The sequence below is a fragment of the Neophocaena asiaeorientalis genome, unplaced genomic scaffold (genome assembly GCF_003031525.2).
Source record: "Neophocaena asiaeorientalis asiaeorientalis breed wild unplaced genomic scaffold, Neophocaena_asiaeorientalis_V1.1 scaffold280, whole genome shotgun sequence".
Taxonomy (NCBI): Eukaryota; Metazoa; Chordata; class Mammalia; order Artiodactyla; family Phocoenidae; genus Neophocaena; species Neophocaena asiaeorientalis.
In genome coordinates, this window is record NW_020185321.1 from 5,770,495 (window position 1) to 5,899,818 (window position 129,324).

General features: G+C 37.8%; 3 protein-coding genes and 1 long non-coding RNA gene across 13 annotated transcripts; 3 read left to right on the plus strand and 1 right to left on the minus strand.

Annotated features, from left to right (window-relative positions):
• Positions 1-4,775: 4,775 nt before the first annotated feature.
• Positions 4,776-56,932, minus strand: ZNF382 (zinc finger protein 382). Of its 9 annotated transcripts, none has more exons than XM_024733869.1 (6): positions 56,808-56,932; positions 39,278-39,405; positions 28,972-29,045; positions 26,531-26,682; positions 26,163-26,258; positions 4,776-6,975 (listed from the first exon to the last, which is right to left on the minus strand). In XM_024733869.1, the coding sequence occupies exons 4-6, from the start codon at positions 26,667-26,669 to the stop codon at positions 5,555-5,557; spliced, it is 1,656 nt and encodes a 551-aa protein (XP_024589637.1). In that variant the 5' UTR covers positions 26,670-26,682; positions 28,972-29,045; positions 39,278-39,405; positions 56,808-56,932; the 3' UTR covers positions 4,776-5,554. The 9 variants fall into 9 exon arrangements, with proteins under 9 accessions (XP_024589637.1, XP_024589638.1, XP_024589642.1 ...); XM_024733870.1 differs by having other exon boundaries at positions 39,278-39,408; positions 56,808-56,867; XM_024733874.1 differs by lacking the exon at positions 56,808-56,932 and adding an exon at positions 56,479-56,539 and having other exon boundaries at positions 26,531-26,615.
• On the plus strand, positions 31,349-53,955 carry LOC112392323 (uncharacterized). 2 transcript variants are annotated; one of them, XR_003001660.1, is made up of 4 exons: positions 31,349-31,486; positions 42,417-42,505; positions 43,961-44,084; positions 53,731-53,955. It is a non-coding gene; the product is annotated as an uncharacterized LOC112392323 (long non-coding RNA). The 2 variants fall into 2 exon arrangements; XR_003001659.1 differs by having other exon boundaries at positions 31,350-31,486; positions 42,449-42,505.
• Positions 56,933-57,004: 72 nt separating the features above from the next.
• ZNF529 (zinc finger protein 529) lies at positions 57,005-78,126 on the plus strand. The gene is made up of 5 exons (XM_024733889.1): positions 57,005-57,083; positions 58,210-58,263; positions 65,538-65,631; positions 66,852-66,978; positions 76,375-78,126. Exons 2-5 carry the CDS (start codon positions 58,250-58,252, stop codon positions 77,775-77,777), a joined length of 1,638 nt encoding a protein of 545 aa, XP_024589657.1. The 5' UTR covers positions 57,005-57,083; positions 58,210-58,249; the 3' UTR covers positions 77,778-78,126.
• A 15,540-nt stretch (positions 78,127-93,666) lies between these two features.
• On the plus strand, positions 93,667-105,787 carry ZNF260 (zinc finger protein 260). The gene is made up of 4 exons (XM_024733922.1): positions 93,667-93,785; positions 96,298-96,486; positions 97,700-97,813; positions 103,622-105,787. The coding sequence occupies exon 4, from the start codon at positions 104,091-104,093 to the stop codon at positions 105,327-105,329; it is 1,239 nt and encodes a 412-aa protein (XP_024589690.1). The 5' UTR covers positions 93,667-93,785; positions 96,298-96,486; positions 97,700-97,813; positions 103,622-104,090; the 3' UTR covers positions 105,330-105,787.
• Positions 105,788-129,324: the final 23,537 nt, after the last annotated feature.

Here is a 129,324-nt window from a genome sequence, read left to right on the forward strand (position 1 = left end):
GGGTTGTGTTCCTGTCTTGCTAGTTGTTTGGCATAGGTTGTCCTGCACTGTAGCTTGCTGGTCGTTGAGTGGAGCTGGGTCTTGGCGTTGAGATGGAGATCTCTGGGAGATTTTCTCTGTTTGATATTACTTGGAGCTGGGAGGTCTCTTGTGGACCAGTGTCCTGAACTTGGCTCTCCCACTTCAGTGGCACAGCCCTGATACCTGGCTGGAGCACCAAGAGCCTGTCCTCCACATGGCTCAGAATAAAAGGGAAAAAAGAAAGAAAAAAAGAAGAAAATAAAATAAAGTTATAAAAATAATTTAAAAAATTTTAAGTATTAAAAAAAATGAAAAAAGAAAAAAATGGACAGACAGAACCCTAGGACAAATGGTAAAAGCAAAGCTATACAGACAAAACACACACAGAAGCATACAAATACACACTCACAAAGAGAAAAAAGGAAAAAATATATATATAGTTGCTCCCAAAGTCCACCTCCTCAATTTGGGATGATTCGTTGTCTATTCAGGTATTCCACAGATGCAGGGTACATCAAGTGGATTGTGGAGATTTAATCCGCTGCTCCTGAGTCTGTTGGGAGAGACTTCCCTTTCTCTTCTTTGTTTGCACAGCTCCAGTGTTTCAGCTTTGGATTTGGACCCGCCTCTGCGTGTAGGTTGCCTGAGGGCGTCTGTTCTTCTCTCAGAAAGGACGGGGTTAAAGGAGCAGCTGCTTCGGGGGCTCTGGCTCACTCAGGCTGGGGGGAGGGAGGGGTACGGATGCGGGGCACGCCTACGGTGGCAGAGGCTGGCATGATGTTGCACCAGCCTGAGGCGTGCCATGCATTTTCCCAGGGAAGTTGTCCCTGGATCACTGGACCCTGGCAGTGGCGGGCTGCACGGGCTCCCAGGAGGGGTGGTGTGGATAGTGACATGTGCTTGCACACAGGCTTCTTGGTGGCTGCAGCAGCAGCCTTAGTGTCTCATGCCCATCTCTGGGGTCCACGCTGATAGCCGCGGCTCACGCCTGTCTCTGGAGCTCCTTTAAGCGGCGCTCTTAATCCCCTCTCCTCGCGCACCAGGAAACAAAGAGGCAAGAAAAAATCTCTTGTCTCTTTGGCAGCTCCAGACTTTTTCCCAGACTCCCTCCCGATTAGCTGTGGCACACTAGCCCCCTTCATGCTGTGTTCACGCAGCCAACCCCAGTCCTCTCCCTGGGATCCGACCGAAGCCCGAGCCTCAGTTCCCAGCTCCCACCCGTCCCAGCAGGTGAGCAGACAAGCCTCTCGGGCAGGTGAATGCTGGTCGCAGCAATTCTCTGTGTGGGAATCTCTCCACTTTGCCCTCCGCACGCCTGTTGCTGTGCTCTCGTCAGTGACTCTGAAGCTCCCCCGCTCCGCCACCCGCCGTCTCCGCCCGCAAAGGGGCTTCTAGTGTGTGGAAACCTTTCCTCCTTCACAGCTCCCTCCCACTGGTGCAGGTCCCGTCCCTATTCTTTGTCTCTGTTTTTCTTTTTTCTTTTACCCTACCCAGCTACGTGGGGAGTTTCTTGCCTTTTGGGAGGTCTGAGGTCTTCTGCCAGGGTTCAGTAGGTGTTCTGTAGGAGTTGTTCCACATGTATATGTATTTCTGATGTATTTGTGGGGATGAAGCGTCTTACTCTTCTGCCATCTTGAAGCTTCTCCCAGTATGTAACTTTTTGAGACTAGTTTTATCCATGATGTTGCATGTGTCAATGGTTCATTGTTTTTATTGTTGAGTAATATTCCATTTTGTGGATGTACCATGGTGTATCCATTTATCCATTGAAAAACATTTGGATTGTTTCCAGTTTTTAGTGATTATAAATAATATTATAGACATTCATGAATAGGTTTTTGTGTGAACATAAGTTTTCATTTCTCTAGGCTAAATATAAGTGGGATTGCTAGGTCACATGGGAAGTGTATGTTTAACTTTTTAAGAACGACCAAATTGTTTTCCATATTGGTTTTACCACTTTGCATTCCCATTAGCAGTGTATGAGAGTTCCAGTTGTTTCACATCCTCTTCACTGCTTGGTACTGTCACACATCTATGATTCTGAAAAGCCCCAGTTTATAGAGACCAGTGTTGATATCTGTGTTTTGGCTGTTGTATATTACTTATAAGGCAGGGCATGACAAGTCTGGCACTATTTCTGGACCACAAATTAAGTGAAGATATTCAAGTATTACCTGGCAAAAATGTTTCAGGTTTGAGATGCACTATACACAATATGATACTGGGGACACAAGAAGTTGAGGGGACATGCTTGTTTACATACACAGATTATCAGAAAATACATAGGAGTTGTAGGAACCATGTTTATAGGATGGAATTGATTTATAGTTGGACTGGAAAATCTCTAACATTATCTCCATGATGCTTGAATGTCTGATGTTGACTTTGATTGAGATAAGGGCAGAGGGATATATAAGGTGCTGTTTAAAGTTGAAAACTTCCTCAGAGACAGCCCAGAGTCAATTTGTTTACTCACATAAACGATTAGATAACCCAGCTTGACTGTGTGACCAGTGAACAGAGGGGCATAAAAGCCCTTGTGGGGAACTTCTGCCTTGAGCTCTCCCAGAGCCAAGATTCACACAGATCTTAGTGGTTCAGTCAGGAGGTAAGAGTGCAGTCTCTGTGTGAATAAGGACACTGGGGAGCTTGCAACTGGACTCCCCCCAACCAAATGCTTGCCTACCCTTTCTCTTGGTAAGCTGCATCCTTTGCTTTTATTATTTATTTATTGTTTTGCAGTACGCGGGCCTCTCACTGTTGTGGCCTCTCCCGTTGCAGAGCACAGGCTCCGGACGCACAGGCTCAGCGGCCATGGCTCACGGGCCTGGCCGCTTTGAGGCATGTGGTATCTTCCCGGACCGGGGCACGAATCCGTGTCCCCTGTATCAGCAGGCGGACTCTCAACCACTGTGCCACCAGGGAAGCCCCATCCTTTGCTTTTAAAGGAAAGCATTACACGTATATACTCTGTGGAGTTTTGTTAGTTCTTTTGAACTGATGAAATCTTTGCCCATGTTAATTCTCTTGTGTCCTATGACCTTGCAGTTATGTCTACAAAATATGAATTTTCAAATTAATTTCTATCTTGTTGTATATATTTAGGAATAAGTGGACTTGGATTCCAAAACCATGTCCACTCCTCAGAGCTGCACAAACTTCACTGACCAAAAGATCAGTTAGATGAAAATCCTCATTTCATATATTTATCAATTCATAAAATAAGGACCCATAAAAATTAAAGAAAAAGAACATTTTCAACTTCTTCAAAATAAATCTTAACACAGGAGTCTGGAATATAGCCCAATCCTGTTTCATACCAAAATAAATCTATTGGACCTAATTTTCCTGAACGTTTGTTAGAAAGCAAAACTTCACTTAGGTTTTCTTCAAGGCATTCAAAGGTACCTCCTACAAGGATATGGCTGTACTTATGTCCATTGGATTCTATATCTTGATTTCTATCTTCACCTTAGTTCATGAAATGACTCTGCACAGGATCTTTCAAAGATAGACTTACTTCTCTCTGCACTGTCCACAGCTGGTATTTTGGGGCTATTTTAATTTTTTTCGCAAAATTGGGAAGTATACATTTGCATTGGTAATCAAGTTGATGAGTGTAACTTACTACCAGAGAAGGAGAAAAAATAAAAAGATAAGGATGAAAAAAAGATATGTATATGGACTCCTCACTGAATTGTTATTTAGATATGTAATTGTAAACAAAAATTACAGTCCAAACTTCAACTGTATTTCAGGGCCAGTTTTTGCTCATGCCTTGATCACCTCGTAGTCACCACAATTTTGCTCATTGACCCTGGAATCCAAATATTCTTACCTTCATTTTTATAATACAGATACAAAGAGATTATTTTCCCCTTCTTTTAATCCATCAAATTTAATTTTAAAATGTGACCATTTAATTTTGAGGGTCAGAAATTTGAGGCAGCCTCAGCTGAGCAGTTCCTGCTTGGGAAGAGGGGAGTGGATCTCTCATGTGGTTCCAGTTGGATGTCAGAGCAGCTACAGTCATCTAAAGACTTGACTTGCCCCAGATAGCCCATTCATATAGTTGGCAGATGATACTGGATAACGGCTTGGTGCTTAGCTGGGGCTATTGACTAGGGTGCCTACGCATAGGCTCTCTAGCATCATGATCTTGGTATGGTTGGACTTCTTTCATGGAAACAGCTTTCCCCAGAGTTAAGAGTTGAAGCCTCATCTGTTCCCTTGTCAACCTTCCTTTCTTTAGTATGAATTCTTTGCTGTTGTATAGAGTGAGTTAGAACTAATCATTCTTACAGTCATTTCATTTGAAGTGTTCCCGTCCATTGTGAATTCCCTGGTGTTGTAAGGATTTGAGCTATGGCTGTAAGCTTTTCCATATTTATCATTTTTATATGACCAGTAAGATAGTATTTTATCCAGTTAGAATTCTCTAATGTTAAGCAAGGAAGATACTAGATGCCTCCCTTTCTCTAGTATGACTTTGATTTCAAATAGGCATTCTTATGGGTAAAGGCAGTCTCACATTTATTACATGTGTCTGGTATTTAGGATTTGAGCTGTGGCTAAAAGCCTTTGGACATGCATTATATTTGGATTCTCAGTTTTCACAACATTCATAGAGTTTCCCTGTAGTGTGAATTCTTGGTTTGAACCATCACCATATTGATACTATTTACAGCTGTCTTCCTTCAGAGTGAATTATCTCATGTTATGAAAGTTATGAGTCGTTTGATAGTATCAACATACATATACCCCAGGACCCAGCAATTCCACTCCTAAGTATATACACGAGAGAAATGAATATATGTACACCAAAATATAAATACATTCAAAGAAGCATTATTTATTATGACCCTAAGCTGTAAACAATAAAAAAAGTCCATCAACAGTAGATTGGATAAATTGAAATATAATCATACAATGGAATTTTATACAGAATGAAAATAAATAAGCTTCTGCCACATGCACTAATGATGAGTTTTAAAGACAGAGTGATGGATGAAACAAGCCATATATGAAAGAATACATGTATAATTTACTTTATATAAAGGTTTATTATATGCAAAAACTATAACGTTAGAAGTTAGAACTGTGGTTAACTCTGAGGAGGTAACAAACTTTATACCATATTTGCAATGAGAAATAGTCACACCACCTTTCTTTTAAAGCAGTTCTGTTCACAGTGTGGTCCATGGACCACTGCCAGGCAGCCTACTGTTTATTACTGGGTCACAACAAGGTATATATTAAAATTTAAAATAAGCAATTTAAAATGTTTGTAGCAATTTGATAGAGGAATTTATGTCTGGTGAATCTAATAAAAATTTTAAGCTTGTATTTTCAATGACTTTTATCATTTAATTTGTGCAGTAATTCCTTTTGTGTGTTTTATAGGCTAGCAAATAGTAGGTAAATATGTGGTACAGTACCTTAAACTGTTTAATATTATTACACTTGCAAGCAACATCATGTACAGGGTTTACTATGACTTTAAAAGTTTTCACCAAAAAAGTCACAGATTTTAGTGAATTCCCATGGTTTCTATCTTGTGAGTTTTCTGATGGACAATGAGGTTTGACTTACAACTGAAGAACTTTCCACATTCTTTACATTCATATGGTTTCTCTCCTGTGTGAGTTTTCTGATGGCGAATGAGGTTTGATTTCCTACTAAAGGCTTTCCCACACTGAGGACATCCATTGGATTTCTCTCCTGTATGTATTCTCTGATGAACAGTGAGGATTGCCTTCTGGCGGAAGGACTTCCCACATTCATTACAAATATAGGGTTTTTCTCCTGTGTGAATTCTTTGATGGAGAGTGAGGGTTGTCTTTTGGCAGAAGGACTTCCCACATTCATTGCAAATATAGGGTTTCTCTCCTGTGTGAGTTCTCTGATGTACAGTGAGGGTTGTCTTCTGGATAAATGCCTTCCCACATTCATTACATTGATATGGTTTCTCTCCTGTGTGTGTTCTCTGATGATCAATGAGGTATGACTTCTTTCTAAAAGCACTTCCACATTGAGTACATTCATAGGCCTTCTCTCCTGTATGTGTTTTGTGATGTCTAGTAAGGGTTGCCTTCTGGCGGAAGGACTTCCCACAATCCATACAAATGTAGGGTTTCCCCTCTATATGTGTTTTCTCGTGAAGAGTGAGGGCTGTCTTTTGACGGAAGGCTTTTCCACATTGACTACAAACATAAGGTTTCTCACCTGTGTGAATTCGCTGATGTTCAATGAGATATGACTTCCTTCTAAAGCTATTCCCACAGTAAGGACACTGAAAGGGTTTATCTTCTATTTGAGATCTCTGATGCATGATAAAAATGGACTTCCTACAGAGGAACTTCCCATATTTGCTGTATGTGTGGGCCTTCTTCTCCATATTTTGTTGGTGAACATTGAGATTTGACTTTTCAATGAAGCCTGTTCCATCTTTATTGTATTCAAAGGGTCTTTCTCCTCTGTGAGCTCTAGTATGTGTAAATAACATTCCTTTTATAAGGAAGGGTTTTTCACATTCATTATGTTCAAATGATTGCTCTGGAGTTTGAACCTTCTGATGTTGAATAAGCTCTTGTTTACCACTCAGACTCCGCTCTGTTTGTTTATACAGATTCACTGCAGTATGAATTTTCTCATGTTTAGTATTAAGAAGTGATTTCTCCCATCCATTACTCTCACCAAACTTCTCTCTTACAGGACTTATATTTCTAATGACTAATTCTGAAATATTTTTAAAAATCTTTCCATCAGGTTTATATTCACGTAGTGTTGTTTTTGAAATAATACGGTTCTTGCTGACAGTAAATGTTTTCCCCAAAATATTAGTTCTCTCCTTCATTAGCCTTTTGTGGTTGATGGATGCAACTGATCTAGAATGCCTGTCTTGGTATTCTTTGAACTTCACTAAAACATCTTCAGCTTTCCAATCTTCTTCTAGAAAAAATACAATTAACACCAGTAAGTCTTCACATAAACGTTATGGATAAGATATATATACAAACAGTCCATGGTGGGACTGTCTATCTCACTACTGTAGTCTACAGAAAGGCCAAAATAAATTACCTCTTGGAGGGAAAATGTATATAACATTAAAATGAGGAAAAATTGCCATAAGCAAACAACACTTATATCGTTGGGATGTTGTAAATATAAGCTACATTGAGCAGGTGTAATAAACACAAGGGCAAGTAAGCAGAAGATAAAGGATGGTGAAAGTGGGATTGCTCTTGGAATGGGCAGATTCAGAGATAATGGAGGGAGTCTATCAAGGGTACTAAACAGTAAGCAATGAAAATGTTCAGGTGAAGATGAAAGACTATATATTTATTCCCTAATGACTAAATAAGTGTTATAAAATACTTCCATGTGTTTCTTCCTCAATTGTATTTAGCCCACCCATGGCAAATGAACTTTCTCAGGATTCATTTCCTAGGGCAAACAGACACACTAGTCTATTGTCTAGACCCTAACTCTCCATATCACTGTAATTTTTTTCTCTTGAAAGGGAAGAATTGGGAAAACATAATTCCATTAGGAATTGTGAAATAAACCAGTGGACAAAGTATATCTGCAACATGAATATAATCACTGTTATGTTCTGACTGCTGCTACCATCAATGTATTCTTCCAGAAATGATCAATAACTAAATTCTCTTGACCGTCAATTACAACTTTTCCTCCTTTCAATTTGTTAAATTACTTTTTCAGTTTTAGGGAAGGATGGGTTCAAGTTTTCCTCCCAGTGGAGTAACATACCTTAACTCTGCTATTTCCTATTTGGGCTGTGAAAGATTGAATTCTTCAGTGTATATGTACAGCACTGATTGGCCTTAAAAACTATATCTTACTACTGTTGCCTTACCACCTCCCATATCTGGTGGGGCAATTTTAAAGATGGATTCATCTTACTCACGACTTGCATCTTATTTAAAACAGCCCTTTTATCCCATCAAACTAGACATCGAAAGGTAAACAGGTAATACTGTATCATGTATTTATAAAATGGAATACTTCAGTGAAATTTATACAATGGAATACCACTCAGCAATAAAAAGGAAAAAGCCTACTGATACATAATGACAAAAGGGATGAATCTCAAACATTTTTCAGATTTAAAGCTTTATACAAAAGAGTACATGTCGTACAATTCCATTTATGTGTAGTTCTAGGACACACAAAACTAATCTGTATCAATAATTGTAATTATACTGCCTTCCTGAGAATTCAACCACCTGCAGGGATATGCTACAATCCAATTTATCCAAAAGCCTTCACATATTCTTTCTACCCTTCAATGTCTATTTTGTCTGAAATTAGTATATAATTATAGTCTGGACCATCCATTTCAAGCAATCTTTCAACAACCTGCTATTTTCATATAAAATTATACGTAAAATGCTCAATTTGATAATAATGCCTTCCCAACTAACACTTATACTCTTGGACATCAACATTTTATTGACTATCTTCTTCGAAACCTTCTGAGTATACATTAACACACTTATCAGTGGTAAAGAGATATGATGTTGACATGTATATCTAAAAAGAACTTACCATTAAATGATTTTTGAATGGATGAGAAAGATGTTTTCCTTGCATGCTACCACAGGCCATCAATCAAGTAACTATTGAATATCTAGCCTCTGCTACAAGCCACAGTAAGGAAAAGTAAAAGAGAGGACCTTATTTTGAGGGAATTGTTAATCAGATGGGAAGAGAGGCCTCAGATAAAACAATGTTGAATCAGGTAGGAAATTACTAGATCATATCAGAGGATTTGTCTGTTTGCATGTTTATAGACACTAAGTATAATGTGAATGCAGAAAAAAAGAAACTGACATGCTTTGGAGTCATCAAGGAACATTTCATGGGGAAGTGAAATTTGATCTTTTAATCAAAGGATATGTAGTATTGTGTGGTAAAGAATATATAATCTTGCCCAAAGAGAAGTCTGACATTTGCCTTTGGATTCTGGGAGGTAATCTCTAAGTCCTTGGAATGTCGTGCCTGAGAGGAGTATTAATTGCCTGGGAGCCTTTGGCCAACCAGAAAGTAACAATGTGATTTGGGGGGGGTGGTCTTTGAGTCACACCAACAATGTGATTGAGAGCGGGGGGCTTTGGGTCACAGAATATTAGCTCAGTCTCTTAAGGGGCTAGAAACTTAGGTCAGCCACATGGGCAGAGAAGCATGCCTATGTGATGGAGCCCTAATATAAGCTTTGGATAATAGACTTGGGTGAATCTTCCCTGGCTGGCAGTATTCTATATGTATTGTCACAGGGAAGTAAATGCTGTCCATGACTCCAGAGAGAGGACTACTAGAAGCTCTGTGTTTGGTACTTTCCTGGACTCTGCCTTATGTGCTTCTCCCCTTGGCTAATTTTAATCTGTATTCTTCTCTTACAAACCATAACTGTGAGTATTATAGCTTTCAGTAAGTTTTGTAAGTCCTTATAGAAAACTATTGATCCTAACAGTAGTCATGGGGACCCTTGAACTTACAGTTGGTATCAGAAGTGAGGATGGCCTTGTGTGTACTACTGTACTCTCTTACTTTGTAGTTGGCTAACTTTGCAAGTATCCCTATGGTTATATGGCAGCTCTCATATAATGAAAGGTCCAGTTGTGAAGAATAAAATCAATTCTATTGAGTACATTTGGGAGACTCGAACAGACGTTAGCAGGAATTCTTAGTCAAAAAGAGAAATACATGTGGAATGACAAGATGGGATATTATTCTGTCAGCCCTTGAAATGGAAGGGATTTAAATTTCATATAATAAGTGATATCTTTTTTGCACATTGACTGAAAGAAAACTGAAAGAACTGGAAAATAAATCATGGCAAATCCAAATAGTAATTACAGCAGCCCACACCTGAAATAACATGAAATAACATGGCTCTCACTTTTGAAGATGTCAGTGGCAAACGAGAATATGAGAGGATGTAAAGATATTTCATGGAGTGAAATAAAACACAAATTGTGGAGAGATAATTTTTAAAATATTGCAGAGATGATGGAATCAACCTGATGTTACAAGAAACTAACTACAGGAACAAAGGATATACAAAGATAAGATAAAGTTAATGACTATTATTTCTGAAATATCAATAACCAAAAGGATGAGACAAGTGACCCTATATTGCTGTAGGCAGATTAAAATATACCAGTAGAGGGCTTCCCTGGTGGCGCAGTTTTTGAGAGTCTGCCTGCTGATGCAGGGGACACGGGTTCATGCCCCGGTCCTGGAAGATCCCACATGCCGCGGAGCGGCTAGGCCTGTAAGCCATGGCCGCTGAGCCTGCGCGTCCGGAGCCTGTGCTCCGCAACGGGAGAGGCCGCAACAGTGAGAGGCCCGTGTACTGCAAAAAAAAAAAAGGAAAAAAAGAAAAACCAAAAAAATATATATATACCAGTAGAGTCCAAGTGGGAGAAATGGGCTGAAACTGGCTATTTGAAAGCCATTCACATAAAATAAGGAAATCACAACTTGAAAATGGATCAGATTATTACAGTTTACATGGCTTTTATAAAGACAAGAACTGAGGATGAAGAAAGATTCTTTAAGGATACCGATGAGAGCGTACTGAAATAAAATCCATTTATTCAACAAATATTTATTTTGTCAGAGGGAAGAAAAGAAACCAAGATGAAAAAGGCACTCAGGAACGTAGGATAAGTTTTTCACCCAAATCAAGGTGGGTACATATCAGGAATCTGAGCACTATGTTATGAAACACGGAGATTTATTGGGAAGAAATTTACTGAAAGAAGTGATACTGAAATTATCACCTTAGTCCAAGGCATATGGAGTTTGAAATCCGACAGTTGGTCTCACAGTGAGAATGGGATCTGAGACTGAGTGCAGAAAACAAGTAGAAAGGAAAGGAAATGAAAACTAAGAGGAAGATTAATATTATCAATGATTACCCTTTTATATTTTGGATAGATTTAAGAATGCATATAAATAGGAGACTATAATAAAAGAAGAAAGATAAAGAGCTGAAATGTTAAAGAAAGAGATGAAAAGCCAGAAGAAAGGCCTAAACTAACAGTTTCCAAGAGACCCTTATGGGAGGTGCAATAAGTCAAAAATATTTTTGTTAGTAATAACACTTCAGGGGGACTTCCCTGGTGGTCCAGTGTTTAGGACTTCACCTTCCAGTGCAGGGGGTACAGGTTCAATACCTGGTCGGGGAGCTAAGATCCCACACGTCTTGTGGCCAAAAAACCAAAATATAACACAGAAGCAATACTGTAACAAATTCAATAAAGACTTTAAAAATGGTCCACATCAAAAAATCTTTAAAAAAAAAGATAATAATAACACTCCATTGGGACTTCCCTGGCTGTCCAGTGGTTAAGACTCCGTGCTCCCAATGCAGGCAGCATGGGTTCAATCCCTGGTCAGGGAATTAAGATCCTGTATGCCGCACAGTGCAGTCAAAATAATAATAAAAATAACAACACTTCATTATTAACAAAAATAATAGTATTTTAAACTGTGTTCTTATTTACATTAGTGGGGCAAAAGCACTGGTGGGTGTCTCATGAAATTTTAATTTATAGAGGTGACTGAGTGATGACACAGGGAGGCTAATGCTATTAAAAGAAAATTTTTTATTACTTACCTTTCCTGAGAGGAGGGGCCATGCCATGCCATGCAGGGCTACATGGGGAAGCACCAGCTTTGGTCAGGAGGCAGAAAGAAGCAAGGGGAAAGTGTAGGCCAGAGGCTTTACTGGGGCTCGCTTGCATGGGAAAGGCAAGGCAGGGCAGGGGAAACAGCTTAGGATTGGCTAGTTTGAAGAGTGTTGGCAGGTTATGGGTTATAGGAGAGCTCTCCAGTTGTCTGGTACCTGGTCCTGGGTGATTTAGGGCAGGGTAAATATTGGCTTGGTGTCTGTGAGTTAGATAAAGAGATGGTTGAGGATATGGAGTGGGGATTGGTTGATTTGTATATGAAAGGTGGGCTCACCAACAAGTTGTTTGTTTACTATCTCTAGAAATTGGCTAGCTCTGGGAAGGGCAATCTCTCCTCAGCCAGTAGGACTCCCCAAAGATGTCAAAACATAAAATATAGAAAATTTAAAAATGATTGATACGGTGGGTAAAATGCTGGCACATTAACATATATCAAAGCACTGGCACTGGGCTTCCCTGGTGGCGCAGTGGTTGAGAGTCTGCCTGCCAATGCAGGGGACACGGGTTCATGCCCCGGTCCGGGAAGATCCCACATGCCGCGGAGTGGCTGGGCCCGTGAGCCATGGCCGCTGAGCCTGCGCGTCCGGAGACTGTGCTCCACAACGGGAGAGGCCACAACAGTGAGAGGCCCGAGTACAGAAAAAAAAAAAAAAAAGCACTGGCACCAATCTATAATAGTAATCGCTGCATTTCTAACTACCACACACTCGCAGGAAAAAAGTTTCACTTAAGACTTTTTGATAGAGCAGAAAAAATTCATTAATTTTATTAGATCTCCACCCTTGAGTACATATATTTTCAATATTCTGTGTGATTGTTAAAGAATTATGCATACAGCACTTCTTTTGCATACCAGAGTACAGTTGATCTTTAAATAACATGGGGAGTTAGTGGCGCCAACCCTCTGCACAGTCAAAAATCTGCATATAACTTATAGTTGGCCCTCAGTTCCTCCATATCCACAGTTCCACATCTGTGGCTTCAACCAACTGTGGATCGTGTAGCATTGTAATATTTGCTATTGAGAAAATTTGCATATAAGTGGACCTGCACAGTTCAAATGCATGTTGTTCAAGGGCCAATCATATAATGTATTTTGTGAGGAAAAGTGCTGGTGTAATTACGTGAGTTGAGAACTAAATATCTACATTTTGTGGAACAGCAGTTTTACTTGAAAAAACACTATTATTCAGATGTGGGTATCTGGTAAACATTTTCTTGAACAATGTGAACCTGTCTATTCAAAGAAAACATCTGCCAATACTTGTTACCTAGGATAAAAGAAGTATAAGTCATTATGTTAGAAAGCTTGTATTTGCTACAGTGAGCTTGTCAACTTCCCAATACTTAAAAGACTTTTATAATGAGATTGCTGGTGATATTAACACATGTGGGTTTGGGTTTTTTAAAAAAATATTGATATGGAAATGTGTCAAAATTTGGCAGACCTGTGTGCACCAGTGAATTGTTACTTTCAAAATGACCAATACATATTACAAAACAATGCATGGGTAAAATATTTAAATAGACCATTGGATTTTATGTAATAGTCTACAAAAGTTCATTGTTATGATTTCAGATTTTATATTGCAACTAACTGTTTAGAAATAACCAATTGTTAAGTGGCAACTAACTACTTAGGAACTACCAATTGTTAAGTTTGGGTGTAGTATTAATGAAGAATATCCATGACAATCTAAAAAGGCTTTTAAAATACTTCTCTTTCAAACTACATATATGCATGAAGGAAGATTTTCTCCATATATTTCAATTAAAACAACATATTGCAACAGATTAAATGTAGAATCAGATGTGAAAATCAGCTATCTTTTATTCAACAAGACATTAAATAAATCTTCAATCATGTAACAATGCCCCTTTACTCACTTTTCTCTTTTGAAAAATAGTTTTTATTGGTAAAAATATGATTTTTATGTCAAGATGTAATGACTTTATTATATTTATATTGTTCTTTTTAAATGAAATAAATGAATATTTTAAAATGTGTTTTAATTTTGAATAGGATATATACACATTCACAAAGTTCTTTTGATTCTTAATAATTTTAAGAGTATAAATAAGTCTTGCAGCTGCATGTGAATCAATGAAGTTAGAACACACCCTCACACCATGCACAAAAATAAACTCAAAGTGGCTTAAAGACTTAAACATAAAACAAGACACCATAAAACTCCTAGAAGAGAGCATAGGCAAAACATTCTCTGACATAAATGATACCTATGTTTTCTTAGGTCAGTCTCCCAAGGCAATAGAAATAAAAACAAAAATAAACAAGTGGGACCTAATCAAACTTACAAGCTTTTGCACAGCAAAGGAAACCATAAAAAAAAACAAAAACAAAAACGAAAAGACAACCTACGGAGTGGGATAAAATATTTGCAAATGATGCAACAGACAATGGCTTAATCTCCAAAATATACAAACAACTCATGCAAATCAACAGCAAAAAAACAAACAACCCAATTGAAAAATGGGCAGAAGAACTTAATAGACATTTCTCCAAAGAAGGCATACAGATGGCCAGTAGGCACTTGAACAGATGTTCAACATCACTAATTATTAAGAGAAATGCAAATCAAAACTACAGTGAGGGGCCTCCATGGTGGCGCAGTGGCTGAGAGTCCGCCTGCTGATGCGGGGGACGTGGGTTCGTGCCCCGGTCTGGGAGGATCCCACATGCCGCAGAGCGGCTGGGCCCATGAGCCATGGCCGCTGAGCCTGCGCGTCCGGAGCCTGTGCTCTGCAATGGGAGAGGCCACAACAGTGAGAGGCCCGTGTACCAAAAAAAATGCTGGAGAGGATGTAGAGAAAAGCAAACCCTCCTATACCATTGGTGGGAATGTAAGTTGGTACAGCCACTATGGAAAACAGTATGAAGGTTCCTCAGAAAACTAAAAATAGAATTACCATATGATCCAGCAATCCCACTCCTGGGAATATACCCGGACAAAACTATAATTCAAAAAGATACATGCACCCCTATGTTCATAGCAGCACTGTTCACAATAGCCAAAACATGGAAACAACCTAAATGTCCATCAACAGATGAATGGATAAAGAAGATGTGGTACATGTATACAATGGAATATTACTCAGCCATAACAAAGAAAGAAATAATGCCATTTGCAGCAACATGAATGCAACTAGAGATTATCATACTAAGTGAAATAAGTCAGAAAGAGAAAGACAAATATCATATGACATCACTTATATGTGGAATCTAAAATATGGCACAAATGAACCTGTCTACAAGACAGAAAGAGACTCACAGACATAGAGAACAGACTTGCGGTTGCCAAGGGAGGAGGAGGAAGAGGGATGGAGTGGGAGTTTGGGGTTGGTAGATAAAAACTATTACATTGAGAATGGATAAACAACAAGATCCTACTATATAGCACAGGGAACTATATTGAATATCCTGTGAAAAACCATAATGGAAAAGAATATAAAAAAAGAATGTCTGTAGGTGTATAACTGAGTCACTTTCCTGTACAGCAGAGATTGGCACAACATTATAAATCAACTATACTTAAATAAAAAAAATTTTTTTAAGTCCTGAGACTAAAAAGTTTGAGAACTGCTGATTTAGACATTCAAAATTCTGGTAATAGCAAAGAAGTTTGTATCAGAACCACCTTCCAACTGATAACAATGATAACTATGGACCAATTATAGAAGACCAACTTGTTTGAAGACACTAAAGAATGATCAAAAGCAGGCAGAAACTGGAATGGATACAACCTTTGAAAGAAAGAAACCATACTGCAATAAGATCTCCTTTTATCCAGGTCTTCCAATGTGTGCCCTGGTAGTTCACGCAGCACACAGGGGATAGATCTCAAGGAGAAAGCAGGAGCCATCCTGTGCAGAAGAATCAGAGATCAGAGTTCAGGAGTACCAGAGTGGCTGTAAATTGAGGACAGAATCCAAGGATGAAGAAAGCATAGAAGGAAAGCCCCAACGTTAGCATAAACCCCTCCTCAAAACCTTGGTTAACTTCATTTCTACAGGGTAAGACTAGAAGGAGCATAAAGGGAAAAGAAAGCTGCAACACTGAAAGAACTCAGCAGAGATTTCAGCAGCTACTTAACTCTGCAAAAACAGTTTTTAATTCCAATCCTGTGCCAAGTTAGAAGAACCTGGTTAAAACTTTGGTCTTTCTACTGAAATCCCAGAAGGGCCATGTATTAGGAGTAAAGGCTGCATCCCAGGACTTAGAGGAATACCATAAAACTAAAGGCAAAACTGAAACCGAAATAGAAATAATCTGAACAACTTAAAAGCAACCTGACAAAAGAATCGACATGAGCCTCCAGTAACTTAACCTCCTGTAAGATTAAAACTCAGCAATCTTCAGAGGAAGAAAAAGGATCCAGCAACTTCACAACATGTTATATAAAGTCTTCCTGAGAAGAAACAGGAAAATGTGACCAATAGGGAAGATAAAAACCATTCAACAGAAACAGACTGATATATGTCCCTATGTTGAAATTAGAACTATGATAAATATGTTTACAAATCTACAAGAAAAGATGGAAATATGGGTGAAGAGATGGAGTAGTCAGGAGGCATAAAGAAATGCAAACTGAAAAAAAACCCAATAGCTGAAATATAAAATTCACTGGATGGGTTTAACAGCAAATAAACATAAGAGAATAAAGAATCAGTAAACTTGAAGTCAGGTTCACAGAAACTACCCAAACTAAAAGAACTTTTAAAATCCTTAGTGAACTACAGGGTAGGATGAAATGATTTAAGATATAATTGAGAAAAGAGCAGGAAAAAAACTGTACAAGTACAGACCAAAATTTCCCCAAATTTTATCTAAAACAAGAACTCTGTGAACTTGCTAAATTCACTTATTAGTTCTAACAGTTCTTTTCTTTTAGATTCCTGAGGATTTACTATGTACACAATCATGTCACTTACAAATGAAGATAGTTCCCTTTCTAATCTGAAGCCTTTTAACTTCTTTTTCTTGCCTTATTGTACTGACATGTGTTCTGTATAATATTTAATAGAAGTGGTGATAATGGACATCCTTTCTTTGTTTTTGTTCTTAGAGGAAAAGCATTCAAGCTTTCACCACTGAATGTGATGGTGGCTATGTTTTTCAAAGATATTCTTTAGGAGGTTGAGGAAATTCCCCTGGATTGCTAATAAATAGATTTATAATAAATATAAGTTGAATTTGATTATTTTCCTGCATTTACCGAGATGATTGTGGTCTTCTCTCCTTTTTATTTTTCTATACTTTAAGTGGTAGCTTATATCCTTGAGTTTCGACCTCTTTTTATCTTTACATGGTGAATTATATAGTTTTTTACTTTTAATTTAATTAATTTATTTTGGCTGTGTTGGGTCTTTGCTGCTGCATACGGGCTTTCTCTAGTTGTGGTGAGCGGAGGCTACTCTTTATTGCGGTGAGCGGGCTTCTCATTGCGGTGGCTTCTCTTTCTTGTTGCAGAGCAGGGGCTCTAGGCGTGCAGGCTTCAGCAGTTGCAGAACACAGGCTCAGTAGTTGTGGCGCATGGGCTCTAGAGCACAGGCTCCGTAGTTGCAGTGCGTGGGTCTAGAGTGCGGGCTCTAGAGCGCAGGCTCCGTAGTTGCTGTGCGTGGGTCTAGAGCGCGTGATCTAGAGCGCAGGCTCCGTAGTTGCTGTGCGTGGGTCTAGAGCGCGTGATCTAGAGCGCAGGCTCCGTAGTTGCTGTGCGTGGGTCTAGAGCGCGTGATCTAGAGCGCAGGCTCCGTAGTTGCTGTGCGTGGGTCTAGAGCGCGTGATCTAGAGCGCAGGCTCCGTAGTTGCTGTGCGTGGGTCTAGAGCGCGTGATCTAGAGCGCAGGCTCCGTAGTTGCAGCACACAGGCTTAGTTGCTCCGCAGCATGTAGGATCTTCCCAGACCGGGGCACGAACCCGTGTCCCCTGCATCGGCAGGCGGACTCTCAACCACTGCACCACCAGGGAAGCCCTAGCTTGATTTTTGAATTCCAAATCAACTTTGCTTTCCTGGGATAAACTCCTTTTGGCCATGTGGTATCATCCTTTTAAAATACTGCTAGATTCAGTTATTTTTTTAGATTCAGTTTTATAATATTTTATTAAGGATTTTTATATCTAGCTTCATGAAGGATGTTGCTGTGTAGTTTTCTATTCTTATAGTGCCTTTGATTGTGGATAATGCTGGTCTTATAAAATGAGTTGGGAAGTGTTCTCTCCTACTCTTATTGGTTGGTATAAAATTGTTTGTATATTCCCTAATGGTCCTTTTAATGTCTGTAGGATCTGTAGTGATGTAGCCTCTTTAATTTTTGACATTGGTGATGTGTCTTCTATTTTTTATTAGTAATATAGCTATGGTTTATTAATTTTATTATTTTAATGTATCAGCTTTTGGCTCCACTCATTTATTCTTCTGTTATGTATTTCATTGATTTCTGCTTTAGTCAATTTTTTCCTCTTACTAACTTTTGAGTTTAATTTACTTTTCTTTTTCTAGTTACTTAGGGTGACAGTTTAACCCCTGTTTTTGGCCCTGATTTAAAGAAATAAAAATTTTTAATGCTGCTATAGTTGCATCCCACACATTTTGATATGTTGTCTTAATTATCATTCAGTTCAAAATACCTTCTAATTTACCTTAGGATTTCTTCCTTGCTTCATGGGTTATTTGGAAATTTGATTAATTTCCAAAAATTTGGGGAATTTAGAGATACGTTTTTGATTTCTAAATTAGTTGTACTGTGGTCAGAAACTATACACTATGATTTCAATTCTTTTTAATTTATTGATACTTGTTTTTAAGTTATTGATACATATGGCCCAGCATATAGAGTCTATCTGGGTGAATGTTCCATGTAAAGTAGTCTATAAAGATTAACTAGGTACAATTGATTGTGTTTCAACCCTTCCATAGCCTTATTGATTTTCTTTCTCTTTGTTCTCTCAATTACTGAGGGAAAAGTATTTATATCTTAAGCTATAATTATATTGCTTCTTTCAGGGAGCAAAATTGGTTCTGAAGAAAATGAAAAAAGAAAATCTTACATATTACTATGGTTTGTGGCCCTCCAAAGGGCAACAGAACATAGATTATTGTATTAAAATTACATGGGGGGGCAATTAGAAAGAAAATCTCTAAAAAGACTTTTTAGGGTAGTGAAAATGATAAAAAGCTGAGAAACACTGAAGTATTTTGAAGCTGTTACAGTTGTTATGACCTCTCAATGAACTGTCCCTCTTTATCACTGTAATATTCTATTTTCTGAAATCTACTTTGATATATGGCCACTCCCATTTTCTTCTTAGTGTTTCCATGTGTAATAGAGTCAGATTCTATTTTTGATGTCTTACTGCTGACAACTTCCTAGACCCACTCCCTTTTTTTCCTCTCTTGCCCCACACCTGGGCAAGCCAATCAGAAACCTTGCATATTCTCTCTGTTGGTGCTGGCAGGAAGTTTAAACCATGTAAGCCTTAGCCTATGTGTAGAGACCTGACCTTACCCCCCACCGAAACACAATAAACACCAAAGCCAGACACCCCTCCTTGCTCTCTCAAGCCATTTTAGGACCAGCTTGGGAATCTTCCCTGCTCTCCCTAGAAAGCCTCATTATGTGAGATTTCATTCTTGACATCTGTCCCAAATTTTGGGTGAGTGGAGTGGGGGGATGATCTCATCCCCACATAGGGCAATCGCAAGGCAGTATGGTACATATTTTTTCATCATTTTATGTTTCACCTACCCGTGTCTTTATATTTTAATACATAGGACATAGTTGGGTCTTTCTTTTCATTTCAGATACTGAATAGTCATCTTTAGAAGCTTCTTTTAGTTTTTATTTCCATCTTTGCTATCTTGTCTCATTATGTTCACTTTCAGTTTACATCCTTGATGATACTCAAGTCATTTCTAATGGCTGTTTTAACATACTTGTGAGCGAATTCCATCACCTCTACCTTTTTTAGGTCTGTTTTTATTAACTGCGTTTTTTTCCTATTGAATGAGTTTTTTCCTGTTTATGGGTCATATTTTCCTGCTTCTTCATATGTTTAATAATTTTTGACTGGACATCAGACATTATCAATTTAATGTCGTTGAGTTTAAGATATGGTTGTATTTTCATAAAGAATATTAGTCTTTTTTTTTTTTTTTGGCATTCTGTGGCATCCAGAGTTGCACCACTAGGACCTCCCTTCAAAAAGAACTTACCATTCATGTGCAAGAATGGTTAGCATCTTCAGGATGCTCTTCAGATTTTGAACCAAGCCAGGGTCTCCCCAGGGAATCCCCACCAAATGACTGAACACTGAGTGGGTACTAGAGGGTGGCCATTTCTGTCCATTAGGAATCCTCTGATGAACAACAGTCTTTGCCTCAGAGGAGTTAGGTTGGTTGAGATTTTGTCAGATCTACATAATGGTCTAAGGCTCTCCCTGCCCAATCCCCTTTTCTTCCACATATCTGTATCATGGTCTGATGGCTTTCTGTTTCTGATCTTACTTCTTCCTTTATCTTTCATAGATGTCACCTCTAAGAAATCTATTATACTCCCAACTCCAACTCAGCATCTCCTTGGAGGACCCAACAGGCACACAGAAGTTATTTTTGGATTAGTTTAATCCTTTTGATGCTTTAATTTAAGCCCTTTTATGACAAATCTTGCAGTCTTTAATCTATTGCCCCATTTATTAGGTGTGACCTTTCTAGGGTGTCTATCTAATGTCCTATGTATTAACAAGTTCTCTCCACTCTGGCTGAAGGGAAATAAAATGATTCCAGGTGCAGCAGGCTATGAGAATTGTTTGTCTCACAACACTGTTGTAATTGTATTTTTCCTAGAACGTGTCCTTGACTGGTCTCATGGGGTTTCACCTACCCATGTGCAGACTTATCTTTAGCCAAGACTCAAGGGGAACATTTTCAAGATTTGGGGAACTCTTTCTCTGCATAACTCCCTCTTTTGGAAAGTGTGTCCTGCAAATTCTAGTCACCTCAATTTCCTTGAATGCCAGTGTTGGTCCCCTAAAGTCAGTAAAACTGTTCTTTCTGGATTCCTCTCTCTGCACTGCAGTCTGGAAGTTGCCTTCAAATGAAAGCCTAGAATGAGGTAGGGTGCATCTCATTTATTTCTCTTCTCTCAGGAATCCAGGCCTGTGCTGCCTGTTGTGCAATATCTGAAAATAGTTTTGTCCAGTTTTCTAGTTGTTTCCTGTAGTAGTATAATTCTGGACTCTGTTACTTCCTCAGGGCTGGAAGCAGAAGTTTTGAATTATAAAAATGCAGGCCCAAATGGCTTAATAATGGTTTTCTTCAAACATTTAAGGAACCAACAATGCCAATCTTACAGAAATTCCATAAGAAAGTAGATGAAAAGGAAACACCCCCAGTTCGATATGGCTGACACAATTCTGGATACAAAAACTTTTCAATGACATTACAAGAAAACTACAAACCACTATCCTTGGTAAAATCATGCATTTAGCTTACTAAAATATTAGCAAACCAATTTTGTCAATCTATAAGACAGATAATGCATCTTGTCCAAATGGAGTTCATCCCAGGAGCACAAGGTTGGTTTAAAATACAAATTAAGCGGGCTTCCCTGGTGGCGCAGTGGTTGAGAGTCTGCCTGCCGATGCAGGGGACATGGGTTCGACCCCCGGTCCGGGAGGATCCCACATGCCGCGGAGCGGCTGGGCCCGTGAGCCATGGCCGCTGGGCCTGCGCGTCCGGAGCCTGTGCTCCACAACGGGAGAGGCCACAACAGTGAGAGGCCCGCGTACCGCAAAAAAAAATAAAATAAAATAAATCAATGTAATACATACAGTAACAGATTAAAAAGGAAATATCATATGATCATCTCAACAGATGCTGAAAAAGCATTTAAGATCAACATCCATTCATAATTAAAATTGTCCAAAAACTAGGGAAAAAAGAGAACTTTCAGAATCTAACAAAGAGCACTTATGAAAAATATACAGTTAATATTAAGCTAAAGAATGAAATATTAAATGTCTACCTTCTAAATTTAGTGAACTGCTAAGGATGCTCACTCTCACTACCTCTATTCAACGTTTTACTGTAGATTCTGGTCAGTATAACAGGGTAAGAAAAAGAAATGAAAGCAATAAAGTATGCAAATGTAGAAGTGAAATATCTTATTTCAAGAAGGCCTGTTTTATGTATAGAAAATCTAAAAAAAATAACAAAACAAATAAAGAACAAGAGTAACAACAACAAAATTTAATACCATCAAAAGAAATATGCAAAGTCAATATCTAAAAGTCAATTGTGGCTGCACATATTAAGAACAAGCTGGAAAAAGAAATTTTAAAAATCTCATTATTTACAATAGCAGCAAAAATATTAAAAGCTTAGAGATAAACTTAATAAAATATGTATAAGACCTCTATACTAAAAATAATAAAACACTGCTTATGGGAATTAGAGAAGCTAACTAAAATGTTAAGATATAGTATAGTCATGGACCGAAAGACTCAATATTACTGAGATGTTATTTCTCACCAATAAAAATCCCAGCATATTTATTTAGAGAAACCAAGATGGTACTGGCACAAAAACAGAAATATAGATCAATGGAACAGGATAGAAAGCCCAAAGATAAACCCACACAGGCACTTCCCTGGTGGCGCAGTGGTTGAGAATCCGCCTGACAATGCAGGGGACATGGGTTCGACCCCTAGTCCAGCAATATCCCACATGCCACGGAGCAATTAAGCCCGTGCACCACAGCTACTGAGCCTGTGCTCTAGAGCCTGGAAACCACAACTACTGAGCCTGCATGCCACAACTACTGAAGCCCGTATGCCTAGAGCCTGTGCTCCACAAGAAGAGAAGCCACTGCAATGGGAAGCCCACACATCGCAATGAAGAGTAGCCCCCCTGCGTCACAACTAGAGAAAGCCCGCCTGCAGCAACGTAGACCCAATGCAGCCAAAAATAAATGAATTAAAAAAAAAAAGAGTCATGTACCAAAATGTTCACTGTAGCTGTGTTTACAATAGCCAGGACATGGAAGCAACCTAAGTGTCCATTGACAGATGAATGGATAAAGAAAATGTGGCACATATATACAATGGAACATTACTCAGCCATTAAAAGAAATGAAACCGAGTTATTTGTAGTGAGGTGGATGGACCTAGAGTCTGTCATACAGAGTGAAGTAAGTCAGAAAGAGAAAAACAAATACCGTATGTTATCACATATATATGGAATCTAAAAAAAAAAAAAGGTCATGAAGAACCTAAGGGCAAGATGGGCATAAAGACACAGACCTACTAGAGAATGGACTTGAGGATACAGGGAGGGGGAAGGGTAAGCTGGGACGAAGTGAGAGAGTGGCATGGACATATATACATTACCAAACGTAAAATAGTTAGCTAGTGGGAAGCAACCACATAGTACAGGGAGATCAGCTCGGTGCTTTGTAACCACCTAGAGCGGTGGGATATGGAGGGTGGAAGGGAGAGAGACACAAGAGGGAAGAGATATGGGGACATATATACATGTATAACTGATTCACTTTGTTATAAAGCAGAAACTAACACACCATTGTAAAGCAATTATACTCCAATAAAAGATGTTAAAAAATAAAATAAAATAAAGAAATAAAGAAGTTGATTCTAAAATGTATTTGAAAAAGAAAATGAAAATGACCTGGAATAGCCAAAACAATTTTTTAAAAAGAAGAAAGTTAAGAGGACTTACTCTGGCATCAAGACTTACTATAAAGCTACAATAATCAAAGACCAGGTGGTATTAGTAATAGGACTTAAATTATATCAAAGGAAAGAATACTCTAGAAATAGACTGACACAAATACAATCAAACAATTTTCTTTCTTTTTGCGGTACGTGGGCCTTTCACTGTTGTGGCCTCTCCCGTTGCGGAGCACAGGCTCTGGACGCGCAGGCTCAGCGGCCACGGCTCATGGGCCCAGCCGCTCCGCGGCACGTGGGATCTTCCCAGACCGGGGTACGAACCCGTGTCCCCTGCATCGGCAGGCGGACTCTCAACAACTGCGCCCCCAGGGAAGCAATCAAACAATTTTTGATAAGATCATCAGAGCAATTTAATTCAATTCAACAAGTGATGGGACAAATTGATATCTATATGGAAGAAAACAGACTCTTAACACTTACCTCATACCATAAATAAAACTTAACATGAGATGGATCATAGAACTAATTTTAAAAAAGCAAAATGTACACAACATTTTTAGAAAAAAATACAGGAAACTATCTTTACAACCTAAGGCAAATATTTGTTTGAGAGGTCAAAGAAATAATGATAAAAGATAGAAATGATAAACTGGACTTTAAAAACTTGTGCTTATTTAAAGACACCATTAAAACGAGTTGGCAAGCCACAGACTAGAGGAAATATATGCAATACCTATATCAAACAAAAGACTTCTATTCAGAAAATGTAAAGAATTCCTACTATTCAAGGAAAAAAAATACTACCCAATAAAAAATGGGTAAAACATTTGAACAGATACCTCTGAAGAAGATATAAAAAGCACATGAAAAAGTTCTCAACATCATTAGTCATAAAAGAAATCTAAATTGAAACTGCTAAGATATGCTACCATTCTTCAGAATAGTACTTCACAATGACCAAAATGAAAATATTGATAACATCAAATGTGGAAGAGAATGTGGGAGGCAATCAAAATTCTCAAACATTGCTTTTAAAAGTTTAAAATGCTATGGTAACTTTTAAAAACTGGCAGCTTCTAAAATGTGAACTATAAACCTGACTTATGAATGAGCAACACCATCTGATAGGTATTTACTGAAGAGAAATAAAAACGTGTGTCCACAAAAAGATCTTTACAAGAATGTTCACCGCAGCTTTATTCATAATAGCCCCAGGGACTTCCCTGGCGGTCCAGTGGTTAAGACTCTGCGCTTCCACGGCAGGGGGCTTGGGTTTGATCCCTGGTCAGGGAACTAAAACCCCACATGCCATGCAGTGTGGCCAAAATAATAATAATAGTAATAATAATAATAATAATAGCCCCAAACTGAAACATTTCAAATGTCTATCAATAGGAGATGCATAATAAACTGGTATCTCCATTCAATTGAATACTATTCTGTTTAATTAAAATAAACTATTTATATATGCAAAAACATGTATAAATCTCTCAGACATTAAGCTGAGTGAAAGAAAGTAGACATGAAAAAGGTCCAGAATAGACAAAACTAATCTATGTTGGTAGAAATCACAGTGGTGATCATCTTAGGGAGGGACTGACTTGGAAGAGGCCTGATGGAACTTAATGGGTTAATGGAAGTGTCCTTTATCTTGACTAGAGTGTGAGATACGTGGGTTTATACTTCTGTCAGAACTCAAAGAACTTTACACTTAAGATCTCTCTGGATGTTATACCTACAAAGCATGGAGTGGATTCTTGGTAAAGTAATAGGAGCCAATAGTTCTATAAGCATAAGGCACACAAGGAAAGGATTTATGTGGGGAGTGATATTCAAAATAAAATTTAGATTTTCGAGGTATTTAAGTCAGTCATGCATAGACACTTCAAAGATCTCAGGCCTTTAAAAACAGATCCCTAATAAGACAGCTACTATCTGAAAAAAAAGAAGAAAAAAGGAAAATAACAGTTGTTGGTAAGGATGTGGAGAAACTGGAACCCTTGTGCATTGTTGGTGAGAATGTAAAATGGTGTAGCCACTATGGAAAACAGTATAGCAGTTCCTCAAAACATTAAACATAGAATTACTATATGATCCAGCAATTCTACTTTTGGGTATATACCCAAAAGAAAGCAATGACTCAGATATATATTTGTACACCCATATTCATGTAGCACTATTCACAGTAGCCAAAAGGTGGAAGCAACCAAAGTGTCCACTGAGAGATGAATGGATAAGCAAAATGTGGCATGGACATATAATGGAATATTATTCAGCCTTCAAAAGGAAGAAAATTTTGATACATACTACAACATGGGTAAAACTTGAAGACATTATGTTAAGTGAAATAAACCAGTCGCAAAAGGGACAAATACCATATGATTCCACTTATATGAGATACCTACCAGTAGTCATATTCATAGAGACAGAAAGTAGAATACTGGTTGCCAGGGGATAGTTGGGGGTGGTAATGAGGAGTTATTGTTTAATGGGTACAGAGTTTTACTTCTGACAGATGAAGGGTTCTGGAGATGGATGGTGGTGATAGTGGCACAGCTATGTAAAAGTACTTAATGCCATGGAACTATATGCTTAAAAATGGTTAAGATGATACATTTTATGTTTATTTTACCAAAATTTAAAAAATAGATCTCTGAAAATATTCAGACATCAACTACCTGAGCCCACTGGACTTTATCTATACAGACTCACCGAGGTAACTCTGACTTGGAAAAATTTTCTCTGTTGTCCATAGTTCTTTTCCTTGTTCCAACTTGTGGATCATATCAGGCTTAGTCATGTGAAATCCTGATAATAAAAAATGAGACTTGGTCTAAGCTGTTGGGCTTCAAAACTATTGAAGGAAGAGAAAGATACAGCTTCAAGATGGCAGACAAGGTACACATTAACGTCCTACCAAAGTTAATACCTTGCACTAGGCCAAGTGCGGACACAAACACGCTTTCTACTAACAGAAAGGGATTCATCACCTCTGATCTTTGAAAATCAATGTTCCATATGTTTCAGAAATTCTTGAAAGGAGATGCATGACACTGAAAGTTTCAAGGAATTTTCCTTACCTACAGAGATGAGGTGAAAATAGTTTTCCAACATGACATCCCTGTAGAGGGCCTTCTGAGCAGGATCCAGTTGCTGCCACTCCTCCTGGGTGAAGTCCACAGTCACATCCTTGAATGACACTGATCCCTGTAAGGGCATAGTCTAGTTCATCCTAAAGTAATTGAAACTAGTGAGAACTAGACATTGGAGACCATGTTCAGTGGTCAAACTGGTTTCCTTACTTTGTGTTTTATACTGTAGAAAATTCTCTCTGAAAATACATTCATCAGTATTTACTTATTATCTCATGCTAAAAATACATGAGATCATACTCTTTGCCTTGAATGTGATTGGTTGCTTGGTGCACAAAAACAAATAAAACCCTGACCTTGCTCTTAAGAAGTTACAGGCTAAAAGAAGGGCATATGTGTAAATACATACACTCAATAGATACTGCAGATGCAATGACAGAAATATGTACAAGGGAACATACTACAAAGTAAAGAAAATTTCATTTTGTATTCTAAGACTTCATTGAGGACATAAAAATTTTGTACTCACAATGAATAGTTTTTGTAGAACTACATGTCAATGGCTTTTGAGACTCATGGGGAGAGTAAAACCAGTCAGTAAATTCAGGAAATAGCAAAAGGTACAGTATGTTAGGAAAGAGTCTTTGAGCTGTAAGAAGAAAAAGGTATATGGAGGTAGGCAGTAGGCATATTTATGTAATAATACTGGATGTTTCAATACTCTGTTTTAAGACAGAGCAATGGTCTTAAAAATGTACTGAGCACACTCCCAACATATTTGTATTTATTTATAAATCATCAGTTGGCATTAATAGCAATCCACATTGTTAACGATTACTGTTCTGGAATATAAACTATTAGTATTTTCCTCCTTTTCAGTATACTGTCTTGTACATTCCATTGTAATGCATACCCCACTTTGGGTCTGCTGCTTTATGGAGTATAAAAAAACATGAAGAAATGTCAAGTCATCACATATGTTATGTGAAAAAATTTGTACTTTAGAGGCAATACTCTCGAACACTAGAGAAGGCTTGAGGTGTGTTAGGTGGGAAAGACAATTAAGTAACCACTGTTAGAGATGTGTCCAAGATTAAAATGGTATTAGTGGTCTGGACAGGAGACAATTTGTTGCTTCATGATGAGTTTCAACAGAACTGGTCATAAATTGGTTGAAGAGTGGAAAAAAGAGAAGCACAGCTCTTAGGTCATCTGCACAGCAAGTGGGTGGGTGCTGAGACCAGAAAATGGAAATGGGAAGCAGGAGAAATAATAAGCTGGACCAAAGGAGGTAATGAGGTAAACCTTGGACATGTTCTTGAAATGTCTATGAAACATACAGGTAGTGATAGCTGTTGGAGGTTGTATATATGGTTCTGACACTCTGGTTAGAGGTCTAGGATGGAGAGAGGTATCTGAGAGTCACTAGAATCAGATCAGTATAACCTCTGGAGTGAATATGACTGTGCATACAGAAAAAGAGACAGAGAGGAGAAGGGAACCAATTACCATCTGGGGAAAACCCAGATTGGTATTTCAGAGATTGGTAGATGAAGAGGAATTTTCTGAAAGAAAGATATGGAAACAGGAGAAAGTACCACCTTTGATTCAAGAATAGAATATCTCAAGAGTGGATTAGCAAATGCATATCCTTCTCTTGCATGCACATATAAAGATTAGAAGAAACCAAAAATATAAGAATAAATCTATAATAGCACTGAAACACTGGAAAGGTTTTCACTGGTGGGCCACAGTTTATAGGAATTGCTGGCAGATATGGATAAAATATATCAGAGAGCAATGTAAAATTTCAGTTTTCTGTACAAGCTTGCAAGCAAATCTCTATCCTAAAAACCTCACAAAACAGGAAATCTAATCCAAAATAATAATGTGATCTACCAATTCTACCTCCCACTAAACCTAGGTCAGTGGAGATGATCAAGGTTTTTGCATGTCTGCTCCCTGACTCCTCACAAATTTAGATCTCAAAACAGTGTCTAGACAAGATAGATTCATTCAAGTAATATATTCCCATTTAAATGAAGATAATACATTTCTGTTCCAGCAGTACTTTTATGAGAGGACTGAGAAAGGAGATGATGAATGATACACCCAATCAATATGCAAACATTGGCTACAACTAGAAGGTGCATTTGGGGAAGACTTAAGTTTTTCCAGTTGGAATGAGAGAAACTGGGAACAGGACTGCAACTAGGGTGAGGCAGGTAAGACACGAAGGGTACAAAAGTTAGAGCTGGACAGCCCTAAGGGTCCTTCTTAAATTTTGTACCTAGGCCACTTGCTTGCCCTACTGGAGACCAGTTTGATGGAAGCAAATCCCAATATCCAGAAAATTTAAGGATAGGGAAGCAAATGTTCATATAACCTAAAAACAAGTTACTTCAGAAAGAGAGGAAACATCATCTCACCTGAGGCATGGCTTTGATATTTGCAAGAGATGAAACTTCTCTTATGAGCTCTTCTTTTGGAAAAGGGAAGAGTCCTGAGAAGGCAGAGATGGGAAGATACAAGGAGCCATGTGAAACCATATTTGACTTAGATCACCCAGAATAACTCAGTTAAATCTACATCTATTTTCAGTTTCAGCACTTGCCCACTCTGTGTACCCCACACAAATCCAGGACAGAGATTAGTAGGGAAATGGACAAATCCTGTTGCCTTATCAATGCCAGAAACCTAATCTTCTGGTGAGGTAGAATAGATTCTGGGGAATCTGTTGTAGCTTGGAGAGAGGGAACATTGTGTGTTTCCCTCTGCAGCTCTACCTTCCATCTGCCATGGAAGACAGATTTATCATATATTTCCAAACCGTTCTTCATGGATTTCCTACCAATTTACACTATCTCCAGCAGTGCATGAGAATACCTCTCCACACCCTAATGAATGCAGTTGAAAATAACTTTAATCTCTGCCTACCATATATATATAATATATATATTCTAATTTACACATTTCTTATTATGAGAATAAGTTTTTATTTCTTTTCTGTGATGACATCTTATAGTATGTCTGTTTTTCTCATAGGTGTTTATTTTCTAATTGGTTGACATTATCTTCTTTTTCAATTTAATAAATTCAACCTTTATCTATTTTTAAGTTGAAAGTAATTTTTCTTAGCTGTTCATGTAACTATTCAAGTGTTTATGCCTTGTGAAGATTTTTTTCCCTGCATATTTTATTGTTTAGCAATACTATTTCTCAGTTGATGTGAAATGCCATCTCTATCATCATTACACATCACTATATACTTGAGAATATTTGGACTTTCTATTTAATTTCTCTACTTCATCTCTTTATTGATTCACCTGTGCGTACTACTAATTAGCATAGTTAATTATTGAAAATTAACCATTATTCATTATTAATTTATTAATAGTAATTTAAGTATTAACTACTGAACAACCCTTTTTAGAAGTACAGGTATGGAAATAGAAAAGAAATTGATCTTTCCACACTGTAGGCTTTCAGGCAGAGAGAAGAATAGTTTGCTAAATGAAGTCTGAAGTATTGACTGCTACAGTGAATATTTTAAATAGCAAAATAATATTTTAATTACTAAAATGAGACTGGTCTTATGATTAAAAGTATACCTAATACTTTTATATCATGGAATGCCTGAAGAGGCTATTGACCCTGCCATAGATTTCATCCAGAAGCAGGAAAACTTACTCATATATCAGTGTTGAAAGTGCTAGTTATGGGTAAAAATTGTTTTTTCCTGCATGCTACCCATGGAACACTAATCATTTTAACACATTGGTTTTAGTTCATATAATACTTCCCTGTAATGAACCTTACCATCTGGGAATTATGAAATCTTACCTCTTCCTTTCCAATACTCATACCTCTATTTTATTTGCTAAATTGCTACTGAGTTACAATTTTGCAGGCAGGCTTAATGACCACTATTCAGATAATCAAATCTTAAGTACCTAACTAGTGGTCATACAGAGTCTCTCAATCACAAATAGTAACAGTAGGTTACAAACACATGCAAAGTTACATTCGATCACTTACTTCAGAAAAGCACCGTCTCACATCACCCCCATGTCTTTCACAATCTCAGACAGCACATTACTAATTCCAGGCAAAGTCACAAAATCACATCACAAATCATTTCGCTTCTCCATAGTCACCTGCGGTCTCAAACACGACTCACACCTAATCCGAAGAGAGACATATGCAGAGGAGTCCCCACGCAACAAGGCTCATCCAGTTTCACACACAGTCAGCCGCAACATCCCACAGAGCAGCACGCATCCAAAACGCAGCAGGTTGGACACAGGAGGCCGCTTCCATTTGGTACACACACACACACACACACACACACACACACACACACACACACAGCATCCTCTGTGTGAGGCCCTGCTCCCTGCGATGGAGATTCCTCGGGGTCAAAACAGACAAAATCTCTCCTCGCAAAACTCGCTCCAGGTCACACTCGATTGTCACCTTCAGGGTCACGCCCACGGACCACGCCCGAGGCCCCGGTAGCACAGATCTGAGTGTCTGGTTACCACGGCCCGGTTCCGGTTCCCTCCTCATAATTACCAGGCCGGGTTTGGGCTCCCGGTTTCCTCCCCAGATTGCCCACCAGGTCCCGCTTCCCTAGTCTGCCCTCCGGGACCGGAGCTCCCAATTCCCGCCTCCTCCTCAGAGGCCCTAGGACCTACCAACCTCACCCCCGCCAAGGCTCAGTTCTCTGCGCCTGCGTACTCCCGCGCGGGCAGGCGCTCCCAGGAGTCTGCGGGGCGGCGGGTTAGGAACGGCAAGGTCCCAGCTGCGGACGCTCGGGTGTGTTAGTGTCGGCGTCCGCACTTTTCCGGGTTGGACTCCGTTTCTCACAGGCCTTGGGGGGATTGATGAACTTCGGCCTCTGGTTCTTTTTCAGCTAGCCTTGTGGTCATCGATTTCCGTGCGGTGAGTTGAGGTGACCCGGGTCTGGGTGAGGGAGGAGCTCACTGCAGGAGTCCCGGAGTTTCCCAGACACGGATGCGGCAGGTGGAGGCAGGAGCCTCGGGCCTTTGTGAGTCAGCTGCTGAGGAAGGTGATTGTGGGTGGGCATGTGTGATTGTGTGACTGCATCAGTGTAAGATACACACATATGAGTGTATGCGTGTATCAGAAAGGGCGAGAGCGAGCGAGAGCGTGTGTGTGAGTATGGGGTCGGGGTTGTGTGCGTGGTGGGAAGGCTCTGACTGGCCCAGATCAGCTTCCTAGGACTGAGAGGGGGCAGGGCCTTATTAATGACCGTGGTCGGGGGCGACTGTGAGGTGTTACACTGTGACCAAGTGATCCTGTGACAGCACTATTGTGACCGACTAGCGACAGATCAAAACTGGCCTAGTGTGACTCTTTTTACTTTTAGGAGGGTGGTTTCATTTTTGCAGTTCTAGCATTGAGGAATCAGTGGACAAGATCCCTGTGTGACTCAGCCTGTGCCTGTCAAAGGCTGCGAGCCCCTTGTTAACCACAGAGGTCCCCAGTTCTAAAGCATGGCCCCTGTTGCCTTCATCATTGCACCCTGTATCTATTGTCTAGCCTAGTGCTTAATACACAGGCATGCAGTACATTAAGTGTTACCTGTTTGGGAGCTAATTGTCAATTCCATGGTTTCTTGGAATTTGTTGCACTGGGCTTTCTTTCACTGCCTCTGTGTTTTCACCTGTTATAGCCACAGTGCGCAGAAATGCTAGCTGCACAAAAATGGCTAGCATTCTACGTCTCAAATATTCAAAGGGTAGTTGAATATTTGAGACCTAGAATGAAGGTTCCAACTAAAAAAATCAGAGCTCTGTGTTTATTACAGGGATTTTAGAGCTGGAATTGCCCTCGAGGCAGGGTCCTGGGAAGACATGATATTAAGGCACCAAGAGTAGGAGTCCTTCCTCCAAAGATTCCTCTTGGAAGCTCTGTGGGGGCAAGCTGCATATTGCAGATCTACAGCATTTTCATAGCTTTGTTGACAGGAAACTGCTGTGAACACAGAAACAGATTCTGCTCCTAGGCTTCAGTCAACCTGACTTTTTTTTTATGATACAGGGAAGGGTCAAGAGTATTCCAATCTTTCTCTTACTTCCATTGGGTGTATTTAACATGGATGATGGAGGCTTGCTAGTGATGAAGAATGTGTTCTTATTTAGCCTGTCTTGGTATGAAAGGCCTAGTATGTCATGATCCCCTTTTCCTTCCAAATTTTGCCATATCCCAAAAGAAGGGCCATGAAAGGAGAAGTTTTGCAGCTGCACATCTCAAAGCCAAGCTAGAGGTCATTTTTTTAAACATCTTTATTGGAGTATAGTTGCTTTACAATGTTGTGTTAGTTTCTACTGTATAACCAAGTGAATCAGCTATATGTATACATATATCCCCATATGCCCTCCCTCTTCCATCTCCCTCCCACCCTCCCTATCCCACCCCTCTAGGTGGTCACAAAGCACCAAGCTGATCTCCCTGTGCTACATAGCTGCTTTCCACTAGCTACCTATTTTACATTTGGTAGTGTATATATGTCAATGCTCCTCTCTCACTTCGTCCCAGATTACCCTTCCCCCTCCCCATGTCCTCAAGTCCATTCTCTATGTCTGCGTCTATTCCTGTCCCACCCCTGGGTTCATCAGAACCATTTTTTTATTTTATTTTTTTAAGATTTCATATATATGTGTTAGCATACAGTATTTGTTTTTCTCTTTCTGACTTACTTCACAATGTATGACAGACTCTAGGTCCATCCACCTCACTACAAATAACTCAGTTTCATTTCTTTTTATGGCTGAGTAATATTCCATTGTATATATGTGCCACATCTTCTTTAGCCATTCATCTGTCAATGGACACTTAGGTTGCTTCCATGTCCTGGCTATTGTAAATAGAGCTGCAATGAACATTGGGGTACATGACTCTTTTTGAATTATGGTTTTCTCAGTGTATATGCCCAGTATAGTGGGATTGCTGGGTCATATGGTAGTTCTATTTTTAGTTTTTTAAGGAACCTCCATACTGTTCTTCATAGTGGCTGTATCGATTTACATTCCCACCAACAGTGCAAGAGGGCTCCCCTTTCCTAGAAGTCATTTTGAGGTTTTTGTTTCATGGAATGAATTTTTGTTTCTCAGGATATAGAATAACTTCATCTTAAATGCCCTGCCAAATAGTGACTAATCCATTTACCTGGCCAAGCCTTCTATTCCCAGTTAATGATAGTACCATTAGGATGGATACCCTTCTTTCCCAGTTCCTTATCAAATGCCCTTCCTACAGTTAATTTTTGTATAACCACTTGGCAACACTTTCCCCTTGTGCTGTTTTTGTCTAAGCAGTCCCATGACACAGAAACAGTCCTCCTTTACATGGTGATTTGTTAATGCTTAGGTAGAATTACACATTAGATACTTCAGATTTTCTTCAAAGACATGAGTGGGAAAATGGCAAGGTAGGATAAGGTTTGATTGATTTCAGTAACAGTCTTCAGTAAAAACGGTCTTCTGTTTTGGAGACCTTTAAGAATATTAGGGGTATGTACAGAGACATCTCTTTGAAGAAGGGCAGAAATTTTTTTCCCAGGAATTAGGAGATTTATGTGGTACCAACCAGTTATTGAATAAGATTAGGCGGCATCCATTTTTCCCAAGTCACATAATTGTGTAGACTGAGTCAGCAATGTATAATGGTCTCTGAGTCTCGAGCAGAGGTCAGCAAACCATGACCCTACAGGCCAAATCCAGCTTGTAGCCAATTTTTTTTATGGCCTGTGAACTAAGACTGGTTTTAACATTTTTCTATAATTGACAGCATATCAAAAGGAGAACAATATTTCATGATGTGAAAATTATATGAAATTCAAATTTCAGTGTTCATAAATAAAGTTTTGAATTTTGTCAAAAACTTCTATGGAAATTTGTTTTCTCTCTTGTTATATTAGCACCTGCATAATATCCTTGATTTTCTCTTTTGCCCACAAAGCCCAACATATTTATACCTGGTCCTTTACAGAAAAATTAACTGACCCCTAATCTAGAGTATCTGGATTAAAATCTTGGTCTTGTAAGTATTGGTGAATTTGGGCAATATATTCAGTGTCTTTCCGTTCCAGAGTTTATTGTTTGTAAAACACAAATCATAGTACCAATTTCAAACAGTTTTTATGAGGATTAGGAGAGTTAATATTAACAGCACTAGAACAGTGGCTAGCAATAATAAGTGCTTAAATTAAAACCTGTTATTCGGGGACTTCCCTGGTGGCAGAGTGGTTAAGAATCCGCCTGCCAGTGCAGGGGACACGGATTCGAGCCCTGGTCTGTGAAGATCCCACATGCCACAGAGCAGCTAAGCCCGTGCGCCACACCACCGCAATGAGAAGCCTGTGCACCGCAACGAAGTGTAGCCCCTGCTCGTCACAACTAGAGAAAAGCCCGTGCACAGCAACAAAGACCCAGTGCAGCCAAAAATGAAATAAAGAAATACATAAATTTATAAGAAAAAAAGGGAAAAGAAACCTAAAAACCTGTTATTGGGACTTCCCTGGTGGTCCAGTGGGTAAGACTCTGCGCTCCCAATGCAGTGGACCCAGGTTCAATCCCTGGTCGGGGAACTAGATCCTCCATGCCGCAACTAAAGAGTTCACATGCTGCAACTAAGAAGTATGTGTGCCGCAACTAAGACCCCGCACAGCCAAAATAAATAAATAAGTTAAAAATATTAAAATTAAAAAGAACCCTGTTGTTATTATGTGGATATCCTAAGTCATCCCACATTCATGAATGAGGAGCAATGAAAATATAAAGTTAATTGTAATGGGCATTTTTAAGAAAACAAGGTATATGCTTAGATGGTCTATAACAGGTATCCTTCACCTTAAATGATTTGCCCTGGAATTGTATACCAAATTATTGTATATTTATTTTATTAATGTATATTTTTCTTGGGGAAAAAGTCTATAATTTGGAGACTGTCAAAGGTGTACAGGAACCAAACAGGGTTTGAATCACTGACCTGGAAACAATAATTTACACCTGGAAGTGAACTTTAAGAGGAGTTTGTCCCAAAATAATTTCCTGTATCATGTAAATATAAGGTTAATCACATTACATTCAAGTGATTAATATTATATAGATACAAAAAGAGATTCTAGTATGAAAAATACAAAGTGTAATGCTATGCAGTATTCATGTTTATGAACAAAATTACTCAAATTGCTAAATTATAAATCAGTTTAATTATTATAATGGCATTTCTTACCAATTTTTCAAGGATTGTATCCAATATGATACATTAACTGGTCGTTCAGTAGAGAAAGGCAATGATAAAGCCACATTTATTAAGCCTCTACTATGAACCAAATATTGAAAGTGTCACTTACCTGAATTGTGCACATTCACAGGTGAATCTTTTTTTTTTTTTTTAGGACTGAAGATTTTTCTTTTAATTTTTATTTTATATTAGAGCATAGTTGATTAACAATGTTGTGTTAGTTTCAGGTGTACAGCAAAGTGATTCAGGTATACATATACATGTATCTATTCTTTTTCAAATTATTTTCCCGTTTAGGTTATTACAGAATACTGAGCAGCATTCACAGGTGAATCTTAACATAGAAAGTGTCTCACTATGTTTATGAAATACAGTAAGAGAAGACACAATACTTGGTAGGTTTATTTATTTTAGTCACACTGGTTTTTTAGTGCTTTTACCTGTCATTTTGCCAGTCTGTTTGCTCACAGTTTTCATAAGAAGTAGAAGATACCCCTCCCTACAACGCTTTTTAGAAAAATGCTTTATATGGAAATAGGTGTTAATTCCTGATGATCAAATGAATGTAGTCTTGTTGAAAAAAATTAGTAATCCAAATTGCACTTATAAAATCAAAAGTACTTATAATTTTAGCATCTAGAAATAATCACTATTAACATTTTGGTGTACATTCTAAATTTTTCCTTATGCTTATGTTTATATGATTTTGGTTTTTTCAGGGAAAAAAAATCACGTGAATTAATCATTTAAATGAATAAAGACCTCTCTAGCACTTAGTTTGAAAAAGGAATTCAACCCAATCAATGGTTTGTTATACTTCCTTGTATGTAGTGTCAAATGACAAAAACTAAAACAATTTGGCAACGAGTTTGATGTCTTTAATTCAAGGGAAACAGTCCATGGATTGGGGGAGTACAGTGCCTCACAAGCAGTAGAGCATTCTCCCAAGGGGTTTTGGGCAAGAGAGAATTTTATAGACTGTTAGAAGAGGCAACAGGGAAATGGCATAACTGGCTAGGAGGTCAGGGATTTTCTTATAAGGCTAGCTGGTCCAGTTTTCTAGGGTAAGGTAAGCTAGTCAAAGCTGAGTTGGAAGATTGTGATTGGTGTAATGTTAGATTTCCTTAATAGGTGTTTCCTGTAAATGTAAGCTGACTTAAGTTTACATTTGTGACGTGGGCTGGACCACTGGGGTGGCCCCCATTTTGTGGATCCTGATACACAAATTAACTTTATCAGTAGGGATAAGGAAGTAACAATGACCTCCAACTGATTTGACAGACCTTTTGCAATTTTACAGATAACAATTTATGCATAATTCCAGGGGAACAAATTATCAAGTAAAGCTATTCAATTAAGTATTTAATTGTCTTTTTTTGCATAGTTACTTTCAGAAAATAGCGCTAATATCTCAAGACCAAATATCTTAGGAGACTCCATTATATAAATTATGCTGACAAGGATGAGTTTATAATTTCAGATAACAGAATTAGATGTTAGTAGTTATAAATATGCATAGTTATAAATAACCCAGCATACAAGCCTGGGTTAGACAGCGAACAAGATTGATTTTTTGTTAGTATTTTCAATTTCTTACTTAAGTGGGTCAGATTCTCTTAGCTAGCTTTATGAGGCAGAATGGTGTCTACCTGCAGCTGCTGTCCTCTTCTTTCTCCCATTCTTTGTGGGTAATGTTGCTGGTGAAAACAAATTATATTTGTAAGCTGTGCTCTGCAATATATTAGCATTATAAGGAAGAGCAGGCCTAAGAAGCTCGAATTTCACTTTCAGAAAAAATGGTAAGCAAAGAAGAGAATTTCCTTTAATGGTAATTACAGGATATGAAATAGTCTCTTCGTCATCAATAAAAAATAGATAATATTTTGTTGGTTTTTTTTTTTTTCACTTAATCCTGACAACTCTTTGAGGTACTAGGTACTATTGTTTTTCTCACTTTATTGATAAGGAAATCTAGGCAGTACAGATAAGATACTTATGAACACACACAATAACTTTTAGAGCTAAGGTTGACATTCTGAAAGTTTAACCACAGAGCTTGTTCTTATTTACAACTGCACATAATCTCTCGATAAGTTTTTAACCTGCCTGTCTTACTTATTAATTCATTACAAATGTCTTTCCTCAACATTTACTATGAATTAGGGTAATCACCTTTAAAAACTAACGTACATATTAATAATAGCTACCAGTAATTTTTTTTTGGCTGCCCCATGTGGCTTGTGGGATCTCAGTTCCCTGACCAGGGATTGAACCCAGGCCCCAGCAGTGAAAGTGCCAAATCCTAACCACTAGACCACCAGGGAACTCCCATCAATAATTTATTTAACCTCTTTTCTACCCTGAGATATTTATGATTATCAAAACTATGATGAATATCCTTAAGATATATCTTCATCTACTTTTATATGTTTCCTGCTCAAAATATGCCAGAACTTATTCTAGTACTTGACGGGACACCAGCACTAAAAAGAGGTAAGTTGCTCATTATTAAGCAAAGATCAAATATATGTGGGAATAAATATAAGGTAGACTGTGATAAAGGCTCTTAAGTCAGATGACACATGTTGGGAATGCATATGGAAGAGACATTCTGATGACAGCATTCTTAGGTTATGACCAGTTATATTGGAAGACATAAAAGCTCTGGGGAGGTAAATAGGTTTTATTCAAGAAAATTTTTGTGAGATTAGATGTAAAAATGAGAGTAACAGAACAAGATTAAACAAGTGTTTGGTTGTCATCAGGGCTAAAAGGAATGAATTAGAAGTGAATTAAACCCATACATCAGGAAGACATGAAGGCAGCATTTAGAACATCAAAACTTATGAGACTTCTCTCAGGGACTTTTAACCGTTCTTTTCTAGGCAAAACTCCAACTTCTTTTGCCATATGTAAACATCAAAGTGTTAAATCAGGTGTTGGGAGCAGAAAGAAACAAAAGCCATTCAGAGTTGGCATCTATTTGTCCTGAGCATCTTCTCAAAGTTCAGGGAAGACTGTTTAAGACTACTTCTTAATTTAAGAGTGGCCATGTATTAATATAAATATGCACTTTAAAAGTCTTTAAAAAGAAAGCTATTCTTCAAAAATATATTAATACATGGCCACTCTTAAGAAGTAGTTTTAAATAAAAAAATCACAGAAAGCATAGAGAAGCAATGCTAACAAAAGGTTTCATAACTTTCCAGATATTTTTCTTTCTGTTTATATATATACATTTTACAGGCAAAATGACATTATATTTATGTATTTATTTTTAAAAAACTATTGAATATGTTTTGAATATTTTCGTACTTTTTCCAACCTTTATTGAGATATAATTGAACATGTTAACTACAAATTTTTTTATAACCATGCATTTAATGACCGCCTTAGTAGTCATGAATGGATGTTCTATAATTTATTTTAAATCAATCAGTTATTGCTAAAGCTGAATCTTACCTGGGCATTTGCTTCTACTTGCTCTGCAGCTCCCATGTCTTGGCCAACTTTACCTCCCCATCTAGGACCCTCTGGGAATACTTGTGTCATTTCAAGTGTAGACATGTTCTGCAGCGTCACATTGGCTCCTGCTGGGTGGAATGCAAATGACAGTAACTTGCTCAGATGTATTTATTCAGGGGAATAATATAGGAACTGAATAGTTTACCCTTTTATCTGGGTCTCACTGAATACAAATATCTATGTACCTCTCCATTCAAAATCTACTTGTTTTGAACTTCACATAATGATAGATATTTTTAAAAAATAATTAATTTATATTTTTGGCTGTGTTGGGTCTTCGTTGCTGCACACGGGCTTTCTCTAGTTGCGGCAAACGGGGGCTACTCTTCGTTGCAATGCGCGGGCTTCTCATTGCAGTGGCTTCTCGTTGCAGAGCACGGGCTAGGCACACAGGATTCAGTAGTTGCAGCACACAGGCTCAGTAGTTGTGGCTCACAGGCTCTAGAGTGCAGACTCAGTAATTGTGGTGCACAGGCTTAGCTGCTCTGCGGCATGTGGGATCTTCCCTGGCCAGGGCTCGAACCCACGTCCCTTGCATTGGCAGGCGGATTCTTAACCACTGCACCACCAGGGAAGCCCAAAGATAGATCTTTTTTTTTCAACATCTTTGTGTGATTCATCCATGTTGCTGCATATAGCAGGCACCTTTTCTTTTGCTATGTATTCCATTATAGGATGTTGTACAGATTATTTTTCTGTTATTCCGTTGTTGGAAATTTGAGTTGTTTCTAATTTTTCTTGAAGAGATACTACTGCTATGAACATTATTGTACATGTGTTTTGTGGACTTAAGCATTCATTTCTGCTGTGGAGATGCACAGGGAAAGGATTGCTGGGTTATGTAATACATCTATGTTTAGTTTTGTAGACATCAATGAACATATTTTCAGTATGGTATGCTCTAACAGCCACTGCATGAGAGTTCTAGTTGTAATAAGTTAAGCATAATACTACAATTTTTATGATAACCACTAAGAATAATGTATGACAGTATAAATTAATGGGGAAAACTAGAATAATAAAAGTATTTGACTAATACAACAGAAGGTAAGAATGGTGGAATAGAAGAACAAAGAAACAGAGGGGACACATAAAAGCAAACGTTGGTGTACCCAACATTATTAGTAATTAAATTTCATGAAAGTGGATTAAACACTCCAATAAAAAGAAAATTGTTGAAAAGAACAAAATCAACCATATGCTTTTAGCAGCTGACACATATTAAGTATAATGACACAGAAAACGAAATCTGAAAGAGGTATAATGCGAATACTAAAGGAAAGTTGGTGTCTCTCTATTAAGTTCAGAAAAAAAAAAAGGACTTACGAGAGATAACGGGAACGTTTCATAATGATAAAAGTTTAAACCTAAAAAGAAGATATAGTGATCATGAATTTGAATATACCTAATAACAGCTTCAGGATATACAAATCAAAGATTAACAAAAGTAGGGGCTTCCCTGGTGGCACGGTGGTTGAGAGTCCGCCTGCCAATGCAGGGGATGAGGGTTCGTGCCCCTGTCCGGGAAGATCCCACATGCCACGGAGTGGCTGGGCCTGTGAGCCATGGCCGCTGAGCCTGCGCGTCCAGAGCCTGTGCTCCGCAGTGGGAGAGGCCACAATAGTGAGAGACCCGCGTACCGCAAAAAAAAAAAAAAAGAAAGAAAGAAATGGGAAGTGCTAAGCTGTTGGATTCTGGGACTTGTGTTGGCTTGGGGGTAGGACTCCATGTGAGCCAATGTTGTTCTGCAATGGCACTGATTTCTGTTTTTGTGTGGGGGGTGATCAGGCATTCCCAGTTTCTACCTAAGAAACCACCCCAAAATTAGTGGCTTAGAACAATGATAGCATTTGTTTTAATCATTAATTTGTTCATCGGGCAGAACTTTGTGGAGACAGCTAGTCTCTGCTCTACTTGGCTTCAGCTGGGGTGGTTTTAAGATTGGGGACTGGAATCCTCGGAAGGCTTGCTCACTTACGTATTTGGTGGTTGATGCTGGCAGTCAGCTGGAATCTCAGCTGGACTGTGGTTGGAATATCTAGCTGTGGCCTTCTTGTGTAGCTGCTTGAATTCCTCACAGCAAAATGGGTGGGTTTCAGGGTGAGCGTCTTGAGAGTGAGTTAGTAGGAAGCTCTATTGCCTTTCCTAATCTAGCCACGGAAAATAGACAGTGTCATTTCCACTGCACTCTATTCATCAAGAGAATCACAAAGGCCTGTTCTGTTTCAAAGGAAGGGAAATAAACTCCACTTTTTTAAAAAAATTAATTTATTTTTGGGTGCGTTGGGTCTCCGTTGCTGCTTGTGGTCTTTCTCTAGTTGCAGTGAGTGGGGGCTACTCTTTGTTGCGGTGCGCAGGCTTCTCATTGTGGTGGCTTCTCTTGTGGAGCACGGGCTCTAGGGTGCCCGGGGTTCAGTAGTTGTGGCTCGTGGGCTCTAGAGCACAGGCTCAGTAATTGTGGTGCACGGGCTTAGTTGCTCCACGGCATGTGGGATCTTCCTGGAGCAGGGCTCAAACCTGTGTCCACTGCATTGGCAGGCAGATTCTTAACCACTGCGCCACCAGGGAAGCCCCTAAACCCCACTTCTTGATGAAGTAGGTGAATGGCAAAATTCTGGAAGGACATGCAGGACCTGAAATACTGTTGTGGGCCTTACTGGAATTTACAGTATGTGTCAATCTCTGAGGCCAAAGATGAGGTTTAGGTGTGGATGATGTCTTCCCTTTGCAGCCCTGCAAAGTAGAATAGCGGGAGGAGTATCTGCTCGAGATGTGCCCAATCTCAGGCCCAGGCCAGTATTAGCAGAGTGGAGGACGAGCCAGAACCCTCCTGCTAGTGTCTGGATCCTACTTTCAGACAGGAGGACCTCTGCTTGGTATCTGTGCCTGTTTACTGGATTCTTTGTGTGTGGACTGTTTAGATTTGTCCAGAACCCATCTTACCTGTTATTTTCTATGTATGTTGATAAGGTACTGTTTACAGGCAGGAAGACAAAAGAAAAAAGCACATATTAATGTGTATCATTTGGGGAGCTGAGAAGTACATCTGGTGTCAGAGCAACTTTTCTTTTCCCAGTTCTCACCTCTGTAGTCTCTGTGCTTCTCCAGGAGGGAAACCCTGAAGAGTACTGACAAGTTTCTCAACCATTTTAAACCATGGCTTTGGTAAGTTTCTGTTTCTAATTCTTGAACATAGTTATATATTAGATCATGTGAACATTTCTTTATTTAGAAATGTCCTGTGTAACAGAGATCTCTAAGAAGCTGTCCCCAGTTCCTCCCATACCAGTGAAGTATGATGCCAACCAGCCCAGGGTCCTCCTGATGGGTCTCCCTGTTCTTCCATTAATATGTAGCATCTCCTATAAGTTCAGCCTTATTTCAAGAAGAGTTATGGAGTAAAATTAAATCGCTTGAGGAGGAGGTATTTCACCATCCAAAGAACGGTGAAGAGATGATTAAGAGAAGTTGGTCCCATTTGATTACTCATGGAAAAACTTAGAAATTCTTTGCATTTTCTAGGAAAATAAACGATTGGCAGTTGATTGGCCCCAGTGTTGGTATGTGTTGAGATTACATGTTTTATGAGGCTTTTAGGATTGGGTAGGAAAATTGGGACTTGCATACAGAGAAATCAGGGATCTACCTTGGGAATCAGTCATGGAAAGATGATTGTCAGGAGGAAGATTTATTGTGTACTTGAAAAGTTTGTGCTGGTTTAAGATGATTTTCTATGTGATTATGGACCATTCTGTGTTTTATATCCACTAACTCAGGATCAAGGAAAGTATTCAGTGAGGGATGGTGGCTCAGCTAGATTTAAAAGAAGTAGCTAACTACAGACTCCCATCAGTAGAAAAGATGTTAGAGATTTTTTTCCCCACCCTAAACTTGGTAGTATAAAAGAATAATTAAGAGTGATATATCTACTAGATTAACTGTAGCTGTTAAAAAAATTTACTAAATACTTTGGCATAAGAAAGTTTAGTGCTTATTACATATTTTTAAATAATGGTCTTACACCCAAACCGAAACAAGTTAGAGAACAATTTAGTGTGAAATATGAAACCATTAAAAAAATGACAACTAGAAAAAAAATGGTGTATAACATAATGATGAACCTGAGGCTTGAAGAAATTCTTTAATTTTATGCAAACTATTATCTCTCTATCTATATAGAGATTTAATACTATGTTGGAAAAGAAATTCCATAAGTTATATTTTCTTAGTCTATAATGAAAAAAGAAGATGTAAAAATGAACATTTATTAATAACTTATGAGGTAGGCATATGGTATGCAGTATGCTCGTATTCACTATTTCAGTTAATTGGTAAATTGTGATTCTTTTATTCATTTCTAGCCATGTTTCTAGACATGTTTTTATAACTGAGGAATCACATAATAGGCATGAACTAAATCAACTAGATTACTTAAAAATATGTGTATAATCTGTTTCTGAAACACTGATTTCCTTAACTTCTCTTACCATAGACTTCCAGCCACAGCCTATTTGCTTGCTATATAGCTCCCTTCTTGGATTTCAAACCTTTATCTACTCTCTTTCTATTTTGAAAACATTTCTTGAATTTTACCAGTAATGCATGGGTTTGTGCTTTTAGGAATGGGGAACATTCAGGAAAGCGGCCCTAGAGTTCACTCAGGAGGAGTGGAATACCTGGGGTTCTGCTCTGAGGGAACTGTACTGGGATGTGATGATGGAAAACAGCAACTTAGTCTTACTGGGTAAGCTGTCTGCCTCAAATAATTTAAATATTCTCTCTGGAATATCAAGGCTATCTATTAAGAAACTAGGTGATTTTTTTCACCCTGTTTTCAAAGGAATGGTTTAAGCTTTGTTGTGTTGCAGATGACACCTCACCATTCTTCACGACATTCATTCTTCATGATAGTCATACTTTTCTCAGTCCCTTCATATAATTTCTACCTTCTTCGATACCCAGGGAGCTAGATGTGATTTGTGGGACACTTAAGACATATCTATTGACAAAGAAACCAGGTGTTATATTGTGTTTGAACTCAGAATTGGTAAAGATGCTGTACATTATTTTCTGACCCACCTTTAGAACAGACAGAAAAAATCCTGATTTGTACTGATTTTCAAAGTAATCTCTACAGTTTACATGGTGATGCATTGAGTCAAAAAATATTTTAAATGAAGTGAACGTATTCATTCTTATAACAAATTTTTTTTATTTGACCTACATTGTCATTGAAAATGACAATCCATGAACTTTTCATTTATCAGCATTTGTTTAGCATTCTAGAAAGAACCTGTGAATATTTCAGAAATCTCCCCTTTTCCTCTTAGCAAACAACAAAAATATAGTAATCATAGCCAACATAGTTCTCATTGAATTAACTGTTATACTATATTGCCTTTTAATACAGAGAGCCAGTATAGGTTTAAATAAGACCTTTCTTACCTCTCTCATCTCTCTATTCTTTGTGATTCTTTCATCACCCTAAGGTGACTGTTCTCTCAATCCCTCTACCCTTCTCTGAAGTCTTCACCAATATTATTTTTGCTTACAGGTAATTAGAAATTTAATTCTCAAAGTGTTTTATAGAATTGGTTTTAATTCTTATTAATATTTTTATACATTATTTCATATTTATTTCTTATAGGCAGTGTGACCACCATATTCGAGCAAGGGAAGAAGCTGGGAGGGTTGTCAAGAAGACAGAGAGCTCAGCTGAGTGAGGGCTGATCAGGCAGGGGACTTTAATTACATCTGTTAGGGCTTTTTAAAAAATTTTTCACTTTTCAATTGTTTGCTGTTACTATATAAAATTAGTTAATTATTACATAATAACTTTGTATGCAGCAACTTTTCTAATTTACTTATAAGTGCTAGTTCTTGCTTTACAGATTCTTTAGGATTTTGTAAACAAACAATTGCCATCAACAAATAGGATTTTCTTCTTCTTTGCCAGTGTTTATATCTTCATTCATTTTTATTGCCTTAATGTACTTGCTAGGACTTCCAATACAGTGCTGAATAGAAGTAGTGAAAGTAGACATTGTTGCCATTTTTTGGTCATAGGAGGATAATGTTTAATATTTCATCATTACACATAGGTGGAGGTTTTGTATAGATGCTCTATCAAATTTGGCAAGTTCTCTAGTCCTAGCTTGCTGCAAGTTTTTATCATGAAGGGATATTATATTTTGTAAGATACTTTTTCTGAATCTACTGAAGCAATATGTCTTTACTCCTTCATTCAACTAATATGATGAATTAAATTGATTTTTGATTGTTAACTCAATCTTGTATATGTAGGTCATGTTGTCTTTCCTTATATATATTTCCATATTAAATTTGTGTGAAATAATAGAAAAATATGTTGATCTCTGCCCCCAGTTCCTAGTATAGAACTCTTAAAACCCTTGTATTTGCCTAAGTCATAAGAGTACTAGGAGCATCTTTTGTTCTAATATTTGGTCTTTGACTCTGGCTCCTGACAGAGTTCCTAAATCCCTTGGAATTTCCTAGGTAATAGGAGAGTGTCTTTTGTTCTGAGAAGGTAACTCTTGGTGGACCCTGGATGGTAGCTGGTCACCAGAAATATCAAGCCATGATTAGAAGCTCGGAATTTTCAGCCCCACCCATCATGGGTAAGGGAGAGGAGCTGGAGATTAAGCTAATGATTGATTATGCCTACATGATAAAGCCTCCATAAAAATCCCCAAAGTATGGGATTCTGAGAGTTTCCAGGTCAGTGAACACAGTCACATACCGGGAGGGTGGTGTGGCCCAACACGGGGACAAAAGCTCCTTGGCTTGGGACCCTTCCAGACCTCCTTCTATGTACCCCCTCATCTGGCTGTTCGTCTGTATCCTTTATGATATATTTTGTTATATAACAAACTGGCAAACATAAGTGTTTCTGAGTTCTGTGAGTTCTAGGAAATGCTCATACCCAATGAAGAACCCCGATTTATAGCCAGTTGGTCAAAAGTACAGGTGACAACCTGGGGCTTTTGATTGGCATCTGAAATGGGGTGGGGGAGTAGGGAAGAGAGTCTTTTTGGACTGTGCCCTTAACCTGTGGGATCTGATGCTATCTCTAGGTAGATGGCATCAGAATTGAGTTAAATTTTAGGACACCCAGCTGATGTTAAAAAAAACCCATACTTTTGGTGACCAGAAGTAAAGTGTGATAGCAGTGTAAGACTAAAGGAGAAACACAGGAGGAATGTGTTTTTCCTACCCAATTTGCTAACACTTTCTTAAGAAATTTTGCACAAAGCTTTTAGTATGTCATTTTCTCTCAAGTTTTGGTATTAGTGTAGTACTGGCCTCATAAAATAAGATGTGAACTATTTCCTCCTCTCTTCTAGAAAAGTTTGTATGAGATTGGTATTATTTCTTGAATGTCTGGTAGCATCCTCTAGTAAAATTAGCTAGGCCTGGAGTTTTCTTTGTTTATGATAACAAATTCACTTTCTTTAATAGGTATTGGGCTATTCAGATATTCTATTTCATCTTGTATCTGTCTTATACTGTTATATTTTTCAGTAATTTTGTCCATTTCATCTGAGTTGTCAAATTTGTTGCACTGAAGTGGTTCATAATAATTCCCTTGTTAGACTTCTACTATTTATATATTCCTTAGTGATAAGTTCTTTTTCATTCCTGATATTGGTGACTTGTCTTTGCAGTTTTTTATTTTTAACAAATCTAGGTAAGGTTTAATCAATTTTGTTGCTCTTTCCAAAGAAATCACTTTTGGTTTGGCTAATTGTATGTCTATTTTCTATTTAGTTTATTTCTTCTCTTTTTCCTTCTAGGTACTGAGGGTTTACTTTGCCTTTCTTTTCCTAGCTTCTTAAAGTGGAACCTCTGGTTACTGGTTTTAGACCCTTTTTCTCTTCTAATATAACATTTAAAGCCAGAAATTCCCTACTTTAACTCCATTCCACAAATTTTTATATATTGTATTTTTATCAGTCAGTTCAAAATATTTTATTTCCGTTTTGATTTCCGTTTTGTCTTTAGCCCATGGATTATATAGAAGTGTGTTGCTTAACTTCCAAACATTTGTGTGTTTTCTAGCTACTTCATTGTTATTGATTTTCAATCTAGTCCTATTTGATCAGAGAATACACTGTGTATGATTCTGATCCTTTGAAATTCATTGACACTTTTTGTATGGCCTAATATATAGTCTACATTGGTGACTATGTCGTGTGCACTTGAAAGGAATATGTATTCGATGGATGTTGGGTGAATTATTGTACAAATATTAATTTGTCCAAGTTGGTTGATAGTTCATATCATTTACGTCTTCATGATTTTTTTGGTCTTGTATTTTTTTCAATTGCTGAGATATTAAAATCAGGGCCAGGACTACAGTAATGCTGAATTGAGTAAAGCACCTGGGGTGCAAAATTTAAGGAGGCACTCATTCTTAGGGTCATGCAAGTGCAGTGTTGTTTGATGTTGTGTTTTTAGGTGTGTACACATATATGATAATAATTCTTGCTAATGTATGGACTCTTCTATCATGGAATGTCCCTCTTTATCACTGGTGTAGTTTATCTGAAAACAGTATAGCCACTCTACTAGCTACACAATCTGTATCTATATAAACACAACAGACTATAATTTTTACCTTGAGTACTTATATGTAGTTTAAAGAAGTTAAAATAAAAGAGTTATTACATTTATCCAGAGAGTTACCATTTATGCTCTCTTCCTTTGTTCCTGAAGATTCCATTTCCCCACTGGTAGCATTGTGTTTTAGCCTGAAAAGCTTCCTTTTAGCATTTCTTGTAATGCAGGTGTGTTGGTAATAAATTGTTATTTTTCTCTTATCTAAAAGTATCTTTATTTTTCATTCATTCTTTTTTTTTAATGATTTGGAATACTGTGATTTTTAATTTTTATTTATTTATTATATTTGGCTGTGTTGGGTCTTCGTTTCTGTGCGAGGGCTTTCTCTAGTTGTGGCAAGCGGGGGCCACTCTTCCTCACGGTGCGTGGGCCTCTCACTATTGCGGCCTCTCTTGTCGCGGAGCACAGGCTCCAGACGCACAGGCTCAGTAGTTGTGGCTCACAGGCCTAGCTGCTCCGCGGCATGTGGGATCCCCCCAGACCAGGGCTCGAACCCGTGTCCCCTGCATTAGCAGGCAGATTCTCAACCACTGCGCCACCAGGGAAGCTCCTTCGTTCATTCTTGAATATATTTTCTCTGAATATAGAATTCTGCCTTGTTAAGATTTAAACACTGTTAAAAATTGTGTAGTGGACACTGACACCTCTAATTCCAATCCAATTTAACAAGGTTTATTTCAGACCTCTTCCTTTACATGTTTGTACCTATCTTCTCTGACTATGAGAATCATGGTTCCAGATATCTTCAGTATATTTAGTTATTACCCAGTTACTCTGCATGTATCCAGGCTGTCATCCATGCAGACCACAAACTCTGCCTGAGTTTCTCTGTACATGTCAACACATGGGTCTAGACCCTGATTCTTTCCCCAGTTGTGGTCAAGAAGATTGAGCTCCTTCATGGGCTCCATTTTCCACCACTCTGACAGAAGATATGTGAACTCTTTCTCTTTTTATACCTTTATTTTGAATTTTTTTTTTGGAAAAATAATCTCATAGAGGCTGTGGGCAAGCAAGCCCTGATACTAAGACCCACCACTCTTGTGGCAGGTATAAACACCAAGTGAATCAATCTCCTTATCCCAGAACTGAAAACTCTTATGGTAGACTATTGAGCCCCTGGCTGCTTATATATTCTTTACTTTGAAAATTTGTATTTTTAAAAATTTTATTTGTCTTAAGATATAATCTGTGGTTTTATTGTTTTTCTTTATTGCTTGTTTGTCTTCACTTCTGGTAAACTTTCATTTGTAATTTATTCTTGAATTTGTTTCTGAGTTTTCCTAACACATACTATTAGTTTATTTATTGTAATATTTTCTGTTTTTATTCTTATGTAGTAAAGAATTAACCTTACACAAAGAGAGGTCTTGCCTTTGCCTTTGGCTCCTGGGAGGTGATCACTAAACCCTTGGAATATCCTGCTTGATAGTGTCTTTGTTTACCTGAGGGTAAAAACCGAAGAGTCTAATAATGTGATTTAGGTTGGAGTTTTGAGTCATGCAGTATTAGTGCAAACTCTGGAGGGGGCTGGAAACTAAGGTCAGCCATGCAGGCAGTCAACTATGTCTATATGACTGAGCCCCAGTAGAAACTCTGGACACCAAGGCTCAGATGAGCTTCCCTGATTGGCAGTACTCTATGCTTAGTCACACACTATTGCTGAAAAAAGTTAGCATCGTCCATGATTTCACTGGGAGAGGACACCTCGAAGATTTTAGAATGCTTTAAGTCTATTCTTTCTATTGTTAGTGCTTTTTAATCTTTTGTTTTGAAACGCCATTAATTAATCATTATTACTTAGTATACACTTACTTAGACTTCCCAACAAATTTTATCTCATTCTGTCTTTCTGGGATCAATTTACTTCTTGCTAATGTGTATGTTCTAGAAATTCTCCAGTGAGTCTATGAAAGAATCCCCATTCTTTGCCTTAAATGTCTTTATTTTTCCCTATTCTTTTTTTTTTTTGCCGTACGCGGGCCTCTCACTGTTGTGGCCTCTCCCGTTGTGGAGCACAGGCTCCGGATGCGCAGGCTCAGCAGCCATGGCTCACAGGCCCAGCCGCTCCGCAGCATGTGGGATCTTCCCAGACCGGGGCACGAACCCATGTCCCCTGCATCGGCAGGTGGACTCTGAACAACTGCGCCACCAGGGAAGCCCCTATTCTGCCCCATTCTTGACTGCTATTTTTCCTTTATCGTTTTGAAGGTAGTATTCCATTGTCTTCTGACATCTCATGTGCCTAATCATCATTCCTTTTAGGTAACATGTTTTCTTTCTTTTTCTTTCCTTCAGAAGATTTGTTATTTTGCAGTATCAGGATGTGTCTAGGTATTAGATCTACTTTCATTATCCCATTTACAACTTATTTTGATTCCTGATCGTGAAATCATGACTTTAATTATGAAAAGTTCTAAACCATTTTCTTTTCTGATGCCTCCTCTCCTTTCTCTGTTTCCCTCCTTTTATGACATTAGATGTGTATTGAACCTTTTCATTTCCTTCTATATCTCTTATAGTGTCCCTTCTATATTTTACATTTCATCTCTGTGCTGCCTTCTAGGTGATTCCCTCAGATACATGTTTAAGTCTAATAATTTACTTTTCAGTAGTGTTAATTTTTTAAGTTCTCGGGTTTTTGTTTTTTTACTTTGATTTTTATTTCTGGAAATTCTCTTTATTCTTTTACTATCTGCAGATTCTTTTTATGTATTGTGCTTTTGTTGACTTTTCCATTTTAAACATTTATTTCATATTCTTTTACGTTGTCATATTATATGCAGTTCTTGTAGGTACCAACTTTCTCCCCCCCCCCGCCCAGTTTTACTGATGTAATTGACATATAACATCATATAAGCTTAAGGCGCACAGCATGATCCCTGACACATGTATATATTGTGAAATGATCACCACAATAAGTTTAGTTAATACCTGTCACCTCACATAGTTACAAAATAATTTTTTTCCTTCTGATGAGAACTTTTAGGATTAGCAACTTTCATCTATGCTATTCAGCATTGTTAACTATAGTCACATTGTTGTATATCTCCAGTACTTACTTGTTTGTGCCTTTTGACCATCTTCACCTAATTCCCCTACCCACCACCAACTTTATTTCTTTACCTGCTGACTCTCCTGTGATGGCTTTTTCCTTTTTGATTAATTTTTAAAAATTTTTTGATTTAAAAAATTTCCTTCCTTTTTATTTATTTATTTTGGCTGTGTTGGGTCTTAGTTGCCACACACAGGATCTTTTGTTGTGGTGGGCGGGCTCTTCATTGTGGTGGGCAGGCTCCAGAGCATGCAGGCTCAGTAGTTGTGGTGCGTGGGCTCTCTAGTTGTGGCACATGGGATCCAGATCATGTGGGCTCTGTAGTTGAGGCACACAGGCTCTGTAGTTGTGGTGTGCAGGCTCAGTAGTTGTGGTGCGCAGGCTTAGTTGCCACGTGCAGGTTTAGTTTCCCCAAGGCATGTGGGATCTTAGTTCCCTGACCAGGGATCGAACCTGTGTCCTCTGCATTGGAAGGCAGATTCTCAACCAGTGGACCACCAGGGAAGTCCCTTCTTGTTGATTTATAGGTTTTGTTTTTCAGCTCATTTCAGTGGAGGAAGAGGTTGTTGTTTATTTCAACTTAATCTCATGTGCCCTGAGTTAAAAGAATTTCTAAAGCAGTGCTGTTACATTTACTTCCTGCCGAGTTGTAAGCATTTCAGTAGAATTCAACCAGGTTCTCCATGTAGGAATTTTTTTTAATTAAAAATTAAATTTCTTTAATAGATACAGAGAGATTCTGTTTTTCTATTTCTTCTTGAGTTAGTTTTGGGAAGTTGTGCTTTTCAAGCAATAATAGCATTTTATCTGTGTTGTGTAATTTATTGGCATCAACTTGTTCATAACAGTCCCTTATTTTTTTTGCTATCTGTGGGGTCAGTAGTGATATCTCCATTTTCATTTCTGACATGGGTAATTTGTGTTTTTTCTTTTATTAACTATTCTTTTTTTTTTTGAGGGACACAGGCCTCTCACCATTGTGGCCTCTCCCAGATGCGCAGGCTCAGCGGCCATGGCTCACGGGCCCAGCCACACCGTGGCATGTGGGATCTTCCCGGACCGGGGCATGAACCCATGTCCCCCACATTGGCAGGCAGACTCTCAACTACTGCGCCACCAGGGAAGCCCTATTAACTATTCTTAATATGGATTTATAAATTTTAAAACTCTTTCCAAATAAACAACTTTTGGTTTTATTCATTTTCTCTATTGTCTGCTTTTTACTTCATTGATTTCTACCTATTTTTATTTCTTCTACTTATTTTGGATTTTGTTTTTTGGGTTGTCTTTTTCTAGTTTCTTTCAGCCTTTATTCATTTTTAAAAAGTGTGGTAAAACACACATAACATAAAATTTACCATCTTAACCATTTTAAAGTGTATAGATCAATACTGTTAAGGATATTCACATTGTTATGCAACCAGGCTCTAGAACTTTTCATCTTGAAAAACTGAAACTGTATCCATTAAACAATAACTCTCCATTTCCTCTTCCCCAGCCCCTGGCAACCACCATCCTGCTATCTGTTTCTATATGTCTGACTACTCTAGATACTTCATATAAGTGGAGTAATACCATATTCTTATTTTTTGCCCCCAATCCCCTAAAAAAATCTCAGAGATTGCAAGCTCCCTCATCTCTTTGGGCCAGTGAGTAGTATTTTTCTAGAAATATTTTATAGGACTAAGCAGGGTCTTAGTTCCAGCTCTCTGCCCCCTGTTCCTGTGTAGAAATTAGAACCCCAGACCCCAGTTAGTACTCTTAAGCATTATATATGGGATCAAAGATCTCTATGAGGTGTCAGCTCAAAGTTACCTTTACATTTACGGTTGTGATTCATCTCTTTGTTTCTGGATGCAGAATTTTCCTTTTTCCTTTTCTTTTCTTTTGAACTTGACCATTTTTAAGACATTCTGTCATAGTTTAGATGGCATTTCTCTGTGTTTATAGGGGGAGTAGGGGCAGGCATCCACTTGTTATGTCTCTCTTTTAAAAAAATTTCTGGGACTTCCCTTGTGGCACAGTGGTTAAGAATCCACCTGCCAATGCAGGGGACATGGGTTTGATCCCCGGTCCAGGAAGATCCCACATGCCGTGGAACAACTAAGCCCTTGTGCCACAACTACTGAGCCTGTGCTGTAGAGCCCACGAGCCACAACTACTGAGCCCATGTGCCACAACTACTGAAGCCTGTGCACCTAGAGCCCATGCTCTGCAACAAGAGAAGCCACTGCAATGAGAAGCCTGTGCACTGCAACTAAGAGTAGTCCCCACTCACTGCAACTAGAGAAAGCCCGTGCACAGCAACAAAGACCCAATGCAGCCAAAAATAAATTTAAAAAAATAATTAAAAAAAAAAAAATTTTAAAAATTTCTACTATACTTTGTTCTTGCCTCTTACCTAGAGGAGAGAAAAAAAAAATGGAATGATTTCCTCATTTTTAAAAAAATGTAAGGGAGGCATGGAGAAGAAAAAAGAGTGGGTAGTATTGAATTAATGACCAAAGGAAGGCTTAGGGCAGCTTTTCTAATTTTACTGAGGTTCAAGGCCTGCTCTATTCCTAGGCTCCTGTCACCAAGGACCTGCTTCTCTTGACCTCTCTCTTCTCCAGTGCTTTAGTGTGTATAGAAAGTAGGCTTTTCTATCTGCTTTTTCAACCATAGATTACTTCCATGCCTTTGGTGCTTGTTACAGAATGGAGACGTGTAAATGGGACAAAGCACTCCTGGGATATGACTACGAGGGAGAGATGGAGAAACATGATCCATAAGGGTGAGCTGGAGATGGAAGAAAGGACACAGTGTAACACGGGAACCTCCCTTCTTGCCATATAGTAATATTATAATCTATTGATTTTACGTCTATGTTTACTCACTAGAAAACCAAGGTCTGTGGACACAATAAAGTCTTCTTCTTGTATGGGCTCTCCTAAGCACTCAATACTTAGACATCAAATCACTGTCTAGACAAGAAAGGTTCATTCAAGGAATATATGCTTATTTAACTCAAGAGAATGTATTTCCATTTGTGGGCATGAGAAAGGAGATGCTGAGTGAAACATGCAATTAGTAAGTGAACATTAGTTAAAATTAGAAGAAGATGTTGGATAAGGTACAGGTTTATCTGGAGAGAATAAAAGGAAATGTGGACCAGTTTCATGAAAGGGAATCCTATCTCCAGGAAGTTTCAAAATGGGAAACTGCTCATATATGCTAGGGGAAAAAGACTATTGCAGAAAGGAGAAAAGAAACGTCATCTAATCGGAGCCATGGCTTTAAGATTTGCAAGAGAGGACCTTTGCTCTTTTCGATTCTTTTTTAGAAAAATGAACAAGGAAGAGAGAAGGGAGGCATAAGAAAACATGTGAAACTGCACTTACCTTAGAGTTTCCATAACAACTTGATTAAATCTGCCTACTTACACAGTAAACAGTTACTATTAAATATTAATATTCATTATGCTAAATATTAACTATTCAGTAATACAGGCTAGGGAAATAGAGAAGAAACTGATTATGTACTTTTCCACACTGCAGGTTTCAGTAAGATGGAAGAAATTTGTCCTTTAAATGAAGTTTAAATATTGATTTTTACAGTAAACATTTTTATTAGAAAATGACTAATTTAATTGCTATGAGACTGACCTTGTGATTCGAAGTATTTCAGATACTTTTCCTTAGCTTAGAGCGACTGAAAAAGTTATTAAATTACCCATAATTTCATCCAGGAACAGGGGAAAAAAACTCACTCAAATCTGTTAAAAGTAGTACATAGAGGTAAAAAAAGTATTTTCTTGTGAACTACTTATTGAACCCTAGTCATTTCAACATATTAGAATTAGTTCAGATGGTGTTCCAAGTATACAATCCAGTCATCTAGAAATTGATTTTACCTCCTACTTTCCAATTCTTTTTTTTTTAAAGTAACATACTTAAGTTCAAGGTGTACAATGTGATGATTTGATACATGTATATATTGGGAAAAGATCACCACGATAAGGTTAGTTACCTCATATAATTATGCTTTTTTGTGTGTGGTGATAACATTTAAGATCTAATCACTTAACAACTTCCAAGTATATAATACAGAGTATTATTAATAATAGTCACCATGCTGTACATTAGATCCGCAGAACTTATTCATCTTATAACCTTTGACCAACATCTCTCCCTTTCTCTCACCCTCAGGCAACCACTATTATTCTACGCTGTATTTCAATGAGTTTGGGTTTTTTTAGATTCCACATACAGTGAGAACATAGTATTTGCCTTTCTGTCTGACTTACTTCACTTAGCATAATGCCCTCAGTGTCCTTCCATGTTGTCACAAATGGTGGGATTTCCTTCTTTAAGGCCAAATAATACTCCAGTGTGTGTGTGTTTGTGTGTGTGTGTGTGTGTGTGTGTGAATGAGTGCGTGGGTGTAAACACACACATTTTCTTTATCCATTCATCTGTCAGTGGACACTTAGGCTGTTTCCATGTCTTGGCTATTGTGAATATTGCTGCAGTGAAGATAGGAAGGAGTCAGTTATCTCTTTAATATCCTGTTTCATTTCCTTTGGATAATCTTATACTGCTATTTTACTTGATTAGAAACAGTCATAATTCTGCAAGCAGAACCAAAATGAAACACACCTAACTAGACACACACAGTTTCGCAGTCATTCATTAATATCACTTATGTAGTGATCCACTTTCACAGTCACATTATAATGAACACACAAAATCATGATAAGAGTTGGTACAGACACCTTGTTTCCTATAATCTCACCCACTTCACAAAACCACAATTCCATGGACTATACGTGATATTCCTAACTCCACTGAGCCCATCTCCTAATTCCATAGAAGAATACCAAATCAAACTCAGAAACCACTTACTTCACAGTCACATACAGTCTCAAACAGAAATCGTAACTAATCATCCTACAAGGTTTGTCAGCTTCTTAGAAAGTTAAATAGAAACTTAACCTATTATCAGCATTTTCTTCCACTAGGTATCTCCCCAGGAGAAATGGAAACATGCCAGCGTTATCAAAATACATAAAACCTGGAAATAAACTAAATGTTCATACAGAGAAAAATGAAAACACAAATTGTGGCACATTTGCACAATGGAATGCTGTCCAGAAACAAAAGGAATGAACTAAACAACATTAATAAATCTTAAAATACTAGGATGAGCTAAAGGAGACAATTGGAATTGTACAACTGACAAAGCTAAACTACGATGACATGTATCAGAACCATGGCTGTCTCTGCTATGAAACTAAAGGAAAAGGACACCAGCGAACTTCCTGGCAGTGACGATATTAAACACGCCAAGGGCGTGCATACACTCACTGCGCGTCTGCTATGTGCCATGGGTGTTGGGGTTTTCTCAAGGGCCAAAACTGACAAAAACAACAAAACCCTTGACCCTCTGGTTCACGATCACGGACCTGGGGTCCCGCACGTACAGGCCTGAGTGAACTTCTCGCCTGGGCTCTCTCCTGCCCGAAGTCCCTCCGCACGACTTCAGCCCTTCTTAGCCCGGCCTCCCTCGGCAGAGATTCACGATTCCCGCCCCGGCCCTCCTCTGCTGGGTTCCCAACTCCCTCTTCCCTCCTAGGCCCGGAGCTTCCAATTCTCAGCCAGTCCTACCCGAGCCAGGATTTTTCCGTTTGCCTCCTCGGCCCGCACCCGGCTTCCGGTTCCCTTTTCTGCCCTCCCCGGCCCAGGTTTGCGATTACTTCCTCGGCTTGGGCTCTCCTTCCTTCCGTGACCTCACCTCGCTCTCAGAGAACCATCACCCGGCTCTTCGGCATCTGGAAGGACAACCAGCTGCAACCCCTCCACCAAAGTCGTACGATCATTGCGCCCTGGAATTCCCGGTAGTCTCGGGGCAGGGAGGGGAGTGTCTCTGCAGCTGATGGGCTCCACGCTCCGCTCGAAAGTCTGGACTTTTTCGGTGTTGGACTACGTTTCCCACAGGCCCCAGAGCCGCCAATGACCTTCGACCTTTGGTTCACCTTCCGGTGTCGTGGTCATTATTGGGTTATACCTGGTGAGTTGAGGTGACGCAGGTTAAGCTGCGGGAGGGGCTGGCGGTGAGGTGGCCTGAAGCTCGGAGAGCGTGGATGGGGCTTGTGGAACCAGGAGCTTGTGTATGCGTGAGCCGCGGACGACCATGGTTGCGGGTGCTACTGTTTGTGACGGCGTCCTTGTTGAGTGTTAGTTCGCGCCTGTGCGTGCGTTAGAGCGGGGGCTAGAGTGCGTGTGACGGGGCCCTGGGTTGGCGTTACTGGTATCTGATTGGGTTGGTGAGACTGTCAGCGGGGGCGGAGCCTACTGTGTGACCATGGTTAACATGGACGTGGCGACGAGGGTGTCTGACTGACACTGTGACCGAGTGATCCTGTAACATCTCTGTTGTGACTGACTATAAGTGTGCACGAAGTGGAGTTTTTTAATTTTGTTTTCAATGAGCTTGTTGAAGTTTGGAGTTTTGTTTTTTTCATCTAGGAGTGTGTAAAATTTTTTTGTACGTGTGTGTGTATAAGCTATTAACACCATGTCCCCAGTACCCAGCCTCGTACTTTACACAGAGAGGGCATTGGTGAAGTGAGTGTTGCCCATCCAGGTCCAATTGTAGGTTCCATCGTTTCTTGGAATGTGTTTCCCTGGATTCTCTTCTGTCCTCACACCATGTAGCCAGTTGGGTCTAGCTGTAGAGGGATGGCCATCAGAGTGAAAGTCATGAATTTCACTCCTATAATGAAAGTTCCCAATAGAAAAGTACATACTGAATCCTTGGATTAGCATTTAGGCCTGCACTTGCCTTCAAGACAGGCTTCTGGGAAGACGTGAGGGGGAGGGCACAGGTGTAGAATCCCTTCGTGGGTTAAACTCCCTTGGATGCATTATGGAGGCCATTTACACCTTTCACAACCACAGCATTCCCTGAGCTGTGTCCTGTAGAAACTGCTGTGAACTTAGATTCCAGGTCTGGGCATAGGTGATGCTTACCTTTTTCTCTGATACTGGTAAAAGTCAGCATTCTAGTTTCACTCTTACTTCCATCCGCTTGTATTTGTGGTGGGTGATGGGTCATGTCTGATGGTGGACAGTATGTTCACCACGACTCTTAGCCAGTCCTGAGTCTCACAAGTCCCTTCTTCTTGGTCCTGTAGCTCTGCAAGTTCTGAAGTGGAGAGCATTGCTACTAACTTAATGGCCCATACAAGGTCAGTTCGTGTTTGCTTTTTGTTTTCATACATTTTTGTTTTACAGAGCATAGAATATTTGCTTTCTTTCTTTTAAATTTCCCTACCTAATTGTGACTTATCAATTTTCCTGGTTCATAGGACTTCCCTTCCCAATTAATAACAGGGCCATAGAGATGGGTCCCCTTCCCTTCCAGTGCCTTTCCAAATACCCTTTTCCCTTCCAGTTAATATTCCCATACCCATTGGGTAAATTATTCAATTACTGCACATGCTCTTCTTTCCAAAGGATAGCACAGAAATACAACTCATGGAGGATAAATTAAGGGCTTGTTTTAGAATATGCTTTGTTAAGGTTAGGTAGAATAACATAGCAGATACCTTTGGTTTCCAAACAAGGCAAGATAGGAAGTGGTTTGATTTCAATCAGTAAGTGACAAAGTTGACTTTGACATTTAAGAGTGGGTATATGATTGGAGTTTCGTGAAGAGAGGTATGTGTGTACAAGGGCAGGGAGTTTTTCCAGAGAATCCATGGGGAGTTTTGAGTGGTGACAACCAAGTCTTGTTTGAGATTTGGCAGTAGACTTTGTTTCAGACCACATATTGGTGTAGACTGTGATAGGCAGTGTGGTATAGTGGTATTTGAGTCTAAAGCAATACTAATGGAAATATAATGAAAGCCACTTAGATAATTTTACAATTTCTATTGAACACATTTTAAAAAGTAGGAAGAAATAGTTGAAATTAATTTTGATAATGCATCTTATTTGAACCAATATCTCTAAAATATTATTTCAACATATAATAAATAGATTGAAGTATTTTACATTCATATCTTCATACTAAGTTTTCAAAATTTCGTGCATATTTTATTGTTATAGCACTTCTCAATTTGGATGTTAAATTTTCAGTGGTTAAGGTGAAATATATTCACACCAAAACAATAAAATTGTGTTTAATTGAAAAACATTTTATATTGCTTTTGTATTTTAATTAAAACTAAATTGAAAATTCAGTTCTTTGTTCACACTAGTCATATTTCAAGGAGGTCAATAGTTATTAGTCTATGTTTTATAATTTCTTTTTATAAAATGTACATAATAATCACATCAGTGCCTTATGGATTTTATGAGAATTGGATACATTAATCTGGGCATAGCCCTAGACCACTTAATGAGTACCTTGTACTTAATAAGTCCTCAAGAAAAAAATAGTTGTTATTATGTGAAGATTCTAAATATTCCTCATAAATTTCTATAAATGAAGAGTAATGAAAATATAAAGTTAATTTTGATGAGCACTTAAAAGGAATTTTTAACAGCCAGATTTGCAAAAGTCCTAAAATAGAAATTCTTAACCTAAGGCAATTTGATTCCATTTTGGTGCTCACAAAGGACCACAAATCTGTTGAAATTATGTTCAAAATTATTCTATTATATAGTTCCTAACTTTTTTTTTTTTTGGTATGTTTGGTTTTGTTTGCAGAATGTCTAACTTCATGGGGTTATATAAGTGTATATAATCTTAAAAACTAAGTTAATCACATTACGTAAATGTGATGATAATACCATGCAGATAAGAGAAACTATGGAGTTAGTCATAAAAAGAAAAATGCTTAATATGTAATATTATACAGTATTTTTACATAGGGAAAAGAACATTCCAAATTGTCAGTATTGTATATGAATCTGTTTTACTAAGATTGCATTTGTAAGCAATTTTATATATCTGAAATATTAGTTTTTGAATAATGAAGTTAAAAAATTAAGCCATATATAATAAGCGTGTACGCTGTACCACACACATTTCTGCCTTCTTTACACACATTTTCTTTTTTTTTTTTTTTCACATTTTCTTATTTAGTCTGAAAATGCTACCATCTTGAATTTTGTTAATTCAAGTACGTGAATAGTGAATGTACCCTACTGCACTGGAGTGATGCAACTAAAGGATGTTCATAAGTTTGTAGAAGTAATTTATTTCAGTCACAAATTTCCTTCATGTTCCCACTCATTTTGAAGATCTTTTTGTTCATAATGTTATTAAACAGAAGGAAAACTTGCCTCCAACTCTGTTAAATCTGTTATGCAGAAATACCTCTCATATATTTCTGATGATGGAATTAATGCAGGTGTGTTGTAAACTATTCCGTTTTTAAGGAACTTGGAAAGTATAAAGTCAATAATTACTCATAGTCCCACCATCCAGAATAATCACTTGTAATAACATAATGTACATTCTTCCAAAATTTTTCTCTCTAGGTATGTGGGGCTTTTTGTTGTTGTTTTGTTTTATTTTTTTGGAGATATAATTGACATATAACATTGTATTAGTTTCAAGTGAATAACATAATGATTCGATATTTGTGTATATTGCAAAAAGACCACAATAAATCTAGTTAACATTCATCATTATACATAATTATGAGTTGTTTTTTTCCTTGTGATAAGAACTTTTAAGATACACTCTTAGCAACATTCAAATATACAGACAGTATTATTAACTATAGTCATCATGGTGTACATTGATCCCCATGATTGATTTATTTTATAACTAAAAGTTTGTACCTTTTGACCACCTTCACCCATTTTGTCCACCCCTTACCCACCATCTCTGGCAACCATCTATCTGTTTTCAGTGCCTAGGAATTTGTCTTTTGGTTTTGGGTTTTTTCGATTCCACATATAAGTAATATCATACAGTATTTGTCTTACTCTTACTTATTTCACTTAGCATAATGCCGTCAGGGTTCATCCATGTTGTCACAAACGGCAAGATTTCATTCTTTTTTTAGTGGCTGAATAATATTCCGTGTGTGTGTGTGTGTGTGTGACATTTTCTTTACCCATTCATCCATCTGTGGACACTTAGGTTGTTTCCATGCTTGCTATTGTAAATAATGCTGCATGAGCATGGGGGGTACATAAGTCTTTCTGAGTTAGTGTTTTAGTTTCCTTAAGATAAATACCCAGAAGTGGAATTGCAGGATCATATGGTATTTCTGTTTTTAATTTTTTAAAGGAATCTCCATTCTGTTTTCCATAGTGGCTGTACCAATTTACATTCCCACGAACAGTGCACAAGGATTTTTTTTTCTCCACATCCTCACCAGCATTTGTTATCTGTCTTTTTGATGATAGCCATTCTAACAGTTGAGGTGATGTTTCATTGTGGTTTATTTTATTTATTTATTTTTTGCGGTATGCGGGCCTCTCACTGTTGTGGCCTCTCCCGTCGCGGAGCACAGGCTCTGGACGCACAGGCCCAGCGGCCATGGCTCACGGGCCCCGCCACTCCGCAGCACGTAGGATCCTCCCGGGCCGAGGCACGAACCCGTGTCCCCTGCAACGGCAGGCGGACTCTCGACCACTGCGCCACCAGGGAAGCCCTTCATTATGGTTTTGATTTGCATTTCCCTGATGATTAATGATGTTGAGCACCTTTTCATGTACCCGGTGGAAATCTATGTTTTCCTTGGAAAAATGTCTATTCAAACCCTCTGCCCATTTTTAAAATCGAATTGTTTGTTTTTTTGCTATTGAGTTGTATGAGTTCTTTGTATGTTTTGGATATTAACCCCTTATCAGTAATATGATTTGCAAATATTTTCTCCATTAGAAGGTTGCCTTTTCATTTTGCTGATGGTTTTTTTGTTTGATGTAGTCCCACTTGTTTGTTTTGTTTTGTTTTTTGCTTTTGTTGCTTTTGCTTTTTTGTGCTAAATCCAAAAAAAAATCACTGCCACGACGGATGTAAAATTGCTTACCCACTGTATTATCTTCTAGGAGTTTTATGTTTTCAGGTTTTATGTTCAAGTCTTTTGAGTTTTGTGTATGGTGCAAAGTAGTGGTCTAGTTTCATGCTTTTGCATGTGGCTGTCCATTTTCCCAAAACTATCTATTGAAGAGACTGTCCTTACTACATTGTATATTCTTGGCTCCATTGTCATAAATTGACCATAAGTACTTGAGTTTATTTCTGGGCTGTCTATTCTGTTCCTTTCTCTGTGTGTGTTTTTTTTAAAAAACCAATACCACATTGGTTCAATTACTATAGCTTTGTAATATAATTTGGAATCAGGAAGCATGATGCCTCCAGCTTTATTTTTCTCTCTCAAAATTTCTTTGGCTATTTGGGGCCTTTTGTGATTCCATACAAATTTTAGGACTTTTTTTCTATTTCTCTGAAAGATGCCATTGGATGGGAATTTTGATAGGGATTACCCTGAATCTGTAGATTGTTTTGGGTAGCATTTATTCTTCCAATCCATGAACATGGAATACCTTTCCATTTATTTATTTCGTCTTCACTTTCTTTCATCCGTGTCTTATTTTTTTGGTGTACAGGTCTTTCACCTCCTTGGCTCAATTTATTCCTAGGTATTTTATTCTTTTTGATGCACTTGTAAACGGGATTGTTCTCATAATTTTTCTTTCTGAGTGTTCATTATTAGTCCATAGAAATACAACTGATTTTTTTTATATTGATTTTGTATCCTGCAACTTTATTATATTTGTTTATTACTTATAATAGTTTTTTGGTGGAATCATTAGGCTTTTCTTGTATGTAATATCACATCTGAAAATAGTGACAGTTTTGCTTCTTTTCTCATTTAGATGTCTTTTATTTCTTTTTTGTTTCTCTCTTTTTTTTTTTTTAACATGTAATTGCTCTGGCTAAGACTTCTAATACTGTGTTGAATGAAAGTGTCAAGAGTGGGTATCCTTGTCTTGTTCCTGTTCTTGGAAGAAAAGCTTTCAGCTTTTCACCATTAAGTATGATATTTGCTGTGGACTTGTTATATATGACCTTTATTATGCTGAGGTATGTTCCCTCTATATCCAGTTTACTGAGAATTTTTATCATAAATGGATGTGTAATTTTGTCAGATGCTTTTTATGCATCTATTGAGATGATCATGTGTGTTTTATCCCTCATTTTGTTAATATGATGTATCACATTAATTGTTTTGGGGATGGTGAACCATTCTTGCATCCATGGAATAAATCCCACTTGGTCATGGTGTATGATCCTTTTAATGTATTGTTGAATTCAGTTTGCTAATATTTTGTTCAGAATTTTTGAACCTGTGTATGTATTTCTTCTTTTGTTTCTGCAAAAAGAATTACAGAAATTTGCCACATAAGTGAGACAAAGTCACAGTTTTATCACACTTCTAGGCATGTAGGCATAAGTAGAAAGTGCCAGTGGTCACCATGTGATTTGACATATCTAACTTTTCAAAGCTTTGGAGATTACATAGATATCAAATAAACAATTACCAGGAGAACAAATCATGAATTAAGACTGCTGATCAGAGATTCATGGTTTTTTAAGAAGTGGTGGTTTCTTTCAGAGGACATAGGAATGATCTGGGAAATCCAGGTATCATACAAGACCTCATTATACAAATTACACTTGAAAGGACAGTTTTATAGAAACAGAAATAAATATGCATGTAACTCTCTGTGTTGGACAGGGGAACAAGATTAAGCCTTTTATGCTCAAATTGTCACATATTAGATAGATTCTAGTTATATGTCTGCAGCTTTGTGTAGAGGTCAAGGAGATATGTCCTTTCATTTTTGAGAATCTTTGTGACAAATATTATTGAGGAAAAATTGTAATCTCAAGGCTGGACTCTGAAATGAGTTAACATTATAGGAAAGAACAGACCTGAAAATCTCAAATTTCACTGTAGCACAAAGGTGAAGCATAGAGGGAATTTTTAAAAAATAATGAAACAAGGGATGTGAAATATTCTTTACCATTTCATAAATTAGCAGACAGCTTTTATTAGGTATCATTAGGTGCTTTTTATATGGCACTGAAAATGCTTTATGTCTTTTACTTAATTTGGTCCAGACAGCAACACTTTGAGGTAGGTCATATTGTTATTTCCATTTTACTGATGAGGAAATTAAGGCAGTTAAGTAACTTAGTAAAAGGTTACACAGTAACAGCCAAAGATAAGATTTGAAAACTGAATTTTGGATGATAGATTTTATGTTCAGATATTAAATAACTTCTATCTCTTCACTGATTCTTTATTTGATATGACATTGTGATCATACCTTCATTTACTTTAAGCATGGGTCCCTTTGTTTATTGAACATATTTATAATGGCTACTTTGAAGTCTTTGTTAAATCTGGTTGCTTCCTCACAGGCAGTTTCTGTTGTCTGTTTGGTTTTGGCTTTAGTGTTTTTGGTTTATGGGTTATATTTTCCTACTTCTTCACCTGTCTCTTGTTTGTGGAAAGTAGATATTTTAGATAGTTGTTGTAACTCTGGTGTTTTTGTCTACTTCTTCTCCCCAGGTCTGTTATTGTTATTTGCTTTCTTGTTTAGTGACTGGCTATATTAATGAAGTGAAATCTATCTCCCCCATAGTGTAAATCTCTGATGTTGCTCCTTGGGGTATAGACTTTGCTATTACCACAGTTACCCTTGGATGACAGTGGTTTTGACGGGGCTGTCTTTGAGTGTCTCTTTACCTGACCACACCAAGCTGTTAGGATCCACTGATTGTGACTGATAGCACTATTGTTTTCAGTAATGCTGTGGGGTTACACTGCTTCGCAGACTAATGAAATAGAGTCAGTGTCTGAGATTTGTTCTGACAATAGGAAGGGCTCCCCAAGTATCTTTCTCTGATCCTTTCTGACAAACTAGCCAGCCTACCGTTTAGCATTTAACTCCAATGAATTTTTCAATCTTCTTGCAATAGCCTTTCACCAAAATTTCCAGTGTTTTTGAGAATGTCCTTACCCTTGAACTTCTTCACACTCTGTTGCAAATGAAGGCAGTTCCTTTGGAGAGGGCTCTGGAGGGGATTGGGCAGCAGTCCTAGGTCTCAACTTGCCTCTTGTGGCATGGAACTCCTGCCCTATGAGCCAAGGCAAAGACAGTTGGAACCCCAGTATTCTCAGCAGTGCCACACCCATGGTACAACATACAATTCTTGTGTGGATACTAGGCAGAAGAAAATCTCCATTCCTTTGTTGCATTTGCCTGAGCAACAGGTATCTGGGGGCAGAATGAGAAATGCTCATGTTCTACTCCTCCCAGGAAGATAGTTATCTGACTGGGAACAGGGCATGAGTGGTGAGGAAGTTTGTGTCCTTGGCTGTACTAGTTTGCAGTGGAATCTTTTTCTCACTAGGATGGGATGGACAAGGAAGGGTGCAGGTTAGATTAAGATACTGCAGACTTTCACAGTTCTTAATAAGTTTTAGTAGATTTACAAATGTTTCTTCATTTGCTCTATGTTTTTATATATAATTTTTACCAGTTTCAATGGGGAGCATGTCGGTGGAGCTCCTCATGCTGTCATACCAGAAGTGGAATTCCCTGATCAATTCTTTACAGTTCTAACCATGGACCATGTAAGTTGCTATTTCTTTCTCCTTTGTGAACATTTCATTTTTCTGAATCTTCCCAGAAAGCAGCCCTAAGAGTGTACCCCACATCCCCATAAAAATCCCCATTTTCACTTTCTCGTGAGAGTTGGAGTCAAACAGCACACTGTACCTCCTATGTGTCTATCTATTCTCCAAATAATGTTCAACATTCATATGTGTTCAGTGTTTTGTTCAGAGCAGCTATAGGGTAGAAATGGAATCCCTAGATGGAGGCATTGACCAGCCTTTTTCATACTCTTGGGTAGAGAAAAAGAGCAAATGGATCCATTTGATGACATATGGGCAAAGTCTGTACTTCTGAACAGACCTATTTTTCCAGGTAGACTGGATTTGATGTTGACTAGTCTCAGTCAGACATAAATAGATTACTGTAGATTTCAGAATTGGAGGAGATCTTATCCAACTTATATGTCTAAATATAATTAAGGCTGATATATTTCCACCAAGCAGACGACTCTGTAGCCACTAAAAAGCATTGAATAAATAATTTTTCATTAGAAGTTATAATTCTTATATAATGTGAAATGGTGATTAACAGTGATGAACTTGGGGTTGTAAGAAATTTTAAAATATTGTTCATATCCCATTTTCTAAGCTAGATATTTTTCCTTTACAGAGGAACGAGGATGTAGAAATTCACTATTATTGATAATACATTCAGCAGGCATGTAGCATGAAGCGCTCATGTATACACTATTTCTTTTAATTTGTAAACTGATTATTTTATTTCCAGACGTGCTTAGCTAAGAAATCCCATAGCATGCAGGAAGATTTCTCTGAATCAAAAGGATTCTTTAAAGACCTGTAGATAGTCTGGTTTGGTAGCATTAATTTCCTTACTTCCCATACCATAGGCTTCTACCCCTGGCCGATGTACTTGCTATTAGACCCCCTTCCTGTAATGCAATTCTTTTTCTTTTTTTTTTAAATTTATATTATTGAAGTATAGTTGATTTACAATGTTGTGTTAATTTCTGTTGTACAGCAAAGTGATTCAGTTATATAGATATATATTCTTTTCCATTATGGTTTATTACAGGATATTGAATATAGTTTCCTGTGCTATACAGTAGTCTCTTATTGTTTATCCATTCTATATAAAATAGTTTAATTCAATTCTTTATTTCTTATCTTTTACTCAAAAATGTTTCCTTCAATTATACTTACGTGGTTTGTTGTTTCAGGAATTGGTGACATTCAGGGATGTGGTCATCAGCTTCTCTCAGGAGGAATGGGAGTATCTGGATTCTGCTCAGAGGGACTTGTACTGGGACGTGATGATGGAAAATTACAGCAACTTGGTCTCACTGGGTAAATTTAGCTGTTTACATAATTTAGAATATGTTCTATAGAATATCAGTTGACATTCAGTGAACTCAAAGCTATCTTTTAAGAAACTTCATGTAATTTCTATGAAGTCCCTTCTCAGTCTCTTATAATTTCTACGTTCATTTATTTTTGGCTGTGTTGGGACTTTGTTACTGCGTGTAGGCTTTCTCTAGTTGCGGTGAGTGGGGACTACTTTTCAGTGCAGTGCACATGCTTCCCATTGCTGTGGCTTATCTTATTGCGGAGCATGGGCTCTAGGCATGCAGGCTTCAGTAGTTGTGGCACGAGGGCTCAGTAGTTGTGGCTTGCAGGCTGTAGAGCACAGGCTCAGTAGTTGTGGCACACGGGTTTTTTTTTTTACATCTTTATTAGTATGATTGCTTTACAATGGTTTGTTAGTTTCTGCTTTATAACAAAGTGAATCAGTTATACATATACATATGTTCCCATATCTCTTCCCTCTTGTGTCTCCCTCCCTCCCACTCTCCCTATCCCACCCCTCCAGGCGGTTCCAAAGCACCGAGCTGATCTCCCTGTGCTATGTGGCTGATTCCCACTAGCTATCTACCTTACATTTGGTAGTGTGTATATGTCCATTCCTCTCTCTCGCTTTGTCACAGCTTACCCTTCCTCCTCCCCATATCCTCAAGTCCATTCTCTAGTAGGTCTGTGTCTTTATTCCTGTCTTACCCCTAGGTTCTTCATGACATTTTCTTTTTCTTCACTTCCATATATATGTGTTAGCATACGGTATTTGTCTTTCTCTTTCTGACTTACTTCACTCTGTATGACAGACTCTAGGTCCATCCACCTCATTACAAATAGCTCAATTTCGTTTCTTTTTATGGCTGAGTAATATTCCATTGTATATACGTGCCAATTTTGTCTTGGATCGATCACTTGATCATTAGGTAGTGTCCTTTGTCTCTTCTAATAGACTTTATTTTAAAGTCTATTTTGTCTGATATGAGAACTGCTACTTCAGCTTTCTTTTGGTTTCAATTTGCATAATATATCTTTTTTCATCCCCTTACTTTCAGTCTATATGTGTCTCTAGGTCTGAACTGGGTCTCTTGTAGACAGCATATTAGCTGTTTGGCATAGGGTGTCCAGCACTGTAGCTTGCTGGTCGTTGAGTGAAGCTGGGTGCTGGTGTTGCTATGGAGATCTCTGGGAGATTTTCGCTGCTTGATATTATTTGGAGCTGGGAGGTCCCTTGTGGACCAGTGTCCTGAAGTTGGCTCTCCCACCTCAGAGGCACAGCACTGACTCCTGGATGTAGCACCAAGAGCCTTTCATCCACACGGATAAAGAGGAAAAGGGGAAAAAAAATCATAAATCTTGCTCTCAATGTCCACCTCCTCAATTTGGGTTGATTCGTTTGTTGTCTATTCATGTATTCCACAGATGCAGGGTACATCAAGTTGATTGTGGAGCTTTAATCCGCTGCTTCTGAGGCTGCTGGGAGAGATTTCCCTTTCTCTTCTTTGTTCTCACAGCTCCCAGGGTTCAGCTTTGGATTTGGCCCTGCCTCTGCATGTAGGTCGCTGGAGGGCGTCTGTTCTTTGCTCAGATAGGACAGGGTTAAAGGAGCAGCTGCTTCGGGGTCTCTGGCTCACTCAGTCCGGGGGGAGGGAGGGTACGGAGTGTGGGGTGAGCCTGTGGCGGCAGAGGCCGATGTGACTTGCACCAGCCTGAGGCACGCCGTGCGTTCTCCCGGGGAAGTTGTTCCTGGATGCCGGGACCCTGGCAGTGGCGGGCTGCACAGGCTCCCCGGAAGGGGAGTGTGGATAGTGACCTGTGCTTGCACACAGGCTTCTTGGAGGTGGCAGCAGCAGCCTTAGCATCTCATGCACGTCTCTGGGGTCCGTGCTTTTAGCCACAGCTTGCGCCTGTCTCTGGAGCACCTTTAAGCAGGGCTCTTAATCCCGTCTCCTCACGCACCACGAAACAAAGAGGGAAGAAAAAGTCTAGACTTTTCCCCCAACTCCTTCCCGGCTAGCCATGGTGCACTAACCCCCTGCAGGCTCTGTTCACGCCGCCAACCCCAGTCCTCTCCCTGCGCTCCCACTGAAGCCCAAGCCTCAGCTCCCAGCCCCACCCGCCCCGGTGGGTGAGCAGACAGGCCTCTTGGGCTGGTGAGTGCTGGTTGGCACCGATCCTCTGTGCGGGAATCTCTCTGCTTTGCCCTCCGCACCCCTGTGGATGTGCTGTCCTCCGCAGCTCTGTAGCTTTCCCCCTCTGCCACCCACAGTCTCCACCCGCGAAGGGGCTTCCTAGTGTGTGGAAACCTTTCCTCCTTCACAGCTCCCTCCCACTGGTGCAGGTCCCGTCCCTATCCTTTTGTCTCTGTTTATTCTTTTTTCTTTTGCCCTACCCAGGTACGTGGGGAGTTTCTTGCCTTTTGGTATGTCTGGGGTCTTCTGCCAACATTCAGTAGGAGTTCTGTAGGAACTCCCATGTAGATGTATTTCTGGTGTATCTGTGGGGAGGAAGGTGATCTCCACGTCTTACTCTTCTGCCAATTTCCCCTCCTTCTCCCCGGCACATGGGTTTAGTTGCTCTGTGGCATGTGGGATCTTCCCAAACCAGGGCTTGAACCCGTGTCTCCTGCATTGGCAGGTGGATTCTTAACCACTGTGCCACCAGGGAAGTCCTTGGATTTGACTTCTAGTATACATACACTGTATCCTTTGAGATACTTATTATATTGTGTTTGAGCCCAGAATTGCTAAAATTTCTTTATTACTTTCTTGCCCACCTTCTGGGAGAACAGCTAAGATACTGTGTCCTGAGTTGTTATGATTATTAAAAGAATTTGTATAATTTATATTGTTACATTGGCAAATAGAGGTCATATTCATTGCCTGACACAAGTGTTGTCTTACACCTGCTATGGGGTTAAAGAACTTTGCATTTAACGTTAAGTCAGTATTCCAGCAAGGACCTTTTAATGTTTTAGAAAGCTTGTTTTCCTCTCAGCTCACATAGTTCTTGCCTTGTACCAGGCCCCGATTTAAGCCCTTTTAATATACTGAGTTATCTAATTCTACAACCCTATGGCATAAATACTACTTGCATTATTGTTCTTTGAAGAGATTGCTAAGACAAAGAGTATTTAGGCTACCCCTCCAGGGTTACATAACTAGTTAGTGTCAGAAGCAGGTTTTCTTACCCAAGCAGTCTGATGCCAAAGTTGATATTCTTAGCTGTTACAACATACTGCCTCTCAAGGCAAAGAGATAGCATGGGTTTAAATAAAAGAAGACATTTCTTTACCTGTCTGGTAAAGTATTTATACAGCTAGCCATTAACAATCAAAAGCTATGATGGGCTAAAGTATACTAAACCAATGAAAATCAACAAATCCATAATGATACGTAAATAAGAGGTCAGAAAATTTATACTCTCTTTATACTTTGTAATTCTATGGTCACTTTAAGGTGAATGTTCTTTCAATCTTCTCATATTTATCTTCTCTGAAGTCTTTCATTTCAACCTCATTTATTAAAAACTTAACCAATTCTCAAAAGTGTTTTTTAGAATTGGTTATGATTCTTATATATTTCTATATATTATGTTACATTTCTTTGTTGTAAACAGAGTGTTCCATTTCTAAGCCAGTTTTGACTGCCTTATTAGTGGAAGGGAAGTTGCCCTGGAGGGTTATGAGGAATGTGACAAGTAAACGGGGCTAGGTGAGTGAGGACTTGATGAAGCAAGGAAAGCCATCACCAGAGTAAAAAGCCCAGCCTGTCCAAGAGGAGGTTGGCCCCTGTGATGTCTTGGGGAAACTCCCTTTAAACCCATATGGGAAAAAAGCCTGATACTTGGGGAAGGAAATTAAGATCTTCCCCAATTCAACCAACATTTCCCCTAGTTCCTCTTGTATTTAGACTTACATAAATGTCTTCACTGACAAAAAAATCTTGGTCATTTATATAATCAACACTTAATCAGTGTGTACAGTAATAGATATTGTGTTAGCCCTATAGTGTGTATATGTCCATGACTCTCTCTCGCCCTGTCAAAACTCACCCTTCCCCCTCCCCATATCCTCAAGTCCGTTCTCCAGTAGGTCTGCGTCTTTATTCCTGTCTTACCCCTAGGTTCTTCATGACATTTTTTCCCCTTAAATTCCATATATATGTGTTAGCATACGGTATTTGTCTTTTTCTTTCTGACTTACTTCACTCTGTATGACAGACTCTAGGTCTATCCATCTCATTACAAATAGCTCAATTTCATTTCTTTTTAAGGTGTGTTAGCCCTATAAGTACAATGGTAAGAAAGATCAATACAGATCTTAATGTCATGGAACTAACATACTAGTAAGTGAGATATATAATAAATAGGTAAATAAATGATTAGAAAATATATCATGGATAGTGATATGTGCTATGAAGAAAAGTAAGCAAAATAAAGGGATGAAGAATAATGGAACTAATTCAGATATTATGGTCAGAAAGGGATCTCTCTGGTCCTACTTTAGCATTCTATGAATACACAGTTCCTCATCAACAATTCACTTAATGCTTTTTACAATTGAAAACCTTCATTTAAATCAGTGTTGTACTAAGTCCGTCATTCCTTCTAATACATCTAATTAGTTACCCTCATGCTACTTGATAAACTTGAAATCTAATGGAAAAGGCAGCAAGTGTTTGATTATACTCTTTATATGATTGTAACTAATTAGCCACCTCAAATGGTGCACTTGAAATTTTCTGACCTCTTATTTATGTATCATTATGGATTTGTTGATTTTCATTGGTTTAGTATACTTTAGCCCATCACAGTCTTTGTTGATGCCTAGCTGTATAAATACTAATTCCTTATGGATTTTTGTGTACCTTTGACTTGATTCTTTATTCTTTGAATTTACTATTGCTTTCTGAAGCTTTCCCAGGCTCACCCTATACCTTCCCTATCCCAGACCAAACACCTGAATTGGTTAAAAATGAGTTCTTCTGGTTTTCCATGTTTTATGTGTTTTGTTCCTTTTTAAAAAATTAATTCTAGCTATAAATTTTTAGTTGTTTAGTTAACATGTTTAGGTACACAAAGTACTTTTTACCCTCTTTTGATTATTGTATTGTCAAAATGGTGGTCTCCTTTGATGATCTGTGTCTTTTTGTTATGGTTCATTAATATTATAAAACATTCTTGCTTCTGTCACAACAGTCAAGGGCACATCTTCTACCTTACCTGCTCCAGGTCGTGACTCAGATCTTTATTTTAGGAGCCATGGTTCATTACCTGGTTTATTGCCACAACCTGGGCAATAGGCATGCTTATGATTTTTTGTTTCATGGGAGGTAAGTCTTTGACAATTTTATCTCTTTCTAGCAAATTGTTCATTTTTCAACTTTTATGGCTTCTGGGGTTTTCAGTATTTATTTACCTAGAAAATAATTCATAAGTCAACATTTTCAAATTGGTTGGCATATGAGTCTTACAACATTTAAAAATACCCTCTGTGATGGTTCTTTCATTTGTCATTTATTTTTTTAATAGATCTTTATTGGAGTATAATTGCTTCACAATACTGTGTTAGTTTCTGTTGTACACCAAAATGAATCAGCCATATGCATACATATGACCCTATATCCCCTCCCTCATGAGCCTCCTTCCCATCCTCCCTATCCCACCCCTCTAGATCATCGCAAAGCACAGAGCTGATCTCTCTGTGCTATGCTGCTCCTTCCCACTAGCTAACTACTTTACATTCGGTAGTGTATATATGTCGATGCTACTCTCTCACTTCGCCCCAACTTACCCCTCCCACCCCATGTCCTCAAGTCCATTCTCTATGTCTGCATCTTTATTCCTGCCCTGCAACTAGGTTCATCAATACCATTTTTTTTTTTAGATTCCACGTATATGTGTTAGAATATGGTATTTGTTTTTCTCTTTCTGACTTACTTCACTCTGTATAACAGACTCTAGGTCCATCAACCTCACTACAAATAACTCAATTTCGTTTCTTTTTATGGTTGAGTAATATTCCATTGTATATATGTGCCACATCTTCTTTATCCATTCATTTGTCAATGGACATTTAGGTTGATTCCATGTCCTAGCTATTGTAAATAGTGCTGCAATGAACATTGTGGTACATGTCTCTTTTTGAATTATGCTTTTCTCAGGGTATATGCCTAGTAGTGGGATTGCTGGGTCATATGGTAGTTCTATTTTTAGTTTTTTAAGGAACCTCCATACTGTTTTCCATAGTGGTTGTTTCAATTTACATTCCCACCAACAGTGCAGGAGGGTTCTCTTTTCACCAAACCCTTTCCAGCATTTATTGTTTCTAGATTGTTTGATAATAGCCATTCTGACTGGCATGAGGTGATACCTCATTGTAGTTTTGATTCGCATTCCTCTAATAATTAGTGATGTTGAGCATCTTTTCATGTGCTTCTTGGCCATCTGTATGTCTTCCTTGGTGAAATGTCTATTTAGGTCTTCCATCCTTTTTTTTTTTTTTTTTGCATTACATGGGCCTTTCACCATTGTGGCCTCTCCTGCTGTGGAGCACAGGCTCCAGACCTGCAGGCTCAGTGGCCATGGCTTACGGGCCTAGCTGCTCCGCAGCATGTGGAATCCTCCCAGACTGGGGCACAAACCCGTATCCCCTGCATCGGCAGACTCCCAACCACTGCACCACCAGGGAAGCCCCTTCCATCCATTTTTTAATTGGATTTTTTTTTTTAAGTTCCATTTGTTTATTTTTATTTCCGTTACTCTAGGAGGTGGGTCAAAAAAGATCTTGCTGTTGTTTGTGTCGGAGTGTTTTTCCTATGTTTTCCTCTAAGAGTTTTATAGTGTCTCGTCTTACATTTAGGTCTTTAATCCATTTGGAGTTTATTTTTGTGTATGGTGTTAGGGAGTGTTCTAATTTCATTCTTTTACATGTAGCTGTCCAGTTTTCCCAGCACCACTTATTGAAGAGGCTGTCCTTTCTCCATTGTATGTTCTTGCCTCTCTTCTCGTAAATTAGATGACAATATGTGTGTGGGTTTATCTCTGGGCATTCTATCCTGTTCCATTGATCTACTTTTCTGTTTTTGTGCCAGTACCATACTGTCTTGATTACTGAAGCTTTGTGGTATAGTTTGAAGTCAGGGAGCCTGATTCCTCCAACTCTGTTTTTCTTTCTCAAGATTGCTTTGGCTATTTGGGTCTTTTGTGTTTCCATACGAATTGTAAAATTTTTTGTTCTAATTCTGTGAGGAATACCACTAGGAGTCTGACAGGGATTGCATTGAATCTGTAGATTGCTTTGGGTAGTATAGTCATTTTCACAGTATTGATTCTTCCAATCCAAGGACATGGTATATTTCTCCATCTGTTTATGTCATCTTTGATTTCTTTCACTTTTTATATTTGTTGATTATATTCTTTATATGTTCTCTAACTCATCACATTCTGATTCTATATTTATTGAATTCTCCTCTCACCTTTTCTTTAGGTCACTTTGTTCTTTTCTGTCTTCTTGAATGGAATGTATACATTGGTTTTCATTCTTTCAGTTTTATCAATGTAAGTGTCTAAATTCTTACTTTCTATGTGACTAATATTGAGTTTCATAGATTTTTAATGTGCAATATTTTCAACGCCACCATTCCCTGAAAGTTTTGTAATTTCAGTTACATTTCTACAATAACTAAACAGTTATTTGATAGAAAGTGTCTTCATTTCTAATTGGAAGTACTTTTAATTTACTGATACTGGCATTCATTTATGATTTTATTGTTTCAGTCAAATAATGGTGTTTGCATTATTTCACCTTAATTATACATAATTCAGTCACAAGAAATTATTTTTGCCTTTTATCATGCAATGTATTTCAGTCACTTTGGATTTTCCTTAGGTTGTTCCCTCATCTGATTGCCAATCTCCAGCTAGGTCCAAGAGATCTTTTGTTACAAAGTGCCTTACACTCTTGCCCACCTTCACCACATTTTACATATCATTCTGTTACCAAATTCTCCTTTTCAGCCGCAGGTTTACTCAGAATTACATAAGCTTTAAAGTATGGGAAATACCTATTATAATATCTAAAACATTCTGATACTATTTTAGGCAGTATAGCAGTGGTTAGCTTTGAGAATAAGAAAATGGAAAGGAATACCTGGGAAAGAGCATGAAGGAAAACATTTAAATATAGACTAGGATTTCAGGAGGATAGATGAATAATAGTGAAAACGTTACTGAAGAGAGGTAAATAAAACACCATCTTTATTGGGATGAAGAAACTCATGATTTTGCATAGGAGGAAATTAACAGCAGTGATGGAGACAGTATGCGTAGGTGGAGAGGCAATTGGAAAACAATCATTTATAAACACTATTATATAAATGAATGTATCTTACTATATTATAATTTTCATGTATATAAAATCACTGTAGTGTAGTGTGAGGTTTTAAAGGCATGGAGATTCTTATAGTTATATAATTATTCTGGTAATTGTGTTCTCCAGTGACTTCTTTTTGTAATATTGGCTTTTATTCTCACATTGCTTTCAACCAGTGATTTGCTTTTCCTGTAATTATAAATTACTATGACCTTGGAGCTTGCTATTCAGTGGCACATAGAATGATTTTATTTGTCCTTTTGGAGTTTAATAAGGAAATAAACAGTATGATAACAGAGAAAATTACAGATTACACAATTGGAAAAATGGGTATGAGGGCAAGGAACTAGATATTGGAATAGAGATATAGATATGAACTTACTTAGAGTCAGCTAGTACCTAATTTCAGAGGGTGGTAACTTTTAGACCCAGACAACGAAAAGGAAGTAGTATATAAGGATTCCATTTCTGAGAAATGAAATATCTTGTGGGTATCTCTAAATGATAGGAAATGTGGTTTGATGCAGAAGGTGAAAATGATTAGGTGAAAGGGGATAATGGATTAAAATGTTGTTTTACAAGCAGCACCCTGTTATCAATGATAAAGTATTGGGATTATATTGTAGAAGAAGAAAAGTATCAGAAAATTGTTAGTATGTATCAATAATCAAATTTTGATCTGTATTTGCAGTATCTCTACAAGATACTGATGACTAATTTCCACATCTATAGGTGTTGATTCAGTTTATCTGGATTAGTTCATGAACATCAGTACTTGACAAGCTTACTAGGTGATGATCAACACCAAAATTTCAGACCCACTGACTTAATCCATTTCTCTTAGCACAAACTTCACAACCTTATGTTATACTCTTATCATTCTCTGAGTTCTCTTTACCTTTCCTCAAACTTCATAACAGTATTTTAATCATTCACTTATACTGTGAATTATTTTCAGTTTTTCTCCTGTGCATTTTATAACTATTTTTTGTTTAATTGTTTTTTTCCCTTTCTTTCAGACTTGGAATCCAAGTGTGACAAAGAGACTTCATCTACAGAGAAGGACATTATTGAAAAAAATGATTCTCATTGGGAAGTAACAGAAAGTAGTAAATTAGTTGGCCTTGAGAACTCCATTGTCAGAAATGATTGGCAAAGCAAAAGGAAGACTGAAGTGCAAAGACCCGAAGTGGGATATTTCAGTCAAATGAAAATCATCTCTGAAAAAGTACCCAATTACAAAATTCATAAATCTCTTACATTACATCAGAGAATTCATGGTAGTGAGAAGCCCTGTAAGGAATTTGGGAAGGTCCTTATTTGTGACTTAAACTTTGATGAGTATGAGAAAATATATACTGAGAAAACCTCTGAACATAGTAGATATTGGAAAACCTTTGGAGTAGATGACCCACATACCCTACAACTTAATATTCATACTGGTATGAAATCTTGTAAATGTATGGAATGTGGGAATGCATTTAGTTTTTGTGAAGACCATAGTGTACACTGTGATGATCAGAAGTGCTATAAATGTAAGCAATATGGAAGGACTTTTAGAAGAACTGAAAAAATCACTGCACTTCAAAGAATTCATGATGGTGAGAAACCCTATGAATGCACTTTCTGTAGGAAATCGTTTAGAGTGCATGCACAACTTACTAGACATCAGAAAATCCATACTGATGAGAAACCTTACAAATGTATGGAATGTGGCAAGGACTTTAGATTTCATTCACAACTAACTGAACATCAGAGAATTCATACTGGTGAGAAGCCATACAAATGTATACAATGTGAGAAGGTCTTTAGAATTCGTTCACAGCTTATTGAACATCAGAGAATTCATACTGGTGAGAAACCTTATGCATGTAAAGAATGTGGGAAGACTTTTGGAGTCTGTCGAGAACTTGCTCGACATCAGAGAATTCATAGTGGTAAGAAACCCTATGAATGCAAAGCATGTGGAAAGGTATTTAGAAACAGTTCATCCCTGACTAGACATCAGAGAATTCATACTGGTGAGAAACCATATAAATGTAAGGAATGTGGGAAAGCTTTTGGAGTAGGCAGTGAACTTACTCGACATCAGAGAATTCACAGTGGTCAGAAACCTTATGAATGTAAAGTGTGTGGAAAGTTCTTTAGACTTACTTCAGCCCTTATTCAACATCAGAGAATTCATAGTGGTGAGAAACCTTATGAATGTAAGGTATGTGGGAAGGCCTTTAGACACAGTTCGGCCCTTACTGAACATCAGAGAATTCATACTGGAGAGAAACCTTATGAATGCAAGGCATGTGGGAAGGCCTTTAGACATAGTTCATCCTTTACAAAACATCAGAGAATTCATAATAGTAATAAACCCTATGAATGTAAGGAATGTGGGAATGCCTTTAGAGCGGGCAGGCAACTTACTTGACATTGAACAAGTTGTACTGGTGAGAAGATTTTTGAATGAAAGACATATATAAAGCCCATTTATTTCTGAGTTTCATTGGAAAAATATGTGTATTTAAGTATAAGTTATTGCAGAGATTCTACCTCAATTAAATCTATTTCCAGACTTTATGGCCACTCTAGAACTAGAATTATTCATTCATAAGTGAGATATACTTTCAGCTTTGTTCAGTATCACCAAATATTTCTTTTTATATCAATTAACATTCTGAATATCCGTTTATGTAGGATGATGCCTATCAATCCGTTTCTTAAATGCATGGGAAATGTATTTCCCTAATTATTAATTATTTGAGTTATTTTCATATGAGTTTCTTTTTTTTTTTTTTTTTTTTTTATTAGTTTTTTTTTTTTTTTTTTTTTTGCGGTACACAGCCCTCTCACTGTTGTGGCCTCTTCTGTTGTGGAGCACAGGCTCCGGATGCACAGGCTCAGTGGCCATGGCTCATGGGCCCAGCCGCTCCACGGCATGTGGGATCCTCCCGTACCAGGGCACGAACCCGTGTCCCTTGCATCGGCAGGCGGACTCTCAACCACTGCACCGCCAGGGGAGCCCTCATATGAGTTTCTTGTCCAGGGATGTTTTGCTTACAGTTACTTTTGGTTTTTGTGTTTTTGGCTATTTATTGTTTTTGGCTTAGTGATTTGTAATATTGCTCAAATATATCTTTTGCATTCTAACTTTTTACTTGTTTTATATGGCATACTTATCTTCTCCAGAGAGTTAGAACCCCCAGACACTTATGTGATTTTAAAGTCTTGTGGTCCTGCAAGGTGTTTGTGTAGATTTGTTTTGTTTTGTTTTCTCTTTTGTTTTAATGGTAGATGTTTTAACTTTTCCATTGTCATCAAATGTTTGAATTCTTTTTGAATTTCTATTTTGTTTTGACACAACAGATTTCCCTAAATACCTTTTGCAACACAATTCCTTTAAGGAGCCTTTTCACCTCTGGGCAGAACCAGTAGGCATCCAAATAAAATGAGCATTTTAAATATTTCATAAAATATTCTAACCCAATCTTACGTCTCTTAAATTTGTTAGGCAACTTTAAAAGTAGGAGAAAATCTACAGCTATTGCAATGATTATAAACTGGTCACTAAAATTAAGAGGGTTTACAACGCTGCCTATTTACCATGTCTTCGATTGGGTTTTGTATCTATTTATAATTTTCCTTTTTATTCCATTCAGTGTTGTCTTACTGTGTTTTGGCAGTTGGAAAATCAGTAGACCTTTGATTTTAGCAATCTCCCCTGACCAGGAAAAACGAAAAGACAACTAAAAAATGAGACAGTTAATAAGGTTGCAAATCTTAGCTATTCATCACCTCTTTCTTATGACAGTTGACCTGGTTATATAATCAAAGTGATCAAAAGCCACTGGTTATTAATTTTTATAAGAAAATTTACCTGTTATATTTACATACATTTACATCACTGTCATTCATTAGATTTTAATTTATTTTTTTTTAGATTTTAATTTTTGAGATTGGTATCTTGCCCAGTTTTGCATGATCAGCAGTAGTAAGGTTTTCTCATTGGGTATACTGAGCTATGTTTTCTTTACATATTCCTTATTAGTAATTTACTTAAGTTAGCAGTTATTAAAAGTATGTAACTGATAGATCATTCATGTCCTACAGAGTAAAAGAATGGGTCTCTGTTGTTACCCGTATTAGGACACTTGCTATTTCATATCTTTGAAATAGTTCAATTGTATTATAATTATTAATGTTGTTATTAATAGCTCACTCTATTTACTGAGCTGTCATGTGACCACACTGCTGATTTGCTCTTATATCCTACTCTACCTGGTTATTCTGAGTTACCATCAATGCTGATTAATTTCCCTCTTCTTGCACAGTACTTCAGAGCTACTTGCCCTACACTTCTTTGTATGTTTTTAATATTTTTTGCTTGCTCGAACAAATTAAAACAATGAACTATCCAAACCTTATATACGGACTTAAAATTAATGACAGAAATAAAATAACCATGTGGCTTGACACTTATTTTTTGAATCATTAATAAATGAAAAAAAAATACAACACATCCTTATTGTCTCCCTTATTTGTAATTACAGCTACATTTTGTTCACATTACATTAATATTTTGGTCACATTACATTAACATTTTTCTTTGAATTTTGTTATGAACTCCTGTCATTTCACAGACTGCTAATCTGATAAACCAAAATGTAACATTTGGTACTTTTTCTGGTACTTTTTCTTGGTGATCAAATTGATAAAATTTATTCCTTTCCATTTTCATTTGTTCCTTTATCCTTTCCACATTTTCCCTAGCCTACTTGGAAGCTTTGGGTTCTTTCCCCAAATACAAAGGGATGTTCCAGACCTATCCTGTTTATTGCTGTCCTGAACCATAAAATTAGCCACTGCAAGGAAAGGATTCTGGTTCAATTTAATGGTGAAGAATTCTAATTAATATATGTAAAGGGAATGAGGGAAATAGGAAATCACCATAATAATAGTGGTAATTACATACAAAATCCATTGATGGATGGTAAAAGTTGAAAGTGAAAGTATAAGGAAAAAATGGGATATTAGAATTGTTTCAAAGTATCTCTCCCAAGTAATTACAAAGATAAAACATTGCACACACCCCTTTAACCAAATAATCACCAACAGTGAGACACTGGCATCAAGGTGATGCACTAAGAAGGGCAAACACTTGGGTAGTATTCTCACCAAAACATGTGTAACTATGTTCTAATAATGAAGGAACTGCAGGCAGACCCAAAATGAATACCTTTTTGTAAAATAACTTGCCCAATACTCCAAAAGTTCATAACTTTTCTAGGTCATAAAAGGCAAGGGAACTAAATACAATGCCGGATTGTGGATTCAATTTTTGGAACATTAGTAGAGAAAACTTGATGAAATTCAATCAAACCTGTCATTTGATGATAGTATTGTTCCCAATGTTAATGTCCTGGTCTTGATCATTATACTACAGTAGTGTAAAATGTTAGTATTAGGCAAACTCGGAGAAGGGCATAGGGAAGCTCTGTAGTTCCTCTTGCAATTCTTTGTTTGTTTGTTTTTTTTCTTCTTTCAATTCTTAAGAATAGAATTTATTTTTTTAATACTCTGTTTCCAGTCAAAATGGGAATAATAGAGGCAGGATTTACCTTCCTGCCTAAAATAACAAAACACTAGATAAAATATGAGAAATAAAGGTTTTCAGACATTGGACACCAGGCAACACAATGGTAATGCCTAAGAAAGTATAAACAAATGTGATCCACACACCTGACCCAGCCTACTGCCTAGAGAGCATTTCCACACCTCAGCACTGTGAGGGGGAATACAAGGGGAGCTTTGTAATCTCCCTAAGTAGACAAGATGGAGCTGAGAGTCCAGGGAGGCAGTGATGGCTAGAGTCTGCAGGGCAGAGTATTGAGCCAAGTTCTCATCAGTGCATGGGATCAAGGAAACCACCTGAGGCCAACAAAAGAAATGCTTAAGAGCACAGGTAATCCTTGGAGCTCACACAGAGCCAGGAATAGTTTGTGTCCCCACCAGCAAGAGTGGTAAACCTCATAATTTATAGGGCACTGGTTAGATTACTCAAAAAGCTATTGCCTCAGTAGATAGGCGAGTTAGCACTAGATTAAGGCTTTCCTAGTCCCACCTAGCAGAGCTTAAAGCAAATCTTGAACAAATTGTTTCCAGGTAACATAAGTATATTACAGAACAAAGTTTGAGTATATTTATAGAAATGCAAAAATACCAAGCACATTGAAGGTAACTTTCATAATGTCTGTAGCAAATAAATTTTACCAGAAGTGTAAATAAGCAGGCATACATGACTATAATGCAAAAAATCAATAGAAACACAACCAGAACTAGAAATGACAAAAATAGATCTTGTATTTAATAATAGATACTGACAATACAAAAGTCATAACTATATTCTACATATCCAACAAGGAAGAGAGATTGATCATGTTAAGTACCAATGTCGAAAATATTTAAAAGACCCAAGCAAATCTAGAGGTAAAAACAACAATGTCTGAGACATAAAAATACAGGTGCTAGGATTAATAGATTAAACATTGCAAAAGCAAGCATTAGTAGACTGGAAGACATAGCAATAAAAACTATATAAATTGAAACAGAGAAAAACAGACTGAGAAAATAAGAGTATCAGAGAGCTGTATGACAACTTCAACTAGCCTAATTATGTGTAATTGAGATCCCTAGAAAAGAGGAAAAAGAATGGGCAGGGGCCGAAAAATAATTGAAGAAATAATGGCTAAGGGACTTCCCTGGTGGTGCAGTGGTTAAGAATCCACCTGCCAATGCAGGAGAGACGGGTTCAAGCCCTGGTCTGGGAAGATCCCACATGCTGTGGAGCAACTAAGCCCACGCACTAGAACTACTGAGCCTGCGCTTTGGAACCTGTGAGCCACAACTACTGAGCCTGCATGCCAATAACTACTGAAGCTCATGCACCCTAGAGCCCATGCTCTGAAACTAGAAGCCACTGCAATGAGAAGTTCGTGCACCACAATGAAGAGCAGCCCCCAGTCACCACAACTAGAGAAAGCCCGCGCACAGCAACGAAGACCCAATGTGGCCAAAAATAAATAAATAAATAAATAAATAAATTAATTAATTAAAATAATGGCTGAAAACTTTCCAAATTTCATGAAAATTATAAACCCACAGGTCCATGAAGTTCAACCTATCCCAATCACAAGAAACACGGGGAACAGGGGGTATTACTCCAAGGGAATCATAACGAAATTGATTAAAATCCATGCCAAAGAGAAAATCTTAGAAGCAGGGAGGGGGAGAAATATCCTGTATGTGCAAAAGAGCAAAGATAAGAAACCATACCTCTGGACATGATGGAGTAAACACACTTTGCCCTATTACTCTCCACTTATTAGACTTAAAATCCAAAATAAATTAATTAATTAATTAAAATAATGGCTGAAAACTTTCCAAATTTCATGAAAATTATAAACCCACAGGTCCATGAAGTTCAACCTATCCCAATCACAAGAAACACGGGGAACAGGGGGTATTACTCCAAGGGAATCATAACGAAATTGATTAAAATCCATGCCAAAGAGAAAATCTTAGAAGCAGGGAGGGGGAGAAATATCCTGTATGTGCAAAAGAGCAAAGATAAGAAACCATACCTCTGGACATGATGGAGTAAACACACTTTGCCCTATTACTCTCCACTTATTAGACTTAAAATCCATGGAAAAAATACATGAAATAAACTTAAGAAGAATCTGAAAGTTGGAGTAATGAAGGCCAAATCTATTGACATTGGGATTCGAATAACAACCCAGCCCAGTGGTGAGTTCCCTGGCAGAAGACTGGGTGTTTTGTTGTTTTTGTCTCCCCATATATTCCTATCTGAGCACCAGAGACTTGAAATTAGAAATACCACCAGGTGCAAACAACTACCAAAACACCAAACAATAACAAAAAAATAAAACACCCAAGGTATGCTTGCTTTTCCTATCCAAAGGGCTGAGAAGGTTGCTGCCCTGCAGAACAATACCCTATTGACAATGCCAACTCTGCATTAGCTGAACACTTTAAAAATGCCAATCCTTCACACTACTATGCACAACAGCTAGCAGCACCATCCTCCCTTCTTGCCAGTAAGCATCTGCAGAGGCCTTGTGTGTGCACAGCCTAAGATCCCAGCCCAGCAGTAATGCCTTTTCTCCCAAGCAATGGGCATATGCAGGCGCTGTGTGTGTGAGCAGAGACCTGACTGCCATCCTGGCCCATCAATAATGGGCATCTATAAAGATCATGTATGTGATTAGAGCATTGACTGCCAACCTAGCCCAAGAACCATGAAGCACACCTCATTTCCTGGCTGGCAGATGCATTGAGAGTGTGTAAGTACAACTGGGGCATTGACTACTGTTGCGACTTGGCACTGACAGACATTTACAGGGGCAATATGTGAATTATCACTCCAATGAAGCAGTAACAAAGGTCCTTTCCCTTTCCAGCCAGTGGGGGCTCCAAATACTATGTGTGTAAAGAGAGCCATGACTAAATTCCTGCTTATCAACAAGTAACAAGATTTACATAGGAACCAGAGTGTCATAAGATTATAACCCAAATCATTGGGGTACAGTCAAAACTTACTCATCCTAGCAAGAACAAAGAATATTCAACTTGAATGAAAAAAGACCAAAACAAACCAAGATGACAAAGATGTTGGAATTATAAGGATTTTAAAGTTACTATATAAAAATGCCCAAATAAACATGGAATGCACATAAAAACAGAGCTCCAAAATACATGAAGCAAAAATTGACAATTTCACAATAGGTAGAGCCTTCAAAGTCAGTTTCAATATCAGCTAGAACAACTAGGTAGATGGTCAACAAGAAAATAGAAGACTTGAACAAACTATGAATCACTTAGATAATAGGCATCAATAGAAACTCCACCCCATAAGAGCAAAATACACATTGTTCTCAAGCATATACATATAAAACATTTTCCAGGATAAAACACACTGAGACATGAAACAAATCTTAATAAATTTAAAAGGATTAAAGTCATACAAAGTATATCCTTCAGTCACATGATATTAAATTAGAAATCCAAGAAATTTGAAAAATTCACAGATATTTGGAAATTAAACACATTACTAATTAACCCTAAGGGTCAAACAAAAAATAAGGAAAATTAGAAAAATATTTTCAGATGAAAATGAACCTAATGAGATGCATATAAAGCAGCACACAGAGGTAAATTTATAGCTGTAAATGCTTATATTTTAAAAAAGAAAAAGAAATCTCAAATCAGTAACCTAACTTTGCAGCTTAAGAAGCTAGGGGGGAAAACCTAAAACAAGAAGAGGAAGGAAATAATAAGGAATAGATGAGAAATAAATGGAAGAGATAATAGAAAAAATATATAAATGAAACCAAAATTTGTTTCTTTAAAAGATCAACAAGGGACTTCCCTGGTGATCCAGTGGTTTAGACTCTGTGCAAGGGGCATGGGTTTGATCCCTGGCTGGGGAACTAAGATCCCACATGCCGCATGGCGCAGTCAAAAAAAAATTTTTAATCAAGTAAAAGATCAACAAAATGACAAATATTTGGCTAAAACCACCATGAAAATAAAAAGGGAGAAGGTACTAAAATCCAGAATGAAAAAGAGGGCTTAACTACCAACCTCACAGAAATATAAAGTATAATAAGGAAATGCTATGAATACCTGTATCCCAGCAAATTAGATGACTTACAAAACAAATCCCAAAAAAGACAAAATCTACCAAAAGACACACAAAAAAAATGGATAATCTGAATATGTCCATATTTGTTAGAGGAAATGAATAACAACCTTCAAAACAGAAAGCATCAGGCACAGATGATTTCACTGGTGAATTCTACCAAATGTCTAAGGTAGAAATACTAATTATCTGTGATCTATTCCAGAAAATAGAATGATGTCCTAACTCATTCTATGAGGTTGTCATTACCCTAATACCAAAATCAGATAAAGACATTGTAAGGAAGGAAAATTACATACCAATATCTCTCATGAATATAAAAGCAAACATCCTCAACAAATTATTAGAAAATCAAATCCAACAAATGTAGAAAAGTAATTACATACCACAGTCAAGTGGGATTTCTCCCATGCATGCAAGACTGGCTCAACATTTCAAAATCAAGTAATTTATCATATCAACAGGCTAAAGAAGAAAAATCATATGATCATATCAATAGATGCAGAAAAAGCATATGAAAAGATTCCATACTCATTCATTATTAAAACCCTCTCAGGAAACTGGAAATAGAGGAAACTTCTTCAATTTGATAAGAACATCTACCAAAAACTAACAGGTAACATCATATTTAATGGTGAGGAAATAAAGGCTTTCCCTCTAAAAGCAGGAACAAGGGAAGGATATCTGCTCTCACCACTCATTCAGTATTGTACTGGAAGTCTTATCCAATGCAACAAGAAAAAGAAACCGTATACAGATTGGGAAGTAAGAAATAAAGCTATCTGCAGATGACATGGTTGAATGTGTAAAAATCCTGAAGGATGCTCAAAAAACTCATGGGACTAATAAGTGATTATAGCCAAGGTTGCAAAACATAATGTTAATGTACAAAAGTCAAGTACTTTCCTATACACCAGCAATGAAAAATAGGAATTTGAAATTAAAAACACATAATTATTTACATTAGAACCAAAAAAGTACTGAGGAATAAATCTAACAAAATATGTACAAGAGATATATGAGAAGAACTAGAAAACGCTGATGAAAGAAATCAAAGAACTAAATAAATTAATATTCTAAGTTCATAAATATTAAAAAATTCTATGTTCATAACCCAATATTGTTAATATGACAGGTATTCCAAACTTGACCTATAGAGTCAATGCTATACTAAAATTACAAGTTATTTTGTAGATATTGACAAACTGATTCTAAAGATTATATGAAAAGACAAAGGATCCAGAATAGTCAAACAATACTGAAGATGAAGAAGTTGGAGGACTAACACTATCAACTTCAAGATTTACTATAAAGACACGGTAATCAAGACAGTGTGTACTGGCAAAAGAACAGACAAGTAGATAAATGGAATATAATAGAGAGCTCAGAAATAGATCCAAACTAATAGAGCCAACTGATTTTTGACAAGACAGCAAAGACAAATCAACGGAGAAATGTAGCAATCAACAAATACTGCTAGAACAACTTGAGAGCCACATTAAGAAAATGCATCTGGACCAGGCTTTATGACTTAAAAAAAAATTCAAAATAAATCATGGGCCTAACTTCACAGTGTAAAACTAAAAAAAACAAAAACAAAAACACAAAAACTTCTAGAAGATAACATGGGAGAAAATCTAGGTGACTTTGAGTTTGGTAATGATTTTTCCTAGAAACACCAAAAGTATGGTCCCTGAAAAATAAAACTTGATAAGTCAGATGTCATTAAAATTTTAAACTTCTGGGGCTTCCCTGGTGGCACAGTGGTTAAGAATCCTCCTGCCAAAGCAGGGGACATGGGTTCGAACCCTGGTCCGGGAAGATCCCACATGCCATGGAGCAACTAAGCCCATGAGCCACAACTACTGAGCCTGCGCTCTACAGCCCACATGCCACAACTACTGAGCCCACGTGCTGCAACTACTGAAGCCCATGCGCCTAGAGCCCGTGCTCTGCAACAAGAGAAGCCACCGCAATGAGAAGCCCGCACACCGCACCAAAGAGTTGCCCCCACTCGCCGCAACTAGAGAAAGCCCACACGCAGCAACGAAGACCCAACAGCCAAAAATAAATTTTTAAAAAGTTAATTAGGAAACATCCTTGTATGCAAGGAAAAAGAAGGTATTGAAATACATTTTGTTAAGGGAAAAGAAATTTTGTCTGAAAGAGAGGTCAGATAGAAGAGAAATGGACAAAATCTGGAGATAAAAAGGAAATTATAGAAAGTAATGGAAAAGAAACCCTGGGCAAAGAGTTTAATGTGTGATCAGGACTAAGATTAGAATAAAGTTAATTGAGTAAATGAATTTTAATATTAAAGGTAAGGTGGTGCAAAACTAGAATTTGTTTCCCTCTCTGTTAAGAGGACAAAGTTTTCCTGGAATAATGATCTGCTTTAATAACAGATTATAAAAGTTTCTTTACCTTTTAAGTAATCTGTTGTAACTATCTGTATTTGCCTTTGAAATCTTTTATTGTCACTTTAGTTAAGTGAAAAAGTATTGTTTCACAGCACCTATAATCCTATTTGATGTTTTTGACAAACTTTCCAAAAATCAACTTCTAAATGAAGTGTTATTGACCTGAAATAAACTTGACATTTTCCAGAGGTCCCCTGGAACATCTCAAGAGATTTGTTTTCTCTCCTTATCAGAGAAAGATATTAAACTAATTAGGCTTATTTGGTATATTAAAGAACATGGGAAGCATTATCAAATGAATGGTGATAAACCCTCTTAGGATATACTGTATGGATAAATGTTATTAATATAGCTATTCTAGAAATTACATGGAATTCCTAAAAGTCTGGTATGTTCTAGTATAATGTTATCAGTCATAACTCTAGTTGTTATCTTTAATTGTTCTATGTTACAGAAGTAACCAAGTTTCTTTGCCAACTGCATTGTAATCAGATCTTTGACCATGCGTTTTTAAGTCTTTTGTCATTTATAGGCAGTTATTGTACTCTGATGCTTTTATAAAAATGCTTCATCTTCAAGAAGATTCACAGAAAGGATCTTTTGACCAGTACAGGTTTCTGATAATTTTTACATCATACCACTGAACTGGGTAAGAAATTAAAGAATTCTAATGGAAACCCTGATGGCTTCATAAAACTGTTAAAAAAGAGCAAGATCAACAAGACTTAGCTACATAGGGCTGAATAATAGTTTTTATGACTTTTTTGTCTGAAATATTACTGGTTTTTAATCTTTGTTTTCCAGATATAAGGAAACCCTCCCCCTTAAGCTAATTATAACTGACAGCAATTTGGTAAACTATACTTTTGTAAGCAGAGTAGAAACATTTATCTTTTCTACCTGATCCCTCCAGAAATTGGAAACTCCTAGGTTCCCAGCAGCCTTACCAGGTAAATAAGGAAGGCCACTTCCTGACGGTACAGGAATTTTGAGTTATTTTGGGGACCTTGAGAAGGGAGGAATTCATCCAAATCTATACCCATCACAGGTGGCAAGTCCTTGGCAGGGCTTTCCTGGCCTTAAGAGGCCTTTTAAAAGTTCAATCTGAGATTCCTTATAAAAAGTTCCAGCACAGCCAATTTAAAAGAGCCTGTAGGATAAATTACACTTACGTGAATAATCAGGCTAAGTTTATTGAAACCAAACTTATTTTGCAAACAATTAGTCTTAATTTGACTATCTTTGGTAGAAATCAGGATAATTTTAGAGAGAAAAATTATGGTTTAGTGATATTACTTTATGTATGTTAAGTTCTAGTGTTGTTAATTGCTTCTGAGGGTTTGTGTTTACTACCTAAGACTCACTTCCTGGATGACTCCTTGTTACTACGTTGTGTTATTACAAAAGTTTAATTGAATTATTAAAAGACATTCTAGGTTTGTTTCTGAAGCTTATCACAGTAGTCTATCTTTAGATGAAGATCAGATGCCCTGTGACCTACAACCAGGAGATTATATACATATGAAGAAACATCATTTAAAGCAGCAGTCCCTAACCCTTTTGGCACCAGGCACTGGTTTTGTGGAAGACAGTTTTTCCACGGATGGGGTGGAAGGGGGGAGGGGGATGGTTCAGGCAGTAATGAGAGCAGTGGGGAGCAATGGGGAGCAGCAGATGAAGCTTCACTCACCCGCCAGCCGCTCACCTCCTGCTGTGCGGCCCGGTTCCTAACAGGCCACGGACCAGTACAGGTCCGCAGCCCAGGGGTTGGGAACCCCTGATTTAAAGGACTGTCTCCAACCTAGATGAAAGGACCCTTAAACTAGTTGATGTGCAGCAAAAGTGAAGAAATTCACTGTTAGAATCATATTTCCCACTTAAAATGGGCCCCTACACTGTACTGGTCTATATAGAGGACTGCTGACCTCAAACTCACCTTAAAACAATGCTCAAACAGAGAGGAAATGGCACACCAGGACAAGAAGACAACATCAGAAATAGCTATCCCAAGATGCTAGACCTGACTTGTATGATTATTTATAGTGTTCTCTTGATCTCTTGGACTTCTGCATATGAATCAAATGTTTTCAATTACAGGCAAAATTCTACACAGAGTTTAAAACTTAATCCTGTTGTTGGGCTTATGGTCAATTACTTATGTCCAGTACTTTTGGGTTACCTTGGGGGATTTCTCCTCTCCAAGGCAATGATTGGATAGTCCTTAGGAAATTTATTATAGAAGAAAGAAGTTATAGTTCTCTTCGGGCCACTATTGATATTACTAGATGGGACCCCCTCAGTTGGCCAACCAATCATACTTGCTCTGACCCTGGACATAAATATGAATTTTAAAGTTACTCAAGCTCAGAGAAATGAGCTAATTTCAGTGAAAGAATATATACTCCTGATTATTAGGAGGGACCCTCCCTCAGTCATGGGATGGTTTTATATGGCTAATACCAGGCTATGGTTGTTGTTTAAGTTTAAGGGAACAATTTGTTTGCTGGGAACAATTAAATCATACTACAGGTAACCAGCCTAATAACACTAGGAAATTGGGCTGAGTGCCTTATGAACAATGCTTATATATCATTACCGTTAAAGATAGCGATTGGTAAGGAACACACTGGGTCAGATGACTGGGGATATACTGGGCCACACCTAATGGAAGCTCTTGGTTTAAATTCTTACTTATGATCTTATCAATGCTACTAGCTGTATTACTTATATTCTGCATATTTTATAAAATTATTGTTTTTTGCATTACCAAATGTGACTGAGCCTCCAATAAAGATAATGATGACTAAGCAACCTGAAACAATTAACTAAATATAGTTTTACATATACATATAAGGTCAAAATGATTGTAGTAGTGTAACCCTAGATATGGGAAGAAGCAGCAAGAGGGAATCATTTCCTAGACCATAACAGACTAGTAAGACAGATGGTACAGAAACTTTTATGACTACCATTAACAATGCCTAGTCCAGTAACAGCACACTGAGCGGCCCATCAATGAAATCCTCGCCATACCTAGGAATGAGCCTTCCTAGCACCATGGGACAAATTGGTCACAAAATGCCTCCCAAACCTTGGTTGAACTTATGACCAAAAGGGGGAAACTGTAAAACAAAAAATGTTGTACACCATCCAGTTCTACAAGAATCAAGCCATTAGCCACTATAGTCACTGACTTACATCCTGAAAGGAATTCAGGATGAGTCACTCTGTGCTCTGCAAAAATGGGCCTTTAGATAGTTAGAATTATTTCAGGAGAATTTTTAAATGAACTTGGATTCTTGCATCTTCCCAAACTTAGAAAAGCACTAAAATCATTACTTGAGATATTTGTTCCTCATGACTGGCAGTAACCTTCTACCGAGATGTATCCTTAACTGCGTGTACCCCTTCACCTCTTCAGAGTAATTTCTCAGAGCTATCTGAGAGGTTGTCTCCCAAGGTATAGTGCTCAGTAAGTCCCCAAATAAAACTGAAACTCACAGTTCTCACGTGTGTTTTTATTTCAGTCCACATTAAAATGAAAAGAATTAAAATGCTACTATACATTTCATGCACCTATAGGTAAATTTTGTTTTGTTTACCAAAAACTTTCATACAATATATACCATTTAAAATCCTCTATTTTCATTTAATATAATACGGTAAATTTTCTTATGCTTCCTTTCCTAGTAAGTACATGGTTATAAGATGGCTGCTCCATATGCAGCTCTATATCCACTTTCCAGGCAGGAAGGAGAAAGGAGGAAGGCCAAAAGAATACATACATACTGAGCCTGCCCCATCCCCACCCCTTTAAAGAACTAAGAAATCCAATCTAACAGCTTTTGTTTACAACTATAAGGGAAACTAAAACATGTGTTTTGTTTGTTTGTTTTTGGCCATGCTGTGCAGCTTGCAGGATCTTAGTTCCCTGACCACGGATCGAACCCATACCCCCTGCAGTGGAAGCGTGGGAGTCCTAACCACTGGACCACCAGGGAATTCCCTTCCTATTTGTTTTTTGTTAAGCTGAGCACACTGCCCCTTCAAACAAAAATCCGGATTTTTATAGCAATAAAGGAGAGAATGGATATTGGGTTAGTCACACATGAAAAAACAACACTGTCCAATATTAAAAATATTCTCAAATAACTTTCAATTATGTGGGAAGTTACAACATCATTTAAATGAAAGTATTTAAAAAATATATATGTATACACATGTGTATATATATACGTGTGTACATATATGTATCTACATGGTTACATATATGTACATATGTAAAATCAGAATACTCAGAATACATATTAATTTTTTAAATTACAAATGCAAGGAAGATATTTCCAAAGAGAAATAGTAGGTTCCAGTTTACTTCATGGGTCTTTGTTAGGAGTTAGCCAAGAAAGAAAAAAAATCACCTCCTGAAAAAATAAAGCATTTTACAAACAAAGAGAAAATACCAAGCCACCTTAGGTACGACTTGTAGATGTCACAACCATTATTTTCTCCTCCTTGGAGGTCTCTCTTGGAGAAGGATATGTTAGCTAAGCAGCAGTAGGGAAAGGATGGGGTTAAAGCACACCAAAGTGTGCTTTGTTTTGCAGAAACTGTTAAATTGCAGAAAGCTCCAAAGCCAGATGTTTCAAAAAGGTTAGAGTGCAAACAAACAACCAAAACACCTGTTTGCTTGCAGTTTTTGGTAACCTAGAGTAACCTCTATATCTTTACCATGCCTGCCCTTTCAGGACTATGCATGCCCCCCAGGTTTAAAACTTCCCCGTCCAGCTTTGGAGAGACAGTACTTTGAGAGCTAGCTCTCTGTCTCCTTACTTGTCACAAGTAATAAATGCTTCTGCTTTACTCGAAAGTACTTGATGTGTGCACTGGCTATGCACCACAAGGGACAGACCCATTGAGCCCGCTAACAGAGATGGGGCAAGGAGACAACAAACCTTTCTTGAGGTCCAGATGACAAGGTCACCTTGCTCACTTGCCCCTCCCTGATCAGGGGAAGGCTATCAGAGGAGACCCGGGCTTCCATCTCAACCTCAACGTCATACAGAATAATCAGGATTTTTACAGGGGCAGAGCCATCCTGTGTCTCATACATGACTACATGTGACACAGTAACTGACACAGTCTCCCCAAATTCACACATCCAGTGCTGCATAGTCACACACCCACCAGTAGACACAAAGTTAACAGCCTCAGTCTCAGACTCCCCCTTCCTTCCGCACAGAGTGCTACACAGTCACAATCCCCACTAGGGCGCAGTCACAGAGGCACAATAACAAAGCTCCCTATGCCTGCACAGAAGAGGAATACACGATCCCACAGAAACAATCCACACACCCACCACAGGGGCACACAGTCACAGGTAGCCCACACCAGCACACAGTATTACACACGGCCACATATTAACAATCATACCACGGAGATTCATCCACAGAAAGCTACACACACACGGTATCACACACAGTCAGAATAACACACACATTACTGGGACACATAGCCACACACAATTTCGTAACCGACACTCCCCTCCCCAACCCCGTCCGTTCCGCCTGAACAAACTTAATACTCAGTCTCCACCCCCGCCCCGAGCTCTGGACGTTTCACCTCCAATCTGCCGTGCGCGGCGTCAGCCAACAGTTCAGAGACTAACACCCGGCTCGCGTACAGCTCTGCTCAGAGCCGCCGGCCGGAGAACGCGGCGGCCTCTGGGAAATGTAGTTCAGAGCCGCACTCGCGAGGGACAAGATGGCGCTGGGCTTGAGCCCTGCCAGAGATCCCCACAATCACTCCCTGCCTCACCCCTACTCCACCCCAGCCTCGAATCGCGCCCCGGAGTCTTCTGGCGCTCCTGGCGTAGCCTTGCACCGTGGCTCCTAGTTGGAGTCACCCTGGCGTGCTTCAACTGAGCTTATTATAACCCAAGGCACACCACTGCCCTCTTCCAGAGGTAGTTAGCAAAGGTAGAGTGTTACCTAAGTCCTGAGGCTCGGCCTACGTACACTACTCCCCCAACCAGGAAGACAGTCCCACAAACTATGGTGGAGCTGAGAAAGCACGAAAGCTGACTCGAAAAGCCGACTCGAACCACGGAAACTTCTGGGAAATGTAGTCCACAGTCAAAAAAAAAAATGGACAACCGGCCAACATCCACTGCTTCTGCCCGGTACTGAGCCCAGGCTTGGTGGAACCCAGGAGACCTCTGGGAATGCTCGCCAGCCTGGAGTGCGCAGGCGCAAGCGCAGGCGCAGGCTTTCCGGCTTGCCTTCGTCGTCTTTGTCTGCTGGTGAGTTTGGTTTTGGCTCTGCGAAGCGCAGATCTTGTTGCGGGACCTGGGTTTCTGGGTTTAGAATCCGGTCGGGGAGGCTGCAAGGGAGGTTTTGTGGAGCCTACTACCGGGCTGGGGAAACTGAAGGGGAGGAATCGCCTCCTGTGACGTGCAGTGTTCAAAGCTTCTGTGGATGGGGGCAGGGGTACAGAAGGAAACGGGCGGGTTCTCCGGTGGGTGACAAAGGTTGTGAGGGAATGTGAGAGGGTTGTAGAGTTGCAACCTGTATGGTTCCAGGTTTGTGAGTTTGGGTGGCATTGTGAACTTAGTGGGGTAGTACCATGTAAACCTCACTTTTCTAGTTTCTAAAATAATGATAAGGATGCATCTCTCTGGAGCATCCGTATCTGTGAAAGATGAGAAAGGGAAAAGGCTAAAAGCAGACTCATTGTGGAGTAAAAAACAAAATCAGCATTCTTTTTTTTTTTTTTTTTTTAAAGAGGAAAGATTTCCGGGAAACTTGTTATTGGTTGTCTAGACTCCCTGTAGGTATTGAATTTTCTTAATTCTTTGAAGGAATTTTGGTAAGGCTGCTTTGAGAAGTTCTGGACTAAGGAATAGCTTTAAGAGGTAGTTTCCAGTAGTGCACACAGCACAGACGGAATTGGGAAGCAAGTTGTCCTGTCTTTGGTGCAGAAATCAAGTAACGGATTTAAGATTCCCTGGTTTGTCAGTGAGCATGGCAGTCTGACTCCTAATTTGACCAGGTTTTCCCCAAACGAAATGGCCTTTATAAATGTAAAGAAACAAAATTTTCTTTTATCTACAAAGAGAATTTCTTCCAGTATTTTATCACACTTAACATATTTTTCAATAAAACGAAAAAGAAAAGTACCACAGTACAAAAATTCATGTATAGAAATAATAGCTTTGATACATACAGAAAATAATCAGTAATAGTTATAAAGAAGACTACTGTATTTACAATAGCAACAAGTCAGATAAAACACCTAGGGATAAACAGTAAATGTATAAAACCTTTATGAAGATTATTTTTAAATGTTAATGAAAGACCCAAAAGAAGACTTGAGCAAATGGAAATATATACAATATGTTAGATAGATTTTAAAAGTCTGCAATGTATTTTGTTACATGAAGGAAGTAAAGTGTATATTTGGTGTAATACACTACTTTTTTTAGTAAGTGGGGATAGGAATGTATATTTGTAGTTACACAGAAAATAAAAATAGCTGTGAGGGGATGCAGCAGCTAGGGCATGGATAAGAATCACATTTTTGCTTGCATGTTTTGTACACTTCCATTTTTAATTGGGATGGAGGAATTAGATTTCTGTGTTCACTCCATTCCTTTTCAGGTGTTTATCACTGCCTCGATCTTGAACGTTTCCTTGATTTCCATAATACTTCTCTCATTTTTATAATTCCGGTCAAAACCAAGGAACAACAACCCCCCCCACCCTGAAAAAGAAAAAAAAGAAAAACCCTCCATTAGTGACTTAACGTTTCTGTTTTTCCCTTAAATATTAGTGTTCTTAAGTTTCTGACTTCGATCATTATTTTTCACCTCTAAGAACTCTATGAGCAACAAAATTCCACTGCTGTGGCTTCACCTGACACAGGACTAACAAATGATCGTTCCTCTTTGAGGCTTGTCCTGAGCTCCTCATGCATATATCCAACTGCCTAATAGACAGCACTATCTGGAGGTTGCATAGGAACTTCAAACTCTTTATGTCCAGAATGTCATACTTATGTCTTTCCTCCTGCAGTTTGCCTCCATCCTTTCCCACTTCTGTATTACCTGTTTTCATCAATTAATAGCACTGTCCAGGCAGATTCTAAGCATACTACATTGGATCAAGCTTGTGAGGAAGTATGATCCTTTTCGCTATCATACCTCATTACAAATTGGAGACGATGGTGTTTTCAATACACATAATAAGTGAGAAATATATATATGTTTGCTGAACCAATGAATTGAATGACCATATAATTATAGGACCCTTAAAATATTTAATTTCTCCTAGAGTAACATAACCTAGGTAAAATATTAGGCTTCTAAAAACTTTAAGAGCTCTGATTCATGACTTATTTCAGAGTCATTCCCTTTATATTTTATCCATATCACTCAAGGTTGGCGACTTCACACTTAATGAGAAAAGTGTCATTATGATACTCAAAAGTGTGACTGTGACTGTTCAATCAGGAGCAAGGCTACAAGTGACACCTGCTCAAAGGTACCCATACAGGTTGTGATTCTAGAGAACCCTAGCAACTCAGTCTTGTAGTTTCTCTGTATAACCTAAATTCTGAAAATACGATAGCTTCTGTTTCCCATTTTTTGAAATGTATGGAGCCTTTAAATGGCATAATGAGTTTGGCCTGAGATGCAAACTACAAATACTCCTTTTTCCATGTACTCACATGTATGTATGTGCTCCAGTTTTTAAGCCAAAGGGTCAGCGTTACTTTGTTCTTTTTCACAAGCCAGCTTCCTTTTGTATCCCCAGGAGCTGCACTTTCCTTATCCTTCAACTCCTTTGAGGGTCTAAGGGCTCAGCCTGAATTCTGGGATGCTGCTTTGACCTTCAGCAGTAACATCCAAGTCCTATGTTAGTATTTCGAATTTTAAAGTCACCAGTTCAAACAAGAAGAGCAATGGATGATTGAGGAAGAAATGTAAAGGAGGTGTTCTCCAGGTGAGTTAGGAAGAACTCAGCAGGTATGAATGGAATAAAAGCTCATTACAGTTATTCAGTGAGTTTACAACATCTGAAACTTTTTTTTTTTTTTTCTTTGCGGTACGCGGGCCTCTCACTGTTGTGGCCTCTCCCGTTGCGGAGCACAGGCTCCGGACGCGCAGGCTCAGCGGCCATGGCTCATGGGCCCAGCCGCTCCGCGGCATGTGGGATCTTCCCGAACCGGGGCACGAACTCGTGTCCCCTACATCGGCAGGCATACTCTCAGCCACTGCGCCACCAGGGAATTCCCTGAAACTTTTTTTGAGGAGATTTTCTTATCAGCCCCCATCCTTTGGAGTGAAAATTGCTAGGAATTCTTTAGATACCTAGGTAACATTTCCACCTGTTCTTCCTGGATTGGTGCTCTTTTCTCAGATTCTGGAGGACTGGGTGCCTCTCTAACTGGACGCCAGCCTCTCTACCTCATTTGCTGTCTCAATTTTATGACTTCTACAGCCTAAATTTCGTGCTTCTCCCTCTCACTAACATTCTCCATTTTTTACTTCTCCCTATATGCCTAGACTCCTTTCCTTCATTCAGTCCTTCTTGCCAAGGATTATAGATCTGTAATCTTTCAAAAACTAGCACGAAGATTCATTTCTTTAAAATGTAACTATCATTTCTCCCTCCTTCTATCGTTATATACCTCAGAGTTGAATTTTACCCCCTTATCCTTATTCCTTATTGTCTTCTTACCTCCAGATATCATAGTATAACTCTTCTCCACCTCCTGCTTTTTACAATAATGCAGGCTTGGAAATAAGTGCTGGCTTCCTACTAGTTCAATTCCCTGTTACTTTTAAAGAGAAATAGTACTATTATTTTTAAACTCTAATACATATACTTGATAGAAATTAAAAGAATAGATATGTCTCCTTATTCCTGGCTCTCAGTTCTCCATTTCTGCTCCCTGGAAGCAGCAATTATTAACATTGTATGCTTCTAAATGTTTTATGAGTATACAAGGAGACTTTCAGGCAGAGCAGTGACATGATTTGACTGTGACAAGATTACTGTGATTGCTATGTTGAGAAGAGTTGTAACATATATCAAAATGCTCAAATGTTAAGCAAACTCAATGTATTCTGTTTAAATGGTGACCTGTTAAGAGCAGAGGTTGGCAACTATACCCTGCTATGTGTTTTTGTAAAAAGTTCATTCATTCTCTTAGGGTCTGAGACTACTTTCAAGCTACAATGCCTGAGCTGAGTTGGCATCTGCAGATACGTGATACGTAAAGCAATGAAACTGGACTGAAAATTGTTATCAATCATGGTAAAGCTAAGTGAGTATAATAAACCCCAAAATGTGCTGGTTTAAGGAATGTAGGAATTCATTTCTTGGTCACATATCAGTTATGTGGTGAGTAGTCAAAATTTGCGTGGTAGCTTTGGTCTTTGTGGTACTTTAAGATCCAGATTTCTTCCAGGTGTCTCTTTATCATTTAGTTGTGGTTGAAGCTGGATCAGCAATGCATCCTTGTTCCAGCCTGGTAGAGGAGAGAGGAATCACCACTCTAGGGTGTGTGTGGGGGGGTGGGGGTCAATAAATTATTTTGTAAAGGGCCAGGTAGTAAGTTTTTAGGCTTTGTAAGCCATAGGATCTCTGTTGCAACAACTCAACCCAGGCATTATAGCACAGTTAGTTTGCTTGGCATTAGAGCATTTTGATTTATACTTTGAAAATACTTTTTAAACCACAAGATAAATGCTGTTGAAAGGACCATTTTGCCTGGTATTCAGACAATGTTGCCTAGTTCAGTTCAGGACTGTCATTTCACAGTATAAAAAATTCAGTTTTAGGAGGGTGGGAGGGAGGCTCATGAGCGAGGGGATTGGGGGATATATGTATGCATATGGCTGATTCACTTTGTTGTGCAACAGAAAGTAACACAGCATTGTGAAGCAATTATACTCCATTAGAGATGTATTAAAAAAATTCAGTTTTGATAAGTATGTGTGAAGGATGTTGATATAATCCCTGTAAAAATACAAGGGGCTTTAATTACCAAGGGGATATAATTTCTGTGTTTTCTTTTGGCTTATTAGTAATACAGAACTTAGTCCTGATCTGTTGAGAATCATGCTTTTGCAAATTTAATGAATTTAAGAATTGGAAAATTTTAAATATATAGTATTACTGTACTTTGTTAAAAGTTTAGTAAAATTCACATCTTAAGCCATGTATACCTGGGACTTTGGGGTGATAAAATGTCTGAATGATTATCTCTTTTTTTCCTATGTTTATTTTTCGGTTTAGATTTTCTGTCTTTTCTGGTCTCAGTTTTCAGAGGTTATATTTGCTAGGTTTTCAAGTTTATTTGCACAGCGTTGAGCAAAATAATCTCTACAATCCTTATTCCCAAATAATCATTTTTTATTTTTGTAATTTTGCTTTTATTCCCTTTTAGTTTTTCCCTAAGAATCAACTCATGAACCTATTATTACTTCTATTTTTGTTTGTAATAATTAATTTCTTTTCTTATCTTTACTAATTTTTCTGTTTTTCTTTTATTTACTTTTCCTTATTGTAATTCCTTAGTTGGAATGTTTATTATGATTATTTCTTTTAAAAATAGTGTAAACATTTATGCTAAAACTTCTCCACGCATTATTTTCAAATGTGTTCTATGGGTTCTGGGTTCTGATATACACTGTGTTCTGAATAACATTCTGAACATTACACAATTTATTTTAATTTCCTCTTTGACCAAAGAGTTTGTTCAAGCCAGTAGATTTTGGAATTTACACGTGAAAGATTTTCATTTTTCTAATTTATGACTTTTTTTTTTTTAGTCAGAATTTTATCTGTCCTTTTCTACTTTGTGGAATATTTGAGATTTTATAGGCCTACTATGTGGACTGATTTTGAGAATGTTCTCTGAGCATTTTAAAAGATGGTTCACTACCTATATTCAAGATGCAGAATAAACTAGTTAGCTCTATATTATAAGTAATTGCATATTTTTATTTCATGTTCCCATTTTTTATATGTTTGCATATTTCATGGATTTGATCTCCTAGGTTGAGAGAGGTGGTCTTCTCAGTTGCTAATGTGTTTTTGAATCTTGGATTTCTGTATTTTATATATTCATGATTATCTTCTTTATTTTATCTTTAGTCTTTATTTTCACCATTTCTTATATATTGTTTTACATGCATATCTTGTATATATATAGTTTAGGGGGGTTTTGCTATATCAGTTGTTAAACTTTAGCATGAATCAAAATCACCTGAAGGGCTTGTGAAATACAGATTGCTGGGCCCTACCCACAGGTTTTTTGATTCTGGAGGTCTGGTTTGAGGCCTGAGAATTTTCTGTATGATCCTATCATAGCTCTTTTAATAGTTAGTTTTATTCTAGTTGCACTTATTGACAGGAACAATATGGTTGGTATTGATTCTCTGATTTTATTTTATATACTGTTTTAATTTTTTTTTTTGGGGGGGGCCATGCGGCACAGCTTGTGGGATCTTAGTTCCCTGACCAGGGATTGAACCCATGCCCTTGGCAGTGAAAGCACGGAGTCCTAACCACTGGACCTCCAGGGAATTCCCAACTGTTTTAAATTCTGCCTCATCTTTTATATCTTTTGCTATAGGATCTTTCTTTGTTTTGAATATATGTCTTTTTTTCCCGAAAATTTGGAAAGTTTATATTTTTTTCTTATGGTTGCCTTTATATTCATAATTTTCTTAGTCTTCATCTTTGATTTGAGATAATATCTATTTACTGTCTGTTACCAGGAGTGATGTATACTTTATACATTTTACAATAAATATTTTCAGTCTCCCTCTTCCCTTCACTGCACAGTTGGTGATTATGATTATTATTCTAGCTTTAAATAGTAACAGTTGCACTGCTCTCACCTCCCCCTTCATAGTATGAAATTCTTTGCATCTTTGCCGTTGATTGTGCAGTGACCCATCTATCAAAATCCTATCCACTGTTCAACTTTGAACTTCATTTTTATTAAATTGTCTCTCACTTCTAGCCCAATCTCTCTAATCTCTGTATCTCCATCTTATATTGTAGCTTCCAGAGCAACTTGGATCTTAAGTATATACTCTGTTAGATTTGTATTTTTTGCTTTGATGTCTGAGACATACATTGAAGCTTATTGGCAGAAAGGCCAGTTTTCTATCCTTCTTGTCTGCATTCTTGAGCACAAATGTTTTATTTTGTGAAATGTCTACCCTAGTCTTTCTCCCATTTAAAAAACTAAATTGTTTATTTTTTTATTATTGTGTTTCAAGAGTTCTATATATTCTGGATACAAGCCCTTTATTAGTTTCTCCCAGTCTATGGCTTTCCTTTTTGTTTTCTTAACTGTGTTTTTATTTTCTTTTCTTTAATTAATTAAAAATTTTTTGGCTGCATTGGGTCTTCCTTGCTGTATGCAGGCTTTCTTTAGTTGCATCAAGCAGGGGCTACTCTTCATCACGGTGCGCGGGCTTCTCAATGCGGTAGCTTCTCGTTGCAGAGAACAGGCTCTAGGTGCGCAGACTTCAGTAGTTGTGGCACGCAGGCTCAGTAGTTGTGGTGCACGGGCTTAGTTGCTCCATGGCATGTGGGAGCTTCCTGGACTAGGGCTCGAACCCTTGTCCCCTGCATTGGCAGGTGGATTCTTAACCACTGTGCCACCAGGGAAGTCCTTAACTGTGTTTTTTGAAGGGCATTAATTAGTTTTAAATTTTGATGAAGTCTACCACTTTTTCTTTTATTTTAATAGTTTTTTTATTAATAGTTTTAATGCTTATGCTGAGGTCTATAATTGATTTTGAGTGAATTTTTGCTTATGGTATGCAGTGAGGGTTGAGGTATTTTTTTCTAGTTATGGAAATTATAGCACTGATATGAGTGGCAGCATATTACTAATCAGTTCTTGAAATGATTTATAAGAAAATGAGGATATAATTTTAAGACAGATAGATCAGGATAATGTCCAAGGTTTGCAGTGAGTGGATGGAAAACAGTTATAAAAGAAAGGATTTAGAGAGAGGCAAAGGAGAGGGCTCTTGACAAGAAAAGGGCTTGGGTGCCAGTATATCAGGCATAATGAAAGGAGAAAAATAAATGAAAATTGAATTTGATGGCAATGACAGTTTCTGTATCAAGAAACCATAGTAGCAATAATCAAAATCAGATTTGGAAGTAAAAATGGCTATTTTCTGGCATATTTTCTTTCCCATTAAATATATGTGTACTTTGCTGTTTAGTCCATGTGAAACTCAGTTGTAAGTAGATAAAAAGAGCACTGTCTATAGTTATACAATTATAGACTGAGTCAAGTTAAATGGCTCAAGTCTTCAAGATCTCTGTAAGTATAACAAATAGGGGCTTTTAAAAGTCAAATAGGATTATAACTATGCTTGCTCCATTCTTCCTCACCCACAGTTTTTGTTCCACATAGACAGCCACTTTCAACTCATTTGACTGTGTCTATTGGTGTTTATTCCTGTATTTTATACAGCTATTTTACCTATTTTAAATGTAATCAATTTAATCATTATCAACATGCTAATATGAAAGATGGGGTTCAGAAAATTTCCTGCATTCATTTTTCTTCATATTTTCTCTGAAACTCCTTTCTCTGGTGCTTCATATTTTCTCTTGAACCTCCTGGATTCCTCCACTAAACTACTAATTTCCCAGTCATTACTCTCTTTCTTTATTCCTTTCTCCCTTCCTTCCTTTTTTTTTAAAAAATTTTTTTATTCTGGGAGATATTCTGTATTTTTTCCCCCAACCTATTGAATTTTTAAGGTTAGCATCATACTGTTTATTTCCAAAAGCACTTAGTTATAGAATCCTGTTAATATTTCATTGCTATATAATCTCTTAGCTTTCCGTGATACTAATTATATATTGTATGTATGTGCTGTTCTGTTCCTTGCCTTGTTTTTTCCTATTTGTTTGATCTTTCACATTATGGCTTTTGTCCAATTTTTGTGATCTTTAACTCTACATTAATACATTGAGGTACCAGAAAGATTATTGTAATCTCTGTGTCCATGGGTGGGTCTTGTAAAATGGTGGGCTTCACTGTGCAGCATTCAGTCAGATATCTAAGTCTTTCTTTTATATGACTCCAAATGTCAGTATCTGTAGGTGTTCTCATGATCTTCTCATTTTTTCAAACAAGAACCCTTCCATTATCTAACAACTACCAGCATTCTTAGAGTCTAGCAGAAGAAAGAAGTTGGGAGCCTATACTATATATAAACTTTTACTCATCCACTTCTTTCAGTATGGTACTCTCATCTACTTTCCCTGTCATCACTAAATTTGGAGTTTCGCAGTTGTACTTTGTCTGGATAATAAATTACTATTTCTTTCCAGTTAGGAGAATTGGGTGTATCAGCTGCTCCTTTCATTTTATAAGCCCCACCTTCCACTCTCATGCAATGTCTCCAGTTATAGTGCCTTTCTGTTGACAGCTGTGTCACAGATTACCTTGCTTCTAAGTAGCATCCTCATCTGCTAGCATTTTATTTAAGTCACTCAGTTCTGCTGTTAATTTACAGTCCTTTATTTGCTTTCCTTTCAAAATTTCTTAATACTTTCATTCACTGTTGTCTCCTCAACCTTTTAGATTTTATGAGTAATGCCCTTCATCCCCTATTGTTATTTTAATGGAGTTTCAGGAAAATGTAGAAATAAATGTCTTATTTAACCACATAGCCCTTATTAATACTCCTATTCATTTTATTTTTTATCCCTTCATCCTAGGCTTTCCAAATGTTACGTGTTCGTCTTTCATCCTGTTTGTCACCTGTTCTTTATGTTTTCCCTTACTTTACTGATATATAAAGTATACATTGTTTCATTTAAAAGCAGTTTAAGCTACATGCACCCATGGATGTTATTTGCATTTGAGCTTTCTTTTATACTGGTAGGTTAGGTTTGAAATAAAGAGTCTATTTTTAAATTGCATATTTTTGAAATTTTATTAAAAATAGTGGGAAAATTTACAAGTGTGATATTGATGATGATGATAGCTACTTTATTGAATGTTTACTACATGCCAGGCATTAAATATTTTACAGTTATTAACTCTTTTCAATGATGATTTTTTTGTACTCCTTTTTAGAAAAGGCCTGGGAAATTTATAAGTAAATAAAGACACAACAGGAAAGACTTGTGGGTTAAGTCTCATCCTTCTCCATGAAAGCACAGCTAAAGAAAAACTCAGAAAACCTAGGTAGCAGAAAAGTATTTCCTCTGAGCACAGACATTGATTCTTTAAGACAACTCCTCTGTGTATGGGACTCAGTTTAAACGAGTTTGGAACATTTAATTTACACTTAAATATGAGAGAAGCTGTCTAAGCAAGAACCATTAAGAATATAATGAGGATGCTATATTTCATCCCAATTTGTAATCAGCTAATCACAGGATAACCAATGTGAAAAGTTTTTCATCATATATTCAACTTTGTTAGATAGCTGAGAATTACTATTGGAGAGAAACCATATGAATTTACTGAATGTGGAAAAGCTTTCATCCATGTCACATGTCAAGAGATACTAAGGAATTCTTGTTGGAGAAGGTATCTGTGCATGATAAGAATGTTGGAAAGCCTTCAGCCTGAATCAGATCTCCTTCAGCATGATCAAATTCATGCTGGAGAGAAACCTTATGAATGTAATGACTGTGGAAAAACATTTAACCTGAAGCAAAACCTCATAGAGCATAAGAAAATGCATACTGGAGAGAAATCACATGAATGTAATGAATGTGGTAAAGAATTCTCTCGAGTCTCATCCCTTACTCTACACTTGAGAAGTCATACAGGAAAGAAACCATATAAATGTAATAAATGTGGAAAAGCCTTCAGCCAGAAGGGAAACTTGCTTACTCATCAAAAACATCATACTGGAGAGAAAACTTATGAATGTGGGAAAGCTTCTATTCAGATGCCAAGCCTTATTAAACATCAGAGAAATCATATTGGAAACAAACCCTATGTATGTAAGGAATGTGGCAAAGCCTTCAATGGAAAATCATATCTCTCTGAGCATGAGAAAATTCATACAGGAGAGAAACCATTTGAATGTAATCAATGTGGAAGAGCCTTCAGCCAGAAGCAATACCTCGTTAAACATCAGAATATCCATAGTGGAAAGAAACCCTTTAAATGTAATGAGTGTGGAAAAGCCTTTAGCCAGAAGGAAAACCTCATTATCCATCAAAGAATTCATACTGGCGAGAAACCTTATGAATGTAAAGGGTGTGGGAAAGCTTTCATTCAGAAGTCAAGCCTCATTAGACACCAGAGAAGTCATACAGGAGAGAAACCTTATATATGTAAGGAATGTGGAAAAGCCTTCAGTGGGAAATCAAACCTCACTGAGCATGAGAAAATTCATATTGGAGAGAAACCCTATAAATGTAATGAATGTGGAACAATCTTTAGGCAGAAGCAGTACCTCATTAAACATCACAATATTCATACAGGAGAGAAACCCTATGAATGTAATAAATGTGGAAAAGCCTTCTCTCGAATCACATCTCTCATTGTACATGTGAGAATTCATACAGGTGATAAGCCTTATGAATGTAAAATATGTGGGAAAGCCTTCTGTCAAAGCTCATCTCTTACTGTGCATATGAGAAGCCATACAGGTGAGAAGCCCTATGGTTGTAATGAATGTGGGAAAGCCTTCTCTCAGTTCTCAACTCTTGCTCTGCATATGAGAATCCACACTGGAGAAAAACCTTATCAGTGTAATGAATGTGGGAAAGCTTTTAGCCAGAAGTCACATCATATTAGACACCAGAGAATTCATACTCATTAAAACTCTGAATGCCTTGAATTTGGGAACACCTTCAAGAGAATTTGTATTAAACAGTATATCAGAAAATTCATTTTACAGTGAAGTCACATGAATGTGGAAAATCCTTCAGCAACAGCTCAAAATGTAATATACTGAGAATTTAATAACTATCACAGTATCATGAAAACCTACACCCCCAAGACCCCCACAACAAACATTGTTCCTGCTGTACTTTTAGGAGCATTCTCATTAAAGTAAGGATCCAGTCATGGACACTAATCAACATGGTTCCGGAAGGCCTACTTGATGCATTCAGGCAAAGATATGCGAGGTATTAAGATGTGAAATTAAGAGACAAAATTGTTTGTTTGTTTGTTTGTTTTTCAGTATGTGGGCCTCTCACTGTTGTGGCCTCTCCCGTTGCAGAGCACAGGCTCCGGACGTGCAGGCTCAACGGCCATGGCTCACAGGCCTAGCCGCTGTGCAGCATGTGGGATCTTCCCAGACCAGGGCACGAACCCATGTCCCCTGCCTCGGCAGGCGGACTCTCAACCACTGTGCCACCAGGGAAGCCCAAAATTGTCATTTTTTTGTTACATGTTTTGCTACATGTATAGTCATCAAAATTATTTGCTCTTGATGCAGTAATAGAAAACAAAGATTGTGACAGAATATTATATCCAGAAACATATGCATATCTTTATGGGGAATTAGCAGTTGATAGAGGTGGTAATCACAAGTTGGTAGGAAAATCTGGATGATTTAAAAAATGGTCTCAGGGTAATTGACTCTTCATATGGAAAAATATTAGATCTTTGCTGTTGTTATTCATTAAAGTATTTATTTAAAAATCCAAAAGTGTTGTGAAGATTAGAATGCAAAGAGCAAAACTTAGTAATATAAGAATTTTATAGGAGAATTTTTTCAAACCTCAGGGTAGGAAAGAATTTCAAAAACAGATTCCAGAATACCCACTCTTGAGTATACACACATATAGTGAAGAAACTGATACATGTACCCAGGGAGTCCTGTACCTTTATGTTCATTGCAGCATGAGTTATATTAGCAAAATATTGGAAACAAATGTCTGTCACTTTTGAAATGGATGAATAAAATGTGATGCAGTCACACTGTATAATATTCTCTAGTAGTTAAGTTTAACAAATTAAATCTATATGTATTAATAGAGAAAGATATGAAAATCATGTAGAGTGAAAACAAACGAAGTGAATATATTATAATTATACCTGTATGAATTTGAATTAAATCAACAGTAACCAACACTAGTATTAAAGCATTGGTTATGGGTGAACATTTTTATGTAAAACTATGAAGAATGGATTGGAAGAATACACACTCAATTCCCAAAAGTGGTTGTCTCTAAAAAGAAAGGCAGTAGAAGGGAAATGGGGCCAAACATGGTAGTTAAAGGATACTTCAGTTTTGTATCTAAATATCTATCTCATTAAAAAGAAATAAAGATTCCAAGTAAATAAAACAAAATATTAGTTAATTCTGAATTGTAATAGTATATGAATTTATTCTGTTGTTTATGCTGTTTCTTTTAAACTTCTGAAAATTAAAAAAGATAGGGATAGGAGTAGGGAAACTATATGGAGTACATGTTATAGTGGATTCACATTCCCAGTTAGATGCAGATATTTTACAGAAGATATTTCTACAATCATATCTTTACTATAAAATATGAATTTTAAAAATTGGAATGGTAACAAATCTAGTTATTTAAATTTACTCTCAAATGTCATATCATTAATCTCTGTGGTCTCTACTGAGACCACAGTAGATTATAGCATGATTTTGCAACAGGTGATTGAATCACATACATTTAAGGATCATATCACTTAGTAATACATGCACAAACTTGTTAGAGATAATTAGTTTTTCAGAAACATTTATCAGAAATTTTAATAGTCCACATAACCAGTGTTGGCATTAGAAATTTGACATTTTTTAAATGAGGAAAACATGTCACTCTTACATTTTTTTGTATGCCATTGAGTAAAACATCAACTCTTGCATTTCAGCTTGAGTTTTTAACTCAGACTATTTTTTTTCTCTAACCTGCCACAGTCAATCAATTTCCCCCACCTCTAGTTTGTTTGTTTCCTTCAGGAAAATGGCACTGAAAAGGGAGATCTCAGACCTAAACAGAATTCTTTTATTAAAAGCAAATCTTTATGAGGATTTTTGATTCCTTTCCACAATAACTTGACATATAGAAAGCATTTAGTGTTCTTTTTGAATAGTGATTTAAAAATGAGTATGTAACACAAACCTTAGGCTGCTTTCAAATATATCAATTTCTTTTAAACCCAGAATAATACTATGCTACTATAACTATAGCACTGCATGGCTTATTATTAGCATATTTGAAGGTTGGTCTTGAGATAAGATTATAAATGCCATAGGTTGACTTTGTGAGGTAATGTATCCAAATAAGATACATGTATATCTATGTGAATCTAAATTATCCTCTCTTTTCTTCCATTTCTCATTAAGCATTCTCTCATATTCCTTAAATGTTATCCCTCTGTGCTGGTGCAGCTTTGAAATCACCAGAGCAACTAGGAACTCTAATCCAGACCAAATAAGGAGGATTACCTTTTGGTGCCTATAGCTGGTCAGTGCCAAGGCCTAGCAACAATAATGATTATAATGGTCAGATAGAGTAAGATAAGCAGTTGCTGCACAGTATTCAGTGATACTGTGTGCTATAAATTTATTCAGCCATCCCCCTACTAATTCAACTTGTTTCTAGTTATTTGCCATCACAAACAACACTATAGTAAACACCCTTATATTGGCCCTTACCTTTTATTTTTATTTCTGGGGGATAGATTATAGGCAAGAGACTGCTTGATCAAAGGATATGTGCTATTTTAAGATGCAATCAGTTATTTTCAAAAAGACAAGTTTCCTCCAGCCATGCAATAGGTGGTATTATACTAAAATTCATGTTTGTCTGATGAGTATAAACCTCACCTTTTCCTAGATTTGCTTCTTTGTAAATTTTCATATTAGCCTATTTTCCTACAGGATTATTTTTCTTTTTGTCAGTTTTGAAGACTTCTTCATGTATTAGACATTAGGAAGTTTATGGATTGGTTATAGAGATATTTTAATCTCTAGATTATATATGTTATTTCTTAGGTTTTCTTATAAATTGTCTGTTTCCTTTTTGCAATATATTAATATTTAATCCATCTAGAATTGAATTTTTAATGTCATATATGAGGGTTCATTTTCTTTTCTTCCAGATGGGTTGCCAGTTATACAAGCACAATTTGTTAAAATAATCTAGCAGCCAGTTTATCAGCAAGTCACATAGCTCTGACACCTGCATGTCCACCAGAAGCAATCACAGATTTGAACTAGCAATCAAAAAAAGAGAGAGGGAGAGCAGAATAAGCTTTAACCTGGCATTAAGTTTATTATTAGATTTGACCTGACAAAAAAATGTCTTCACAGCATGTTCATCGACAGTCCCGCAACTATCTAAGCAAGCACAGCTTCCACTGCTTCAGCACTGCCCAGAGGAGAAAAGATCAAAATGGAAGTGGTTCACCTCAGCACTGGGAAACATTAACATTCTCATCCAGCACATTTTATAATAATCAACCAGGGCATCTGCACGGTGTGCCACCATCACATGGGGCACACTCACTTGTAACAATGATAATTTAAGCACAGAGAAGCCACTGCCTTGGTTTCCCAAGACTTGTGATGCCTTACTTATATAGGCTGTCAGTGTCTACATGCCGGTTAACAGTTCGCCCCATCCAGATACAGGCTACAGATGAGAGATTTACAGTGGTGTTTTCTTCAATGAAACTGGTAGAAAGGCAAATCTAAAGTCATTTTTCCAGAGATGAATCAGTGGGAAAGACCTGTTCTTAATCCTTTACTGATACCACACTTTTCCTACTCAACTAAAACTTTGCTATGTAATCCTTTAACCATATGGTCTTTTCTTCATTCAACTTAAACTGCCTTATATTTTGATTTATACCAACACCTATATTCTCTTGCTTCATTAATCTGTTTTTCTATTCCTATACTAACACCATATTAATTGATAACATATTAGCCTTATTGTATTTTGATACTATTACAGCTAGTCCCTCACTCCCTGTTTTTCAGTTTTATTGGCTAATCTAATTTTCTTTCTATATAAATTAAGATAGTTTTCTCAAATTACAAAAACGCTTTGATATTCTAATTGGAATTACACTAAATATATACACTTACTTTGGGAGAAATGACATTTATAATACTGTCTTTCTGTCCCAAAACATAGTATGCCTTTGCATTTGTTCAAATTGTGATTCATGTCCATCAGCATGAGGATTCTGAACAAAGTAATTTGAAGCCCATCGCTGCTTAATACCGTTATATTAAAGATTTTTTTTCGGTGAATAAGGAAATTCCCCTTCCACCCCAGCCCAGAATTCATGTGTGGAAGCCCTAATCTGCAATGTGATGGTATTTGGAGATGGGGCCTTAGGGAGATTAATTAGTTTTAGATTAGGTGGCACACTTATGATGGGAGTATTGTCCTTATAAGGAATGTCTTGTGTATACACCAAGCACACAGTGAGACAGCAGCTGTCTACAACCCAGGAAATGGACCTTCACCAAATCTGCCAGCACTTTGCTATTGGGACTTCTTAGCCTCTAGAACTGTGAGAAATAAATGTCTGTTGTTTAAGCCACTCAGTCTATGGTATTTTGTTATAGTAGCTCAAGCTAAGACAGTCCCCTTCCTGCTTAATTCTACCCCAGCCAGTTAAATATGAGGTAAACACCTTGTCAGATGCTATGAGCTCCCGATATATGGTAAATAAGACAAAACCACTTCTCATTAGAAGAGTATAATCCCAACTCCATTAACAAACTCTGTAATTTTTGGCAATTTGTAAAACTTCCTAAGTCCCAATTTCTTCATTTTAAAATAAAAATTGTTGGAATGGGAAATATGTGAAAAATACAGTTCCTGCAAATGATGTCACCAAAATGTTGAACTAGGAAGCTCCAAGCTATTGTTTTCCCATAGAAACTGAAAAACAACAACAACAAAAAAAAACCCAGAAGCTTTCTGAACCAACTTTGTAGTACCTCTGAGAAACAGTCAAAGGTTTTTTGAAACAAGAAAATGCTCAATTAAGAAAAGCCATCTTCAAAATGTTAGTAATGTTTTGTGGCATGTTTACTCTTTCCCCACCCCTCCCCAGCACAACAGTGATCTTGGTCTTGACCTGGTGGCAACCCAGTTTCTCCTCAAACTTGAGGGAGCAGAGCAGACCATGTTTGCAAATTATTGTGTATCTCTGTTCTAACCTATCTTGAGGATACTTGAAGGACTGATGCAAGGCACATTACTGTTTCACATTACTCAGAATGCAGGTGGGGAAATGAGCATGCACTGCTCATAAAACCTTCAAGGTGGAATGCCTGGGGCAAGAGATATTGGTGGGGACACAAGCTATGGCCTGGAGGAAAAGCTAGGGTAAAACTCTGGGAAATTAAGACATTCAAAAGCAGATGTGTATAGGGGGGACTTTACTAAGACATACACATGTCCACACAGGGACTTCCCTGGTGATCCAGTGGTTAAGATTCTGCTTCCACTGCAGGGGGTGTGGGTTTGCTCCCTGTTCAGGGAACTATGTTCCCATATGCCACACGGTGCAGCAAAAAAAAGAAAAAAGAAAAAAGATATATACATGTCCACACAAGAAGCATGCCAAGAAGTTTTACTTAATCTTGAGAAGACAAGATTTCACCTTGGGGTGATACCTAGGCTCAGAGCAATTCTAGCTAAATGGTGAAGGAATGCCCCAGCACAGAACCAACCTGCAAAGACTAGGGAAGGTGGCTGTTCTCTTGTGTGTGTGTGTTCGTGTGTTGTTTGTTTCAGCTTCTGGCATTCAAGAAAATCTCTGTCAAAACAGTTAAAAGCAGATATACACAAAATGAACTAAAGAAAAACGCTTTTAGGGACTTGCCTGGTGGTCTAGTGGTTAAGACTACACTCCCAATGCAGGAGGCCTGGGTTTGATCCCTTGTCAGGGAACTAGACCCCGCATGCTGCAACTAAGAGTCCGCATGCCGCAACTTAAAAAAAATGATTCCACATGCCACAACTAAAGATCCCACATGCCACAACAAAGACCCAGCACAGGCAAATAATTAAATAAATATTTTTAAAAAACAGAAAATGACTTTTAAGTTATCATGCATGCAAGAAACAGTCTATGCAAAAATAATTAGAAAAAGTATCAGATTACCACAGCCTTTAACAATCAAAAACATTGAAACTGGGGAAGGGGGAAAATCTGATTTCCAGAATTAACACTTTTTAATAGTGTCCAATTTACAATACAAAACATAAAGCACATGAAGAAACAGGAAACATGACTCATGAAAAGGAACAAAGTTAATTGACAGGAACTGTCCTTGAGGAAGCCCAGTCATGGACTTACTAGACAAAGATTTTTAAACAATTGTCTTAAATATGGTCAAAGAGCTAAGTGACAATATGGACAAATAACTAAAGGAAACCAGGAAAATCACATGAATAAAATGAGAATATCAACAATCAGAAATTATAAAATGGAACCAAACAAATTCTGGAGCTACAATATACAATAATTGATGTGAAAAATTTACTAGAGGGGATCAACAGTGGACATGATTAGACAAAAAAAAAAATCAGCAAACTTGAATATATTAAATAATATATTATTTTATATTCAGTGTAAGAGGCAAATAGAAACCCAAATGAAGAAAAGTGCATAAGGGACTTGTTGGACACCAACAAGCAGATCAAAATATGCATTATGGAGTCCCAGAAACAGAAGAGATAGAGAAGGGGTAGAGAGGTTATTTGAATGAATAGTGGCCCCAGACTTTAAAAATTTGATAAAAGACATGAATCTGGGGCTTCCCTGGTGGCATAGTGGTTAAGAATCCCCCTGCCAATGAAGGAGACACGGGTTCAAGCCGTGGTCCAGGAAGATCCCACATGCCTCAGAGCAACTAAGCCCATGTGCCACAACTACTGAGCCTGCGCTCTAGAGCCCACAAGCCACAGCTACTGAAGCCCATGTGCCAAGAGCCCATGCTCCACAACAAGAGAAGCCACTGCAATGAGAAGCCCGCATACCACAATGAAGAGCAGCCCCCACTTGCCACAACTAGAGAAAGCCCACACACAGCAACGAAGACCCAATGCAGCCATAAATAAATAAATATATTTTTAAAAAGACATGAATTTACAAGAAGCTCAACAATCCCCAGGTAGGATAAACCCAAAGAGACCCAGACTGAGACATAATGTAGTCAAATTTTCAAAAGCCAAAGACAGAGACACTTGAAAGCAACAAGAGAAAAGTGACTCATTGAATACAACAGATCCTGAATAAGACTGTCACTCAATTTCTCACCAAAACCTTAGAGGCCAGATGGCCTATGATAAATGCTAAAGGGAGTCCTTCAGGTTGAAGATATACAGTATATGAAGAAACTCTACTGCAGTAGAGTAAAGTACATGGGCAAATATTTTCATAATTTTGGTTTGTAACTCCACTTTTTATTTTCTACAGAATTTACAAGACAAATAGATAAAAATATTTACAAATCTATGTTATTGGGCACACATTGTATACAGATGCAACATTTTTTAAAATTAATTAATTAATTTATGGCTGTGTTGGGTCTTTGTTTCTGTGCGAGGGCTTTCTCTAATTGTGGCAATCGGGGGCCACTCTTCATTGCGGTGCACGGGCTTCTCACTATCGCGGCCTCTCTTGTTGTGGAGCACAGGCTCCAGACGCGCAGGCTCAGTAATTGTGGCTCTCGGACCCAGTTGCTCTGTGGCATGTGGGATCTTCCCAGACCAGGGTGCGAGCCCATGTCCCCTGCATTGGCAGGCAGACTCCCAACAACTGTGCCACCAGGGAAGCCCCCAGATGCAACATTTTGACATTAATAACAAAGGGAGAACAGAACTGTATAGGAGAAGAATTTTGTTATGTGGCTGTAAATAAGTTGGTATTAATTCAAATTAGATTGTTACAACATTTAGGATGTTATATGTAATACCCATGGTAACCATAAGGATATATCTATGGCATATTAAATCAACAACATATGAAAAGGATTATACTCCATGACCAAGTGGGATGTATTCCTGGATGATTCAGCATGTTCAAGGATAGTTCAGCACACATCAATTAATGTAACACACTGCATTTAATAAAATCCAACACCCACTCATGATAAAAAAAAACACTCAACAAATTAATAATAGAAGCCTCCTCAACATGATAAAGCCATATATGAAAAACCCATAGATAACATGATACAATGTTGAAAGACTGAAAACTTTTCCCTTAAGATCAGCAACAAGAGAAGGAAGTCTGCATTCACCATTTCTGTTCAACATAGTATTGGAAGGTCTGCCCAGACCACTTAGGCAAGAAAAAGAAAATGCATTTAAATTGGAAAGGAAGAAGTAAGATTATCTCTATTCTCTGACACAATCTTTTATGTAGAAAACCCTAAGGATTCCACAAAAAATATTAGAGCTAATAAATGAATTCAGCAAAGTTGCTGGATACAAAATCAACATGCAAAAAATCAATTTCATTCCTATACATTAACAATAAGAAAACCCCTCCCCATGCAAATTATAAAAACAATTCCATTTACAATAGCATCCATTCCACTTGCAACTATTTTGCATCAAAAAGAATAAACTACTTAGGAATAAATTAACCAAGGAGATCAAAGGTTTGTATGGTGAAAACTACATAATAGTTCTGAAAGAAATTAAAGAAAACATAAACAAATGGAAAGACATCTCATGTTCATCAATAGAAGATGATAATGTTAAGATGACAGTACCACTCCAAGTGATATACAGATTAAATACAATCCCTATCAAAATCTCAGGGGTGCTTTAGTGGAAATAGAAAAACGTATCCTAAAATTCATATGAAATTTCAGTGGCCTGAACAGCCAAAGAAATCTTGAAAAAGAGAACAAAGTTAGAGTGTTTGCTGATCTTGATTTCAAAACTTACTACAAAACTACAGTAATCAAAACAGTGCAGCACTGGACAGACAAATAGCAAACAGAATATAATAGCGACCCCAGAAACAAACCTTTGTGTATATTGTCAACTGATTTTTAACAAAAGTGCCAAGACCACTTAATGGGGAAAAGACAATCTTTTCAACAGATGTTGCTAGGAAAACTGGCTCAAGTTGTAATGAAGTCGAGCCCTTACCAAAAACCATATACAAAAATTAACTCAAAATGGAAAAAAGACCTAAACTTAAGACCTAAAACCATAAAACTCTTACAAGAAAACATAGGGGGAAAGCTTCGTGACAACAGATTTGGTGATAGGTTATTGGATATGATACCAAAGCACAGGCAAACAAAAGAAAAAATAGATAAATTGGACTAAATCAAAATTTAAAACTTGTGTATTAAAGGTCACTATCAAGAGGGTGAAAAGAGGGACTTCCTTGGTGGTCCAGTGGTTAAGAATCTGCCTTCCAATGCAGAGGATGCAGGTTTGATCCCTGGTCGAGGAACTAAGATCCCACATGCCGCAGGGCAACTAAACCCATGCACTCTAGAGCCTGCATGCCACAACTAAAGACAAGCCCGTGCGCCACAACAAAAGATCCCACATGCCACAATGAAGATCCCACATGCCGCAACTAAGACCTGATACAGCCAAAAAAAAAAAAGAGAGAGAGAGAGAGTGAAAAGAAAAGAATTGGAGAAAATATTTGCAACACACATATTAGTATCCACAATAGAATCCACAAAGAATTCCTACAACTCAACAACAAAAACAAACATACAAAGAAGAATTTATGCCTATCCTCAAACTATTCCAAAAGATTGAAGAGGAGGGAACACTCCTAAGTCATTCTATGAAGCCACCATCAACCTGATACCAAAACCAGATAAAGGCACTATCAAAAAAGAAAATTACAGGCCAATATCTTTGTTGAATATAGTTGCAAAAATCCTCAACAAAATATTAGTAAACCGAATCCAACAATATATAAAAAGGATCATACACCATGATCAAGTTGGATTCACTCCATGATCACAAGGCTGGTTCAACATATGCAAATCAATCAGTGTGATATACTGCATTAACAAAAGTAAAGACAAAAACCACCTGATCATCTCAGTAGACAAAGAAAAAGGATTTGACAAAATTAAACATCCATTCACAATAAAAACTCTCACTAAAGTGGGTATAGAGGGAACATATCTCAATATAATAAAAGCCATTTACGAAAAACCCACAGCAAGTATAATACTTAACAATGAAAACTGAAAGCCTTCCTGCTAAATTCAGGAACAATACAAGGATGCTACAGCAATCAGATAAGAAAAAGAAATAAAAGTTATCCAAATTAGAAAGGAAGAGGTAAAACTGTCACTATTTGCAGATGACATGATACTCTATATAGAGAACCCTAAAGTCTCCACACAAAAACTATTAGAACTAGTAAATGAATTCAGCAAGGCATCAGGACACAAGATTAACATACAGAAATCTGTTGCGTTTCTTTACACTAATAGTGAAATATCAGAAAGAGAAAGTAAAAAAAAAAAAATCCGTTTAAAATCACATTAAAAAAATACCTAGGAATAAACATAATCAAGGAAGTGAAAGACCTATACACTGAAAACTATAAAACTTTGTTAAAGGAAATCAGAGATGATTCAAAGAAATGGAAATAATATCCCATGCTCTTGGATTGGAAAAATTAATATTGTTAAAGTGGCCATACTACCCAAAGCAATCTACAGATTTAATGTGATCCCTATCAAAATACCCATGACATTTTTCACATATCTAGAGCAAATAATTCTAAAATTTATATGGAACCACAAAAGACCCAGAATTGCCAAAGAAATCCTGAGGTAAAAAGAACAAAGCTGGAGGCATAACCCTTCCAGACTTCAGACAATACTACTCAACTATGGTAATCAAAACAGCATGGTACTGGCACAGAAAGAGACACATAGGTAAATGGAACAGAATAGAGAGCCCAGAAATAAACCCACACACCTACAGTCAATCTATGACAAAGAAGGCAACAATATATAATGGAGAAAAGACAGTCTCTTCAACAAGTGGTGCTGGGAAAACTGGACAGCTACATGTAAATCAGTGAAATTAGAACACTCCCTCACAGCACATATAAAAATAAACTCAAAATGGTTTAAAGACCTAAACATAAGATGTGATACCATAAAACTCCTAGAAGAAAACATAGGCAAAACATTCTCTGACCTAAATCATAGCAATATTTTCTTAGATCAGTCTTCCAAAGTAAAAGAAATAAAGGCAAAATAAACAAATGGGACCTAATCAAACTTAAAAGCTTTTGCACAGCAAAGGAAACTATCAACAAAATGAAAAGACAACCTATGGACTGGGAGAAAATATTTGCAGACAATGAGACTGATAAGGGGTTAATATCCAAATTATATAAAGAGCTTATACAACCCAATACTGAGAAAACAAACAACCCAAACAAAAAATGGAGAGAAGACTTAAATAGACATTTCCCTAAAGAAGACATACAGATGGCCTAATTAAAGGCCACATGAAAAGGGACATGGAAAGATGCTCAACATCGCTAATTATTAGAGAAATGTAAATCAAAACCACAATGAGTACCACCTCACACCAGTCAGAATGGCCATCTGTAAATGGCCATCTGTAAGGTCTATAAATAATAAATGCTCGAGAGGGTATGGAGAAAAGGGAATCCTCCTACACTGTTGATGGGAATGTAAATTGGTGCAGCCACTATGGAAAACTGTATGGAGGTTCCTTAAAAAACTAAAAATAGAGCTACCATATGATCCAGCAATTCCACTCCTGCGTGTATATCCTGGAAAAATGAAAACTCTAATTCAAAAAGATGCATACACCCCAATGTTCATAGCACCACTGTTTACAATAGCCAAGACATCAAAATATCCCAAGTGCCCATCAACAAGATAAGTGGCCTAAGAAGATGTGGTATATATATACAATGGAATATTACTCAGCCATAAAAAAGAATGAAATATCGCAATTTGAGGCAACATGGATGGACCTGGAAAATGTTATAGTTATTGATGTAAGTCAGACAGAGAAAAGACAAATGCTTTATATCACTTATATCTAAAAAATAATACAAATGAGTCTATATACAAAACAGAAAGAGACTCACAGACATAGAAAACAAACTTATGATTACCAAAGGGGAGAGGGAGGGGGGGTAAAAATTGGGTGTATGGGATTAACAGATACAACCTATTATACACAAAATAGATAAATTACAAAGATTTACTCTACAGTAGAGGGAATTATATTCAGTATCTTGTAATAACCTATAATGAAAAATAATCTGAAAATATATATATGTATAACTGAATCACTTGCTGTACACCTGAAACTAAACAATATTATAAATCAACTATACTTCAATTTTAAAAATTGTTAAAATGGTAAATGCTGTGTTATGTATACTTTACTACAATAAAAAATCTCTTTCCTGGTAATAAGTATGCAATGAGTAAATGTTAATCATAATTATTATCTAGGGGCTTCCCTGGTGGCACAGTGGTTGAGGGTCCGCCTACCGATGCAGGGGACACGGGTTCGTGCCCCGGTCCGGGAGGATCCCACATGCCGCGGGGCGGCTGGGCCCGTGATCTACGGCCGCTGAGCCTGTGCGTCGGGAGCCTGTGCTCCACAACAAGAGAGGCCACAGCAGTGAGAGGCCCGTGTACCGCAAAAAAAAAAAAAAAAATTATTATCTAGTATTTAAATGAGTAGTCTCACATCAGTAAGTTAAAAAATGATAAATCTACAATATTGGTCTAAGCTATGATTAAAAGAATAATATTTGTTCAGAGAAGGTAGAGACTAATGCTAATTGAAAGAGTTTTTTCATCTCAGGTAGGAATGCAAAATTAACATCAGAGGAGGTTTTTATATGGACAGAGCATATAATAAAAGAGGCAGATGTAGGGAAGAATACAATGTGAAAAACTTGAAATGGAGTACAGGAAGAGTAAATCTTGCCAACTCCAGTATAATTGATTTTCCTCTCTAGTACCTCAAGCCCTTGAAGGTTTTGAATCCAGATTCTGTGACCCAAAATGCCTTCATTTGGCATAGTCTCCATAGACAACCTGGGTCATGAACGGAAACTATGTGAAGTGATCCCTCAAATGTGAAAAGGAAGGGTATGTCAGTCAGGCAACATTTTTCCCATCTTGCAACCATAGAGACATTTGTTGAACATCTACTATAGCCCAGGCCATTGAGGAGCTATGTGTTTCTAGAAAAGCCTCAGTCATATACTTTACCAAATGTCCTAAGTATGAAGTGCAAAATGTCAAATCTATTCTTCATTCAGTTATTTATTGATCCCATCATTGAATCAGGTCCTGCTGTTGGCTAATGGATATGTAATACACAGTTTGCTCCCTGAGGCTCACATAGTGTAGTACAGGAAACAGATATAGGGTTAAATAATCATAAATGTTGTGGAATAGAAGCATGTGAAAGATATGCAAGAGTACAGAAGAGCCTGTGACAAATTTTGAAGCTGGGTCTGGGGAGGCTTTTCAGAGAAGGTAACATTTAAACTGAGTCTTGAAGGGTGAGAGTGACATCATTGGGCAGAGAAGGGAGAAAAGATCATTCCTAGGCAAAGGATAACCTATGTACAATTGGTCAAGAGCTATATTACAGAAATTGTAAATATGCTGTCCCCAAGCTAGAAGCAGCTTCCCACCCACTTTACCTGACTGGTTCTGACTCATCAGCTCAGTGGTTAGTTTCTCAGGCAAGTAGCCTCTGTGATACCTGATTAGGGCAAAACTGCTATTTTTACTGGTCATCAAACAATATAAATCCTTGTTGTAACACTTAAAACTGCTGAGAATTTCCATTTTTTTATGACTGATAGATATCTGTCTCCCTATGTATGCTGCAAGCCTCAGGCACAGTCTTAGCACAGTTTCTGGACCACAGAAGGTGCTCAATAAATATCTGAGGAATTAATGAATGAATGAAGTGAATAAACCCCCTCAAGACATGACAAGTGAGCTGCCTATGACTGATAAATAGAAGACAAAGACAAACCCCCAGGATTCCTGATCTCTGGCCAGGGCTCTTTTCAATAACAAAAAGCCCTGGGTTAGGGAAAAATTTTGTAGATATTTTGAAATTCAGCATTTTCCATCAATATAAAGACAAAGTTATATTCTTCTTAAACCGCTGTACCGTTCTTTTTTGTGGTCATCTCCAAGGGCTCTCAAATGACCTTGAAAAGTCACAGACTTTGGAAGCAGTGATTTTTCTCTCTCTCTTTTGGGTACTGATATTCACACTATTCCATCTCTCAGGGAACTGTGAGATGAGATCTCAGATTTGACAAATATTTCCATTATCTGCCCTGGATAAAATGGGAATGACTTCTACTGTGCTTTTTTACTCTCTTCACACAAGTGATTCATGGTGTATTTGTGAATGGAATACTAGGACAAATGGTATCTATATTTCTATATTTATTAAATATTTCCAAATTGCATTAAAATTGTTGTACCAATTTATATTCTCTTAGCAATGTATGAGAATCCCCACTGATCCACATCCTCACCAACCCCTGTTTTCACACTAATTTTCCCAAACATATTGATTGTGGAATGGTAGATCACTGTGGCTATAATTGGCATTTCTTTGGTTATTTGTGAGGATAAGCTTCTTTTCAAATGTTTCTTGTCTATCTAGTTTCCTCTTCTGTGGATTTTCTGTTCATGTATACCCTTCACCCACTTTTTTTTTTGCATTTACAAATAATTATGTATGAATTGTGTATATAATCTGAATACTAATCTTTTGTCGGTTATACATGTTGCAAATATCTACTCTCAGACTACAACTTCTTTTTTCACTTTATGATATTTTTGGATGCCCAATAGTTTTAAATTTTAATATAATCACCTTACTCTTTTATGTTTGCATTTGGGATCTTGCTTATGAATTATTTCCTACTCCATGGTATCAAAGCTATTGTACTATATTTTCTTTCAAGAGTTTAACAGATTTGCTTTTCATAGTTCTTTCTCTTTTCCCCCTATAATTGATATGTAACATTATATTAATTTCAAGAATGCAACATAATCATTTGAAATTTGTATATAGTGTGAAATGATCATAATAACACTAAAATCCATCACCACAGTTACAATTTTTCTTTTATTGTGATGAGAACTTTTAAGATTTACTTTCTTTGAGACTTTCAGATATACAATACAATATCATTAACTATAGTCACCATGCTGTACATTACATCCCCAGGATTTATTTATTTTTTAACTGGAAGTCTGTACCTCTTAATAACGTTCATCCATTTCACCCACCCACCCCCACTCACTCCAGACCTCTGGCAACGACCAATCTGTCCTCTGTATCTGTGAGTTTAGTTTTTGGATTTTTTTTTCCCACATATAGGTGAGATCATATGGCGTTTGTCTTCTGTCTGACTTATTTCACTTAGCATAATGCCCTCCAGGTCCATTAGTTTTGTCACAAATGAGATTTCCTTCCTTTTTTGTAGCTGAATAATATTCCATTGTATATAGAAGATATACAGATGGCCAACAGGTATATGAAAAGGTGCTAAACATCATTAATCATCAGGGAAATGAAAATCAAAACCATGAGCTATCCCCTCACACCTGTTAGAATAGCTGTCATCAAAAAGACAAGAGATAACTAATGTTGGTGAAGATGTGAAGAAAAGGGAACCCTTGTGCACCGCTGGTGGGAATGTAAGTTGGTGGAGCCACACTAGAAAACAGTTTGGAGGTTCCTCAAAATATTAAAAATAGAACTACCATATAATCCAGCAATCCCACTTCTGGTATACAGTTGACCCTGAACAACATGGGTTTGAACTGCCTGGGTCCATTTATATATGGATGTTTTCAGTAAATACATACTACGGTACTACATGATCCATAGTTAGTTGAATCCTCAGATGCAGAACCGCAGATCCAGAGGCCTGGCTGTAAAATTATACTCGGTTTTCAACTGCATTGGGAATTTGTGCCCCTAACCCCTGCATTGTTCAAGGGTCAACTGTATATCCAAAGGAAATGAAAACAGGATTTCAAAGAGATATCCCCACTCCCATGTTCATTGCAGAATTATTCACAATAGCCAAGATATGAAAACAACTTAAGTGTCTGTCAATGGATGAATGGAATAAAAAGACATGGTGTATATACAATGGAATATTTTTCAGCCATAGGGCTTTATTTCAAAGGAGCAACAGGATTAGTTTTCAGATTCAACTCTTTTGAATGTTCACTACTTTGGACTTTAACTTTTGAGTGGTTTTAGTTTTTAGACTTTAAACAGGAAATATGAATGGAAGGAAATTTTTCTCAAATTTGGTACCTCTTATGTTGGGTATTTCATTATTCCTTATTGCAGAATCTCTGTGATAGGCTTTATTAGACAGTAGAACTAAGCATAATTTGGGATGGAAAAAAATTATAGACTGATGTGAAAAACCAGAGCTGAACAGTAGTTAAGATAGTAAAAATACATTTTATTCAGGACTATATCAATAGGGGAAAAGAGACCTCAGGCTCAATTCTGAATACAGCATGGACAAGTGGAAATTTATAGCCAGGGAACAGGATGAGGGTCAGTGGATGAAAAATTCTCAGAGGAAACATCAGGGGTAAGGGTGGTTCTGGCTAAATCAACCTAACAGGATTCTTGTTGAAGGCAGGCCAGCATGATCTGTCATCACTTGGGGGATAGTGGATGATGAGGAACCTGATCAGATATCAAGAGTGATCAGATGTCAAGGGTGGAGGGTTCTAGTTCAACTGACTTAGCAGAGTTCTTGCTACATCTAGATTTCATAATAAGTGCACAGATAGACCTAGGAGATGGTTCAAGAATCTGACTAAAGTTTGGTCAGGCAAAGAATCTTTGTCACAGGATTGTTGGCATTTGGGCAAAGCAAGACCTTGGGGTTAATTAAACTAATGTGCTACGAATGACCCAATTCAGAGACTTCTGGAGGCAAATTATACATTTTCATTAGCAGTCCAAAAGGATGCCCCAAGTAACAAGGGTTGGTAGTGGGGCAGTGGTCTCACGAAGATGCAAGCAAGGCTATACTAATAAATTATTGACTCCAGAGGGTTTTGGCCATATCCGTTGAGTTAACAGAACAAAACCTGGGGAACGTTAGTGAATAATGCTTCTTTCCCACTAATCCATTTTTCAAGAGGAGAGATTTTCCCTAAATATTCTTGGCTTCTTGCCTTACCTCTTGTTTCTCTCCTGGAAAGGTGGAGCAAAATAGCTGATTAGAGAATTTATTGCTGCTTAGCTCCAAATTAACCCTTTGTTGCCTGATCTGTGAGAAGAGATCTTTCTTTTTAAACATTTTTTCTTTCACCAGCTAGCATGATGTTTAGTTTCATCATTAGAGAGTGCTGGAGAAACAATGCAGCAGGAAGGAGTTCTTGGTTCGAGTGTGGCTCTCTCTCCAAGTTCCTGAAAATAGGTTCTCTTCTCTACTGCTTGGTTCCATAGTTTTCTCCAGTACAAAGTGCCTTTCTGGCACAGCTTTCTCCAGCATTTGGCCACCATGTTTTCTCTAGTTCTTTACTCAGTCACAGACATCATAGCCGAGCTCTTCAAACAAATGTGTCTGTGTCCCAGCCAGGGCTCTACTCCCTATGCCCTTTCTAAAGCCCTACAAATGCACACTTGGGGGACCTCATGCACCCAGCCATCTAGCAAGCCAGTACCTGGCCTTTATCAGCTGACAGCTACCAGGAGCTGTCCTGGCCCAAGCCCTTCATGGATATATGCTAGGTACCTACAAAGGGAGGCCTCTATAGCTCCACATTCCAGTAGTGTCCATAGTGATACCCCAACTCCCTGTACATGTCTATCTATCAGCTTCTGCTCATCTCACTGCCTGGTGTAAATGATATCTGGGGTCTGAGAGACTCAGCAAACTTCTCTGCTATAGTTGGTCTTTCATGAAGTATAAACTCCTCTCCTTCCAAGTTGGTCCTTCCTTAGGTACACTGCCTCAGCCCCAGAGACGCTTGAGTCCCTTTCCATCTCAACAGTATATAAAAAGAGCTCTATATAATTACTATTATTGCTTAATAATTCTTTATATTAAACTTCCCTGTTTCAGTTACTGTGTAATTTCCTGCCTTCTGATTAAACCTAGACTGCCCTGGCCCTACTTCTTTTCTCTTCTGCTGTGGAATCTGCCTGTCTGCATAGAGCACAAAGCATGCATTCCCTAGGCCACACCTTGGGACTGGGTATTAAGAGCCTGTTTTTTCCACTGCCATGATTTACTAAGCCAGTCTATTTATTTCTGGAGTCCAGTCATGAATCTCATTGGACTCCCACATAAACCATCCTCCAATTTGCCTTTATCTACAATAAAGGCAATATTTAGCTTCCATATGTCTTAACACTTTGTCCCAAATCTCAGTTAAATAACAATTCATGGGAGGAAATGGGGTGATATATACTTGGCCTCTTCAGAAGCCCCAGCACACAATGTCACATGATATAAAAATGTTACAGACTATCCCATGCTTTTATGATCTTGCTTATAGTAATTTCCATAAATAGCTTTTGGGAGGAGAAAAATCCAGACTTGCCACAACATGATCTATAAGAATGAATGAGAAAGCCCCATGCTCACTTTCCAGACCAAGGGGACTTATTGGACCCAAGATAGTTGAAACCATGGAAGAAAAGTTTCTATTAGGCAGCAGTGGGATGGACAGAACTGGAAGTGTTAAGAGAGAGGACTGAAAATGATTAGTGAGCATTTCCTACTATACTCAAGCCTCCAGTCCGGTTGTCACACCCACATTTTGCTCACTCACTCAGCCCCCTCAAAAGGTAGACTCAGATTAAGAAGCCAGTGGAGGTTTGAGTTCAAGATGTTGACATAAGAGGCTCCTTAATATACAACCTCCCACAGACACACCAAATCTACAGCCACCTATGGAATAATTCCCTCTGAAAGAAATCCAGAAACGAGCTGAGTGACTCCTACATATAAGGAAAATGAGAAAAAATCCACAGTGAAACAGGTAGGAAAGTCTGAGACACAAACTCGCCATAAGACCCACTGCTGGCACAGTGACACACAGTCAAGAGAGAACCCAACTCCCAGCTTCTCCCTGAGGGGTAAAAGGTTTGGACCACATATCTGGCACCCTAACTTTTAAGAATTCCACCTGAGAGACAGACCCCCAAAATATCTAGCTCTGTAAGCCAATGAGATGTGTCCACAAGACTCACAAGGCTATAGTGAACTAAGAAACAGTTCTTAACAGTCTTGTGAAGAATCACTGTGGCTATTCTCCCAGGACTTGGCGCAGAAACAGCAGACTAATTTTGTCTTTTAACCTTCATACTAGATTTATAAGTGATTAACCCACCACCATTACAACACTAGATTATTCTGGACTTAACTAAATAGTTACTTTTACCAGTGAGATTTATACTTTCGTATGTTTTCCTGTTACTAATTAGCACCCTTTCTTTCATCTTAAAGAAGTTGGTCAGACAGCAGCTTTTAAAGTATGCAAATATAAACTTCCCTGGTGGTCCACTGGTTAAGACTCTGTGCTTCCATTGCAGGGGCATGGGTTCAATCCCTGGTCAGGGAACTAAAGACCCTGCATGCCCCGTGGTATGGCCAAAAAATTAAAATTAAAAAAAAACGTATGCAGATATATCTCTTCTGAGGAAGACTAGGAGATGGCTGTTTCTGTCTGCTCCCTCTGTATTAGCCCCTGGAAGAATAGCCAGTTAAGAACTGCTTAGTTTTGTTTTGGTTTTTTGCTACCATCCCGTTGAACCCATGAACACAAGCACCACTGGCCACCAGAGTCAGGCTATAAGGAATGTGTCCTCTGGACAGCAGCCACCATAACCAGGGGGCCAGACTTGCGCACAAGCTCCTTTCATGAAGACTGCAGCATGCAGACACAGAGGGAGAGCATAAAGATGGGGCCAACTGGTGTCCTGGTCTCTGGGGAGAATTGCAGTTAGCCCCTATATATGTGTTAAATTAGCAGCATACCCCTCAGGCCGCAGCTTTTAAGATGAGCAAATAGACCTCTTTCACTGAAAGACTGGAGTTTCAAATAAACAACCTAACTTCACACCTCAAGAAACCAGAAGACGAAGAACAAATTAAGCCCAAAGTTAACAGAAAGAAGGAAATAATAAAGATCAGAGTAAATAAATAAAGACCAGAAAAACAATAGGAAATATCAACAAAACCAACAGCTGATTTTTCAAAACCATAACCAAAATTGACAAACCTTTAGCTATACAAAGAAAAAAAGAGAGAAGACTCAAATAAATAAATAATAATAGAGATGTTCCAACTGATACTACAGAAATACATAGGATAATAAGAGACTGCTATGAATATGCCAACAAGTGAGATAATCTAGAAGAAGTGAACAAATTCCTAGAAACACACAACCTACCCAGACTGTACTGGGGGGCTTCCCTAGTTGCGCAGTGGTTAAGAATCCGCCTGCCAATGCAGGGGACACAGGTTCTGGTCCAGGAAGATCCCACATGCCGCAGAGCAACTAAGCCCGTGTGCCACAACTACTGAGCCTGGGCTCTAGAGCCCATGAGCCACAACTACTGAAGCCTGCGTGCCACAACTACTGAAGCCTGCATGCCTAGACCCTGTACTCTGCAACAAGAGAAGCCACCACAATGAGAAGCCCTCTCACAGCAACGAAGAGTAGCCCCCACTCGCCTCAACTAGAGAAAGCCTGTGCACAGCAACGAAGACAGAATGCAGCCAATAAATAAATAAATAAAATCTATAAAAAGACTATATTAGGAAGCAATAGAAAATCTGAACAGGCCAATAATGAGTTAAAAAGTGAATCTGTTATTAAAAACCTCCCAACACAGAGAACCCCAGGACCAGATGGTTTCACCGGCAAATTCTACCAAACATTTAAAGAATTAATGTCAATTGTTCTCAAACTCTTCCCAAAAACTGAAGAGGAGGAACATTTCCAAACTCATTTTACCACATCAGCATTAACCTGATACCAAAGCCAGAAAAGGACAAAAAAGAAAACTATAGATCAATATCCCTGATGAATGTAAATGCAAAACTTCTCAACAAAATATTAGTAAACTGAATTCAAGAACACATTAAAGGATTAAACATCATGACCAAGTGGAATTTATCCCTGGAATGGAAGGATGGTTCAACATTCAGTAGTCAATAAATATGATACTCCACAATAATAGAATAAAAGGTTAAAATCACATGATCATCTCAATAGATGCAGAAAAATCATCTGACAAAATACAATGTCCTTTCATGATAAAAACTCTCAAGAGGGGGCTTCCCTGGTGGTGCAGTGGTTAAGAATCTGCCTGCCAATGTGGGAGACACGGGTTTGAGCCTTGGTCCAGGAAGATCCCACATGCCGTGGAGCAACTTATCCTGTGTGCCACAACTACTGAGCCTGTGTTCTACCACCCATGAGCCACAACTACTGAGCCTGCAGGCCACAACTACTGAAGCCTGTGCTCCTGGAGCCCATGCTCTGCAACAAGAGAAGCCACCACAATGAGCAGCTTGCGCACCGCAATGAAGAGTAGCCACCACTCGCCACAACTAGAGAACGCCCACGGGCAGCAATGAAGACCCAACGCAGCCAAAAATAAATAAATTAATAAATAAATAAAAATTTAAAAATATGTTAAAACCCTCAAGAGATTGGGTATAGAGGGACTATACCTCAACATAATAAAGGACATATATGACAAAACCACAGCTAACATCATACTCCACAGTGAAAAATTCAAAGTTTTCCCCTATGATCAGGAACAAGACAAGGATGCCCACTCTCACGACTTCTATTCAATACAGTACTGGAAGTCCTAGCTAGAGCAATTAGGTAAGACAAAGAAATAAAAGGCATACAAGTCAGAAAAATAGTAGTAAAAGGGTTTATTTGTAGATTATATGATTTCTATATATAGAAAATCCCAGACTCAACCAAAAAAACTGTTGGTACTAATCAACAAATTCAATAAAGTTGCAGGGTATAAAATCAACAAACAGAAATCAGTTGCATTTCTATACAACATCCATGAAATATTTGAAAAAGAAATATCCCATTCACAATAGTATCAAAACCAATAAATACCTAGAAGTAAATTTAACCAAGGAAGTGAAAGATCTCTACAATAAAAACTATAAGACTTTGTTGAAAGAAATTGAAGAATACACAAACAAATGGAAAGACATCTTGTGTTCACAGATTTGAAAAATTAATATTGTTAAAATGTCCATACTACCCAAAGCCATATATAGATTCAATGCAATCCATATCAAAATTCCAGTGGCATCTTTCACAGAAATAGAAAAAACAATCCTAAATTTTGTAAGGAATCACAAAAGACCCCAAATTGTCAACACAATACAAGAAAGAAGAACAAATCCAGAGACATCATACCCCCTGATTTCAAACTATACTACAAAGCTATAGTATAAAACAGTTATGCTAGTGACATAAAGAGAGATACATAGTCCAGTGGAACAGAATAGAGAGCACAGAATTAAACCCCAACATATATGGTCAACTAATATTCAACAAGGGAGCCAAGCACCCTTGGTTTGGAGTGGGGAAAAGGATAGTGTCTTCAACAGATGGTATCGGGAAAACTAGATAACCACATGTGGAAAAATGAAATTGGATCTCTGTCATACATTACTAACAAAAATTAACTAGAAATGAATGGAAGACTTAAACATAAGACTTGATACAATAAAGTGCCTAGAAGAAAACATGTAGAAGAGGCTCCTCAACACTGGTCTTGGTAATCAGTTTTTTGGATAGGACACCAAAAGCAAAGGCAACAAGCAAAAACCAACAAGTGGGACCACATCAAACTTAAAAGCTTCTGCATAGCAAAAGAAACAAACAAAATGAACAGCAACCTAAAGAATGGGAGAAAATATCTGCAAATTATATATCTGATAAGGGGCTAATATCCAAAATATATAAGGAATTCATACTACTCAATAGCAAATAAAACAAACCATCTGATTAAAGAAATGGGCAGAGGAACTACATAGACATTTTTATAAAGAATGAATCCAAATGGTTAACAGGTACCTGAAAAGATGCTCAACACCACTAAACATCAGGAAAATACAAATGAAAACCACATTGACACATCACCTCACACTTGTTACAATGGCTATCATAAAGAAGACAAGAGATAACAAGTGTTGACAAGGATGTGGAGAAAGGAACCTCTTACACACTGTTGGTAGGAATATAAATTTGTTCAGCCACTAAGGAAAACAATATGGAAGTTCCTCAAAAAGTTAAAAATAGGGCTTCCCTTGTGGCGCAGTGGTTGAGAGTCCGCCTGCCGATGCAGGGGACACAGGTTTGTGCCCCGGTCCGGGAAGATCCCACATGCCGCAGAGCGGCTGGGCCCGTGAGCCATGGCCGCTGAGCCTGCGCATCTGGAGCCTGTGCTCCGCAGCAGGAGAGGCCACAACAGTGAGAGGCCCACGAACCGCAAAAAAAAAAAAAAAAGTTAAAAATAGAACTACTATATGATCCAACAATCCCACTTCTGGGTATATACCCAAAGATAATGGAAACAGGATACTGAAGAGATATATACACTCCCATGTTTATTGCATCGTTGTTCACAATAGCCAAGGGGTACGGAAACAACCTAATTTCTCTTCAACAGTGAATGGATAAAAAAGATGTGATATATGTATATATATATATATATATACACACACACATAAACACACAGTGGAATATTATTCAGCCATGAGAAAGAAGGAAA

Excerpts from the sequence above, each read along its gene's own strand:
- ZNF529 (XM_024733889.1), top strand. Across the intron at positions 65,632-66,851 it reads CAGTTCTAACCATGGACCAT|GAATTGGTGACATTCAGGGA; the intron begins GTAAGTTGCTAT and ends TTGTTGTTTCAG. Across the intron at positions 66,979-76,374 it reads CAGCAACTTGGTCTCACTGG|ACTTGGAATCCAAGTGTGAC; the intron begins GTAAATTTAGCT and ends CCTTTCTTTCAG.
- ZNF382 (XM_024733867.1), bottom strand. The coding sequence starts at position 29,091 with ATGGTTTCACATGGCTCCTTGTATCTTCCCATCTCTGCCTTCTCAGGA. Across the intron at positions 26,259-26,530 it reads TTTTCACCTCATCTCTGTAG|GATTTCACATGACTAAGCCT; the intron begins GTAAGGAAAATT and ends TTTTATTATCAG. Across the intron at positions 6,976-26,162 it reads TCCAAGTCAGAGTTACCTCG|AAGAAGATTGGAAAGCTGAA; the intron begins GTGAGTCTGTAT and ends TATTTTTTCTAG.
- ZNF260 (XM_024733922.1), top strand. The coding sequence starts at position 104,091 with ATGATAAGAATGTTGGAAAGCCTTCAGCCTGAATCAGATCTCCTTCAG.